Source organism: Amblyomma americanum, chromosome 7 (genome assembly GCF_052857255.1).
Source record: "Amblyomma americanum isolate KBUSLIRL-KWMA chromosome 7, ASM5285725v1, whole genome shotgun sequence".
NCBI lineage: Eukaryota > Metazoa > Arthropoda > Arachnida > Ixodida > Ixodidae > Amblyomma > Amblyomma americanum.
Genome location: NC_135503.1, coordinates 135,853,344 through 135,997,522, shown reverse-complemented (window position 1 = coordinate 135,997,522; position 144,179 = coordinate 135,853,344). Strand labels below are relative to the sequence as shown.

General features: G+C 49.0%; 2 protein-coding genes, 1 non-coding gene and 1 pseudogene across 3 annotated transcripts in view; 2 read left to right on the top strand and 2 right to left on the bottom strand.

Moving 5' to 3' along the window:
- The first annotated feature begins 65,464 nt into the window (after window positions 1-65,464).
- Window positions 65,465-136,194, top strand: LOC144098093 (uncharacterized). The gene is made up of 10 exons (XM_077630645.1): window positions 65,465-65,614; window positions 72,637-72,687; window positions 73,823-73,852; window positions 77,939-77,958; window positions 79,378-79,466; window positions 89,883-89,998; window positions 95,141-95,225; window positions 113,576-113,804; window positions 134,986-135,136; window positions 136,180-136,194. Exons 1-10 carry the CDS (start codon window positions 65,465-65,467, stop codon window positions 136,192-136,194), a joined length of 936 nt encoding a protein of 311 aa, XP_077486771.1.
- On the bottom strand, window positions 82,195-82,268 carry TRNAS-UGA (transfer RNA serine (anticodon UGA)). Its single transcript has one exon. It is a non-coding gene; the product is annotated as a tRNA-Ser (tRNA).
- Window positions 105,946-106,679, bottom strand: LOC144096856 (uncharacterized; annotated as a pseudogene).
- Window positions 136,195-138,547: 2,353 nt separating the features above from the next.
- The window catches only part of LOC144097476 (uncharacterized), a 15,214-nt gene continuing 9,582 nt past the window's right edge, over window positions 138,548-144,179 (top strand). Inside the window, exons 1-2 of the mRNA XM_077630194.1 lie at window positions 138,548-138,619; window positions 141,856-141,976. The gene's annotated coding sequence lies outside the window, so the exon portion shown is untranslated. The remainder of the gene's footprint in view (window positions 138,620-141,855; window positions 141,977-144,179) is intronic.

The window sequence follows — 144,179 nt, the reverse complement described above, 5'->3', positions numbered from 1 at the left end:
TCTTTCGTCGTCGTCCTCGCCTGCGTCACATGCGCCAGCTCAGGATTCTTCTTTCGTCGTCGTCCTCGCCTGCGTCACATGCGCCGCCTCTGGATTCTTATTTCGTCGTCCTCCTCGCCTGCGTCACGTGCGTCGCCTCCAGATTCTTCTTTCGTCGTCGTCCTCGCTTGCGTCTCATGCTCCGCCTCCGGATTCTTCTTTCGTCGTCGTCCTCGCCTGCGTCACATGCGCCGCCTCCGGATTCTTATTTCGTCGTCGTCCTCACCTGCTTCACATGCGCCGCCTCCGGATTCTTCTTTCGTCGTCGTCCTCGCCTGCATCACATGCGCCGCCTCCGGATTCTTCTTTCCTCGTCGTCCTCGCCTGCGTCACATTAGCCACCTCCGGATTCTTCTTTCGTCGTCGTCCTCGTCTGCGTCACATGCGCCCCCTCCGGATTCATCTCTCGTCGTCGTCCTCGCCTGCGTCACATGCGCCGCCACCGGATTCTTATTTCGTCGCCGTCCTTGTCTGCGTCACATGCGCCGCCTCCGGATTCCTCTTTCGTCGTCGTCCTCGCCTGCGTCACAACGCCGCCTCTGGATTCTTATTTCGTCGTTGTCCACGTATGCCTCGCATGCGCTGCCTCCGGATTCTTATTTCATCGTCGACCTCGTCTGCGTCACATGCGCCGCCTTCGGATTCTTATTTCGTCGTCTTCCTCGCCTGCGTCACATGCGCCGCCTCCGGATTCTTCTTTCCTCGTGGTCCTTGCCTGCGCCACATGCGCAGCCTCTGGAATCTTTCGTCGTCGTCCTCGCCTGCGTCGAATGCGCCGCCTCCGGATACCTATTTCGTCGTCGTCCTCGCCTGCATCACATGCGCCGCCTCCGGATACTTATTTCGTCGTCGTCCTCGCCTGCGTCACATGCCGCCGCCTGTGGATTCTTATTTCGTCGTCGTCCTCGCCTGCGTCACATGCGCCGCTTCCGGATTGTTATTTCGTCGTCGTCCTTGTATGCCTCACATGCGCCGCCTCCGGATTCTTGTTTCGCCGTCGTCCTCGTCTGCCTCGCATGCGCAGCCTCCAGATTCTTTCGTCTTCGTCCTCGACAGCGTGACATGCGCAGCATCAAGATTCTTCTTTCGTCGTCGTGCTCGCCTGCATGACATGCGCCGCCTCCGGATTCTTCTATCCTCGTCGTCCTCGCATGCGTCACATGCGCCGCCTCTGGATTCTTATTTTATCGCCGTCCTCGCCTGCGTCACATGCGCCGCCTCCGGATTTTTCTTTCGTTGCCGTCGTAGCCTGCGTCACATGCGCCGCCTCCGGATTCTTATTTCGTCGTCGTCCTCGCCTGCGTCACTTGCGCCGCCTCCGGATTCGTCTTTCCTCGTCGTCCTCGCCTGCGTCACATGCGCCGCCTCCAGATTCTTCTTTCGTCGTCGTCCTCGCTTGCGTCACATGCTCCGCCTCCGGATTCTTCTTTCGATCTCTTCCTCGCCTGTGTCACATGCGCCGCCTCCGGATTATTCTTTCGTCGTCGTCCTCGCATGCGTCACATGCGCCGCTTCTGGATTCTTCTCTCGTCGTTGTCGTCGCCTGCGTCACATGCGCCGCCTCCAGATTGTTATTTTGTCGTCGTCCTCGTCTGCGTCACAACGCCGCCTCTGGATTCTTATTTCGTCGTCGTCCTCGTATGCCTCACATGCGCCACCTCCGGATTCCTATTTCGTCGTTGTCCTCGTCTGCGTCACATGCGCCGCCTCCGGATTCTTGTTTTGTCGTCGTCCTCGTCTGCCTCACATGCGCTGCCTCCAGATTCTTATTTCGTCGTCGCCCTCGCATGCGTCACATGCGCCGAGTCCGGATTCTTGTTTCGTCGTCGTCCTCGTCTGCGTCACTTGCGCCGCCTCCGGATTCTTCTTTCGTCGTCGTACTCAACTGCGTCACATGCGCCGCCCCCGGGATCTTCGCTCGTCGTCGTCATCGCCTGCGTCACATGCGCCGCCTCCGGATTCGTCTTTCGTCGTCGTTCTCGCCTGCGTCATATGCGCCGCCTCCGGATTCTTATTTCGCCGTCGTCCTCGTCCGCTTCACATGCGCCGCCTCCGGATTCTTCTTTCTTCGTCGTCCTCTTAGCCTGCGTCACATGCGCCGCCTCCTGATTCCTATTTCATCGTCGTTCTCGTCTGCGTCACATGCGCCGCCTCCGGATTCTTCTCTCGTTATCGTCCTCGCCTGCGTCACATGCGCCGCCTCCGGATTCTTATTTCGTCGTCGTCCTCGCCTGCGTCACGTGCGCCGTCTCCGGACTGTTATTTCGCCGTCGTCCTCGTCTGCTTCACATGCGCCGCCTCCGGATTCCTCTTTCATCGTCGTCCTCGCCTGTGTCACATGAGCCGCCTCCAGATTCTTCTCTCGTCGTAGTCCTCGCCTGCGTCACAAGCGCCGCCTCCGGATTCTTCTTTCGTCGTCGTCCTCACCTGCTTCACATGCGCCGCCCCCGGGTTCTCTCGTCGTCGTCCTCGCCTGCGTCACATGCGCCGCCTCCGGATTCTTCTCTCGTATTCCTCACCTGCGTCACATGCGCCGCCCCCGTTTCTGCTCTCGTCGTCGTCCTCGCCTGCGTCACATGCGCCGCCTCTGGATTTCTCTTTCGTCGTCGTCATCGCCTGCGTCGCATGCGCCGTCTCCGGATTGTTATTTCGCCGTCGTCCTCGTCTGCTTCACAAGCGCCGCCTCCGGATTCCTCTTTCATCGTCGTCCTCGCCTGTGTCACATGAGCCGCCTCCGGATTCTTCTTTCGTCGTCGTCCTCACCTGCTTCACATGCGCCGCCCCCGGGTTCTCTCGTCGTCGTCCTCGCCTGCGTCACATGCGCCGCCTCCGGATTCTTATATCGTCGTCTCGCCTGCGGCAAAAATGCGCCGCCTCCGGATTCATCTTTCGTCGTCGTCCTCGCCTGTGTCACATGCGCCGCCTCCGGTATCTTATTACGTCGTCGTCCTCGTCTGCCTCACATGCGACGCCTACGGATTCTTCTATCGTCGTCATCTTCGCCTGCGTCACATGCACCGCTTCCGGATTCTTCTTTCCTCGTCGTCATCGCCTGCGTCACATGCGCCGCCTCCAGATTCTTCTTTCGTCGTCGTCCTCGCCTGCGTCACATGCGCCCCCTGCGGATTCTTCTTTCGTCGTCGTCCTCACCTGCGTCACATGCGCCGCCTCCGGATTCTTATATCGTCGTCGTCCTCGCCTGCGTCACATGCGCCGGCTCCGGATTCTTCTTTCGTCGTCTTCCTCGCCTGTGTCACATGCGCGGCCTCTAGGTTCTTACATCGTTGTCGTCCTCGCCGGCGTCACATGCGCCGCCTCCGGATTCTTCTTTCGTCGTCGTCCTTGCCTGCGTCACATGCACCGCTACGGATTCTTCTTTCCCCGTCGTCATCGCCTGCGTCGCATGCGCCGCCTCCAGATACTTCTTTCGTCGTAGTCCTCGCCGGCGTCACATGCGCCGCCTCCGGATTCTTATTTCGTCGTCGTCCTTGCCTGCGTCACATGCACCGCTACGGATTCTTCTTTCCCCGTCGTCATCGCCTGCGTCGCATGCGCCGCCTCCAGATACTTCTTTCGTCGTCGTCCTCGCCTGCGTCACATGCGTCGCCTCCAGATTCTTCTTTCGTCGTCGTCCTCGCTTGCGTCAAATGCTCCGCCTCCGGATTCTTCTTTCGTCCACGCCCTCGCCTGCGTCACATGCGCCGGCTCCGGATTCTTCTTTCGTCGTCGTCCTCGCATGCGTCACATGCGCCGCCTCCGGATTCTTATTTCGTCGTCGTCCTCGCCTGCGTCAGAAGCGCTGCCTCCGGATTTTTCTTTCGTCGTCGTCCTCGGCTGCATCACATGCGCCGCCTCCGGATTCTTATTTCGTCGTCATTCTCGCCTGCGTGACATGCGCCGCCTCCGGATTCTTTTTTCCTCGTCGTCCTCGCCTGCGCCACATGCGCCGCTTCCGGATTCTTCTGTCGTCGTCCTCGCCTGCGTCACATGCGCCGCCTCAGGATTCTTCTTTCGTCGTCGTCTCGCCTGCGTCACATGCGCCGCTTCCGGATTCTTCCGTCGTCGTCCTCGCCTGCGTCACATGCGCCGCTTCCGGATTCTTATTTCGTCGTTGTCCACGTCTGTGTCACATGCGCCGCCTCCATATTCTTATTTTGTCGTCGTCCTGGTCTGTCTCACATGCGCCGCCTCCGGATTCTTATTTCGTCGTCGTCCTCGCATGCGTCACATGCGCTGTGTCCGGATTCTTGTTTCGTCGTCGTCGTCGCCTGCGTGACATGCGCCGCCTCCGGATTCTTCTTTCCTCGTCGTTCTCGCCTGCGCCACATGCGCCGTCTCCGGATTCTTCCGTCGTCGTCTTCGCCTGCGTCACATGCGCCGCCTCCAGATTCTTATTTCGTCGTCCTCCTCGCCTGCATCACATGCGTCGCCTCCAGATTCTTCTTTCGTCGTCGTCCTCGCTTGCGTCACATGCTCTGCCTCCGGATTCTTTCGTCGTCGTCCTCGCCTGCGTCACATGCGCCGGCTCCGGATACTTTCGTCATCGTCCTCGCATGCGTCACATGCGCCGTCTCCGGATTCTTATTTCGTCGTCGTCCTCGCCTGCGTCACAAGCGCCGCCTCCGGATTCTTCTTTCGTCGTCGTCCTCGCCTGCATCACATGCGCCGCCTCCGGATTCTTATTTCGTCGTCGTCCTCACCTGCGTCGAATGCGCCGCCTCCGGATACTTATTTCGTCGTCGTACTCACTTGCGTCACATGCGCCGCCTCCGGATTCTTATTTCGTCGTCTTCCTCGCCTGCGTCACATGCGCCGCCTCCGGATACTTATTTCGTCGTCGTACTCACTTGCGTCACATGCGCCGCCTCCGGATTCTTATTTCGTCGTCTTCCTCGCCTGCGTCACATGCGCCGCCTCCGGATTATTATTTCGTCGTGGTCCTCGCCTGCGTCACAAGCGCCGCCTCCGGATTCTTATTTCGTCGTCGTCCTCGCCTGCGTCGATTGCGCCGCCTCCGGATACTTATTTCGTCGTCGTACTCACCTGCGTCACATGCGCCGCCTCCGGATTCTTGTTTCGTCGTCGTCCTCGTCTGCGTCACTTGCGCCGCCTCCGGATTCTTCTTTCGTCGTCGTCCTCGCCAGCGTCACATTTGCCGCCTCCGGATTCTTATTTCGTCGTCGTCCTCACCTGCTTCACATTCGCCGCCTCCGGATTCTTCTTTCGTCGTCGTCCTCGCCTGCATCACATGCGCCGCCTCCGGATTCTTATTTCGTCGTCTTCCTCGCCTGCGTCACATGCGCCGCCTCCGGATTCTTCTTTCCTCGTCGTCCTCGCCTGCGTCACATTAGCCGCCACCGGATTCTTATTTCGTCTTCGTCCTCGTCTGCTTCACATGCGCTGCCTCCGGATTCTTTCCTCGTCGTCCTCTCCAGCGCCACATGCGCCGCCTCCGGATTCTTTTCTCGTCGTCCACGCCTGCGTCACATCCGCCGCCTCCGTAATCTTCTCTTGTCGTCGTCATCAAATGCGTCACATACGCCGCCTAAGGATTCTTATTTCGTCGTTGTCATCGAATGCGTCACATGCGCCGCCTCCGGATTCTTCTCTCGTCGTCGTCCTCGCCTGCGTCACATGCGCCGCCTGCGGATTCTTATTTAGTCGTCGTTCTCGCCTGCGTCACATGCGCGGCATCCAGAATCTTCTCTCCTCGTCGTCCTCACCTGCGTCACATGCGCCGCCTCCGGATTCTTATATCGTCGTTGTCTCGCCTGCGCCAAATGCGCCGCCTTCGGATTCATCATTCGTCGTCGTCCTCGCCTGTGTCACATTCGCCGCCTCCGGATTCTTATATCGTCGTCGTCCTCGCCTGCGTCACATGCGCCTCCTCCGGATTCTTCTTTCGTCTTCGTCCTCGCCTGCGTCACATGCGCCGCCTCAGGATTCCTATATCGTCGTCTTCCTCGCCTGCGTCGTATGCGCCGCCTCCGAATTCTTTTTTCGTCGTCGTCCTGACCTGCGTCATATGCGCCGCCTCCGGATTCTTATATCGTCGTCTTCCTCGCCTGCGTCGCATGCGCCGCCTCCGAATTCTTCTCTCGTCGTCGTCCTCGCCTGCGTCACAAGCGCGGCCACTGGATTCCCCTTTCGTCGTCGTCCTCGCCTGCGTCACATGCGCCGCCTCCGGATTCTTCTTTCGTCGTAGTCCTCGCCTGCGTCACATGCGCCGCCTACGGATTCTTCTTTCGTCGTCGTACTCAACTGCGTCACATGCGCCGCCCCCGGGTTCTTCGCTCGTCGTCGTCATCGCCTGCGTCACATGCGCCGCCTCCGGATTCCTCTTTCGTCGTCGTTCTCGCCTGCGTCATATGCGCCGCCTCCGGATTCTTATTTCGCCGTCGTCCTCGTCCGCTTCACATGCGCCGCCTCCGGATTCTTCTTTCTTCGTCGTCCTCTTAGCCTGCGTCACATGCGCCGCCTCCTGATTCTTATTTCATCGTCGTTCTCCTCTGCGTCACATGCGCCGCCTCCGGATTCTTCTCTCGTTATCGTCCTCGCCTGCGTCACATGCGCCGCCTCCGGATTCTTATTTCGTCGTCGTCCTCGCCTGCGTCACGTGCGCCGTCTCCGGACTGTTATTTCGCCGTTGTCCTCGTCTGCTTCACATGCGCCGCCTCGGGATTCCTCTTTCATCGTCGTCCTCGCCTGTGTCACAAGAGCCGCCTCCAGATTCTTCTTTCGTCGTAGTCCTCGCCTGCGTCACAAGCGCCGCCTCCGGATTCTTCTTTCGTCGTCGTCCTCACCTGCTTCACATGCGCCGCCCCCGGGTTCTCTCGTCGTCGTCCTCGCCTGCGTCACATGCGCCGCCTCCGGATTCTTCTCTCGTATTCCTCACCTGCGTCACATGCGCCGCCCCCGGTTTCTGCTCTCGTCGTCGTCCTCGCCTGCGTCACATGCGCCGCCTCTGGATTCTTATTTCGTCGTCGTCCTCGCCTGCGTCACATGCGCCGCCACCGGATTCTTATTTCGTCGTCGTCCTCGTCTGCGTCACATGCGCCGCCTACGGATTCCTCTTTCGTCGTCGTCCTCGCATGCGTCACAACGCCGCCTCTGGATTCTTATTTCGTCGTTGTCCTCGTATGCCTCGCATGCGCCGCCTCCGGATTCTTATTTCGTCGTCGACCTCGTCTGCGTCACATGCGCCGCCTCCGGATTCGTATTTCGTCGTCGTCCTCGCCTGCGTCACATGCGCCGCTTCCGGATTTTTATTTCGTCGTATTCCTCGTCTGCGTCACATGCGCTGCCTCCGGATTCCTCTTTCGTCGTCATCCTCGCTTGCGTCACGTGCTCCGCCTCCGGATTCTTCTTTCGTCGTTGTCCTCGCCTGCGTCACATGCGCCGCCTCCGGATTCTTATTTCGTCGTCGACCTCGTCTGCGTCACATGCGCCGCCTCCGGATTCTTATTTCGTCGTGTTCCTCGCCTGCGTCACATGCGTGCCTCCGGAATCTTCTTTCGTCGTCGTCCTCGCCTGCGTCGAATGCGCCGCCTCTGGATACTTATTTCGTCGTCGTCCTCGCCTGCATCACATGCGCCGCCTCCGGATACTTTTTTCGTCGTCGTCCTCGCCTGCATCACATGCGCCGCCTCTGGATTCTTATTTCGTCGTCGTCCTCGCCTGCGTCACATGCGCCGCTTCCGGATTCTTATTTCATCGTATTCCTCGTCTGCGTCACATGCGCTGCCTCCGGATTCCTCTTTCGTCGTCATCCTCGCTTGCGTCACGTGCTCCGCCTTCGGATTCTTCTTTCGTCGTTGTCCTCGCCTGCGTCACATGCGCCGGCTCCGGATTTTTCTTTCGTTGTCGTCCTCGCAAGCGTCACATGCGCCGCTTCCGGATTCTTATTTCGTCGTCGTCCTCGCCTGCGTCACATGCGCCGGCTCCGGATTCTTATTTCGTCGTATTCCTCGTCTGCGTCACATGCGCTGCCTCCGGATTCCTCTTTCGTCGTCATCCTCGCTTGCGTCACGTGCTCCGCCTCCGGATTCTTCTTTCGTCGTTGTCCTCGCCTGCGTCACATGCGCCGCCTCCGGATTCTTATTTCGTCGTCGACCTCGTCTGCGTCACATGCGCCGCCTCCGGATTCTTATTTCGTCGTCTTCCTCGCCTGCGTCACATGCGTGCCTCCGGAATCTTCTTTCGTCGTCGTCCTCGCCTGCGTCGAATGCGCCGCCTCTGGATACTTATTTCGTCGTCGTCCTCGCCTGCATCACATGCGCCGCCTCCGGATACTTATTTCGTCGTCGTCTTAGCCTGCATCACATGCGCCGCCTCTGGATTCTTATTTCGTCGTCGTCCTCGCCTGCGTCACATGCGCCGCTTCCGGATTCTTATTTCGTCGTATTCCTCGTCTGCGTCACATGCGCTGCCTCCGGATTCCTCTTTCGTCGTCATCCTCGCTTGCGTCACGTGCTCCGCCTTCGGATTCTTCTTTCGTCGTTGTCCTCGCCTGCGTCACATGCGCCGGCTCCGGATTTTTCTTTCGTTGTCGTCCTCGCAAGCGTCACATGCGCCGCTTCCGGATTCTTATTTCGTCGTCGTCCTCGCCTGCGTCACATGCGCCGCCTCCGGATTCTTGTTTCGTCGACGTCCTCGCCTGCGTAACATGCGCAACCTCCGGATTCTTCTTTCGTCGTCGTCCTCGCCTGCATCACATGCGCCGCCTCCGGATTCTTATTTCGTCGTCGTCCTCGCCTGCGTCGAATGCGCCGCCTCCGGATACTTATTTCGTCGTCGTATTCACCTGCGTCACATGCGCCGTCTCCGGATTCTTCTTTCGTCGTCGTCCTCGCCTGCGTCACATGCGTTGCCTCCAGATTCTTATTTCGTCGCCGTCCTCACCTGCGTCACATGCGCCGCCTCCGACTTCTTATTTCGTTGTGGTCCTCGCCTGCGTCACATGCTTCGCCTCCGGATTCTTATTTCGTCGTCGTCCTCGCCTAAATCACATGCGCCGCCTCCGGATTCTTCTTTCCTCGTCGTCCTCGCCTGCATCACATGCGCCGCCTCAAGATTCTTCTCTCGCCGTTGTCCTCACCTCCGTCACATGCGCCGCCTCCGGATTTTTATTTCGTCGTCGTCCTCGTCTGCGTCACATGCGCCCCCTCCGGATTCATCTCTCGTCGTCGTCCTCGCCTGCATCACATGCGCCGCCTCCGGATACTTATTTGTCGTCGTCTTCGCCTGCGTCACATGCGCCGCCTCTGGATTCTTATTTCGTCGTCGTCCTCGCCTGCGTCACATGCGCCGCTTCCGGATTCTTATTTCGTCGTATTCCTCGTCTGCGTCACATGCGCTGCCTCCGGATTCCTCTTTCGTCGTCATCCTCGCCTGCGTCACAACGCCGCTTCTGGATTCTTATTTCGTCGTCGTCCTCGTATGCCTCACATGCGCCGCCTCCGGATTCTTGTTTCGCCATCGTCCTCGTCTGCCCCACATGCGCCGCTTCCAGATTCTTTCGTCTTCGTCCTCGACTGCGTGACATGCGCCGCATCAAGATTCTTTCGTCGTCGTCCTCGCCTGCGTGACATGCGCCGCCTCCGGATTCGTCTTTCCTCGTCGTCCTCGCCTGCGTCACATGCGCCGCCTCCAGATTCTTCTTTCGTCGTCGTCCTCGCTTGCGTCACATGCTCCGCCTCCGGATTCTTCTTTAGATTTCGTCCTCGCCTGTGTCACATGCGCCGCCTCCGGATTCTTCTTTCGTCGTCGTCCTCGCATGCGTCACATGCGCCGCTTCTGGATTCTTCTCTCGTCGTTGTCGTCGCCTGCGTCACATGCGCCGCCTCCGGATTCTTATTTTTTCGTCGTCCTCGCATGCGTCACATGCGCAGAGTCCGGATTCTTGTTTCGTCGTCGTCGTCGCCTGCGTGACATGCACCGCCTCCGGTTTCTTCTTTCCTCGTCGTCCTCGCCTGCGTCACATGCGCCACCTCCAGATTCGTCTTTCGTCGTCGTCCTCGCCAGCGTCACATGCGCCGCCTCCGGATTAATTTTTCGTCGTCGTCCTCGTCTGCGCCACATGCGCCGCCTCCGGATTATTCCGTGGTCGTCCTCGCCTGCGTCACATGCGCCTGCTCCGGATTCTTAATTCGTCGTCGTCCTCGCATGCGTCACATGCGCCGCCTCCGGATTCTTATTTCGTCTTCTTCCTCGCCTGCGTCACAAGCGCCTCCTCCGGATTCTTCTTTCGTCGTCGTCCTCGCCTGCATCACATGCGCCGCCTCCGGATTATTTCATCGTCGTCCTCGCCTGCGTCGAATGCGCCGCCTACGGATACTTATTTCGTCGTCGTACTCACCTCCGTCACATGCGCCGCCTCCGGATTCTTCTTTAGTCGTCGTCCTCGCCAGCGTCACATGCGCCGCCTCCGGATTATTTTTTCGTCGTCGTCCTCGCCTGCGCCACATACGCCGCCTCCGGATTCTTATTTCGTCTTCTTCCTCGCCTGAGTCACATACGCCGCCTCCGAATTATTTTTTCGTCGTCGTCCACGCCTGCGTCAGATGCGCCGCCTCTGGATTCTTATTTCATCGTCGTCCTCGCCTGCGTCAAATGCGCCGCCTCTGGATTCATCTTTCCTCGTCGTCCTCACCTGCGTCACATGCGCCACCTCCGGATTCTTCTTTCCTCGTCGCCCTCGCCTTCGTCACATGCGCCGCCTCCGGATTCTTCTTTCGTCGTCATCCTCGCCTACCTCACATGCGCCGCCTCCGGATTCTTATTTCGTTGTCTTCCTCGCCTGCGTCACATGCGTCGCCTCCAGATTCTCCTTTCCTCGTCGTCCTCGCCTGCGTCACATGCGCCGCCTCCGGATTATTTTTTCGTCGTCGTCCTCGCCTGCGTCACAAAGCCGCCTCTGGATTCTTATTTCGTCGTCGTCCTCGTCTGCGTCACATTCGCCGCCTCCGGATTCTTATTTCGTCGTCCTCCTCGCCTGCGTCACATGCGTCGCCTCCGGATTCTTCTTTCGTCGTCGTCCTCGCTTGCGTCACATGCTCCGCCTCCGGATTCTTCTTTCGTCGTTGTCCTCGCCTGCGTCACATGCGCCGGCTCCAGATTCTTCTTTCGTCGTCGTCCTCGCATGCTTCACATGCGCCGCTTCAGGATTATTATTTCGTCGTCGTCCTCGCCTGCGTCACGTGCGCCGCCTCCGGATTCTTATTTCGTCGTCTTCCTCGCCTGCGTCACATGCGCCGCCTCCGGATTCTTCTTTCGTCGTCGCCCTCGCCTGCGTCACATGCGCCGCCTCCGGATTCTTCTTTCGATCTCGTCCTCGCATGCGTCACATGCGCCGCTTCTGGATTCTTCTCTAGTCGTTGTCGTCGCCTGCGTCACATGCGCCGTCTCCGGATTCTTATTTTGTAGTCGTCCTCGTCTGCGTCACAACGCCGCCTCTGGATTCTTATTTCGTCGTCGTCCTCGTATGCCTCACATGCGCCACCGCCGGATTCTTATTTCGTCGTTGTCCTCGTCTGCGTCACATGCGCCGCCTCCGGATTCTTAATTTGTCGTCGTCCTCGTCTGCCTCACATGCGCTGCCTCCGGATTCTTATTTCGTCGTCGTCCTCGCATGCGTCACATGCGCCGAGTCCGGATTCTTGTTTTGTCGTCGTCGTCGCCTGCGTGACATGCGCCGCCTCCGGATTCTTCTTTCCTCGTCGTCCTCGTCTGCGCCACATGCGCCGCCTCCGTATTATTCCGTCGTCGTCCTCGCCTGCGTCACATGCGCCGGCTCAGGATTCTTCTTTCGTCGTCGTCCTCGCCTGCGTCACATGCGCCGCCTCCGGATTCTTATTTCGTCGTCCTCCTCGCCTGCGTCAGATGCGTCGCCTCCGGATTCTTCTTTCGTCGTCGTCCTCGCCTGCGTCACATGCGCCGGCTCCGGATTCTTCTTTCGTCGTCGTCCTCGCATGCGTCACATGCGCCGCCTCCGGATTCTTATTTCGTCGTCGTCCTCGCCTGCGTCACAAGCGCCGCCTCCGGATTGTGCTTTCGTCGTCGTCCTCGCCTGCATAACATGCGCCGCCTCCGGATTCTTCATTCGCCATCGTCCTCGCCTGCGCCACATGCGCTGCTCCGGATTCTTTTTTCGTCATCATCCACGCCTGCTTCACATGCGCCGCCTCCGGATTCTTATTTCGGCGTCTTCCTCGCCTGGGTCACATGCGCCGCCTCCGAATTATTTTTTCGTCGTCGTCCTCGCCTGCGTCACATACGCCGCCTCCGGATTCTTATTTCATCGTCGTCCTCGCCTGCGTCAAATGCGCTGCCTCTGGATTCATCTTTCCTCGTCGTCCTCACCTGCGTCACATGCGCCACCTCCGGATACTTCTTTCGTCGTCATCCTCGCCTACCTCACATGCGCCGCCTCCGGATTCTTCTTTCGTCGTCGCCCTCGCCTGCGTCACATCCGCCGCCTCCGGATTATTTTTTCATCGTCGTCCTCGCCTGCGCCACATGCGCCGCCTCCGGATTCTTATTTCGTCGTCGTCCTCGCCTGCGTCAAATGCGCCGCCTCTGGATTCATCTTTCCTCGTCGTTCTCGCCTGCGTCACATGCGCCACCTCCTGATTCTTCTTTCCTCGTTGCCCTCGCCTGCGTCACAAGCGCCGCCTCCGGATTCTTATTTCGTCGTCGACCTCGTCTGCGTCACATGCGCCGCCTCCGGATTCTTCTCTCGTCATTGTCGTCGCCTGCGTCATATGCGCCGCCTCCGGAATATTATTTCGTCGTCGTCCTCGTCTGCGTCACATGCGCCGCCTCCAGATTCCTCTTTCATCGTCGTCCTCGCCTGCGTCACAACGCCGCCATTGGATTCCTATTTCGTCGTCGTCCTTGTCTGCGTCACATTCGCCGCTTCCGGATTCTTATTTTGTCGTCCTCCTCGCCTGCGTCACATGCGTCGCCTCCGGATTCTCCTTTCGTCGTCGTCCTCGCTTGCGTCACATGCTCCGCCTCCAGATTCTTCTTTCGTCGTCGTCCTCGCATGCGTCACATGCGCCGCTTCAGGATTAATATTTCGTCGTCGTCCTCTCCAGCGTCATGTGCGCCGCTTCCGGATTCTTCTTTCGTCGTCGCCCTCGCATGCGTCACATGCGCCGCTTCCGGATTCTTATTTCGTTGTCTTCCTCGCCTGCGTCACATGCGTCGCCTCCAGATTCTTCTTTCCTCGTCGTCCTCGCCTGCGTCACAAGCGCCGCCTCCGGATTATTTTTTCGTCGTCGTCCTCGCCTGCGCCACATGCGCCGCCTCCGGATTCTTATTTCGTCGTGGTCCTCGCCTGCGTCAAATGCGCCGCCTCTGGATTCATCTTTCCTCGTCGTCCTCGCCTGCGTCACATGCGCCACCTCCGGATTCTTCTTTCCTCGTCGCCCTCGCCTACGTCACATGAGCCGCCTCCGGATTCTTATTTCGTCGTCGTCCTCGTCTGCGTCACATGCGCCGCCTCCGGATTCTTCTCTCGTCGTTGTCGTCGCCTGCGTCACATGCGCCGCCTCCGGATTCTTATTTCGTCGTCGTCCTCGTCTGCGTCACATGCGCCGCCTCCAGATTCCTCTTTCGTCGTCGTCCTCGCCTGCGTCACAACGCCGCCTCTGGATTCTTATTTCGTCGTCGTCCTCGTCTGCGTCACATTCGCCGCCTCCGGATTCTTATTTCGTCGTCCTCCTCGCCTGCGTCACATGCGTCGCCTCCGGATTCTTCTTTCGTCGTCGTCCTCGCTTGCGTCACATGCTCCGCCTCCGGATTCTTCTTTCGTCGTTGTCCTCGCCTGCGTCACATGCGCCGGCTCCAGATTCTTCTTTCGTCGTCGTCCTCGCATGCTTCACATGCGCCGCTTCAGGATTATTATTTCGTCGTCGTCCTCGCCTGCGTCACGTGCGCCGCCTCCGGATTCTTATTTCGTCGTCTTCCTCGCCTGCGTCACATGCTCCGCCTCCGGATTCTTCTTTCGTCGTCGCCCTCGCCTGCGTCACATGAGCCGCCTCCGGATTCTTATTTCGTCGTCGTCCTCGTCTGCGTCACATGCGCCGCCTCCGGATTCTTCTCTCGTCGTTGTCGTCGCCTGCGTCACATGCGCCGCCACCGGATTCTTATTTCGTCGTCATCCTCGTCTGCGTCACATGCGCCGCCTCCAGATTCCTCTTTCGTCGTCGTCCTCGCCTGCGTCACAAAGCCGCCTCTGGATTCTTATTTCGTCGTCGTCCTCGTCTGCGTCACATTCGCCGCCTCCGGATTCTTATTTCGTCGTCCTCCTCGCCTGCGTCACATGCGTCGCCTCCGGATTCTTCTTTCGTCGTCGTCCTCGCTTGCGTCACATGCTCCGCCTCCGGATTCTTCTTTCGTCGTTGTCCTCGCCTACGTCACATGCGCCGGCTCCAGATTCTTCTTTCGTCGTCGTCCTCGCATGCTTCACATGCGCCGCTTCAGGATTATTATTTCGTCGTCGTCCTCGCCTGCGTCACGTGCGCCGCCTCCGGATTCTTATTTCGTCGTCTTCCTCGCCTGCGTCACATGCGCCGCCTCCGGATTCTTCTTTCGTCGTCGCCCTCGCCTGCGTCACATGCGCCGCCTCCGGATTCTTCTTTCGATCTCGTCCTCGCCTGTGTCACATGCGCCGCCTCCGGATTCTTCTTTCGTCGTCGTCCTCGCATGCGTCACATGCGCCGCTTCTGGATTCTTCTCTAGTCGTGGTCGTCGCCTGCGTCACATGCGCCGTCTCCGGATTCTTATTTTGTAGTCGTCCTCGTCTGCGTCACAACGCCGCCTCTGGATTCCTATTTCGTCGTCGTCCTCGTATGCCTCACATGCGCCACCGCCGGATTCTTATTTCGTCGTTGTCCTCGTCTGCGTCACATGCGCCGCCTCCGGATTCTTAATTTGTCGTCGTCCTCGTCTGCCTCACATGCGCTGCCTCCGGATTCTTATTTCGTCGTCGTCCTCGCATGCGTCACATGCGCCGAGTCCGGATTCTTGTTTTGTCGTCGTCGTCGCCTGCGTGACATGCGCCGCCTCCGGATTCTTCTTTCCTCGTCGTCCTCGTCTGCGCCACATGCGCCGCCTCCGTATTATTCCGTCGTCGTCCTCGCCTGCGTCACATGCGCCGGCTCAGGATTCTTCTTTCGTCGTCGTCCTCGCCTGCGTCACATGCGCCGCCTCCGGATTCTTATTTCGTCGTCCTCCTCGCCTGCGTCAGATGCGTCGCCTCCGGATTCTTCTTTCGTCGTCGTCCTCGCCTGCGTCACATGCGCCGGCTCCGGATTCTTCTTTCGTCGTCGTCCTCGCATGCGTCACATGCGCCGCCTCCGGATTCTTATTTCGTCGTCGTTCTCGCCTGCGTCACAAGCGCCGCCTCCGGATTGTTCTTTCGTCGTCGTCCTCGCCTGCATAACATGCGCCGCCTCCGGATTCTTCATTCGCCATCGTCCTCGCCTGCGCCACATGCGCTGCTCCGGATTCTTTTTTCGTCATCATCCACGCCTGCTTCACATGCGCCGCCTCCGGATTCTTATTTCGGCGTCTTCCTCGCCTGGGTCACATGCGCCGCCTCCGAATTATTTTTTCGTCGTCGTCCTCGCCTGCGTCACATACGCCGCCTCCGGATTCTTATTTCATCGTCGTCCTCGCCTGCGTCAAATGCGCTGCCTCTGGATTCATCTTTCCTCGTCGTCCTCACCTGCGTCACATGCGCCACCTCCGGATACTTCTTTCGTCGTCATCCTCGCCTACCTCACATGCGCCGCCTCCGGATTCTTCTTTCGTCGTCGCCCTCGCCTGCGTCACATCCGCCGCCTCCGGATTATTTTTTCATCGTCGTCCTCGCCTGCGCCACATGCGCCGCCTCCGGATTCTTATTTCGTCGTCGTCCTCGCCTGCGTCAAATGCGCCGCCTCTGGATTCATCTTTCCTCGTCGTTCTCGCCTGCGTCACATGCGCCACCTCCTGATTCTTCTTTCCTCGTTGCCCTCGCCTGCGTCACAAGCGCCGCCTCCGGATTCTTATTTCGTCGTCGACCTCGTCTGCGTCACATGCGCCGCCTCCGGATTCTTCTCTCGTCATTGTCGTCGCCTGCGTCATATGCGCCGCCTCCGGAATATTATTTCGTCGTCGTCCTCGTCTGCGTCACATGCGCCGCCTCCAGATTCCTCTTTCATCGTCGTCCTCGCCTGCGTCACAACGCCGCCATTGGATTCCTATTTCGTCGTCGTCCTTGTCTGCGTCACATTCGCCGCCTCCGGATTCTTATTTTGTCGTCCTCCTCGCCTGCGTCACATGCGTCGCCTCCGGATTCTCCTTTCGTCGTCGTCCTCGCTTGCGTCACATGCTCCGCCTCCAGATTCTTCTTTCGTCGTCGTCCTCGCATGCGTCACATGCGCCGCTTCAGGATTATTATTTCGTCGTCGTCCTCTCCAGCGTCATGTGCGCCGCTTCCGGATTCTTCTTTCGTCGTCGTCCTTGTCTGCGTCACATTCGCCGCCTCCGGATTCTTATTTTGTCGTCCTCCTCGCCTGCGTCACATGCGTCGCCTCCGGATTCTCCTTTCGTCGTTGTCCTCGCCTGCGTCACATGCGCCGGCTCCGGATTCTTCTTTCGTTGTCGTCCTCGCAAGCGTCACATGCGCCGCTTCCGGATTCTTATTTCGTCGTGGTCCTCGCCTGCGTCAAATGCGCCGCCTCTGGATTCATCTTTCCTCGTCGTCCTCGCCTGCGTCACATGCGCCACCTCCGGATTCTTCTTTCCTCGTCGCCCTCGCCTGCGTCACATGAGCCGCCTCCGGATTCTTATTTCGTCGTCGTCCTCGTCTGCGTCACATGCGCCGCCTCCGGATTCTTCTCTCGTCGTTGTCGTCGCCTGCGTCACATGCGCCGCCTCCGGATTCTTATTTCGTCGTCGTCCTCGTCTGCGTCACATGCGCCGCCTCCAGATTCCTCTTTCGTCGTCGTCCTCGCCTGCGTCACAACGCCGCCTCTGGATTCTTATTTCGTCGTCGTCCTCGTCTGCGTCACATTCGCCGCCTCCGGATTCTTATTTCGTCGTCCTCCTCGCCTGCGTCACATGCGTCGCCTCCGGATTCTTCTTTCGTCGTCGTCCTCGCTTGCGTCACATGCTCCGCCTCCGGATTCTTCTTTCGTCGTTGTCCTCGCCTGCGTCACATGCGCCGGCTCCAGATTCTTCTTTCGTCGTCGTCCTCGCATGCTTCACATGCGCCGCTTCAGGATTATTATTTCGTCGTCGTCCTCGCCTGCGTCACGTGCGCCGCCTCCGGATTCTTATTTCGTCGTCTTCCTCGCCTGCGTCACATGCTCCGCCTCCGGATTCTTCTTTCGTCGTCGCCCTCGCCTGCGTCAGATGCGCCGCCTCCGGATTCTTCTTTCGATCTCGTCCTCGCCTGTGTCACATGCGCCGCCTCCGGATTCTTCTTTCGTCGTCGTCCTCGCATGCGTCACATGCGCCGCTTCTGGTTTCTTCTCTAGTCGTTGTCGTCGCCTGCGTCACATGCGCCGCCTCCGGATTCTTATTTTGTAGTCGTCCTCGCCTGCGTCACAACGCCGCCTCTGGATTCTTATTTCGTCGTTGTCCTCGTATGCCTCGCATGCGCCGCCTCCGGATTCTTATTTCGTCGTCGACCTCGTCTGCGTCACATGCGCCGCCTCCGGATTCTTATTTCGTCGTCTTCCTCGCCTGCGTCACATGCGCGCCTCCGGAATCTTCTTTCGTCGTCGTCCTCGCCTGCGTCGAATGCGCCGCCTCCGGATACTTATTTCGTCGTCGTCCTCGCCTGCATCACATGCGCCGCCTCTGGATTCTTATTTCGTCGTCGTCCTCGCCTGCGTCACATGCGCCGCTTCCGGATTCTTATTTCGTCGTATTCCTCGTCTGCGTCACATGCGCTGCCTCCGGATTCCTCTTTCGTCGTCATGCTCGCTTGCGTCACGTGCTCCGCCTCCGGATTCTTCTTTCGTCGTTGTCCTCGCCTGCGTCACATGCGCCGCCTCCGGATTCTTATTTCGTCGTCGACCTCGTCTGCGTCACATGCGCCGCCTCCGGATTCTTATTTCGTCGTCTTCCTCGCCTGCGTCACATGCGCGCCTCCGGAATCTTCTTTCGTCGTCGTCCTCGCCTGCGTCGAATGCGCCGCCTCTGGATACTTATTTCGTCGTCGTCCTCGCCTGCATCACATGCGCCGCCTCCGGATACTTATTTCGTCGTCGTCCTCGCCTGCATCACATGCTCCGCCTTCGGATTCTTCTTTCGTCGTTGTCCTCGCCTGCGTCACATGCGCCGGCTCCGGATTCTTCTTTCGTTGTCGTCCTCGCAAGCGTCACATGCGCCGCTTCCGGATTCTTATTTCGTCGTCGTCCTCGCCTGCGTCACATGCGCCGCCTCCGGATTCTTATTTCGTCGTCGTCCTCGCCTACGTAACATGCGCAACCTCCGGATTCTTCTTTCGTCGTCGTCCTCGCCTGCATCACATGCGCCGCCTCCGGATTCTTATTTCGTCGTCGTCCTCGCCTGCGTCGAATGCGCCGCCTCCGGATACTTATTTCGTCGTCGTATTCACCTGCGTCACATGCGCCGTCTCCGGATTCTTCTTTCGTCGTCGTCCTCGCCTGCGTCACATGCGTTGCCTCCAGATTCTTATTTCGTCGCCGTCCTTACCTGCGTCACATGCGCCGCCTCCGACTTCTTATTTCGTTGTGGTCCTCGCCTGCGTCACATGCTTCGCCTCCGGATTCTTATTTCGTCGTCGTCCTCGCCTAAATCACATGCGCCGCCTCCGGATTCTTCTTTCCTCGTCGTCCTCGCCTGCATCACATGCGCCGCCTCCAGATTCTTCTCTCGCCGTTGTCCTCACCTCCGTCACATGCGCCGCCTCCGGATTTTTATTTCGTCGTCGTCCTCGTCTGCGTCACATGCGCCCCCTCCGGATTCATCTCTCGTCGTCGTCCTCGCCTGCATCACATGCGCCGCCTCCGGATACTTATTTTGTCGTCGTCCTCGCCTGCGTCACATACGCCGCCTCTGGATTCTTATTTTGTCGTCGTCCTCGCCTGCGTCACATGCGCCGCTTCCGGATTCTTATTTCGTCGTATTCCTCGTCTGCGTCACATGCGCTGCCTCCGGATTCCTCTTTCGTCGTGATCCTCGCCTGCGTCACAACGCCGCTTCTGGATTCTTATTTCGTCGTCGTCCTCGTATGCCTCACATGCGCCGCCTCCGGATTCTTGTTTCGCCATCGTCCTCGTCTGCCCCACATGCGCCGCTTCCAGATTCTTTCGTCTTCGTCCTCGACTGCGTGACATGCGCCGCATCAAGATTCTTTCGTCGTCGTCCTCGCCTGCGTGACATGCGCCGCCTCCGGATTCGTCTTTAATCGTCGTCCTCGCCTGCGTCACATGCGCCGCCTCCAGATTCTTCTTTCGTCGTCGTCCTCGCTTGCGTCACATGCTCCGCCTCCGGATTCTTCTTTAGATCTCGTCCTCGCCTGTGTCACATGCGCCGCCTCCGGATTCTTCTTGGCTGCCGTGGCGCTAGTCATCATCGACCCACCGACGCACACGCTGTTAAGTGACAGCAAACGAAAATGAAAATTGGATTCTGAAGCGAAAAGCTTCACTACGCCAGCTTTTCGAGCCGTCAGCGGGGCCGCAAGTTTGACCTTGATTATAGCTAGAGGTCACAGTGGCCGCAAGTTTAACCTGGAATGTACGTAGAGGTCAAACGATGGCCATATGGTGGTAGTCACGGTGGATAGATGACGTCACCCACAGCGGAGACACCAGCGGCTGTTACGCCAACTATTTTGACTTTGACCTTTGACCTTGACCTCTGACCTTTGACCTTGCCCTCTGGTCAATAGGGAAAGCATCTGCCGGCATCGCGTGCGCTCGTCATTAAAGTGGATTCTGCATAAAACGGCGGAGCACTTTGATGCGTTCAGTGGAATGTTAGGTGTGATCGATGCGACGCCACTGTTGCCGCTATTGCCAGTTGGTTTTTCTCAGTTGTCGGCTAAAATTTCCCATTTTTCCTACAAATATTTTCTTTTCAAAATATAGTAACTTTACAGCGCGTACAGCCAAGGTAATAAATATAAGAATGGTTTGATTTATGTGGGTTTAACGTACGAAAGCGACTCAGGCTATGAGAGACGCCGTAGTGAAGGGCTCCGGGAATTTCGACCACCTGGGGTTCTTTAACGTGCACTGACATCGCACGTGGAAACCTCAGCAGTCATACAGGCATTGCGTAATCAGGGGGTAGAAGAGCCTTATGTCAAAATACTGGAAGATATATATAGCAACTGCACAGCTACTATAGTCCTCCATAAAGTCAGCAATAAAATTCCAATAAGGAAGGGCGTCAGGCAAGGAGACACGATCTCGCCAATGCTGTTCACCGCATGTTTGCAGGAGGTATTTCGAGGCCTGAATTGGGAAGAGTTGGGAATAAGAATAAATGGAGAATACCTAAATAATCTGAGATTTGCTGATGACATTGCCTTGCTGAGTCACTCAGGAGGTGAACTGCAAATCATGATCAACGAGTTAGACAGGCAGAGCAGATCGATGGGTCTAAAAATTAACATGCAGAAAACCAAGGTAATGTTCAACAGCCTAGCAAGGGAACAACAGTTCACAATTGGCAGCGAGAGCCTAGAAATGGTGCCGGAATACGTCTACTTAGGGCAGGTAGTGACAGCTGATCCGGATCATGAGAGGGAGATAACTAGAAGGATAAGAATGGGGTGGAGCGCATATGGCAAATTCTCGCAGATCATGAGTGGCAGTTTACCAATTTCCCTCAAGAGGAAAGTGTACAACAGCATAATCTTACCGGTACTCACCTACGGGGCAGAAACGTGGAGGCTAACGAAAAGAGTTCAGCTTAAGTTAAGGACAACGCAGCGAGCCATGGAAAGAAAAATGATAGGTGTAACGTTAAGAGATCGGAAGCGGGCAGAGTGGGTAAGGGAACAAACACGGGTTAATGACGTCCTAGTCGAAATCAAGAGAAAGAAATGGGCTTGGGCAGGGCATGTAATGCGAAGGCAAGATAACCGCTGGTCTTTAAGGGTAACGGAGTGGGTTCCAAGAGAAAGTAAGCGTAGCAGGGGGCGGCAGAAGGTTAGATGGGCGGATGAGATTAAGAAGTTTGCAGGCAAAGGGTGGATGCAGCTGGCAAAGGATAGGGTTAATTGGAGAGACATGGGAGAGGCCTTTGCCCTGCAGTGGGTGTAGTAGGGCTGATGATGATGATGATGATGATGATGATGATGACATCGCACAGTACACGGGCCTCTAGAATTTCGCCTCCATCGAAATTCGGGCGCCGCGGCCGGGATCGAACCCGCGTCTTTCGGGCAAGCACCAGAGTGCCATAACCACTCAGCCAAAGCGGCAACTTAAAAAATAAGAATGAGTGAAATAGAATAAATACGAAGCCCATTTATAATGAACATCAAGGCTGGATTCTTATTGATCACATCATCGTCAATTACAACTTCTCTTTCATTATTTTTTGCGTTGGGACGGGGACCAGCTCGGCTACTTCCATTCCCTGCTGCCTGTATAGACAGTATAAATTTTCGGGAATTCGTTTACAACATACGTACATAGGGGATTGTGTGACTAAAGAGCTTGAAGTGGTTGGAAGCAGTTAGTGGAGGGGTCGCTGCCACTATAGCTGGAAGAAATCCAAGGACGAAGCACACGAAGCCAGAATGATTCTGAATGAGCCAGGGCTTTGTATGGAAGGCTAGAGAGAAAATTAAAGGGAAACATCAAGCGAAATTTCTTCTCGCGACACTAGTCAGGCCGCCATGATAACAGCATTTTCCCTTGATCTCTGCACATTATTCCGAGAAAGCACATTTAGAACACCGGTCTTTAGCGAAACCAAATTCCCCCGTTTTCAATGGGTTATTAAACAAAATTCCCTTTTTACCTCAGTGGCCCGATTTTTCCACGATATGGGAAATTTGCCAAGATTCGGCAACACTGTGCGAGGCTTGTCGTGGAGACCGACACCCGAACCGTGCCCGTAAGGAAATGAAAATGAAATGAAAATTGGTTTTATGGAATGGAAATTACGTCTCTCTCAAATATCTTGGTGGACACCCTAACTGCGCCGTATGCGAAGGTGAATGAAACTGATTTTAAGAAATAAAACGAAAAGATCCCTGTCTCACACTGCGCCCTTTCCTTTCTCCAAAAAACCAATTTCTTTTTCAATTTCGCTGTCTGAAATGACCTGCAGAGTTTGCGCGTCGTGTGCAATCGGTCTTGGTTCTATATATCTTCATACGACGAGCAATAATACAGCTTCATATATCACCGAAGCTATAATAAAAAATATACTCTCCTGTGTGAGCGCCATTAATGTCGTTTCGAAGAAAGCAGGAAGTTTAACAAAAAAATGCCTACTACCGTGTATGTGTCAGCTTGGCTATGTATGAAAACCGCCAGTCGCTCCACTACGCACGTTGCCAGGGAGATGCAGCTTTTCGCTTTCGACCAGGGTTATCTAGAGCTAAACCACCTACAATTTTTGAACAAAGGAAACGGCGCAGTAAGTGTTTCAAATATGTGGGTTCGAACCCAAGAACTCCGACTACTGATCCGGAGTTCCTGGGTTCGAACCCGACCGCGGCGGCTGCGTTTTTATGGAGGAAAAACGCTAAGGCGCTCGTGTGCTGTGCGATGTCAGTGCACGTTAAGGATCCCCAGGTGGTCGAAATTATTCCGGAGCCCTTCACTACGGCACCTCTTCCTTCCTTTCTTCTTTCCCTCCCTCCTTTATCCCTTCCCTTACGGCGTGGTTCAGGTGTCCAACGGTATATGAGACAGATACTGCGCCGTTTCCTTTCCCAAAAACCAATTATTATTATTATTATCACCGGCATCGCCGGCAACGAAGAAGCTGACGACCTAGAGACCGCCGCACATCAACTACCTCCCAGCGATCTGCCCCTTGCGTTGGAGGACGTGCGTGCGGTCATCCACGACTATTTCCGAAAAAAGCACCCCAAACCATGCATTCCAGAAGGTGAGCACTTTGACATCACCGGCTGTCGCGTACTTACGCGTTCACAACATGCAATGATCTTCCTCGCGCACATTGGCTGCGTGGGGCCCGGGGAACGACGGGAGCGTCACGGAATCGCGACGAGTGATGTGTGTGACGGATGCGGTGCAGTGGAAACAATAGAGCACCTTCTCGTTCGCTGTGCCACATTCTCCGATATTTGCGATATGCGTGCGGCCCATAGGGCGATGGCATTCTACCAGACTCCCTCAAGAGGCTATTGTAGCCGCAGGGAAGTGCGCGCACCCGTGAGCGAAACTTGGTGACCCTCTGTGTATTTTTTTGTTAACAGGTCTTGACATCCTGTCTGTTCTCCGCCAGGTAGTTGCACGCAGTGAGCGAAGGCTCCGCGAGTGCTACCTTGGACGATTAACAACTGGACGCCCCACTCCATTTGTAGTCGACAGAGTGCTGTGCGTGTGTGTTCTTATTGCTCCATCATTTGCTCCATAATTTCATAACGCCATTCTGCCTGCTATCCTTTATTTCCGCTGCTCTAGTTCGAATGCTTCAGTATCATTGGCAGATGCCGGGACTAGCAAAAATCTTTCCTTTCCTTTTTTATTATTATTTTAATAAAAAGCACTTACTAAAACTCCGGAACCGCGCCGTAAGGAAAGGCACGAAGGATGGAGTGAATGAAAGAGTGAAGAGATGCCATAGATGTCGTCTTCCGAATTTTTTCGTCCACTGGGGGCCTTTAACATCCACTAACATCGCACAGCACACGGGCGCATTTTGCGTTTCGCTTCCATTGAAACGCGGCCGCCGCGGCCGGGATTGCACCTGGGCACTCTGAATCAGTAGACGAGCTCCTTAACCACTCAGCCACCGCGGCGGGTTTCTCCAAGCGGGCCATTACGAATTTCTGTAAAGGCGCGGTAAGCAAGGTGGCAGTGCGCATCTTGCAGAGTTTAATTCCACAATATTTACTAGAATTGGCATAGGTACGACCTCATTCAGGCAATCTTAGAAACGTGGAGGCATATCGTATAGCCCGAGGAGATCAGCCCTTCACATTCGGAACCCCGGGGTGAAGCACTGACCGCGTACCATGACCGAACTGTTGAAAGGATAGAAAATGGATTTATCCGCCTCCATATGCGGACCTTAGCGAAACAGAGGCCACTATGCTAAGAAGGATCCAGTCTCGATCCATTTTAAGCCCGCACAGGTTATCTTTTATTAGAAGCGGGAACTATTAACCTGCATGCCAAAACTGCGAGGAGTTGGCAACCCAAGATCACATATTAGGGGGATGTGGGGTCAAGCCTCCACCTCGTATGCTCCTGCAAAGCTCCCTCTGAAGAGAGCTGGAAGCAACTGCTGCTAAAAGAGCAGAAGAGAACACAGGAAGCGCTTGTTAACGGGGCCTTGGAGGTCACCCCTTTATGGGGGTCACACAGAGGTAGAGTCGCTTACGATCTGCAAATCCTTGGCAATAAAATTGTTTTTTTTTCTCTCTCTCTCTCTCTCTGGATGGCCACTTTTGCACTTGTGGCGCATGATGCATTGAGTGATTTCCCCTCATTGAAGCAATTTGCTCTCGCCGAAGCCTGGAAAAATGAAGACGAAACCAAGCTAAACCTTGTCTAACCAAGCTTACTAGAACTTTCGCTCTGTATATCCTGGCTCAGGCGAGCTGAGCCACAGCTATTTTTTGCGTTTAAGAAGTATTGGTTATCAGAGTGGACACCTAAACCCCGCAGTGAGCGAAGAGAGGAAGGCGGGAGTTTTTGGGCATCTTCAGGGATGTTCTCTCCTTGGTTGTATCTCCAGGAGTCTTCTCTGTCGAGCTGGTAAGGAAAATTCTGGGGGCACTAAATTTTAATTACGAGGAGGAATGCGAAAGTAAGTGTTTCAATGAAAGGGAAGGCTTTTGAGGAAAGGAAAGGGCGCAGTAGCCCTAACATCTCGATTTCTCGGGGGACACGTAAACCGCACCTTAAAGTATGAAACTGAAGGTGCATATGTCGTCGGTCCGAAACTCTGTCGGAAGCCAACCTTGAACTTCACATCTCAACTTTTCGGTGGACACCTCAACCGCGCACTAAGCGAAAATGTAGTCTCAGAAAGCATGAAATTGAAAGCCAGTGTGAAAAAATCACGCAATAATCTCCATTCCTTCAAACCAAAAAGAAACGGCCCTTAGCCTCGAACGCCTCACAATCCGAACTGCAACTGCAGGATCAAATCAATGCACTACAGCAAAGAGCAAACTTTGGCTTCTATCAAATAGCTGAATCCCTCTCTCAGATTGAAATCATATTAGAGATGATAACAACCAAACATACCGACTTGGAACCGGCTCAACCACTCCCTCCCCTCTCTCCGCCTTCTCCGTCGTAATTCCCTCGTCTAACTTGAACCTCCTCCCACACAACACTTTGCATGTGGCAGTAGAATTGTAGAGGAACACAACGAAAAAAAGGACAATCTATCCCTTCACAAAGGACAAACCAACACTGCACCTGATGTCGTCGCCATACAGGAGCCACTCAAAGTATGAAAATTAACAGGTTACCAAGCCATCCACTCCAACCCAACCTCGCCCTGTGCGACCCTGGGCGTAACATAGCCTACATCGCCCATGATCTTTCAGACTTCTACCCTGACTGCCTCCTCCTCGAGCTTCTAAAGCGCCGCACAGGTTTACTAACATATCTCGACTGAACCATCTACTCCCACCCTAGGGACGACGTGACTAATGTCCTCCTAGCAATAGACAGAGCCCTCGAGATTCCAGGCAGCGCACCCATTGTCACAGCAGGAGACTTTAAGGAGGCGTTCGAGAACGGAGGCTTCAGGACCTGAACTCTCAAGGGCAAACGACTCTTTGAATACATTCGCCGAAACAGGCTCACCCTCGTCACCAAAACCGCTCAAGCAACGCGTATAGGTATCAACGTAAGCAGCAATGTGTCTTGAGTTTGAGTTTCAGTTACGTTCTAATTGTATTGTATTTGGCCTTGTCTATGTATATCTGTACTTTGGATTGTCATGTGATCGTTCCATATAAAAACCCATCCCGCCATTAATAAAAGCGTCATTCGTCATGTTTTGCTCAGTCTCGACTCACTGCTTGCGGCCGTCCAGGCCGACACCACATTGGCGACGAGAACTGGATGTATTAGGTCCACTTGCCTAGCGAGAATCGACTTTCATGAATTAGTTTAAATGTGACGACTTCCCGTCGTCTTCGGTTCATTTCTTCACGGCCTATTTCCAGCAGCTAATTCAACTCCTTCATCGTTCGACCGGCGTCCGCTTTCCTCCTCCTGCGTCGTCACTGAGAACCGGGCCGCTGCCAAGGAGCTTCGCTCGACCGGAGTACTAAAGCTTTGGAAAGCAATGATAGCGTTCATCACCAGCGCTTTTAGACGCGTGAAGAGTGTTCTTGGGAAAATGAGCGAGGTTGCGTTTTGAGACACCTCGAGTTCAGCCGGTTGAGGAGGTCGCTAAGCCTGGCGAAATTACGCAGTTACCGCCATTGCCGTGCAACCTGTTGCTGCGCAGACGAGGAGGGAGGAATACCGTTGGCTGCGTTTTCTGTAACCGGCAATCGCTAAGACCGAGAGGCCGCCAACTTTCATGTTCGCTACTCAACGGAAGGAATGAAGAACCGCAAGTACGTTGTACTGGGTCAGCATTTTCGTTAGCAGTGGTTCAGAAGGCCACTTGTTTTGTAGCCGTCCGTTGGAGGAGCCGGGGCGCTGCTGCCGTTTTCATGACCGGCCATTGAGGGACAGGGAGGCCGCTGCTGTTTTGGACCGCCATATTGAGTATTGCTTCAAAAGGCCAATGCGTCATTTCTAGAGACGACGTTTGAAAGTTTAATTTCAGACGATTGCACTAGAGAAATGCAAGTTGTGAACAAGATTATCAACAAATGAAAATGGCGAACGCGACGCAAAGGTTTTCCGGCATTCAGGCGCCCGAGCCTTTCCATCAGAGACCGGGACGCCTGGTGGTGCCTTGGGCACAATCGATACAGACATTTAAACTTTATTCGAAGATATAAATTTATTCTTCAGCATCACCTGAAAGCAAGAAATTGTTGTTGCTATACAATTTAGTGGACGAAGGGCGCAGAATTTATTTTGCACGTACTACGACGCAACCGGAGAATGCGTCGGTTCCAGCATCAGCGTCACAGAGACGGGAGACACTGCGCCATATGTGTATCAGGCTGCACTGACATTACTTGCCCAAGAGTCTTCTGTGTTGACAAATTTGGTTGTAGAACGACGTAAATTCTACAACCACGCACAGCAGCCAGATGAGTCGGTCGCAGGGTACAAAACCGAACTCCAAGATCTGGCAAACGCGTCCGGTTTTGCGTCCCCAGATGAAGTAATGAGAGACAGGTTCGTGACCAGCTTCTCATCACGACGTGTTCGCGAACGCCTTTTATTCGAAGGATCAGATATCTCCTTCGCTACAGCTTCGAATATTGCTTTGCATTATCAGCAAACAGCTCGCGACGCTCAAGAAGCCGCAGTACCAATACAAGAAGTTTGGTTCATAGCGCCAGGCACCGCCATCGTTGCCACAAGTTCGTCCGCAAAGTCAAAACGTTTCGTCTTTTCGTCAAGTTCGTCCCCGACGTCAAGAAACCATGACTGCGTTTCAAGACGCCCGGCGCCACAACGCATCGTACCACCGTCTACGAGTAGACGCAACTACAGCAGCGTTGCTGCCAGCGTTCCGAACGAACGCAACTTTCTGATAATGCTCCGTCAATGAACGCGAACAGACGCGCAACGCGCAACATGCCACACTGCTACACTGCTACAGATGTGGGTCCAATCGAAACATTGCGTTGGTACCTACATGTCCTGCACAAAGGAGAACTTGTTTTTATTGTAGACTTGTTGGACATTTTCAGTCAGCTTGCAATCGTCGTCGACCTTCTGTGAGAGAAGTGCAAAAGTATACGTCAGAGGAAGATTTTATTGAAGCTACGGCATACGCATCGGAGGAAGAGATTATTCCATCTACTGTTGTTCATGACGTTAAAACGCAGAAAACATCTGTACCACCCTTGCAGTCCGTTCTTTTTCCAGAGAAGCCTTGGCAAAAGTTGGCAATCGACATAGTCGGCCCAATTGAGCGAGCACCTCGACATTGTCGATATGCCAACACTTCAGTTGACTATTTTTCGAAATGTCCTGAGATGAAGATGACAGATAAGGTAACAACTGCAGATATTACAGATTTCTTACTAGAAGGAAGTTTTGTCTATGAATGCTATCCAGAAGAGATACTATCCGATCAAGGCCCTCAGTTCATGTCAAAAGAATTTAAGCAATTTCTGAGTAACAGGGCTATCAAGTTAACTTATTTTTCAATATATCACCCAGAGGCCAACGGACAAATCGAAAGATTTGGCAGAACTTTCAAGTCTTTTGTTCAACTGTCATCGTTGGAACGTCGGCTTTTGAAAACGACAATTGCACAGTATTTGGGCATAGATAGATCTACACCTCATGCCACAACAGGGGTGGAACCGGCAGTTTTTCTGCATGGTAGATGACATCGTACAAAGCTAGATATTGTTGGATTTCCTTCCTTTCCGTCAATGTTTGCTGATAATCCATATCTAGCTATTCAATAATCGAGAAAACGAATGGAGAAGAAACATATTATGATGAAAGAATACACAGAAAACAAACGTGGAGCACGACCGCCCAGAATACAGCCAAGAGCTTTGTCAAAGTTCGTAAACCCCTATTGAATTCAAAGGAGACAGACGTTTCTCCGCACCACGGGAAGCCATTCAACAACATAGTCTAGGATCATACCGCCTAGATGATGGAAAGCTATGGAATGCTTCCATGCTGGCAATGTTACCGAGAAAGTTGAATCGGGAAGAGGATGAACATTTTCATTTATTTCAGTTACCTTTTCCCTACGGTTCTAGAAGTTATGCACACTATCAAGGCTCGGCGGGCCCAGTGTTACCTCGGCAGACCGCACTCAAGGTCAAATACAAACATCCGAACTCACGCCTAACATCAATGGCTTTTCACATGCATGAATTAAGTAACAGTTAGGTCAGCCAACCGTCGGCGGCTCTATTCGAACAGGAGCACACTTTTCGTAGTGATGGTGTTATCAGCTCATGAATCTATGTACAATCGCCCAATTTTTTAACCTGAACGCGCGAGCGTCGACCGGCCAGTCGATAAGCGCCGTACAACGGAGCATAGCGGCGAAGTGTGCGAGAATACGCGCGTGCGCACAATGCCCAGTCCAGTGCAGCTGCCCTCTGCCAGGCTGTTCCGGGAACCGGACCCCACCCCCTTTCGAGCACCGTTATCGTCTTCGTCTTTTCTTTTCTGAACGCTGCCATCACGCTATAAATAAAGGGTCAAGTGGCACCGCTTGGGCTCGATGGAATGCGACATACACCGGCTGATTGCACTACGTGAGAATCAGCACTTCTTTTTATTTTTATTTTCCCTACGGCTCACGCGGCAATTTCCTGCGGCAAAAAGATATCTGCCGCTGGAAGTCCTGCTGATTAGAAACTTCGATGTTGCAAAGAATAGCGTGCCTTGCCTATGTCTGACCAGAAATAAATTTATTGCTTTTCTCGAGAGCGAAACCAGAAGAAAAACAACGCCTCAATAAGGATACCTTTGCTCGCACTGGTTACCAAGGGGTATTAGAGATTTTGGTAATTCCAGCTGCTTGAGAAATTGTGGGGTCCCGGGTGTCGCAACTCGCTTGTTGCCCTTCAGTATTTGGAGAAGGCTCCACCAGACTGAACAACCGTTGCGATGCGTCGCGGAAGAGAGTCGTACAGCGCTGGTACGAGGTCGTGGTCGATTTTCAACAGCTCCCATTCGGCTTCAACTTTGCGCCACAGTTCATCGCAGCTCACGTTGTGAAGACCCATTTTTGATAAGTTCTTTTTCATTAGGCCCCACACGTTTTCAATTACATTCATGTCCGCTCCTTGTGGCGGCCAGTCAATCGTCATGATTCCGAGTTCTTCCAGGCGGCCTTTGGCAGCGCGAGACGTGTGCACGGGGGACAAGTCCTGCTGTAGGATGAAGCAGCCGCCATTGAAAGGACCGTCGAGCACATGAGGCAGTAGCACCTGTTCGACGATATTAATGTAGGAGGCGGTACAAAATCGGCCCTGTATTCTGTATAGTGGTCCAAGGCCCTCTTTGGTTACAATCCCCCAAACGTTGATGCTTTTGCGTCCACTGGCTCTCACTTGGTGGACGTATCGGGGGTCATACCTACAAGAGAGGAGAACAATAAGTCAATTTAAAATTGCGGCAATTTACACCACAAACGTATCTTAAATTAACAATAACAAGAAAAGGCTCACAGGAATAAATTTGTGAAAATAGAAACAGGCACAAACTAACTAAATATTCGTAATAGGAAGAAACGAACCTCGTTAGGTCTGGTCTGTATACTTGGCGTTTTTGGTCCCACTGCGTGCAGAATGTGGACTCTTCGGTAAAGACGACATTGTGCCAGTCATCTGCTGTCCAGTGCAGATGGGCCTGTGCAAAATCCAGTCTTTTTGCTTTCGCTGTGTCGGAAAGAAGCGGCTTTTGGGCAGCACTTCGATTCTTCAGGCCTTCTTCCAAAAGCCGTTTTCTCACCAATTCTTCGCTGACATCGAGGCCAACCGCATCTCTAACCTGGCCAGCCGTCATGAAGGGATTCGTCTCGGCGGCGAGAACCAAGGCGGCATCCTCTTCTGCTGTCGTCTTCCGAACGCAGTTCCTTGCTGCATCACCTATGCGCCCTTCGTCTCTAAACGCGCAAATTATCCTGTTCACTGTCGCTACATTTAAATCCAAAGCCATCGCGATCTGTCTTTGGGATGTGCCGCTCAAAGACATGCGTACTGCAGCTACTCTCTTTTCCTCTGGCACCCGAGGAGGCATTGTTGATGCTGCGTGAAGCAAACACTCCAGAAAGCGGATGCAAGGCCTTATATACTGTGAAGCGCGATAGCAATGACATCTGATCGGATTATTTCACTTATCAATTCACACTTCCCTCTCCTACAGAAAAGAAGGCGGTACCACGTTGCCTTTTCTAATCCTTTGTCAGTGGCGTGCAGAAAACAGAAGGAAAGGCGATAAGGGACAAAAAAGCAGGTGGGGTGGGGTCCGGTTGCCGGAACAGCCTGGCAGAGGGAAGCTGCATTGGACTGTGCATTGCGCGCACGCGCGTATTCTCGCACACTTCGCCGCTGTGCTCCGTTATACGGCGCTTATCGACTGGCCGGTCGATGCTCGCGCGTTCAGGTTAAAAAATTGGGCGATTGTACATCTTGATTGTGCCGCCTTTGTTCCCCTCTGTGCTCTGCTAGCCCTGCTGCTATATATTTCCGCCTTTTTGTGAAACAAACAATATGGTTGCTAGTCAGCGCTTCTGTCTTTCTCTTCTTTTTTCTCGTAGCGCTTGACAGCGCTGCTTCTTCGTTTCGTTCGCAATGTTTACAGCGCAAATCGGTGCATGACGCCGCCCAAGAGCAATCAACCACAAGCTGCGGCACTCATAAAAAAATTATTGAAGAATTAGCAGATGATCATGATAGTCGGTAATGCGAGATCTGAGCGCAGCTCTCGGCACCCTATACTAGCGCTGTGGCGTGTTAGGCTGCTGTTACGTTAGTAGCCACACTCCGGGGTCTTTCTGTGGCAGCCACTTTCCAGTTGTTCATTACTTCGCTCTCGTCACGGCCGGTGTCTTGTCTCTCTGCTACCACTTGGAAGGTGAGAGCCACCTTGCAGGTGACGTTTCGCATGATGGAACGTATGCCTGAGAACTGCGCTCTAAAAATACAGCGTTTAGGGTTGTTGGGTTAATCGCAAAATTCGGCGAGAGCTACCGTCACGACCGGTTTTTCAAATCTCTGTCGCATCCACTGCTTCCTTAATCATTTCCTCCACCGTACGCACCGGGTGTTTACCGAATGTGAAACCTGCCGCCATGCGCTTGTCCTCATAACTGCTTAAAAACCTCTCGAAACGCGCACTCTCTGCAGCTACGATTGAGCGAGCACGCTGGTGTCTAAAGCTGCGCTGCGGTGAATGCCTCGGCTGTCGTCAGCAAAGTACCAGTAACACCACTAGCTATAAGAAGACTAAAGTAGTTCTTGGCTGCGGGCGTAAAAAATGATGCATATCTGCGTAGCCATCAGGGGATTGAAAATTGATTCTTAGGAAATTGAAGGGAATTAAAGGTGTGTTTTATTTTAGCTTGCATACAGAACCAAGGTATTCCCAGCAAAATGAAGCTGCTCTGCAACGGGTGCGCCCGAGGGACACTGATCGCTTCAAAGCATGATATATACGCGGAGCTGCTGTGTACTAGAGGTTCGGCTCCAGGCAGTGTTGTAAAAGACACGTGGAAAAACTGTACGAAGATTATACCGTATTCTTTTCATTGCGTGCCTTTTTGGTGTGGTGCTTTCGTGCTTCTTTAAAATGGTGTATGACTGAGCCTGCACAGAACAAGGATACTTTGACACGTTTTTCGGCTGAAAGGGCGGCGGCCTAATGACCAGTTTGAGGCAATCTATCTGGGCTGTGACGTGACCGCTACACCGCCAGTTGCCATTTCCTTGTGGGAAAACATTTTATGCAGAAAACTGATTACAAGATCATATCTTAGTGGATGCAGAACGCACGAGTTGTTTTATAACCATTACTAAATGTTCTACATGTCTTTTCAGCCCAAGAAGAACAACAGTGAGTGCATGCTAGCTTCCCTACTCATCACATTGAGTTTACTTTTGTGACGAGTTACGTGCGCTGGATAGGTTGTTTGGTCTGCAAGCTTCTTGAAAGCGCATGTATTTTTAGCGCGGTCCAGCCAAAATCTGTTCGGCCACCGCGCCGAGGGTAACCGCATTTTCGAAATTCTAAAGACTGATATGGAGATTACTTACGGCGTGCTACACGCCTACCAATAATTAAGGAGCCTAACAGTAACAGTTAAAAATATTAGTTAGCCAGCCTGCTAGTTAGCACGTCTTAGCATTATTCCGGTGTACAACACTGCTGACAATGCTTTAGCGAAAAAATCTCTCGTCTAACTCAGAAAGCCTATTTTTTTTAAATTCTATAAATTCCTGCGAAATGCCCCGTACGTGGATCGGTCTTGAAGGAGGATCGACGCATGGCCTCTCTTCCACTGCAGTGCACTATATTCTGAAGAATGTTCGTGGTACCCTTCTCTAAAAGTAAAAAGAGAATGCTGCGTATAACCGTAACCCTCGAATGCAGTCCTGCGTTGTAACGCATAAAAAAAAATGGGATTTTACAAGCTGACTTATTCGCAGGTTGCACATGTCCTGCCCCAAAATCGGCAGGCACGTTTCTTTAAACAGTTGCCTGTGTTAAACAAGAGGCTTGTGTTGAATTCGGCACTTTCATAAACACTACACGAACTCTCAGATAGGTACGAAAAATGCACATAAAGCATATCTGAAAACCAGGTTCAGAAAGTGGGTGTTAAATGGAATTTATTGTGCATGCTAAGTACAAGTCCTCAAAATTTAGCCGATAAATAAAAATAAAGTGAAGTACGCCTTATTCGCGCCTAGCAGCGACCTCCAGTCGCGGGAATTCACGCGAGACCTCACCCTACAATTCATGCAGCGCTCGTGACGTTAGCCCTAAGGTGCCCTCATTGGCTTGCCAAAAACCGCTGCGAAGAAGGCTAGGTGCACGTTCCGCATTAGACAGTGTCGTGTCTCCCTTCCCACATTTTCCTGGAGTGTCTAGCCGTAGCAGCAGATTAAACGGGAAAAACATTCAAACAACCTACCAGAGTAGGCGGGTTGATGCTTTCCTGGGCAAAGTGACGCCTCTGTGTACAAGCTTTAGTTTTTCTTTCTTGGACCGGTGTATGTGTTCAGATAGAAAACGCAGAAGCCATTTTCAATATCCGATATCTCTAGTATTGCACATGCTAAATCGAAAATTTTTTCGCGAGGCTGGTAGGCGATGTAATACCGATCAGTATTCCATCTTTTGTTCCTTGGTGGGCCCCGCTACAGTACCCGTTGTAGGGAACGTTGTTGTTATTTCGTGCCGCGCTTCTATGATCGAGAGGTCGTCCTCCTTTCTTGACCATAATATCTCTGCTCCTGTCGCCGCGCACTTTCTGCAGAGACAATTTCTGGTGGTTCATGTGCGGCTTCGTCTTCATTTCCGGACTTGTCGGCATGATGGTGTTCCTGGTTGGCTTGTGTTCCTGGTTGGATGGTGTTCCTGGTTGGCAAAACGAAGCCTATTTACAACCTAAAGCAAAAGGGGCCAATAAGAAACGCACACGTCAACAAGAAAACAAACACTCAACAAGCGTACAACACTACACAATAAAAATTGGCAGTGACTTAGCTCCGCTATGCCAGGATATACGTAGCGGGAGGTACGTTTCCCTGGCTGAGCTTGTTTTTGGCACTCTATGTTTAGCAATGAGATTCATGCCCGCTTTTAATATCCGGGTCGCATATGCATTTTCGGAAACTCGACTGCTGTGATCAATCACACGACGGAGCTTCACATCCTCTTCGGTTGATTACCGTTGACTGACGCCTTCGATAGGCTCCATCTCGGCGGCTATGCGGCGTCTATTACGCTCGACAGTCTGCGTCTCTGTCTGGCAAGGCGTTCCTCTATTTGTTCGGGCGTCTCCGCTGCTCTCCACCTGACGCTCATTCTCTCTTTGTTGAGTAGCCAACTGACTGGGGACAACCTCAGGATCAGAATAGTTAATTTTCTATTGTCTATACCGCCGCTTAGCAGCGGCTCGACTCTCCTTCTGTGCATTCATATCAAGCGTTGAAATACAGCGCCGATTACATCTCCGCTTTTTATACGCAATGCTGCGCATGCGACGATGCGCGGTTCGGGTGACGAACGCGGAGTGAAGTGATACCAAACGGCGGCGGCAGAGAGCAGCGCGGTGCGACGTCATGCCAGATGGCGCCGCGAGCGCGCAAAGCACAGTAACCGTCTCACATATCTTGGTGGACACCTGAACCGCGCCGTAAAGGAAAGGATAAAAGAGAGAGAGAAACGACGAAGCGCGCGCCGCACCCACTACTCCTCCCCGGTTGCCATGGTAACGGCGCATGCGCACAACTTTCCTCCCGCATGTAAGATGTTCACATATCTCGGTGAACACCTGAACCGCGCCGTAAAAGAAAGGGTAAAGGAGGGAGAGAAACGACTAAGCGCGCGGTGCACCTACGCCTCCTCTCCGGTTGCCATGGTAACGGTGCATGCGCACAACTTTCCTCCCGCATATACCATGTTAAGGGCGCATGCGCACGACTGACGTCTGGCGGGTACCATGAAATGCTCGACTGGTAGCCTAGTGTAGCTCCCGCTACAAAAGCAAAGAGTTCACCGGGAACTCAGCCCCCCAGATGAAGCGGTGATGCCCTTGCAGACAGGGCGAACGCGGGTCGATGCAGTGCAATGCGTCGCTGGCGATGCGTCGAATGAAGCGGCGGAAAGGAGCCAGGTGGCATTAGGAGCGCAGAGGAACGCAGCGAGACGCCGGTGGTCTCCCGTCACGAGCCCGAAGTACTTGGCAGCAGCAGGAAAAACGTGGGCAGGTCCTGTCGACGGCGTCACGAAACGCCACAGGCTCAAAGCAGGCTACCCAAGGGTTCCTTTAGGACAGGCAGCACGGACCCTCAGTCCATCGGATGCCACATTAACACTTGCCAAGAGCGCAGGAGGCTTACGTCGGTGATCCAAGGGAGGTCATGGCAGCACAAACACCACCAGGCTACATTTGCACAGGTAACTTTTGCAAACAACGGATAGTAGCATTGTACATTGAGTATCACCCTCCGGTAATTTATAAACTGTAGTGTTTGTATCACGATAAGCAAACGGCGAACTCATGGCCACGTGCCGGTGTTTGGGCGCCGCCCCCTTGCCTGTCTGTCATCATCATCATCATTATCATCATCAGCCTTACTACACCCACTGCAGGGCAAAGGCCTCTCCCATGTCTCTCCAATTAACCCTATCCTTTGCCAGCTGCATCCACCCTTTGCCTGAAAACTTCTTAATCTCATCCGCCCACCTAACTTTCTGCCGCCCCCTGCTACGCTTACATTCTCTTGAAATCCACTCCGTTACCCTTAAGGACCAGCCGTTATCTTGCCTTCGCATTGCATGCCCTGCCCAAGCCCATTTCTTTCTCTTGATTTCGATTAGGATGTCATTAATCCGTGTTTGTTCCCTCACCCACTCTGCCCGCTTCCGATCTCTTAACGTTACACCTATCATTTTTCTTTCCATGGCTCGCTGCGTTGTGCTTAACTTAAGCTGAACTCTTTTCGTTAGCCTCCACATTTCTGCCCCGTAGGTGAGTACCGGTAAGATTATGCTGTTGTACACTTTCCTCTTTAGGGAAATTGGTAAACTGCCACTCATGATCTGCGAGAATTTGCCATATGCGCTCCACCCCATTCTTATCCTTCTAGTTATCTCCCTCTCATGATCCGGATCAGCTGTCGCTACCTGCCCTAAGTAGACGTATTCCGTCACTATTTCTAGGCTTTCGCTGCCAATTGTAAACTGTTGTTCCCTTGCTAGGCTCTTGAACATTACCTTGATTTTCTGCATGTTAATTTTTAGACCCATCGATCTGCTCTGCCTGTCTAACTCATTGATCATGATTTGCAGTTCACCTCCTGAGTGACTCAGCAAGGCAATGTCATCAGCAAATCGCAGATTATTTAGGTATTCTCCATTTATTCTTATTCCCAACTGTTCCCAATTCAGGCCTCGAAATACCTCCTGTAAACATGCGGTGAACAGCATTGGCGAGATCGTGTCTCCTTGCCTGACGCCCTTCCTTATTGGAATTTTATTGCTGACTTTATGGAGGACTATAGTAGCTGTGCAGTTGCTATATATGTCTTCCAGTATTTGGACATAAGGCTCTTCTACCCCCTTGATTACGCAATGCCTCTATGACTGCTGAGGTTTCCACTGAGTCGAATGCTTTCTCGTAATCAATGAAAGCTATATATAGAGGTTGGTTATATTCTGCGCATTTCTCTATCACCTGATTGATAGTGTGAATATGATCTATTGTGGAACATCCTTTACGAAAGCCTGTCTGATCATTTGGTTGATTAAAGTCTAACGTTGCCCTGACTCTATTAGCGATTACCTTAGTAAATACCTGTCTGTATCCCGATATAAGTGCATGGCGTGCTGGTTTAAACGGCAGTCGTCGACCAGTGGGACGAGCGGTCTGACGGCCGGCTGACATTAAACCTGAGTTCTTGTTACAGCACGGCTACACTGTCGTTCCCCACCCAAAACACGACAACTTTAGGCGGCGAGGATGGGATTCTGAAGCAGGCCGATAGCCGTTCCCACGGAGACCATTAAGGCGGACATTCAGCCAAGCGTACAAGAACTACGTAGTGACTCGGAAACATCCAGGTTGGTTACGATTGGGCAATTGGAATCTTTCCATGAATCTCAGTCGGATTGGGAATTGCACGAACAAAGGATTAATGCATTCCTGCGAGTGAATAAGATTCCAGACGAGACCAAAGTAGATGCCTTCCTGAGTATCGTGGGTCGGAGGACGTACAAATTATTGAAGAGTTTGACCGCCGCGAACACGCCGGCTAGTCAGACTTTGTTAGAACTGCAGAAAGCATTACAAGAGAACCTTTCGCCCAAGCCATCGGTTATAGCGGAAAGAGCAAAGTTCCACAGAAAAACGCAACAGCAAACATAGAGCATCGCACAGATCGTGGCAGGCCTTAACCAATCTGCAGAAACATGCAACTTTGGAGCGAACTTAGAAGAATCTCTAAGAGAGAGATTTGTATGTGGTTTTGCCAGCGCGGACATCCAGAAGAGATTTTTTAGTGAGGATGCATCTCTGACCTTCAAAAAGGCGGTTGAGATAGCCTTATCAGTAGAGACGGCTTCCAAGAACGTTACAGAGTGCCGACCTAGAAGTGCAACCCAAGAGGACTTTCAGAAGTTTTATGCAGAAGAGTCCCTTGCACCGGACGTTCTCTTGGATCGGGAACGTAACCATATATGTCGTATTCGTGTCTTATACCAGCTCTTAACTTGTCCAGAACTCTCTGAGAACTGCGAGCAGTCCTCGCTCGGGAGGTCCAAATATCAACTCAAATGGAGAAAAACCCAGACTCACCTGCGGCACCTCTTTGTATGCGAACAGAAGCGGATCGATATAATGATCAAATGTTTTGGGCTGCTCCTGACTGAGCTTCCGCAGCATTTGCTTGAGTGTCCCGTTAAATTTCTCCACCATCTTATTGCACATAGGATGGTAACAAGTCGTGCTGAGATGTTTCACCGCCAAGAGATCATTGAGCTCTCTCATTTTGGAAGTGAAACAGGAGTCCTGGCCACAAAGGATCTCTCTCGAAAAACCTATTCGTGAAAACATCTCCACCAAACCTTCTGCCACGGTCGCTGAATCTATCTTTGGCAGAGCCATGGCGTCGGGATACCACGTGGCAAAATCGAAGGCATGAGTCCCAACGGTGCCCTCCCTACTTTGCCTTTCGGGCACGTCCTTTCTCAAGTGTCGGACGTCCTGATATATCTCTTACTCTCCTTCGCGCTCCCGGCCAGTAGAAATCTTCCAGAACTGGATCTCTAGTCTCCTTAATGCCCTGATGCCCCGCTAACGGGCTATCGTGAGCAAGGCTTAACACCTATGATCTGCAAGACTTTTGAAGTACTACCTGTCGTGCTTTCTGCCGGAAGCGAGATGATTGAGGCGGTACAGTAAACCCTTTCAATACGAGTGCGAAGTGCCGTGCTTGCCATGGAACACCTTTCCTGCTTTCACCCAACACGCCTTCGATGACTCGTCGTCTCTTCGCTGTCTGTGCTTCTATCATTTCTTTGGTGAACCTCATGGGACCAACGCTTATAGCACTATTTTCCTTCCTTCGTCCAGATACTTCCTTTCCAGCAAACACCACTTTTTGGCCCTCGCCCTCTTAATTTTCACTTGCAACATTGTCATTGACTATGCCAGGACATAATTTAGCAACGCCCTTCGATGTCTTCCAATTAATATCTGGATTTGACGGCTCACGGGCCTCTGGTATATTTCCAATTATAACATCGTACAAAGGTGTCTCCATGCACTTTACCAGAGCCGTGCCAGTGAAATAAGGGGAAGAGATATAGACTTCTGCCTCGGAAACTTCCAGACTACTACCATCAACAAGGAACATCGTAGATCTCGAGCCGGTCAGAGCTAAGTCAGGAACTAGGGCTCTCCGCAACACCACTGTATTGCTCCCGGTGTCCCGTAAAACACGTACGGGTGGACCTCGGAGCTCTCCCTCTAGAACGGGCATGTGTTGTGCGTCTGCAGGCTTTTCCCGTACAAGTCCGACCACCACTTTATCCTCAGCTAGTTCAAGCGTATATGATGTGGACGCAGTTTCAGACGCAAAACTCTGTTTGGATAAACCAGGACGATTGCTTCTGGTTTTCGTGCTCCCTTGAGCAGGAGCTTACTTCATGCTCTGTTATCCGACAGCAAACGCAATAAAGCTACTTTGGCTTAGAGCGACAGTCGGCAGCCTTATGTCCCGGTCGGCTACAAACGAGGCACCTTCCTGACTGTCTGCTTGATGGTACATCATTCTCTTTCGGAATGCCCACCTCGAACGATTCTTGGAACAAAGAGAAGTTTCTTTACCGCTGGGCCTGGGGAGAGTTGTCTACAGCTTGAACCATTTTGTCCAGCGTCTTGAACTCTCTTTCTCGAAGAAAAACTGCTAGACGACTGTGACAGTTTCTCATGAACTATTCGGCCACCACCAAGTCACATAAATCATCGTACGTTGTTACCGTTCCCGACATCTCGACCCATCGATCAGAAAGACTGAGCAAGCATGCTGCCTATTGCTTGCCTGTTTCTTTATCTAGCGGCTTATTTTCCCGAATCCTTTCGCGATAACCTCCCGCTGTAAACCAAAAATATTGGAGCAAGGCTAATTTTGCCTCATGATAATCCATTGAATGCGTGGGAGCCTTCCGACCGAACACACGGAGAGCCTCCCCAGTCAAAGACATACTCAGTACTGTAGGCAATTTTTCCTTGGTCCAGCTGTGCCCTTCTGCGATACGCTCAAAACGTTTGAGGTATGCATCTGTCATCCCTGCGATCGTCGAAGGACGGGGTCAATTTTTGTGGGCTAACCACTGCTGAGGGCCCCGGTGCGGGTTCTCGAATACCCCCACCTGCTTCTGCGAGCCATAATTGGAGGTGCAATGTACGCTCTTCAGCTTCTGTTAGCGACTTTGTATGCTCGCTTTCAGCTTCTGCTAACAATTTTGCATGTTCGCGTTGGGCTTGTGCTTTGTGCTCCTCAGCCTCTGCTTGCGCCTTCGCGTGCTCGCGTTCGACAGCACGCGCTGCACGTTTTTCCTCTAGCTCGGCAGCCACCCACGTGCGCAGCTCGGCGTCTTTCAACCACATGCGTTCACTCAACTCGACCAAATACTTCAGTGTTCCCAGCGTTTCTTTTTATGGATCCCCAGGAAAGAAAAAAACGGCTCCGTCCTGTCGCGCGGATGCCATTTGTCGCGAATTGGTAGCGCGTCCCCGACTTTCCGAAGGGGCACGCTATCACATGCAGGTTCGAACAAGATAACAAAAGAACAAAGAGATCAAACAAAACAAAACAAAGCCGAATTTATAATTTAAAGGAAAAGGGGCCAATCAGATACGCACACGCCAACAAGAAAAAATGGCAGTGGCTTAGCTGGGATATGCCAGGATATACGTACCGAAAGCAAGTGTGAAACTTCCCGGTTGGCCTTGTTCACATATTCTACAACATATGAAACAGAGGCATAAACGTCCAGTATGACCTGTAGGTCCATGTTTTATTTCACAACTGAGGCTATCCAAGGATTGACGGGGTTGCGCCACTCTTACGCCTATACTCTAGGCTAACGGCACGTTGTTCTTTGGTTTCTTGAGCCCGCCGCCGAATTCTCTTGGTTGCATTTCGTCGTTCATCATGGGCCGTCTTCAGTGAAACAGGACTCAGGTCTCTCCTCCAGCTGCTCTCGCTGCTACTAGCGGTCGAGACACCGGACGTTAAACGTGTCTGCCTCGCGGCGGCATATTCACGGAGGCGTTTAGCCAGTCGTTCGGCGCGCTGTTCGTCTGTTTCCGGGACGATTCGTTTCCTTTTCATCTCGTTCCGCTGTCGATTCCAGGCCTCCTTCAGTTCATCAGAATTGTCGCCGTCCATACTGTCTCCCTGGTACGTTTCGCTGGCTGAGCTTGTTCTTGGCACTCTATGTTTAGCAATGAGATTCATGCCCGCTTTTAATGTCCGGGTCGCATATGCATTTTCGGAAACTCGACTGCTGTGATCAATCACACGACGGAGCTTCACATCCTCTTCGGTTGATTACCGTTGACTGACGCCTTCGATAGGCTCCATCTCGGCGGCTATGCGGCGTCTATTACGCTCGACAGTCTGCGTCTCTGTCTGGCAAGGCGTTCCTCTATTTGTTCGGGCGTCTCCGCTGTTCACCACCTGACGCTCATTCTCTCTTTGTTGAGTAGCCAACTGACTGGGGACAACCTCAGGATCAGAATAGGTAATTTTCTATTGTCTATACCGCCGCTTAGCAGCGGCTCAACTCTCCTTCTGTGCATTCATATCAAGCGTTGAAATACAGCGCCGATTACATCTCCGCTTTTTATACGCAATGCTGCGCATGCGACGATGCGCGGTTCGGGTGACGAACGCGGAGTGAAGTGATACCAAACGGCGGCGGCAGAGAGCAGCGCGGTGCGACGTCATGCCAGATGGCGCCGCGAGCGCGCAAAGCACAGTAACAGTCTCACATAACTTGGTGGACACCTGAACCGCGCCGTAAAGGAAAGGATAAAGGAGAGAGAGAAACGTCGAAGCGCGCGCCGCACCCACTACTCCTCTCCGGTTGCCATGGTAACGGCGCATGCGCACAACTTTCCTCCCGCATGTAAGATGTTCACATATATCGGTGAACACTTGAACCGCGCCGTAAAGGAATGGTTAAAGGAGGGAGAGAAACGACAAAGCGCGCGGCGCACCCACGCCTCCTCTCCGGTTGCCATGGTAACGGTGCATGCGCACAACTTTCCTCCCGCATATACCATGTTAAGGGCGCATGCGCACGACTGACGTCTGGCGGGTACTATGAAATGCTCGACTGGTAGCCTAGTGTAGCTCCCGCTACAAAAGCAAAGAGCTCAGCGGGAACTCAGCCCCCCAGATGAAGCGGTGATGCCTTGCAGACAGGGCGAACGCGGGTCGATGCAGTGCAATGCGTCGCTGGCGATGCGTCGAATGAAGCGGCGGAAAGGAGCCAGGTGGCATTAGGAGCGCAGAGGAACGCAGCGAGACGCCGGTGGTCTCCCGTCACGAGCCCGAAGTACTTGGCAGCAGCAGGAAAAACGTGGGCAGGTCCTGTCTACGGCGTCACGAAACGCCACAGGCTCAAAGCAGGCTACCCAAGGGTTCCTTTAAGGCAGGCAGCACGGACCCTCAGTCCATCGGATGCCACATTAACACTTGCCAAGAGCGCAGGAGGCTTACGTCGGTGATCCAAGGGAGGTCATGGCAGCACAAACACCACCAGGCTACATTTGCACAGGTAACTTTTGCAAACAACGGATAGTAGCATTGTACATTGAGTATCACCCTCCGGTAATTTATAAACTGTAGTGTTTGTATCACGATAAGCAAACGGCGAACTCATGGCCACGTGCCGGTGTTTAGGCGCCGCCCCCTTGCCTGTCTGTCATCATCATCATCATTATCATCATCAGCCTTACTACACCCACTGCAGGGCAAAGGCCTCTCCCATGTCTCTCCAATTAACCCTATCCTTTGCCAGCTGCATCCACCCTTTGCCTGAAAACTTCTTAATCTCATCCGCCCACCTACCTTTCTGCCGCCCCCTGCTACGCTTACTTTCTCTTGAAATCCACTCCGTTACCCTTAAGGACCAGCCGTTATCTTGCCTTCGCATTGCATGCCCTGCCCAAGCCCATTTCTTTCTCTTGATTTCGATTAGGATGTCATTAACCCGTGTTTGTTCCTCACCCACTCTGCCCGCTTCCGATCTCTTAACGTTACACCTATCATTTTTCTTTCCATGGCTCGCTGCGTTGTGCTTAACTTAAGCTGAACTCTTTTCGTTAGCCTCCACATTTCTGCCCCGTAGGTGAGTACCGGTAAGATTATGCTGTTGTACACTTTCCTCTTTAGGGAAATTGGTAAACTGCCACTCATGATCTGCGAGAATTTGCCATATGCGCTCCACCCCATTCTTATCCTTCTAGTTATCTCCCTCTCATGATCCGGATCAGCTGTCGCTACCTGCCCTAAGTAGACGTATTCCGTCACTATTTCTAGGCTCTCGCTGCCAATTGTAAACTGTTGTTCCCTTGCTAGGCTGTTGAACATTACCTTGATTTTCTGCATGTTAATTTTTAGACCCATCGATCTGCTCTGCCTGTCTAACTCATTGATCATGATTTGCAGTTCACCTCCTGAGTGACTCAGCAAGGCAATGTCATCAGCAAATCGCAGTTTGTTTAGGTATTCTCCATTTATTCTTATTCCCAACTGTTCCCAATTCAGACCTCAAAATACCTCCTATAAACATGCGGTGAACAGCATTGGCGAGATCGTGTCTCCTTGCCTGACGCCCTTCCTTATTGGAATTTTATTATTGACTTTATGGAGGACTATAGTAGCTGTGCAGTTGCTATATATGTCTTCCAGTATTTGGACATAAGGCTCTTCTACCCCCTGATTACGCAATGCCTCTATGACTGCTGAGGTTTCCACTGAGTCGAATGCTTTCTCGTAATCAATGAAAGCTATATATAGAGGTTGGTTATATTCTGCGCATTTCTCTATCACCTGATTGATAGAGTGAATATGATCTATTGTGGAATATCCTTTACGAAAGCCTGTCTGATCATTTGGTTGATTAAAGTCTAACGTTGCCCTGACTCTATTAGCGATTACCTTAGTAAATGCCTGTCTGTATCCCGATATAAGTGCATGGCGTGCTGGTTTGCACGGCAGTCGTCGACCAGCGGGACGAGCGGTCTGACGGCCGGCTGACATTAAACCTGAGTTCTTGTTACAGCACGGCTACACTGTCGTTCCCCACCCAAAACACGACAACTTTAGGCGGCGAGGATGGGATTCTGAAGCAGGCCGATAGCCGTTCCCACAAAGACCATTAAGGCGGACATTCAGCCAAGCGTACAAGAACTACGTAGTGACTCGGAAACATTCAGGTTGGTTACGATTGGGCAATTGGAATCTTTCCATGAATCTCAGTCGGATTGGGAATTGCACGAACAAAGGATTAATGCATTCCTGCGAGTGAATAAGATTCCAGACGAGACCAAAGTAGATGCCTTCCTGAGTATCGTGGGTCGGAGGACGTACAAATTATTGAAGAGTTTGACCGCCGCGAACACGCCGGCTAGTCAGACTTTGTTAGAACTGCAGAAAGCATTACAAGAGAACCTTTCGCCCAAGCCATCGGTTATAGCGGAAAGAGCAAAGTTCCACCGGAAAACGCAACAGCAAACATAGAGCATCGCACTGAACGTGGCAGGCCTTAAGCAATCTGCAGAAACATGCAACTTTGGAGCGAACTTAGAAGAATCTCTAAGAGAGAGATTTGTATGTGGTTTTGCCAGCGCGGACATCCAGAAGAGATTTTTTAGTGAGGATGCATCTCTGACCTTCAAAAAGGCGGTTGAGATAGCCTTATCAGTAGAGACGGCTTCCAAGAACGTTACAGAGTGCCGACCTAGCAGTGCAACCCAAGAGGACTTTCAGAAGTTTTCTGCAGAAGAGTCCCTTGTACCGGACGTTCTCTTGGATCGGGAACGTAACCATATATGTCGTATTCGTGTCTTCTCCCAGCTCTTAACTTGTCCAGAACTCTCTGAGAACTGCGAGCAGTCCTCGCTCGGGAGGTCCAAATATCAACTCAAATGGAGAAAAACCCAGACTCACCTGCGGCACCTCTTTGTATGCGAACAGAAGCGGATCGATATAATGATCAAATGTTTTGGGCTGCTCCTGACTGAGCTTCCGCAGCATTTGCTTGAGTGTCCCGTTAAATTTCTCCACCATCTTATTGCACATAGGATGGTAACATGTCGTGCTGAGATGTTTCACCGCCAAGAGATCATTGAGCTCTCATTTTGGAAGTGAAACAGGAGTCCTGGCCACAAAGGATCTCTCTCGAAAAACCTATTCGTGAAAACATCTCCACCAAACCTTCTGCCACGGTCGCTGAATCTATCTTTGGCAGAGCCATGGCGTCGGGATACCACGTGGCAAAATCGAACGCATGAGTCCCAACGGTGCCCTCCCTACTTTGCCTTTCGGGCACGTCCTTTCTCAAGTGTCGGACGTCCTGATATATCTCTTAATCTCCTTCGCGCTCCCGGCCAGTAGAAATCTTCCAGAACTGGATCTCTAGTCTCCTTAATGCCCTGATGCCCCGCCAACGGGCTATCGTGAGCAAGGCTTAACACCTATGATCTGCAAGACTTTTGAAGTACTACCTGTCGTGCTTTCTGCCGGAAGCGAGATGATTGAGGCGGTACAGTAAACCCTTTCAATACGAGTGCGAAGTGCCGTGCTTGCCATGGAACACCTTTCCTACTTTCACCCAACACGCCTTCGATGACTCGTCGTCTCTTCGCTGTCTGTGCTTCTATCATTTCTTTGGTGAACCTCATGGGACCAACGCTTATAGCACTATTTTCCTTCCTTCGTCCAGATACTTCCTTTCCAGCAAACACCACTTTTTGGCCTTCGCCCTCTTAATTTTCACTTGCAAAATCGTCATTGACTATGCCAGGACATAATTTAGCAACGCCCTTCGATGTCTTCCAATTAATATCTGGATTTGACGGCTCACGGGCCTCTGGTATATTTCCAATTATAACATCGTACAAAGGTGTCTCCATGCGCTTTACCAGAGCCGTGCCAGTGAAATAAGGGGAAGAGATATAGACTTCTGCCTCGGGAACTTCCAGACTACTACCATCAACAAGGAACATCGTAGATCTCGAGCCGGTCAGAGCTAAGTCAGGAACTAGGGCTCTCCGCAACACCACTGTATTGCTCCCGGTGTCCCGTAAAACACGTACGGGTGGACCTCGGAGCTCTCCCTCTAGAACGGGCATGTGTTGTGCGTCTGCAGGCTTTTCCCGTACAAGTGCGACCACCACTTTATCCTCAGCTAGTTCAAGCGTATATGATGTGGACGCAGTTTCAGACGCAAAACTCTGTTTGGATAAACCAGGACGATTGCTTCTGGTTTTCGTGCTCCCTTGAGCAGGAATTTACTTCATGCTCTGTTATCCGACAGCAAACGCAATAAAGCTACTTTGGCTTAGAGCGACAGTCGGCAGCCTTATGTCCCGGTCGGCTACAAACGAGGCACCTTCCTGACTGTCTGCTTGATGGTACATCATTCTCTTTCGGAATGCCCACCTCGAACGATTCTTGGAACAAAGAGAAGTTTCTTTACCGCTGGGCCTGGGGAGAGTTGTCTACAGCTTGAACCATTTTGTCCAGCGTCTTGAACTCTCTTTCTCGAAGAAAAACTGCTAGACGACTGTGACAGTTTCTCATGAACTATTCGGCCACCACCAAGTCACATAAATCATCGTACGTTGTTACCGTTCCCGACATCTCGACCCATCGATCAGAAAGACTGAGCAAGCATGCTGCCTATTGCTTGTCTGTTTCTTTATCTAGCGGCTTATTTTCCCGAATCCTTTCGCGATAACCTCCCGCTGTAAACCAAAAATATTGGAGCAAGGCTAATTTTGCCTCATGATAATCCATTGAATGCGTGGGAGACTTCCGACCGAACACCCGGAGAGCCTCCCCAGTCAAAGACATACTCAGTACTGTAGCCAATTTTTCCTTGGGCCAGCTGTGCCCTTCTGCGATACGCTCAAAACGTTTGAGGTATGCATCTGTCATCCCTGCGATCTTCGAAGGACGGGGTCAATTTGTGTGGGCTAACCACTGCTGAGGGCCCCGGTGCGGGTTCTCGAATACCCCCACCTGCTTCTGCGAGCCATAATTGGAGGTGCAATGTACGCTCTACAGCTTCTGTTAGCGACTTTGTATGCTCGCTTTCAGCTTCTGCTAACAATTTTGCATGTTCGCGTTGGGCTTGTGCTTTGCGCTCCTCAGCCTCTGCTTGCGCCTTCGCGTGCTCGCGTTCGACAGCACGCGCTGCACGTTTTTCCTCTAGCTCCGCAGCCACCCACGTGCGCAGCTCGGCGTCTTTCAACCACATGCGTTCACCCAACTCGACCAAATACTTCAGTGTTCCCAGCGTTTCTTTTTACGGATCCCCAGGAAAGAAAAAAAACGGCTCCGTCCTGTCGCGCGGATGCCATTTGTCGCGAATTGGTAGCGCGTCCCCGACTTTCCGAAGGGGCACGCTATCACATGCAGGTTCGAACAAGATAACAAAAGAACAAAGAGATCAAACAAAACAAAAGAAAGCCGAATTTATAATTTAAAGGAAAAGGGGCCAATCAGATACGCACACGCCAACAAGAAAAAATGGCAGTGGCTTAGCTGGGATATGCCAGGATATACGTAGCGAAAGCAAGTGTCAAACTTCCCGGTTGGCCTTGTTCACATATTCTACAACATATGAAACACAGGCATAAACGTCCAGTATGACCTGTAGGTCCATGTTTTATTTCACAACTGAGGCTATCCAAGGATTGAAGGGGTTGCGCCACTCTTACGCCTATACTCTAGGCTAACGGCACGTTGTTCTTTGGTTTCTTGAGCCCGCCGCCGAATTCTCTTGGTTGCATTTCGTCGTTCATCATGGGCCGTCTTCAGTGAAACAGGACTCGGGTCTCTCCTCCAGCTGCTCTCGCTGCTACTAGCGGTCGAGACACCGGACGTTAAACGTGTCTGCCTCGCAGCGGCATATTCACGGAGGCGTTTAGCCAGTCGTTCGGCGCGCTGTTCGTCTGTTTCCGGGACGATTCGTTTCCTTTTCATCTCGTTCCGCTGTCGATTCCAGGCCTCCTTCAGTTCATCAGAATTGTCGCCGTCCATACTGTCTCCTCAACTGTGGTTGCGGCGCAACGAGGTGAGGTGAGCGGAGGTGAGCGGAGGTGAGCGCAACGACGAGGAACGCGGTGTCACGTCCTACCAAACGGCGGCGGCGGCAAGCGGCGCGGGTGTGACGTCATGCCAGATGGCGCGGCGAGCGCGCGAAGCACAGTAACCTTCCGCGGCAAGGCGCGCTTTGTGACGTCACGTGCCTCGATGGAGTACCAACGCGGCGAAATCGCGAGTTTCCGGCCAATAAAGGTTTCGCTTTAAAACACACTCAACAAGCGTACAACACTACACAATAAAAGGCAAGAGTTCACCAGGTACTGAACGTCCCAGGTGAAGCGGGGATTTGCAGACCGGGCGAACGCAGGTAGATGTAGTGCGACGCGTCGCTGGCGATGCGTCGAATAAAGCGGGGGAAAGGAGCCAGGTGGTATTAGGAGCGGAGAGGAACGCAGGGAGACGCCGGTGGTCTCCCGTCACGAACCCGAAGAACTTGGCAGCAGCAGGAAAAATGTAGCCACCTCCCGTCGACGGCATCACGAAACGCCAGAGGCTCAAAGAAGGCTATCCAAGGGCGCCTTTAGGCAGCACGGACTTTCTACCTTTCGGCTGCCACCTCCACACTTGCAATGAACGCAGGAGGCTTACTTCGGTGATCCAAGGGAGGCCTCTATGCAGCACGGACCCAACGTCCGACGGCTGCCACCTCCACGCTTGCATGAGCCGGTCTTCGTCTCGCTGCCTTCCTTTACACCTCGGTTTTCTGACACGTCAGCTCTCCGCTCCTCTTGCTCGCCACGCTCTTTGTCGTCGTCGCCTCGCACACGCCCTTCGCACGCGCACACGCTCTGGGCTGGAACGCGCAGCGCTCCGCATTCGACGCATCACTGTGGACGCGCCGCGTTAGAAAATAATCCGACGATTGCGAGTGCACATCACACAGTGCATAATATTATACTGATATTATGATGTGACCTGTTTTGATAATTGTGATATCTAGTTCATTTTATTTTCCGTATTATTCAATATTATATTATGAGGTTGCATTTCTTCATTTTAATACGATGAAAATAATTCTCAACTTTTCAGAAATGAGTACGATTTTTCAGGCTACTATGCATATTTCCTTTTCTTCGTGCAGGCAAATGTACCTATAGTACTGCTTCATGTCAGACGTATGTCATTTCAGTTAGAGTCGTGTGACTTCTTTGGAAGGTAACCTGCTGTTCCTACTTGTATGTTTATTCTACTTTAGTAGAATTGGTCGATATTCATCTGCATATTCGGGTTGAGTAAAACTCGCCGACGTTCTATGGTCATGTGGACCTTCCTTTTTCTTCATGTAGGATGTTTCTTCCGCCCAATTAAAACTAGCCTATGTTGAAGGTGATTTCATAAAAAGAGCAAGGAGGAGCACTTTATAAGATATCATTTTATTTGGATGAAGGATTCACTGCTCATGGGGACACCCATCAGCAGATTTCCTCGGGACGCTCAGGGAATACACAATTCATCCAAATCTTAATCATATCACGTGAGCTCCAGAGTTTGACGTGACTAGTAGCCTTCAGCGACGCTGCCCTAGCAGCATTTGTTGAGCATTTTTGACGAATTCAGCTTGCTATGCATTTAAGGCCCCTCATTATGTCTAAAAAAAATAAGGGAGAAGACATATTTCGGATGAGTATATTCATTGTTTTTATGATGTGATCGTTATTATATTCGGATATTTAGATGTTTCAGATATTCAGTGGATTGATGAAGTGCATTGTTTTGAAGTGTGAAATGTTCCTTTTTGATGAAGATTGTAGTATTCATTCATTGTTCTTTCGGGATGAGGTGTGAAATTTTGTTTTCGAATTCAAAGCTTACATACGAGTAAGCTAATTTCTGTGTTTAGATATTTGTTCATGTGCATATGCATAACTTCGTATTCACTGTAGTATAATGGAAAGTTGGGCGAGTTGGTATGCGTTCATTTTGGGTGGAAAAAACAGCGCGAAAGGGACGGAAGACAAAGAAGAAGGAAACCACACGGACGAGCGCTGACTCACAACTATTTTTTATTCAGAAAAAAACAGACATTTATATTTAAAAAGTCACATGACCTGACATCACTCGCGCACATGCCCGAGTGACGTCAGGTCATGTGACTTTTTAAATATAAATGTCTGTTTTTTTTCTGAATAAGAAATAGTTGTGAGTCAGCGCTCGTCCGTGTGGTTTCCTTCTTCTTTGTCTTCCGTCCCTTTCGCGCTGTTTTTTCCACCCAAAATGAACTTCGTATTCAAAAGTTTTCAATCAATTTCAATTTTTTACCAATGTTTGCCTTTCCCCGAATGGAGGGAAGATGTTTTGTCTTTAGTGTCAGTATCATCCTATTTGGATTGGACTTAGCCTTGTTTATGTATATCTGTACTTTAGATTGTCACGTGACCGTTCCGCATAAAAACCCATCCCACCATTATTAAGGGGTCATCCGTCATATTTTGCTTGTCTCGAGTCACTTCTAGCGGCCGTCCAGGGCGACACCACAGGCAGGAACACCAGCCTTGACCTTACTTTAACGAAGAAGGTTAGGCAGGCAGACTGGCCACATACGGGCTTAAACCTAGAGAGCGATCACTACATCCTAGCGCTCACCCTTCCAAGCGGCAATCTACGCGTGCAATTCCGGATTGAACCATTTACCGACTGGGACAAATTTTAACACATCTCCAGATACAAAGCGTGGACGTCCAAAATTAAGCAGGACATAGCCCTAAGCGAAAAGCTTAAACCTGCAGAGGATAAAAGTTATCCAGTCGATAGCAGACTTCTCCACCTACGGGAGGCATACAAAAGTCTGGAAAAACGCTGGCTCAAGCAGAAGCACAATCGCGCTACCAAGCATAAAATGGCGCACAACGCAACAACTCATAACCGAGCATGCTGCCAATTTGACCTCGCAGCAGTAGAATCAGCTTTGTAACCGCTTTGACGGCAACCTCCAGTTGAAGAACACCTGCTCACTCCAACGCCATATGCTGGACCCCAGCTCCTCGCGCGCAGAGAGCAGCAAGCGAATGACTAAACTCTTACACACTGTGGAACGGCATGGCATGGATGTCGAATCGGCCCTCATTGCCATCTACTTCCCAAATTTAAAGCAAGAGTTCCTACCATGATATACTGGAACTCCAAATCCTGTCTTGGATGCCACCATAACAGAGTCAGTGGTAAGGGCTGCGGTACAGCGTCAACGCACCACCTCTGCCCCTGGTCTGTACGGCATTACCAATAAGGTACCCCGCAATTCGGATGCATGCACAATAGCATCCTTTGCAAAAATTGGTGAACGAGCATTGGGAGAGCGGCATCATACCCCAGGAATGGAACTCGGCCAAACTCACGTTCATACTTCAGCCAAATAAACCTGCTGACCTGAAAAACATGCGGCCCATCTCTCTGATATCGTGCGCAGGGAAGCTTATGCAGCATGTGGTCCTGAATCACCTCAACCGTTACATAAAAAAAGAATCCGTTTTCCGCCCCCATGTTCGGCTTTCGAGCAGGGATCGCTACTCAGGACGTCATGCTCCAGATAAAAAAGGACGTACTCAACCCGGATTTTCCTCATCTCACCAGAGTGAGCCTGGCTGTTGACCTTGCCAAAGTCGTTGATAATGCCTATCACACTTCCACCCCTAAGTCCCTGAGCCCACTAAATGTGTGTTCCCGTACGCATCGGTACATAGCAGCTTTCTTGCGTGAAAGGACCGCCTGCCTGCAGCAAGGCATGGCCCGTACTCAAACTTTCACGCAGGGAAGTAGAGGAACCCCCAAGGGGCAGTCCTGCCCTCCTTTCTATTTAATATTGCCCTCATTCCTCTAGCACACAAAATGGCAACAATCCCGTTGCTGCAGCACTTCCTGTACGGCGACGACATCACGACATCACATCACACACGTAACCACGGTTATATAGAATCCTGTCTTCAGCAAGTGACCGACTTTGTGTCCTCACACGCCCAAAGTATAGGCCTTAGCTGTTGGGCATCCAAATCAGAACTTTTAGTAATACAACTTAAAGAAAATCACCCTCATGAAATTCACATCATTCTGAATGGAGCCTCCATCCAAACAGTTGAAAACATTAAGGTCTTAGGCCTCTATATTTCCAGCAATGGCAGTAACACCACCTCTATAAAAGGTTTTCGGAAATCTGTGCACAACATCGCCACACTAATCAAGAGCATTTGAACCTCCACAGGGGCATGAGAGAATTTGACACTCGCCGCCTCATTTAGTTCTGGCTATGCAGAATTACCCATTACTCTCCTACCTCGACCTGTCCCCCTTAGAGACCGAGCAGGTGCACAGTATAATCAGAACGGTCTACAAAACACGGCTCCTCCTACCAAACCGCAGCTACTGCCAAACTTCTTCAGTGGGGGTACATAATACCTAACAAGAGCTAATAGAAGCACACATAATAGAACAATACTACCGACTCTCTGGGAAAACAACTGGGCAGCAACTCTTAAATCGACTACAAATTTACCTCTCTGGTCAAATCACTGCTCCGCATTCCTCTCCCGAAACCACTAGAGCAAATATTTACATCCCGTCGTTATCGAAAAACACTCACCCGGAGGACAACCACGAGCGACGCTATGCCAGGGCTAAGGCCCTTCTCAAACGTTACCTCACATTAACCTCTGCCATCTATGTGGATGCCGCTGAATAACCTGAACAGTCCGAACTCGCTATTGCAGTGGGGATGGATGCTCCTTAATTAGTTACCTGTGCCACCATTTTTAACTCGACGAAGTCTATCGAAAGGGAAAAGGCGGCAATAGCCATTGCGCTTACTCCCTCCTCCTCAGAATACATTTTACCTGATTCAAAGACAGCCATCTGCAAATTGGCTAAGCGAAAATTTTATGCTGCAGCTGCTAAGATCCTCCAATCTGCTCCCCCTCCCCATTCCCCATCGCAATACCACCCCACCCCCACTCTGCGAATTGGGCGTGTTGGATGTGCTGGGAATGCTTCATGGATTCCCAGGGGAGAGATTCCACCTTCCCGTGCACTGGAGACGCCCTCTACGTGCGGCCTCTCCCAACTAATCTGTCCAAAGAGGATCATGAAGGCATGCGCTTGGCGCAGGCGGAAACCTTGGACCGCATTTTGGGAGCAAACCAGGAGTCTTCTACGTCGACGCCTCCGGCCCGGACCCCAGGGGATGGTACACGGCCCCGGTCGTCCACGAGGGCAAAACAGTTGACGCCCTTACTTTCAAGGCCCTGTCAGCAATTCACGCAGAAGAGTTTGTCATCGCCCCGAGAGCCTCTGACTCCTCCTCCAAATACATAATCACCGACTCGCGAGGGGCTTGTCGAAACGTCGAGCAAGGGTGGGCTACTCCCCTGGATTATCGCATCTAGCAAAATTGTAGCCTCGACTCGGATCCCGCGCACCGATCTCTCGTTTGGGGTCCAGGTCACCAGGGCCTCCACGGAAACGAAGCAGCCGCCGCCGCCCGCGCGCTCTGTCTCCGGGCATTTCCCAGGGGACCCGACGCCGACCAGGACTCTGACTTCAATCCGGTTTTCACTTTTTTAAGGGAATATGTGATTATTACAAATCCACGCACCAAAATCTTCCCATCCCGTGCAAAGGAGAAGGCCAACGAGCGGGTACTCCTGCTCCTGCTCACTAACACGATGCAGTGCCGGCAACTCTGAAGGATTTCAATCCTCTATTCGACGGGCGGTGCTCGCACTGTGGGGAGGTGTCTGACACCTACCACACGGTGTGGGTCTGCCCGCAGAACCCATCCCTACCCCCTATCCCAAACCCCACACGAGAGGACTGGGAGGCGATCCTGTCTGGCGGCTGCAACCTCGTGATTGGGCCCAAAAGGACTTAACGCGGCGCGCCCGGGCTGCAGAAACCGCCATAGGGGTGCCTGAGTAGGCATCCCTCCTAGTTGTTGTAAAGGCGTGACCCTTCAGGTCAAGACCCCGAACACCTCTCTTTATGCTTATATAAATGCTCCCCCCTCCCCTCTCCCCGGCAACAGAGCCGCCCACGAGCTAGCCCGAGCTCTCGTCAACCGGGCAGAAGACGGCCTGTCCGCGTTCCGAAGTGCGAGGCACCTCGTCCTCACCAATCACGACATAAATATGCGTTATAGAAACTCCCACTAAATCTACCCCCTGCTCACCCTCCTCTGACCAAAACCCAGCAGGTGGTATGGCGTCAATTACAAACCGCTACCATGCAATTGCCTTTCCTCCTTTCCCTCATACATAGGGGGTAGAATTCTCCAAACTGTCGCTTATGCTCAAGCACCAGAGCGTATTTAAAACACACATATCAAATTAGCTCAAACAAACTGAAACCTCCCTTCCAAGGGATGGAAATACACGAGCGATGGGAGGCTGCTCTGCGCAGCTCACAGGCGGAGCTACAACTTCGCTTCGTGTATTAAGCCTTGAAGGTCGCCGCGGCCTAACAGTGCTCGGGCATCTAGAGCGGCCCTGAAGTGGGTATAAATAATCCACTGAAGTGGGTATAAATAATGTTGTTACTAATAAACCAAGGTGCATATGTCACTAGTTCGAACCCCTGTCGCAAGCTAGCTTCAAACGTGAATAAAACACGCATGCTATAAACAAAGAAAAAAACTAAGACACCACCCAGATCCTGATGACGTACGACTTTTTTCAGACCATTGCATGCCACATTTCTGCGCGCTAGTTTTAAATATTTAGTAGCCGAACTCACTAACCACTGAGCACCATGTGACAACAGGTGTGGTGAGGTTTAGGTAATATAATGCGCGCAGCGAACAGCGCACGATTAGATTTTTTGAATTGTGCCTTTTTCACTTCGCCAATAAACATAGCGCCAGTGACAGTTCAGTGTTGTGCTGGTATAAAAAATACTGCAGCGTTTCTTCCGTGTTTGCCTCACAAAGGTTCTTTTTGGCACGGCTGGTTTTGAGGAAAGGAAATGGCGCAGTATCTGTCTGACGTCGGCGTGGGCACCTGAAGCGCACCGATGCTACGGCTGAATTCACGTTTTATGCTGGGAAGACAAGGTTTCTTAACTCACGTGGCTATTGTTGGGCATAAATAACAAATAGAGTGCAGCGCCGTCATTTTTCGCTCTGTCGTATTAAGACACCGTATGGGTCGAAGCAAACGTGTCAGACCTGAAGAGATGAAAATGACTCAGCTGTTTTCGCAGCCATTACAAGTGCAGGACACCTCCAGTTGTAACGGTAATTCAGGTGCGTGTTGACGCCGCAAAGAAAGTCGACCCAGTGCCATCTACGCCCTCCCTCAAGCAGGCCTACCTTGGAATACTGCCCAAACGCCAGCTTTGGTTCCTGTCAGAGTACAGGGCATGTGCCCCTCTGCCCACCCACCCTCCCCCCAACGATGATTACCAGCTTGTCTACGTCACCGGAGCGTCCACAGTACTTAAGGACAGCACCAACGCCCACCGCGCTAAATGGGCTCGGCAGCACTGCAACGATGTCCACGTACGCTAACCTGCGTTGTCTCTTTGTCGTGCAGGTAAACTACGAATACTCATTATTTGCGCGGCGTACCCGTTATGCGGAAGTGCTAGTGCTGCCGAGCCGTCTGTGTTGTGTCGCGACTGCTTTTGAATGCCTCAGTGTACACCGTCAACTGCTGATTTTGGCGGGTGATGTTGAAGTAAACCCCGGTCCTAACTCCCGCGGTGCTGCTCCGCAAGATTCTTCCGACATTTGGCAGCAGCAGTTGCGGCGGTAAAACAGCGTCTTATACTGGACTACGCCTACGCAGGTTCATGTGGAACTATTTATAATGTATTTTTTTGTTTTTTTGCCGCACCACTGCTGCCACTTGCTGTTTTATGATGCCTACAAATGTTGAGCTTTCGAAGGATGTCGACGCGTTGGGAAAGGAAGTAGGCGAGCTGCGCAGCTGCTTTGAGCTTTTTAATTATTTGTATGAAAAGATGAAGGACGAGCAAGCCCACCTCGTAAAAGAGGATAAAGACCTAATCCGAAAAAAGCAAAAAAACTAGCTCAAAGGGTGTCCGACTTGGAGCAATACTCCTGAATTAACAATGTAGAAGTCAAAGGGGTCCCTACCACTCAGGGCGAGAACTGTGTCGCCATCATCGAGGAAATTGGAAAAAAATTTAGTGCCCTGTTACCACTGAAGACATTGATGTTGCCCACCGTGTTCCAGCTAAGGAAGATGAGAACATTATCGTTCGCTTTTACTCCAGCGAAAAGAAAACCGAGTTTGGTTAAGAAGGCGAAAAAGCACGCATTACAACAAGTTCCATAGGTTTCACGGCACCCATTCTTAGCAAGTCCGTTTACGTTAATGACCACCTGACTCCGGAAAACAAGCGCCTGTTTGCAAAAGCACTGGCCTTAAAAAAGGAAACAGGCTGGAAATTCCTTTGGGTTGATAACTGCCGTATCAAGACTCGCAAGACCGATGAAAGCCGCGTGTACCGAATCTCCGGAGTCGATGGCCTCGCTATGTTCACATAATCTAATCTTCACTGCACGCGGGTCCCGCTCCTCATTGCAATGTATTACGATCTTGACCAGTTAAAGTACTTTCTTGCAAACTCAGTATCATCGCAGAAATCTATCATTCCTTTCAACACTCGCAGCCTGCCGAAGCACTATGACGATATGATAAACTTTCCAGCCCTCGCCAACCATACCTTCTCCCTTATTTGTTTATCGGAAACATGGTTGTCAGCTTCAGATGACAAAATATTTTCGATACCATATTATCAAGCTGAATACTACCACCGTTCACCAGACCGTCGTTGTGGTTCGGCAATGTTCATATCAAACACCATCTCGTACAAACGTTGATCTGGCATCAATTTTAGCACAGATAAATGCGAGTCAGTTTGGATTGAATTAGACCGAAGTTTTCTTTCCAGTTCCAAGAACACTATCATTGCTTCCATTAATCGTTCGCAGTCCTCATCTAACACCGACTTTTGCAGAGAACTGGACAGCATTCTAACTTCTTTAAACAAAGAAAACAAAGAAATAATTATTGTAGGAGATATGAACATAAACATTATTCATACCGCTGATAATGCTTGCTCTGAATATATGGACATTCTTCTCGGTCATGTCATTGAACCATTATTAGGCAGACGTACTAACTCGTTGTGCATCATATTCACATGGTACGCTCATTGACCATGTGTTGTCTAACGTCCTTTTACCACAAACTTCCGGAGTCATTAGATTCAATATAACTGATCAGTACCCGGTATTCTTGCTTATAGACAGCTGGAATGAAAGTGCATCGAAAAAATTAAAAAGATACTCCTTCGACAAAAAAAGATTTATTGATTTGATAGCCAATGTTGACTGGACAGATGTGTTGCAAGAAAACTGCTCTAACGCTTCGTATAATATTTTTTTTTTCAAATCAATTATTCGATGCAGTTGACGCATGCACAACAGTAACGTCATTGGTAAATTGGTATTCTGCACCGCGAAATCCATGGATGAATAACTGAATACTACGCTCCATTAGAAAAAAAGTAACCTTCACAACAAAGTGAAAGCGCAACCGTTCAACCTCGCTTTAAAACAAAGATTCAAAATCTACTCAAAAACGCTATCTTCTCTAATTAAACATTGTAAAAAGTTACTATAAAAATGAGATACTTAAAAATGAATACAACACTCATAAGAACTGGCAATTGATTAAGGAGTTTTTAAATCTCTCGGACCAAAACTACAATATTACAGAAATTAATGATGGTATGCGAAGTTTAACTAAGCCTACGGACATAGAATATGCGTTTAACTCATTTTATTCACAGCTTGACAAAACGCCTAGCGCTGAAATCTCGCGACCTACTCGTTGTCCTGACTCTTTCTATTTGTGTCCAACATCCCCAGATGAAGTTATAAACGTAATAACCAGCTTAAAAAATACCGGGTGTGGCTTAAATACTATGCTTCCAACTAAAATTAAACTTTTTGCACGCGAGCTGTCGCCTGTTCTCACTAATGTTATCAATAATATGTTTAAGTCTGGTGACTTTCCAGATCAACTTAAAAACGGCAAAGTTGTTCCTATACATAAGCGAGGCGATAAATACAGTTTGGCTAATTATCGTCTGATAATTATTCTTTCATTTTTCAGTAAATTAATCGAAAACCTCGTTGTTGACCGCGTAATGAAATACCTTTTAAAATTCAGCCTTTTGATACCTCATCAATTTGGTTTTCGCCCTAACTATTCCACTGAGCTCGCACAGACACAATTTACTGACAGAATTAAACACTTCATTGATAGCGGACTTTGGGCTGCAGCTGTATTCATTGATTTTACGAAGGCATTTGCTACAATCAATCATCCCATACTCATTTTAAAACTAGAAGCGTTGGGAAGTAGTGGGCCCACTCTCAGTTTACTACGTAATTACCTCACTAACAGAACTCAGTTTGTACAAATATCGAATACTTTATCCCAACCAATTACAATTAAGGAGTTCCGCAAGGATCTGTTTTAGGCCCCCTTCTGTTCTTAATTTACATTATTGATCTGTAAAAATGCCTCAGTAATGCTGACTGCATTTTGTATGCAGATGACACTACCATATTTTCTTCTAGCGATAACTTAAGCGACGTAACATCAAAAATTAATGCTGACCTTATAAATGTAATGTACTAGTTCCACAGAGATCTTTTACAATTAAACCCAATTAAAACAAAGCTAATTATATTTCACTCTGAACACAAACGAATTGTCAGCGTTCCAGATGTATACCTAAATAATCACATTATTCTCCCATTAAGTTCTTGGTGTGACGCTTGATTCACATTTAAAATTTAACCTTCACACTAGATATATTAGCAAAACAGTTGCACTTGCTATACGAATACTAATTAGAACGCGTTATGATTTCCAAAAGTTCACAATTGGCAGCGAGAGCCTAGAAATTGTGGCGGAATACGTCTACTTAGGGCAGGTAGTGACAGCTGATCCGGATCATGAGAGGGAGATAACTAGAAGGATAAGAATGTGGTGGAGCGCACATGGCAAATTCTCGCAGATCATGAGTGGCAGTTTACCAATTTCCCTCAAGAGGAAAGTGTACAACAGCTGTATCTTACCGGTACTCACCTACGGGGCAGAAACGTGGAGGCTAATGAAAAGAGTTCAGTTTAAGTTAAGGACCACGCAGCTAGGCATGGAAAGAAAATGATAGGTGTAACGTTAAGAGACCGGAAGCGGGCAGAGTGGGTGAGGGAACAAACACGGGTTAATGACATCCTAGTCGAAATCAAGAGAAAGAAATGGGCTTGGGCAGGGCATGTAATGCGAAGGCTAGATAACCGCTGCTCCTTAAGGGTAACGGAGTGGATTCCAAGAGAAAGTAAGCGTAGCAGGGGGCGGCAGAAGGTTAGCTGGGCGGATGAGATTAAGAAGTTTGCAGGCAAAGGGTGGATGCAGCTGGCAAAGAACAGGGGTAATTGGAGAGACATTGGAGAGGTCTTTGCCCTGCAGTGGGTGTAGTAAGGCTGATGATGATGATGATTATTTCCAACAGCATATTCTTCGCTCACTTTATTATGTATTCAATCATAGCCACCTCAATTACTGTTTATCATCGTGTGTTAACTCGTACTATACCGATCTTTCTTCTTTGTGTCATCTTCAAAACCAATCAGTTAGAATAATGACATTCAGCTCATACACCGCATCCAATGCTCCCCTTTACTGCCGGCTCAATATCTTACCTCTCTTTGTTCACTCCAACTTAAACTAAGTTTATAATTTATCGCGACCGTCACAATGGCACTACTCTCTCTATATTTACAGCTTCCTGTTGGTGTAACGTTACTAATACTATATTCGCTGAACAACATATTCTTTTGCTTCCGAAAGTCAAAACTAATTATGGCAAACAGTCCGCTTTATTTTCAGCAATCACTGTCTGGAACTCACTACCCGCAATCATCAAATCATTCCGCACCGAAGCACAATTCCATAAAAACTTGAAATACTATGTACTGCATAATTGCCTTCAAATGCCACGCCAATGAAACCTGTTAGTATTGTGCACGACTTCTATTGCATGAGTCCTTGTTCTATGTTCTCTTTTTGTGTTTGCAAAATGTGTTTTTAAAATTTAGCATGCCTAAACTGTTAGTTCAGATCTTAGTTTCCATTGCACGTGTTTTCCGCTATGTAATTGCCATCTGCCATATGTTTATCCTAATTCAAATATTACAGGAGGTCCCCCTGACAGTTTCCACTTTGGGACCTCCTTCTGTAATAATCAATTTATGTACATCTTATCTATGCATCTTTTTTCAATAAAACCGTTTTAATTGAAGCTTTGAATGAACTTCAATCTGGATAAGCATCTTCGCTGGCCGAAATGAAAACAATTTGCAGCACGTTAACAAAAAATGACAAAGCGCTTGGTGAAATACGAAGCAGACTAACGAAAATTGAAGAAGATTGCGTATCATTTGGTGCCATAAAGGATAATATAAGCGAAGTTCGGGAGCTTGCGGAGCAGAATGCGGGTGAAATATCGAACATTATGTCTAAGCTGGCTGACTGCGAAGACAGGGCACGCCGATCCAATTTATAATTTTTTGGCTTAAAGGACACTAACCCAGAAACCTGGACTGAATCTGAAAAGACTGTCACTGAGGTATACAAAGAAAAACTAGACTTGACAATCAATCCAACCGACATTGAGAGAGTTCAAAGACTGGGAAATTTTGATGCTAACAAAAACAGACCGATTCTTGTTAATTTTGCTCACTATAAAACGAAAGAAAAAACTGTTTCCTGTGCTCGCAAACTAAAGGACAGTGGCTATAGTGTTTCCTATGACTACTCTAAAACTACTTTCTTAGCGAAGAAGCAGCTGCTTGCATTTGGTAAATCGAAAACCGAAAAATACAAGCTCCGGTATAGTAAAATCATCTTCGGTACTACCACGAACACTTATGACCATGTTACAAACAGAGTCGTTCACCGCACTGCATAACTACTCAATAACACTTCCGAAAAGTCTAAGCTCCACCCCTTGACCATTCTTAACACTAACATCCGCACCCTTCCACCTAAACTTGACACCCTCGACAGTTTCGTACGCACGACAGAGAGCAACATAATTATACTAACCAAAACATGGGTAAATTCGTCCATTGGAGACTCCGAGACACTTTTCGTGTTTCCAGATTTCAATTTATTTTGACGTGACAAGATAAATAGGCGAAGAGGAGGCGTACTAATTGGTGCTCATCACTCATGTCGTTGTTCCGAGATTAACCTTGCATTCTCTCTAGCACTGCTTTTCATTCAATGTCATGCTTCGTTTCCTCCAGTTATTATAGGCGTTTGCTATCGACCACCTGATCTAACAGATTCCTTTGTGGCTCACTTCCACGAAGCACTCCGCGTCATAACTACTTCGCATCATCACATTCCCATTCTTCTTTTATGGTTACTTTAATTTTCCTGATATTACCGGGTCCGACCTCCCCTGCCATTACAGCCAAAGATAACATCGAAAGTGACTTTGTTAACACGTGCCTAACATTTGGCTTGTCTCAGCTCGTATCTAGCCCTACCAGGCAAACTAATCAATCTTCTAATATTCTTGATCTTGTTTTCACTTCCCACCCAGATAACGTTACACCACCACTTAATTTCCCTGGGTTTAGTGACCACTCCGTAATACTAAACGCATTTTCCTACAAGCTGTCATGCCTGAAAAAGCAAAAAAGACACTAACCTTTTATGACAAAGGGAACTACACAGCCATGAACGCAGAACAGCTCGACTTTTGGGCGTGGCTGGCCCTTGACTTCTCAAGCCGGTCTATTGACACTAACTGGGCTCAGTTCAAGCACAAAATGCACCAAATGATTGATAAGCACATTCCTACTACCAACATCACCGAAAAAGTATCTTCACCGTAGTTTATTAACCAACTGAAGCGCCTCAACAACAAAAAAAGAGTTATCCGCATCGCCAAACGCCTGAGTAGCGGTTGCGCGTGGAAAAGATATCAGTCAGCAGAAAACACATTCCAATCTTTAGCAAGCCAAACCAAACGCTCTTTTTTTCGCCAGTGTTACCGGCTATGCTGCACACCAATCCTAACAAGTTTTGGAAAACTATTACGCCTACACGCCACAAACCTCTTACATTACACAGCGATGGCAACATTCTCATACCGGTACATGAAGTCTGTAGCACTCTTAACTCGTTTTTTGCTCAGTTTGTACCTGAAGGCGAATTACCTTACTTCTCTGTCTTTAATAACCCTGTTATGCCAGGCATTCTGTTCGATACTAGTGGAATTATGAAACTAATCAAATCATTTAAAGCGTCATCTTCATGTGGTATTCAAGGCTTAAGCTCGAAAGTTCTAACAAATACTAAAAACATTGGTGTCATCTTATGTCGCCTTTTTCAACAGTCTTTATCATCAGGTGTGCTGCCACAAGACCAGAAAATAGGTAAGACATTCCGAGTCCCCAAAAAATGTTAATCTTTTTCATGCAAAATCTATCGCCCTATTTCCCTCACAAGCATTTGTTCAAAACCTATTGAACGTGGTATATATTCTCACGTCATTAAATTTCTAGTCCCAGTCAACTTTTTCAGCCTAACCAACATGATTTCTTAAAAGGACTTTCCTGTGATTCCAAACAAGCCCTTTCCATCAATGACCTTAGTTCGCATCTTGACTTAAATATTCCTCTTGACGCGCTGTTCCTTGACTTTGAAAAAGCCTTCGATAAAGTACGCACAAAATATTACTACAAAAACTCTCGCGTTTAAACCTTAAGCATTTAGTGATGAACTGGCTTCAAAATTTTTTTACTCACATAGAGCAATTCGTCTACGCTAACAAATCGTCGTCCCCTCGTTCTCCGGTTAATTCAGGTGTCCAAGGCACAGTGCTCGGATCCGTGCTTTTTCTCATTTACATTAACGATCTTCCTTCCAACGTTACCTCTAACATCCGACTATTTGCAGATGATTGCGTAATTTACCGCCCGATTTCTACAAGCACTGACGCCGGCACCCTTCAACAAGATTTAACCCGAATTGAAACTTGGTGGAAGCAATGGATAATGTCCCTTAATTTTGCTAAAACATATATGATTTCTTTCCATCGCAGGCAATCCCACATTCCCTCTAAATATGTCCCTTTTGCTTCTGAAGTGTGTTCCGTTCTTACCTGTATTTGGCATTACTTTAACTCATATTCTAGCATGGTCTTCTCATATAACGAACATCGCTAATGACGCTAACCGCACCCTTGGCTTCCTACGTCGAGTCTTCATTCTGCTACCCGTTCCATCAAATTATTAGCTGACCAAACTTTCGTCCAACCTAACTTAGAATTCGCATCAGCAGTATGGTACCCTCACGAGGCAAACATCTCACTAACGCTTGAAAAAATACAAAACCGTGCTATCCGCTTTGTTTACGGTAATTATTCATAATACTAGTGCGTCTTGTCTTAAATCTGGAGCCTCTTTGTCTAATCTTGAAACAAGAAGAAAATTATCTCGTTTATGCTTGTTGCATAAGTTTTATCATTCATCATTAGGAGCATTATATCAGCAGCACATCGTCTCTCCAGCCGCATTCACCAAAGCAAGACCGTGTACCCTCCCCCTGCAAGAACTGTATCTCATTTTCAATCTTTTTTTGTCAAATCATCTCGGGACTGAAACGATCTGCCGCTAGAAGTTATACACCTTACCAACCCCATCAAATTCAAGAAAAAGATTGAAGCCATCATCTTGTAGTCTGTCATGCCCATCCCTCATGTAATGTCTCATATCCGGGATCTTTGATGTAATAAATAAATAAATAATAGAGACACGTCGTCAAGTTCTAGATACCACTGACATCTCGTGATTTGATGAGATGGAGCCTAAGCATTCAGTACATGTAAGGAATTGGGAAGCAGAAGTTATGTGCACTCTACGTTGAATCTCCAAAGTATATTTGCCATTATCACGGATGCCTTTGGTGGCCAGGAAGCTGTGACGAACTAGATAAGCGCTATAAGTTCTTATGAACCCCATAATTTACATTCAAGAATAAAGGCAACGTACTGCGTTCAGATGGGCTTCCAGATACAACGGGCGGCAGGGAAATGAACATGTTGACCCGAAGCAAGGAACTCCATCAGCAGTGGCGTATTGTCATGTTCGAGGGAGATGACCTCCGGCTATATTTTCCGGCTAATGACTTTTGAAACAAGAAGCACTAGGCTCAGCAAGACATTCGATATAGGCGACATCATGCGCTGAAACTGGCCATGACCTTCAGTGTGCATTTGGTGACGCAAGGCATGCCTCCATTATAGGTTTAATGTGGACGTCCCATTCATGCAGTGGAACCTCTAACAAATGTGGACACGCCGCTTATTAAGACTTTTTGCCACTAAGTCATCTGCCGTTTTTGCGGCGCATATCGAGAATACATTACTGTTGGAGGACCAAATGTTTCCAAGCAGAGCAGGCTTTCTTTCATTACCAACACTGGCCTCCACTCGCGGTTTTATATAGGCGCTGATGATGTGCTTCTACTTAACTGCATATCTCCCCTCTCTGGAAGGTCACCCATAAGAACGCTTTTAATTGCCTTCCTCTTCTTTTTCCTACTTCAGACACAATATGAGAAAGTGCAGAATCGATCGAATGACTAACGTGCGCTGTATTTAGTGAAGATATTTTTGATCGATTTTCGGAAAAATTCTGCGCGACATACGAGTGATAAAAGATAAACGGTACACTGTCTCACTGCCTAAAGTACATCACTGCGCTACGTGAAATGGCCCCTCTATTCTACAGCCGTGAAAATTCTACACCGTGCTTCTGAAAACCTATTTGAAGCATAAAGAACATATTGTTCTTGTTTCCTCCTGGAAAACGCATTAAACAAGACGAAACTTAGCCAGGCGAGCATGTACACGTTTTCGTAGGCAAAGTGCTGCCAAACTAGAAAACGAACAATGCGCAGCAAAGCAGGGCACGAGATGGGCTGTCGAGGAAAACAAGAACAAAACGCGCACCACGGGCCTCTCGCCGCAGCTGACCACGGCTTCCCAGCTGTTTGTGTGGCCTTGCCTTCCAAATCGGTCCACCATTTTCCACTTTGGTTTTCAGAAAGACACCTCCAGCCATGGGTGAGTACAGGCTAGCTTTGTTGTTGCTCTGCTTCCTGGGTGATTTTGCGCCCTGTATCTCATGTAGAACGGCTATTTATACAAGCGAACTTTGTACGGTAGGAGGCTGCAGACTATGTCACCAGAATGCATTTTGGCTGCCAGTAAGCCTAGATCCAATTTGGAGCAGCAGTTACCTTCCATAGTTGCTTTCTGCCGAAATATTCCTGTTTAGTGGGCTCTCCATTCTCAACAATATGCAATCTTGTTAGGCAGCAAGACGTACTAAAGACCAATAAAAAATTCGTTCTATTTCCGCGAGGTTCCTAAACGTGAACATGAAATCACAATGCAAAATCTCAGTGGCATTTTCTACCACGAAGCTTTCAAATAAAAAAGCGGTTGTTTAATAAATTCAGTATAAGTCGCGAGCACAGACGCAAGCAGAAAAAAAGCAGAGAAGCAATAAGAGGAGACGGGGAAAGAGCGTCAGCGTGAATTCGATGGTGCATTAAAATTGCAGCTCAGTATGTTAAGCGAACAAATCCGATAAACATACCGTCGTCCTTGTAACACATCAAGCTTTCATTTTTTTACGGTTCTGAAGTTTCATTTGCGCCCATTTTTCGGTAATCTCGTTGATTTTCTGCCTTTCTCTGCCTATTTACGGACGAAGCAGGTATTTCAATCAGGCAAGGTCTCATTAGAACCTTCTCCACTAACTGACGGAATAGAAAGGGCTGGTTATCTCACTGCGGTCGGCTCTCCCGTCGTTATCTCTTCCACAAGGTTGAAGACGCTACGTCAACTTCGCGGATCTGACATACTCTATGAGGCGTCACAAATTATTGCCTATGTGTTTGAAACTGATGCTCGTTGTACCAAGGGAAGGTACATAATATCAAGACATCTCGCAAGTGCGCGATCTATTCCTGTTTTTCTCGTCTCTTGACCTGATCAGTCTATTGAAAGGTAAAAGCAAGTGTGATGACCCCCATAATGCGCAGGTCCACACGGGACGGAGAGGAAAAGAGACACCGTATGGCTCAGTTTAAACAAACAGATATATTCAATAATTACACATGATTATGATTATACATCAGAGGCTGGGGCGTCCGAGCTTACGTGCCGACGACTTCATGGGGACGATGGAGGGGCTCCGGAGTTGAGCTCGAACGGTTGCTGGCAGAAGCTGCACGCCGTCGGGCTTCGGCGCTGAAGGCCCCCTTGGCGAACGATGTCGTCCTGAGCGTCCTTCTTCGGTACTACTTGACGATTTTTATATCCTCTTATCCCCACACTCCCTAGGGTGAGGACGCCCACGCCAGAAGTGGGGGAGGGGCCTAGGGCTTTCACTTGGGCGCACAAACACACCACCGCACTTACGGTCTCGCCCCCCTCACGTGTTGAGTCCGAGGGAAAGAAGGTTGTCGTCAAGGTAGCGCATAGCGTCGGCTGTGGTAAGGCGCGCTCTGGCCTGCTGACGGTTCCCGCGGGTCACCGGCCTCCGTTCTCCATCAAATGACACTCGCCTCTCAAGGCCGGAACGCGAGGTCACTAAAAGGCCGGGAAAGTGGTCCCTTGTCCTGGGATGTGCTCGGGAGGGTTGATTGATGATGCCCGCCGTCTTGCCACGGGGCCAGGCCTGCCGAAACGAGGCCCCCTTGGAACGGCCACGGCAATTGGGGAAGATAACGCCCGTCTCCCCGCGGCGGCGGTGGCGGCGGCGGCGGCGTTCGTCTCGTGCCGACACTATAGAAAGGGGGTCCGGTTGTGCTTAAACCCCTTCGTTCTGGTCGTCTCCGTGCGGTCCACGGCGGCAGGCCCGAAAGCAATACCACTCAAGTTGCTTGCAGCCATATACAGTAGAAACATGAAAGGGGGTCCGATTGTCGCCGTTCTCCTCTCTTCCAGCTGAATTGTTTTCCTTTGAGTGCTTTCGCCGCCACTGGGGGCTCCGTCTACGCCGCGCCGTCGAACGCGGACCCTCGTAGCTCACACAAGGAACGTCACACTCGCTCACCCTCCAGAAGAATGTTCTCCGAACATTTGAGTCCATGCAGCTCCCCTTGTCTTTCTGAATCGCCTCGCACAGTGCGTCCGACAAAACACTTTTCGCTGCACTCAACACCACTGCACAACACCATAAGCCTCAGCCGACATAACTGGCGTCTCCAGGGGCAGCACTGATCTTCTTTTACAGATAAACATGAAACTCAGCACCCAAGCCTCTCCTTTCTAGTCCAAACTGGACGAAATAAAATTACCACAGTTACAAAGGAGCTCCCACTTATAGCACGATCATGGCAGAGACAAAAATATAGATAACGAATGGAAGTAGGGCAGGTTCTGCATGCGCTCCGCATGCTCTCCTGTGAAGGTGTTACTTAACGACAGAAAGGTTTAACTACCAACTCTGATAACTTAACACATAAGCACATAACAATGTTATAAGCTGCGGCATTACACAATTCTATCCAGTTTACAACTCCGCTCTGTTTACGCCATTAGTCCGACTTAGCTTTCCGATTTCGCAGCGGATATCGGCCTTCATGAGTCATACTAAGTCTGTGACCCTTTGTCTTCTTTGGGACTCGCGAGGGCTCGCGGCAGGAGCCTCTCCTGGCGTTATCTGCGCGGCAACCTCGCGCGCTTCTTCTTCTTCTAGCAATGCATGAAGTAAATCCGGTGGCATTCCGGCCGTCGCCTCTTGTGCCTGCCGAACAAATGCAGGAGAGGGCGTTTCTCGCGAACTATCTGCGCGCTCCGCTTCACTTCTGTCCCCATCAAAATCCGCGCTTTCCCTTTCCTCATTTCGTGAATACTGAACCGGTGCCGACTTGAGGCAATTTGCGTGTATCCTTATCAAGCGCCGGTTCACGTCTCGGACTGAAGTTTACCGGAGAAAGCTTCTCGACAACCTCGCACGGTCTTCTCCACTTCGTCTGGAACTTACGAGCTAGCCCAATCTGCCTTTGGCAGTTTTCAATGTACACGCTGTCCCCCACATCAAACGGCGCGTCTCTAGCACTGCGATCGTGCACCTCCTTCCTGCGCTTCGCCGCTTTCTTTAAGGCCTCCTTTGCGATGTCCCTCGCCACTTGCAAGCGCGATTCTAGCTCAACCTTATAGTCGTCCAGTGAAGCGTATGGGACACGACGGCGGCCCTCTGGCCCTTCCCTAGGCTGGTCCGGGTCTCGGCAGTAGAGAGAATGGCGATTCGCCCGTGCTCTCGTGTGCTGCGGAATTGTAGGCAAACATTGCATACGGGAGCCACAAGTCCCAGTCCCGATGGTCGCGCGAAACAAAATGCGACAGGAACCCGGCCACGGTTTGGTTCAGTCGCTCCACCGCGCCGTTGCAAGCCGGATGGTACGGTGTTGTCTACTTCTTAGCGATCTTAAGCAGCTCGCAAACTCTCCTCATTAGCTGCGGCACAAAGTTCGTTCCCCGATCTGTCAAGAGTTGCCTCGGGGGTCCATGTCGGAGCACGATCTGTTCGACAAATGCTCTTGCAACCGTGTCTGCCTTCTGATCTGGGAGTGCTACCGCTTCCGCGTATTTTGAAAGGTGATCGACAAATACTAAAATGTACTTGTTTCCGGAAGTGGTCGTGGGCAATGGGCCCATTATGTCCATACCTGTCCGCTCAAAGGGAGCCGAAACCTCAGGGAACGGCTGAATTGGAGCTGGTCTTCGTCCCTTGGGTGTTTTTCTTTCGAGACAGGAATGACACTTCGCACAGTAGTCTCTAACATCCTGTCGCATGCCACTCCAAAAGTACAGACGCTCCACACGCCTGCGTGTCTTCGCTACGCCAAAATAACCGGCGCATGGCGCATCGCGAAACGCGCGAAGAACCCTTTCTGTCCACGACCGAGGTATGACGACTCTCTCCCAAGCGGTTTTCTCTGGTCTCCCTTTCCTGGTTGGCCTCGTGCGCCGACACAGGGTGCCGTCTTTGCCAATGAAATAACCTAGCTGTTCGGAGTGAGACGGTGCGCCCTCTAAGCTTTCGATTATTCGCTTCAGGTCAGGATCTTTGCACTGCTCTGTGCGTAATTCGGCGGGGTCGACTACGGGGACAAACTCACCTATAGCTGCCACGGCAGCTGCGCGGCTGAGTGCATCAGCATTCAGATGTGTCTTTCCTGACTTGTGCTCAACTTCAAACCAGTATTCCTGCAGGTGTAGTTCCATCTAGCGAGTCGCGAGCTAGGGTCCCTGACACTCATCACCCATTTCTGAGGATGGCAGTCTGTGACTAGCTTGAATTTGCGGCCGTAAAGGTAGCATCTGAAGTGCTTTACTGCCCAGACAACGGCGAGGCACTCCCTTTCCGTAGCTCCGTACTTTTGCTCTGTGGGGCTCAGCTGTCGGCTAGCAAAAGCAACGGGATGTTCTTTGCCCTCGATAACCTGAGATAGCACGGCACCAACTGCGAACTTTGACGCATCTGTGGCCATAACGAAGGGCAAATTAAAATCCGGGTGGCGCAACAGCGGTGCACTCATTAGCTTCCTTTTCAGGGCCGCAAAAGCATCCTCCGCGTTTTCGTCCCAGCGAAAGGCGACATTTTTGGCTGTTAAGGCGGTGAGCGGCTTAGCGAGCTTGGCGAACTCCTCTATGTGCCTTCGGTAGTAACCGATCAGGCCGAGTAACTGCCGGACCTGGCGGACGCTAGTCGGGGATGGAAAATCCGAGACACACCTTAGTTTCTCAGGGTCCGGTCGCACGCCGTCAGCTGAAACAACGTGCCCGAGGTATTTCACCTCGTTTTTGAGACCCGCTCCTCTTAGTCGCACCAAAACCTGCTCAATATCGCGCAAATGGTTCTCAAAACTGTCACTGTATATGATTATGTCATCCATATACACGAAGCACAGCCTCCCCAGAAGACCTGCCAGGATAACATCAGCGGTTCTCTGCCAGACAGCAGGGCTGTTGGCCAGACCCATCGGCATTCTTTTCCATTCATAGTGCCCTGAGGGCGTGTTGAATGCCGTTTTCTCGGCATCTGCCGGATCCATTGCTATCTGCCAGAATCCCGCCGCCATGTCCACTACCGTGAAGTACCTGGCAGAGCCCAGCTGAGAAAGCGTCTCCTGTATATTGGGGATGGCGTATGGATCGATGGGAGTTACGGCATTTAGTTTGCGGTAGTCCACTACCAATCGATACGAGCCATCTGGCTTTTCCACCAATAGTGCTGGTGCTCCCCAGGGTGACTTTGAGTGTTCGACAATGCCGCGGTCAATCAGGTCCTGCACCTGCCGCTCCATCTCCTCACGTTGGGAGTAAGGAATCCTGTACGCACGCTGGTAAACGGGCGATGAAGTGCCGGTTTCTATGCTGTGCTTTATAACGCCACAGCAGCCCAAATCCAGGTTGGACGTGGCGAATACCTCCGAGTAGTCGTTCAGCAAACCAGCCAGAGCCTCCCTCTCCCTGGATTTTACGTAAGATCGAACGACACCTTTGGAGCAGCCGAAGGACTAGCATGCTCTACAGTTGCGAGTACCGTATCGGTGGGCTCACGTTTCTCTATCGCAGAGGTGAAGAAAGCCAATGTTTTGCTCTTGGGAAGGCTCAGTGGCTGCTGGCTACAGTTAACCACCCGTAGGGGCACTCTGTGGGCGTCATTAACTGTCACGAGGCACGCGGCTGCCTTCAGGCCATTGCTGAGAGAGTCGACCGGCTCAAGCATTCCCACGGCGGCGCTCTCTACATCTGAAGGCACAAACGCGTACAAAATGTGCTCCGACCAAGGAAGGACGACCGCCTCATCGACCAGCCTGACGGCAACCCGCGAATATACCTTCTCCAATGATCCCACTGTTTGACGGGTGTCAATATCGATAATGCGAATCTCAGCCCCTCTCCTGTTCAAAAACGGAACTTTTGAGACGCCCGCATTAACCTCTTCCTCAGAGAATGAGACTACCACCTTCCCTTTTCTCAAAAAATCCTGCCCTAATATACCTGACACTCCGTTTGGCAGAGACACCGTGTCCGGGCATACGTAGCAGGGGTGCTCCAATGCAATTCCGCCGAGAGAGAAGTGTAACCGGTTGAGTCCACTTATGCCAAGAGGATCCCCCGTTATGCCTACAAATTTGGTTGCCATACCACCAGACGCTTCCAACACCTCGCGGTCCCCCTTGCTTCGAAGCGTGTTAAAACTGCTCTCCTTAAGCAATGTCACCTTTGACCCCGTATCTATCAATTCCATGCAACAACCATTTAACTTGCAACGCACAACAGGGCATGCCTCGTCGGCCACACAAACTACCACCACCTCATCATCCACTGTTCCCTCCCCATGCTCCTCAGGATGGGGAGGACTATCTAGTTTTTTGTCTCGGTTTCTGGAGCCCCGCTGTAGGCTTGCTTAGGGCGTATCTCGCCTGCTTCTCTTTGTGGCTCCCCACGGCGCACGTTTTGGCAGAACCTGGCGATGTGTCCGCGACCCTAGCAAGCGAAGCATACGATTTCTTCATCTTGTCCTGGGATGTGCTCGGGAGGGTTGATTGATGATGCCCGCCGTCTTGCCACGGGGCCAGACCCGCCGAAACGAGGCCCCCTTGGAACGGCCACGGCAATTGGGGAAGATAACGCCCGTCTCCCCGCGGCGGCGGCGGCGGCGGCGGCGGCGGCGTTCGTCTCGTGCCGACACTGTGGAAAGGGGGTCCGGTTGTGCTTAAACCCCTTCGTTCTGGTCGTCTCCATGCGGTCCACGGCGGCAGGCCCGAAAGCAATCAAACTCAAGTTGCTTGCAGCCATATACAGTAGAAACATGAAAGGGGTTCCGGTTGTCGCCGTTCTCCTCTCTTCCAGCTGAATTGTTTTCCTTTGAGTGCTTTCGCCGCCACTGGGGGCTCCATCTACGCCGCGCCGTCGAACGCGGACCCTCGTAGCACACACAAGGAACGTCACACAAGACTAACATCATGAGTTACCTGTCAAAGCTTCTTTTTGTGAGAAAGAATACGCGGTGGCTGCAAATCACGATCCTCTAAGCAGTTCGTCGTTTTCCTACGCAGATCTCGAATTTCCCTTCCAAGACGTGTATGAGATGCAGTCTGACATGTCAGGTACGTGGGCACACTTGCGAGCCTTGCCTCCAAGACATTCTTAGGTTCCCACCATTCCTCAGAAAACATGCGCTGTAGTCAAACGCTTACATTTTTCAAGAAAAATGTTTAGCGTATTTGTGATAGATGTTCTTAGAACAAAGTAGTCTTGATTTTGGATACGCGCATAAGGAAAGTGCACTCTTGAGAGAGGTATGTCACTCTTCTTTTAGCACAGGAACAGGAACCGAAAGACTGCGTGCGTGCGTGTGCGTGCGCGTCTCTGTGTGTGTGTGTGTGTGCGCGTGTGCGTGTGCGTGCGCGTGCGCGTGTGTGTGTGTGTGTGTGTGTGTGTGTGTGCGCGTGCGTGCGTGCGTGCGTGCGTGCGTGTGTGTGTGTGTGTGTGTGTGTGTGTGTGTGTGTGTGTGTGTGTGTGTGTGTGTGTGAGTGTGTGTGTGTGTGTGTGTGTGTGTGTGTGTGTGTGTGTGTGTGTGTGTGTGTGTGTGTGTGTGTGTGTGTGTGTGTGTGTGTGTGTGTGTGTGTGTGTGTGTGTGTGTGTGTGTGTGTGTGTGTGTGTGTGTGTGTGTGTGTGTGTGTGTGTGTGTGTGTGTGTGTGTGTGTGTGTGTGTGGCAGTTGCCTTACTTTTAAGCAATGAGCGCTGCACACTCCCTGCCAATCTGGCATTTCTAGCAGTCACCGGAGTAAGTAATTTTTAGCATACGCAGGAACGCCGCCATTCGGCTACAAAGGACAGCCATACAGCTTTCTCAGAATGTCGGCACAATAGAGAAAAATTTGATCTGTTGTGAGGCTCAAGCACTGGGCTACCGCCATCTGTACGTTGTTAGCAGTTGAAGCTTGTACTAGCAATGCTTTCAGTGTATAGTGCTCCTAAATCTCTTGCATTGTCTTGCTTGTCGTTGATGCGCCACACTAATTTCGTTTAGTGTGAGGAACCACCACTATAACCAATATTGCAAGTCTGATAAAATTTAAAAGAAAGCAATCTTTGCAATTACAATTTCTCAACCGAGCTCTGATACATTAGGCCCTCTTCAGGAACCCTAATTTACCTCCACTCCCTTGATTTATAAAACCACTCCTCTTTTTAGAGCTACAAATACATTAAGACTAACAATGCCTTTTTTGACGCAGTTTCTCACCTTACACCAGCAGAAAAAGATGGTAAGTAGCATTCGTATGCTGGAAAAGAGGGCAGAATGCAAATGAGATGCAGAAATCAAATGCTACGTTTCCATCTTCCTAGATCTCTCAACACAGCTGGTTATAGAGATGTTTCTGTGTATTATTTTTTAGACTGTTATTTCATCCCCTTTCTCTTATTTTTTTTCTGCGGGAGTCTGCCAAGTGTGCATACATTCAGTTTCTTTATGGCTCTTGATTTGCACTCTTAAGTGAAACCGGGAAACCAGGTATTTGATTTTAGTGCGAAGCCCTCAGAATCTACGTAGCTGATGTTGGAATACAAGAATTTTGATTTAAATAGATCTGGGGTACTCGCTATACCAGCGATGGCTTGCAAATTGCAGGATGGGTAAAACCAGATAAATAAATGGATGATGTACAATTAAAAACGCAGTTCTCACACCTGGTCTGAAGAACTGCTGTCTCTCTATCTCTCTCTGTTTCGTTCTGTAATTCCGTTTATATGTAAAACTTCTCGAAGTCCTTTGCATACCGGCTCTGAACGTTTTCACAGAGGCACAAGGCAGCCTAGCTGCTCGTAGTTTTTCGTTTGATTATTCTCCTTGTTCCGGCACAAGTATCAATGGTGGATCACTTCACGATCTGCGAGATCATTTTTAGTGCACAGTACCTTAAAGGAGTATAGACATTTAAATTTTGGGTGCGCGTTTACTTGTTTTCAATTATGCGTAAGGCGTTAATATACATGGATTACCACTTAATATTCGCTTACGACTGCGAAATATTTTATAATCGCATTTCTTATTCGTGCTGTTCCGGTCTCGGTTTCAACAGCCGAATGAAGACTGCGACATTAACGTGTACTTACAGGCCAAGTAAGACACGAAAAGCTGCAATATAATTGCTGCTTCCTACTTCGTTGTCATTCCGGCTCTTGAAGAATGCTGGCTTCAGCACTGCAGTAAATTAAAACGATGAAGCAGCCATTTTATGAACGTTTTTCTGTGCCTCACTTGACACAAAAGCACTCTTTGACGTCACAGCCATCATTCGTCTATTGAAACCGAAACCAAAACAGCATCACAGAAAAAATTCGATTGTAAATTATTTAGCAGTCGTAGGCGAATAGCATATATCAATTCATGCGTAGTAGAGCCTCCCGCATCATAATAGAGAAGAAAACATGCCACCAAAATTAGGTGTCTATAATCCTTTAAAGAGCAAAACCTCTCCTGATTGGTAGTTGCCATGCTCACAAGGTTTCAATAAGAGGGCTGTGTCGATCTGGTTGGTTCACGCTGAACAAAACGAAGGAACGGCGCTCACAAAAGGTGCTACAGAAAAAGAGACAGGCACAAGCGCTGACTAGCAACCATACGGCTTACTGCGAAAATAGGCGGCAATATATAGCAGCAGGGCAAGGCAAAGCAAGGAGGCGAACAGATGCGGCACAATCACGATGAGCGCGGAGAAATAAGCAATTTCATTAATCTAAACGGTGCCACGAAGCTCTAGAAATATAGTTGCATTAATGTTAGCTTATTTTATAAATGCTCAAGTTTTATTTACAGAGAATTTTGGCTAGTGTAGACACGAGGTTTTTCACCCAAAAGAAAGTAGATTTCATCACATCCAGCCTCGCTTCCGTCCTTACTGACTTAATTTTAGCTTCGCTCGAAAGACCACTTCAACCAAGCTTGACGACGGCTGAGTTGTTGAACATTAGCGTTATGTTGGTGATTTTTTTTATTTTTTATCGTCAATTGGATCCCAAAAACTTGCTCAAAATTTTCACTTGCTGAATACTGAACTTAATAATTGACAGTTGACCACAGAGTTTCATACTCAAAACAAACTAAGTTTTCTAGATCTGAAAATTGTGCTATCGGACGATCATGTATATCGGACGTATTCCCCGCGCTTCCGAAAGAGACTTCTGCGTTTACAGTCGGCCCAGTTTAAGATAGTTAAGAGCGGAATACCAGAAAGCTGCATGAGGGCTGCTCAGTATAGGTCCTGCATACATAAAACCCAAGCCAGCTTCGATGCGCATTTCACCAGGCTTACCACTGCATGCTATGTGATGAAGATTCCATCAAAAGTAGCAGAGTCATTACCAGCTGAAACCAAAATTCAGAAGGTTGCGCGCAAACTAAATAATAACAACCTCGCGTCCATACCTTACGTTCACAAAGTCTCAAACAACCTGAAAAAAAAAAAAATGAGCGAAGCCAGCATGGAGCTCCTTACTTCCGCCAGGTTTAAGATAGGAAGTCTGTACGAGAGAAGGAGCCAAGAAATTAGAAAGGCTGTGAGAAGAAACACCGCACGAAATTCGTCAGCTGCTGTTGTGGTGTTGTTTAAAAGATTCTACTCTCATGATGTCGATTTTACATAGGGGAAGCCGGAGAGTGCGTCAATCAGCGATCACGCGAACACGGGAAAGATAGTCAATCATTTCTGCCGAAATAACATAGTCAGTCATTCCGCCTAACGCAAAAACTGTGAAGCTTCTTTGAAACAGACCGCACTCAAGGTCAAATACAAACATCCGAACTCACGCCTAACATCAATGGCTTTTCACATGAATGAATTAAGTAACACTTAGGTCAGCCAACCGTCGGCGGCTCTATTCGAACAGGAGCACACTTTTCGTAGTGTTGGTGTTATCAGCTCATGAATCTATGTACGTCTTGATTGTGCCGCATTTGTTCCCCTCTGTGCTCTGCTAGCCCTGCTGCTATATATTTCCGCCTTTTTGTGAAACAAACAATATGGTTGCTAGTCAGCGCTTCTGTCTTTCTCTTCTTTTTTCTCGTAGCGCTTGTCAGCGCTGCTTCTTCGTTTCGTTCGCAATGTTTACAGCGCAAATCGGTGCATGACGCCGCCCAAGAGCAATCAACCACAAGCTGCGGCACTCATAAAAAAATTATTGAAGAAGAATTAGCAGATGATCATGATAGTCGGGAATGCGAGATCTGAGCGCAGCTCTCGGCATCCTATACCAGCGCTGTGGCGTGTTAGGCTGCTGTTACGTTAGTAGCCACACTCCGGGGTCTTTCTGTGGCAGCCACTTTCCAGTTGTTCATTTCTTCGCTCTCGACACGGCCGGTGTCTTGTCTCTCTGCTACCACTTGGAAGGTGAGAGCCACCTTCCAGGTGACGTTTCGCATGATGGAACGTATGCCTGAGAACTGCGCTCTAAAAATACAGCGTTTAGGGTTGTTGGGTTAATCGCAAAATTCGGCGAGAGCTACCGTCACGACGGGTTTTTCAAATCTCTGTCGCATCCACCGCTTCCTTAATCATTTCCTCCACCGTACGCACCGGGTGTCCACCGAATGTGAAACCTGCCGCCATGCGCTTGTCCTCATAACTGCTTAAAAACCTTTCGAAACGCGCACTCTCTGCAGCTACGATTGAGCGAGCACGTTGGTGTCTGAAGCTGCGCTGCGGTGAATGGCCCGGCTGTCGTGAGCAAAGTACCAGTAACACCACTAGCTATAAGAAGACTAAAGTAGTTCTTGGCTGCGGGCGTAAAAAATGATGCATATCTGCGTAGCCAGCAGGGGATTGAAAATTGATTCTTAGGAAATTGAAGGGAATTAAAGGTGTGTTTTATTTTTAACTTGCATACAGAACCAAGGTATTCCCAGCAAAATGAAGTTGCTCTGCAACGGGTGCGCCCGAGTGACACTGCTCGCTTCAAAACATGATATATACGGGGAGCTGCTGTGTACTAGAGGTTCGGCTCCAGGCAGTGTTGTAAAAGACACGTGGAAAAACTGTACGAAGATTATACCGTATTCTTTTCATTGCGTGCCTTTTAGGTCTGGTGCTTTCGTGCTTCTTTAAAATGGTGTATGACTGAGCCTGCACAGAACAAGGATACTTTGACACGTTTTTCGGCTGAAAGGGCGGCGGCCTAATGACCAGTCTGAGGCGATCTATCTGGGCTGTGACGTGACCGCTACACCGCCAGTTGCCATTTCCTTGTGGGAAAACATTTTATGCAGAAAACTGAATACAAGATCATATCTTAGTGGATGCAGAACGCACGAGTTGTTTTATAACCAAGACTAAATGTTCTACATGTCTTTTCAGCCCAAGAAGAACAACAGTGAGTGCATGCTAGCTTCCCTACTCATCACATTGAGTTTACTTTTGTGACGAGTTACGTGCGCTGGATAGGTTGTTTGATTTGCAAGCTTCTTGATAGCGCATGTATTTTTAGCGCGGTCCAGCCAAAATCTGTTCGGCCACCGCGCCGAGGGTAACCGCATTTTCGAAATTCTAAAGACTGATATGGAGATTACTTACGGCGTGCTACACGCATACCAATAATTAAGGAGCCTAACAGTAACAGTTAAAAATATTAGTTAGCCAGCCTGCTAGTTAGCACGTCTTAGCATTATTCCGGTGTACAACACTGCTGACAATGCTTTAGCGAAAAAAGCTCTCGTCTAACTCAGAAAGCCTATTTTTTTTAAATTCTATATATTCCGGCGAAATGCCCCGTACGTGAATCGGTCTTGAAGGAGGATCGACGCAGGCCTCTCTTCCACTGCAGTGCACGATATTCTGAAGAATGTTCGTGTTACCCTTCTCTAAAAGTAAAAAGAGAATGCTGCGTATAACCGTAACCCTCGAATGCAGTCCTGCGTTGTAACGCATAAAAAAATGGGATTTTACAAGCTGACTTATTCGCAGGTTGCACAGGTCCTGCCCCAAAATCGGCAGGCACGTTTCTTTAAACAGTTGCCTGTGTTAAACAGGAGGCTTGTGTTGAATTCGGCACTTTCATAAACACTACACGAACTCTCAGATAGGTACGAAAAATGCACATAAAGCATATCTGAAAACCAGGTTCAGAAAGTGGGTGTTAAATGCAATTTATTGTGCATGCTAAGTAAAAGTCCTCAAAATTTAGCCGATAAATAAAAATAAAGTGAAGTACGCCTTATTCGCGCCTAGCAGCGACCTCCAGTCGCGGGAATTCACGCGAGACCTTGCCCTACAAATCATGCAGCGCTCGTGACGTTAGCCCTAAGGTGCCCTCATTGGCTTGCCAAAAACCGCTGCGAAGAAGGCTAGGTGCACGGTCCGCATTAGACAGTGTCGTGTCTCCCTTCCCACATTTTCCTAGAGTGTCTAGCCGTAGCAGCAGATTAAACGGGAAAAACATTCAAACAACCTACCAGAGTAGGCGGGTTGATGCTTTCCTGGGCAAAGTGACGCCTCTGTGTACAAGCTTTAGTTTTTCTTTCTTGGACCGGTGTATGAGTTCAGATAGAAAACGCAGAAGCCATTTTCAATATCCGATATCTCTAGTATTGCACATGCTAAATCGAAAATTTTTTCGCGAGGCTGGTAGGCGATGTAATACCGATCAATGTTCCATCTTTTGTTCCTTGGTGGGCCCCGCTACAGTACCCGTTGTAGGGAACGTTGTTGTTATTTCGTGCCGCGCTTCTATGATCGAGAGGTCGTCCTCCTTTCTTGACCATAATATCTCTGCTCCTGTCGCCGCGCACTTTCTGCAGAGACAATTTCTGGTGGTTCATATGCGGCTTCGTCTTCATTTCCGGACTTGTCGGCATGATGGTGCTCCTGGTTGGCTTCTACGTGAACTGTGAGTCCACACATTCTCGTGTTGCACACAAAAAATGCTCAAATTCATTTTCTGCTGAATTCACGGAATAATCATTTTCATCAATATATTCATAGTGACTCCTTCAATCATCAATTTGAAACGACATTTCCGGAAGAAAACTGGGTTATATCTGCAGTTTGACTTCAAAAATAGCAGAATCCAATGTTTAAATGCTTATAGTGCGCAAATTATTTGCTTCAATACTGAGTACATAGATTACAGAGATAGATAGATTACATAGATAGATAGATTACACAGACAGACAGACAGACAGACAGACAGACAGACAGACAGACAGACAGACAGACAGACAGACAGACAGACAGATAGACAGATAGACAGATAGATAGATAGATAGATAGATAGATAGATAGATAGATAGATAGATAGATAGATAGATAGATAGATAGATAGATAGATAGATAGATAGATAGATAGATAGATAGATAGATAGATAGATAGATAGATAGATAGATAGATAGATAGATAGACAGACAGACAGACAGACAGACAGACAGACAGACAGACAGACAGACAGACAGATAGATAGATAGATAGATAGATAGATAGATAGACAGACAGACAGACAGACAGACAGACAGACAGACAGACAGACAGACAGACAGACAGACAGACAGACAGACAGACAGACAGACAGATAGATAGATAGATAGATAGATAGATAGATAGATAGATAGATAGATAGATAGATAGATAGATAGATAGATAGATAGATAGATAGATAGATAGATAGATAGATAGGTAGGTAGGTAGGTAGGTAGGTAGGTAGGTAGGTAGGTAGGTAGGTAGGTAGGTAGGTAGATAGATAGATAGATAGATAGATAGATAGATAGATAGATAGATAGATAGATAGATAGATAGATAGATAGATAGATAGATAGATAGATAGATAGATAGATAGATAGATAGATAGATAGATAGATAGATAGATAGATAGATAGATAGATAGATAGATAGATAGATAGATAGATAGATAGATAGATAGATAGATAGATAGATAGATAGATAGATAGATAGATAGATAGATAGATAGATAGATAGATAGATAGATAGATAGATAGATAGATAGATAGATAGATAGATAGATAGATAGATAGATAGATAGATAGATAGATAGATAGATAGATAGATAGATAGATAGATAGATAGATAGATAGATAGATAGATAGATAGATAGATAGATAGATAGATAGATAGATAGATAGATAGATAGATAGATAGATAGATAGATAGATAGATAGATAGATAGATAGATAGATAGATAGATAGATAGATAGATAGATAGATAGATAGATAGATAGATAGATAGATAGATAGATAGATAGATAGATAGATAGATAGATAGATAGATAGATAGATAGATAGATAGATAGATAGATAGATAGATAGATAGATAGATAGATAGATAGATAGATAGATAGATAGATAGATAGATAGATAGATAGATAGATAGATAGATAGATAGATAGATAGATAGATAGATAGATAGATAGATAGATAGATAGATAGATAGATAGATAGATAGATAGATAGATAGATAGATAGATAGATAGATAGATAGATAGATAGATAGATAGATAGATAGATAGATAGATAGATAGATAGATAGATAGATAGATAGATAGATAGATAGATAGATAGATAGATAGATAGATAGATAGATAGATAGATAGATAGATAGATAGATAGATAGATAGATAGATAGAAATTGTGACGAAAAGACGATGAACTGTGCATTTTCGCGGGCAGGAGCACTCGCGCTGGACCACCTGCTATTAAATCACCTCATTGCCATCGATCATCGCGTCTCTTTCTCCGGCTGGCCGTCACGTAACATTTGGTGGAGCTTGCGGTGTATCATCGGTATCCTGGTCCTAGAGCTTCCGCGTCCTGCATCAGCCGTGGTCGTCGGCCGTGAGTTCTTGGCCTGCGTCGCTCGGCCAAGCCCCAGCCTCTCAGACCCGAACGCACCTCGCCGTTGCCCCCCACGACCGTCCCCCGCCCAGACCACTCAACACGACGAACTCAACCCGACTGAAAGATCTGACCTACCGACCCCACCAGCCTCAGACGCCGCTTACATCTGAAGACACCGTTCCCCTGCTCAGGCCATTCGGCGCGTCCTGGGGCCCGACCGTCAGCTCCTGGCAACCTGCGACCCGGAAGCTTCGTGGACCAGGATTCATTAAGCTATTACATTCATCATGGCGGCCAGCACCTCACCACTTTCTCGTTCCTGTCCAACCTTCCCCTGAAGCCCGTTACCACCTCGCGCGTCTCTGTCACCGATCGAGACGATCCCTTGGTGGCCCCGGGTAGTGTGCCGAAGATGACGAAGAACTGTGCATAGGCGCGGGCAGGAGCGCTCGCGCTAGGCCACCGGCCATTAAATCACATCATTGCCATCGGTCATTGCGTCCCTTTCTTTCTCCACTGAAACCAAGGTGTACAGGGGAATGTTTTTTTTTTTAATTTGTAAGGTGATATATATATATATATATATATATATATATATATATATATATATATATATATATATATATATATATATATATATATATATATATATATTAAGGTAGCCAACAGTCACCGAAACCAAAGTGCATATGTTTCTATTTTTTTTAATTCTAGTGCCAATCAAATGGTTTAAAGAAATTTACTTATAAAGCAGCAGGACAAACAATCATGCCGCCGGTGGGATCCGAACTCACGACCTCCGAATATCACGTCCGGTGCTCTTACCAACTGAGCTACGGCGACGGCTGTCCAATCTGCTGCTTTCGTGGGTATTTATGTTTTGCATGTAAGCGAACCTTGAGAGTGTTCACCAGCGCCTTATGCACCTTGGTTTCGGTGACTGTTGGCTACCTTAATATGTTTGTGAAACGAGCCCCTCATTTCATTTGCATTGTCTGCTAATATATATATATATATATATATATATATATATATATATATATATATATATATATATATATATATATATATTTATTTATTTATTTAAATACCCTAAAGGCACAAGTGGGCATTACATAGGGGGGGGAGGGCATGAAAACAACACAATACAGATTATTGGCACACAGTAGTTAACAAATACAAAGAATAACTACATATACAAATTGCAAGTACACATCACTGCAGTCGCTGAAAGATACATAGGTTGAGCGTATAAGACTTAATGCCTCAACAATACTGAAAATATCACGGTGAATTTTGTAGGCCAAGGTGCGATGAAAGTTTTGTTTGGAAATGTGATAGCTCAGTTTCAGAAACTATGTCAGCCGGTAACGAGTTCCACTCTGCCATAGATAATAGTAAGGGTGATGTTTGATATTTCAGTGTTCGTGCGAAGATGGGTTGCACTTTGTGGGAATGATCAGACCGGGATGAAACATGATGGGCAGGGGCGATGCGATCAGCTGTGAACGGGGAGCCATCGTAGTACAAGGAATGAAAAAACGATAAACGAGAGAACTTGCGTCGAGTGATAAGGTCGGGAATACTGATAGTTTGCTTCAATAATGACACACTTTCATACGGTGAGTATGAAGAAAGGATGAACCTCACAGCTTTATTTTGCACAGACTCAAGGCGGTTAATTAATGAAACGCTACTTGGACTCCATATTAAACATGCATATTCTAAAGCTGACCTTATGAGTGTAGTATACGCGCGAAGCTTTGTCTCGAGGTTGGCAAGATATAGACGACGTTTGATGAGTCCCAGTTTCTTAAATGCTTTGTTTGTGATGTGATTTATGTGGGTGATATATATATATATATATATATATATATATATATATATATATATATATATATATATATACACATCGAAGTATACGCTTCATTGAAGGAAACATTTTTATTTTACTCGATGTTTCGATCGGAGGACCGATCTTTTTCAAGAGTGACCATACAGTGCATGGGCGCGTGTTCTTATAGCATGGGACTTAACACACAGAAGGCTTAAAAAGAAAAGAAATAAAGAAAAGTAAAGAAAAGAAAAAGGGGAGGGGGCGGCCGGGAGAACGGAACACAATAGACACCTATGGCATATTGGGAAGCAAAGGTGGCGCATCGCGTACCCGTGAACTCACTGCACACACACACACACACACACACACACACACACACACACACACACACACACACACACACACACACACACACACACACACACACACACACACACACACACACACACACACACGCACGCACACACGAGGCGAAAGAGGGAGGCCGGGCTGGGTGCGCACGCGGCTACTGCGACAAGAAAAAAAGAAAAAAGAGAGAGAGAAGCAAAGCCAGAGAAAATGGGAAAAGCAAAGAGGAAACATGGTGGGGCTTAACAAAAGAAGGGATGCGTCCGCAAATTGTGGGTTTCGGTATGCCTCTGGCCACGTATGTGCGGCCCCGTGCGACCCCGAAAGATGGCCCGGACGAGGTGGAAGAGGTTGAGACCGCCCAAAGTGGCTCTACATGGTGACACGCGAGCCGCTAAAACCAGATGAGCTTCCCATAGAAGGACCAGATAGAAAGGCTTTTTGACAGGAATGCAAAAAACAAGAAAAATTTCAAAAAAAAATTGAAAAACTATATATAATTACAAAGAAAAGAAGAAAGAGAAGGGGACATATGGCCCTCGCGGGATCAAAGAAAGAGTTGAACGGCAGATGGAAACAAGCCGAAACTGACATGCAACAGGGGTATGACCTCAGACGACTCAGTCAGTGCTGGTACTTTGTCTATTAGGGTTGAAATTTTCTTTGGTTTCTGCCATCGAAAGAGACGATAGGACGAAAACCATGGAACCCTATCGTCTCTTTATATATATATATATATATATATATATATATATATATATAGAGAGAGATTTAAGAGAAGTGGGCACTTCTACAAAGACACTTTTATTTATCAACGTTTCGACCGCGGTGCGGTGCGGAGCCAACGCAACCTACGTTCGCAACACATATATATATATATATATATATATATATATATATATATATATATATATATATATATATATATATAAGCACTTGGAGCGCGTTTAGTTGGATTTGTCTAATTAGAAAAAGCTTTTCGAATGTGGTAAGGGAGACTCAGGGTTGGCTGCATTCCGGTGTTCTATTGTTCTTCGTTAATTACACTCCATATGTTGTTTACAACCACCATATAAGGGACCTTTTTGTATGCCATTGCTCTGCAGTAATGTCTCATGACAAAAATGACGCAGCCTAAGGTCCGACTCCGGTTGATATTGTTGACGATTTTCACAATCCTCCGTTACCCGAAACCTATTCGTGGAACATCAGTGGGCTTTCCTCTTTGCTACTGATGTTAAACTAAAATCTTAGTTTAGGCGTCCGTTTTGCGCGGTACAAATATCACATGCTCGAGTATTGCCCACGTTAAACCAGCGTAATTCATTCAAGGAGAACTCTAGTTTGGGCTAGTTGGCTCATCATTCACAAAGAAAGCGGCGCCAAATACGAGGACAAAAGAGAAACAAACACGACAGGACCAGCGCCAACTTACAACTGAATTTTATTTCGCGTAAAACCTGTCTTTTTCTAACACAACACGCCGTAACAACCGTGCAATCACGCATTCGCAAAGCAACGATGCCAACACAGGCTGTACAACAGATCACTGAAAGAGATCTAATACATGAAGCACGATAAGTACCCACGTAACACAATTTATCACCGCCATCCTGAAGAAAAACCCAAACGACGTGAAGAAAAATATAACAAACCGTGCTAACAGGTGCAGACCTGCCTAAGGAGGTTGAGGGGAATTTAGAAAAAGGATCTAAGTTCAGCACAGCACCTTATGTTCTGCGTCAAGAACTTCTCGTCATGGTTAGAAGACTGACTAGCCATGCCCCGGGCCAAGCAAAGGACAGGATCGGAAGCGACGGTGTTGCCTTCTTGAAGACGAGTGTTGATCGCAGTTTTCCTAAAAAGCCGCATCTTCAGAAGATTTCAAGTATTGTGAAAGACAACGACCTCATTGTGCTGCAGGCTGACAAATAGAGTGGCTTTGCAGATATGCCGTCCGGATTATTTCGTGAGAAGGCTTTTGACTGCACTTCATAAAAACTTCAAACAGTTGCCGTTCAAAGTGCGGAAGAAAAAAACGCAAGCTCTGCAGATCCTTGAAGATATGCACCTAGAGGGCATACAGAAGTTGGCCCAGGAAGAAAAAGGAAGGTCTCTCGAAGATTTCTTCACCGCGAAGACCCACAAGCCTGGTTACCCGCTGCGCGCCATCGTTTCGTAAAGAGGGACGTGGCAACGTCCTATCAGTCGCTACCCTATATTCCACCTGGAATGCCTGGTGTGCGAGGACCCTTTCCATGTGCGCAGTTCGTGCGAGGTGCTAAAACACCTGGAGACTTCGCCCCGCAATGACTACACAGGGTTCTCCATCGACATTGAAGAGCTGTTTTATTCCGTTCCCCACCAAAGACTTTTAAGGGCTGTCAGGAAAACCATCCTGTCATCCGGCGAAGTCCGTTTTCAAAATGCAGCAGGAGTGAGCATTGACAGTTTCATTTTGTTATTGGAATTTCACCTCAACTCGACCGCTGTTGCGTATGAAGGAAAGTTCTTTGTTCAGAAGAAGGGCATTTGCATTGGCTCTGCTGTAGCACCCGTTCTTTGTGACATTTTTCTCTCCTCTGTATATAGGAGCCGACATCAGATGCCACCTTGTTGATCCGCGCGTAGTTTCGGTACACAGGTCTGTTGATGATTTCTTGGTTATTCTCGAGGATATTTCTGAGCATGAGATAGACGCTGTGGCCTCATGGACTATGTCCGTGTTCTCAGACCATATCCATGGTCACGGTTTCACCAAAGAGGTCCCGACAAATGGTGAGCTCCAGTTCCTGGATATTAGGATACGGTTTCTTAAAGATGGCTTGTGTTCGATGTATAATCCGCGTTCAATTAAAGGTTTTCTCGTTTTTGACAGTGCTCATTCAAAACTCGTGAATCGGACGTTTGTTTCTAACTCCTTGCAAGCAGCTTTGAACAAATCACGCCCCCATATGACCTCGTCAAGATTCAGCGCTCTAGACCAGCGGTTAAAAGAAGCAGGATACCCCTCTTGTATGGTTTCTTCAGTGTATGAAGCAATTCTGCAGAGGCTGAAGCAAGGTTCTCAAAGCAGAGATCCGGTTTCGCGCAACCGTGTGGAGGTAATACCGAACATCCACAAGGTTCGCACAACCTTAAGAAAGTAGCAGGCAGACATAACGTTCAGGTCGCATACTCAGCCCCATGTACACTGTTCAGGCTTTGCACCATGAATACCGAGGAAAAAAATGGGTTCTCCTGTCAAACATCAAAGCAAACTCAAACATTGCAGAACTCGGGTTGTTTACCAGATTCCCTTATGCTGCGGGCTCGGTGTTTCAGTGAGCGTGCCAGCGAGCAATGCCGAAATCTGCGAAATAATGAACGAAGCTTCCTAGTGGATCAATGCAAAGCTTGCAGGAATTGCCGTCCTGAGTTTGACAAAACGATCTTCTTGAGGAGTGCAAAGGACAGAAGGGCAGAGCAAAGAAGGGAGCAGATGCGTCAGCAAGCCATCCATTACGCTTAGCGATAATGAGTTCACTTTGTTAGCAGGTTTTTTGTAGGTTTATCGTTTTGTCGGGCACTTCCTTCGACTCTTTCTGACGATGCGCCGTTGTTTGCGCGGATTCCTGTTCGCATTTTATGCCTTTGACGCAGACTTTGGTCCGAGCCTCTTTTTCACTTTTCTACTTTTTTCACTATTTCCATGTTTCTTGTTGGTCATCGGATATTATTAATATGGTTGCTGGCTGATCGGTTCTGGTAGTTAAAGGTTTTTGCGCTCATCACGCCTTTAAACTTTTTTACCTTTGACGCGGCTTTGGTCTTGTGTTCATCTTGCACTTTTTTCTACGTTTCTTGTTGGTCATCTGCCATCACTCCTCATGCGGTTGTATAGTTTTTGGTTGTTAAGAGTTTGCGTGGTCATGATGGTTTGATTTTCATACTTGTGTGTCTGGTATTTTTCACGTCGTTTGGGTTTTTCTTCAGGATGGCCATGATAAAATGTGTTACGTGGGCACTTATCGTGCTTCATGTATTACATCTCTTTCAGTGATCTGTTGTACGGCGTGTGTTGGCATCCTGACCTGCGAATGCGTGATTGCATGGTTGTTACGGCGTGTTGGATTAAAAAGGCAGGTTTTACGCGAAATAAAATTCAGCTGTAAATTGGCGCCGGACCTGTCGTGTTTATTTCTCTTTTGTCCCCGTATTTCAGCCGTTTGTTTTGTGAACCAGCGTAAAATTTACAACTTAAACATCCTCTCCAGTGTTCTGGCATTTTCTTAGGTTAGCCGCCGTGGCTACATTAATTAGTGGGCTATTCAGTGCGCGTCTGGTACTATTCTGCCTCACTGAGAAATTTTCATCGGAGACCAGAGTACAAGACAAGCAAAAACAAGAAAGCTTGGATGAAAGCAGATACACTTCACACCTCCGTCTTTCTCAAAGGCAAATTGACCGCAATCGCTGTCCCTGTAAGCCATACCTCTCAGACTGCGTACAGGAATCTGCAAAAAGCGTATCGATTAAGTTTGTTGGCCTGAGACATTCGTGTCGGGTTCATACACTGTCCTTTGCTGAGAGCTGCTAGGTCATACTGCTTGCGTCTCGGCCCTCAATGACAACTCACACAACATGCAGAGCATGTTATATCTCTTGGGAAATGCAAAAGCTTTCATCCTTAATCCTGTGGAGATTTGAAGCATGAGAGGGGCTGCTAGGCCTGCGTTAAGCAGACCTTATACAAAGCCGCTGGCCAGAAAAATTGCGAAAGCGGCCGTGTATGCTAAGAATGCGTCATTTTGGGTTGGATCACTCTGTCGAACTGATTTGGGTCTGTTCTACCAGATGCACCTAGTGAAGTTTTGGGCACACATATCGAAAGAGCGGTGTCATCGATCATGACCCCTGAACTGAATCTCATACTTTTGGTCTTAGTCTGCGATTTTGGGGTCTCTGCGCTTGGAGCCTCTGCATTCGGGGCTCGCTAGAAGCGAGCTCACGCAAGCATTGTCGAGTCAGTAGTATGCCTTAAGGCTTCTCACTGACAGCGCTCACGTATGTTCCTGGTAAGCCAAGGATCAATAACCGGGCTGTCGGTAATGCCGTGCCGGTAACATCTTCATTTCTTTGCATGAATAACTCGCCTGCTTAACGTAGCACATGGTTCACGCACCAGGCAGTTGCTTCGATCTCTTACTTCCAATCCACGCACGACTGATTTGTGCTGAAATAAGGAGGCAGTAATCTCCTTTGATTCTGGCCCCATCCCCTTGTCACTGTTGACTTTCCTTTCGGCGGTAAACTCAGCGCGAAGGCACGAAGGACAAAGAAAGGGGACAAAACAAGCGTTGTCTCGCTGTAAGTTTTAGTAAGAAGGAACGCAAAAATATATACATACCAAAAAAACGACATAGGTTCGATAGGCACCTAGTACAAAGATAGCATAGAGGGCACTATCATCTCCAAAGTTCAAAAACCAAATACACTGCGTCACAGATCAAAAAATGTTATACATCAAGGGACATCTAAAAATCTTATTTCTCTTTCAAATAACGCGACCGAGGGAGTGCTGACACTGACATCTTTTTTATTTTTCGATAAAATATGCCTCCATAATCTCTCGAGTGCGCTGGTCGTGATGCCGGTACAACACGGTGGTTTCCTTGAAATCAGCTTTGCACACCTCTTTATTTTCCTTGGTGCACTCTGCACAGTGTTGAGCGATGCTTGAACGAACGTAGTCTGAAGAAAGGTTATCATGTTCTATGAGCCGGACTGTTGACTTTCGCTACGTCCGAGTCCGCAGAGTAAATGAAGTGGTCAGGAGCGGGATCAGGCGTGCTCCGCGCGCTTCCGCTATCGGCGTGCGCTGCACAACTGTCACCATGCCAAAAGGACAACGTCTATTTGTTGGAGATTAGCTTTGGAGATTGCAGCTGAATCTTCCAGAAGAAGACCCGGAATCTACTTCCGCAGCGCCAGCCTAAGTCCTTTTTGTGATTCGCCCCTTGCTCACCTTCACCCTCCAGATGCTCCATTCAGAACCAGCCCACCTACCTCCTCACACCACAAAGCCTCCAGCCATTTCGAGCCTATATAGCAGCGGAACGAAGTTGAATTGAAAGATGCACTAGGAAAGCGAGCTGCCTTCCCGAAGAATCGCTCATCATCGACTTAATCTTGCGGCACCCTTAGCTGGAGGGCCAGACCTCTCAGGGCGATGAATTCTAACCCACAAATCTCATGCGCAAGTTACAACTGGGGGGCTCGTTTTATTGCAGTTGAAGCCGATAGCCAGGAGGAAGGCGGGTCTGACGACGACAACGTGGACAGTGGTGAAAATGGTGTCCCCGTTGGCTCCCCACCAACCCCTAGTTCGCCACGGACCAAGGCATCGGTGAGTATAATGATGCACATGCAGGGTCTCTGCGCACACTCACAGCCCTGACCGAAAGGCTTTTGGGTCGCATGGCTTGCATTTGAGTAAAAATGTGACCGTGAGGGTGTTTCTCAACTCTATACATTTAGTGATTTACGTCTGTTATAAGCTATCCGCTGCATGGCTGAAAAACAACGCATGTGGGCTTAGCCATGCTATCCGCTCTTATGCGCCACAGCGCTTGCCTTGCTGCGTCTGACGCAACTGGATAGGAGCGCGTTTTCGACTCGAAAGCACTAGCCCACGGGGTCAATCCCAATCGCGAACTTTGTGCCGTCCCTGACCTAAGGGCGCAAAAATAAAGCAAATATTGCCACGACTGAGTTACAAATCAGCGGCGGCGCGAACAGATTACCTTCGCTGGCCAGTGCACGAGAACTATTCTATATATAGCAGCAGCTGATCATGGCGCGTGTTAAACTCCAGTACACTCTCGCACTGTGGATTGCACGTCGTGGTCTTCATCAGCTCCTATCTGCAGCGCGAACAGATCAAATCAGCTTAACCTTGATCAGAGATAAATCTGAGTCTCATATCGTCACCAGACGTGCCGATGACCCAGCAAAGCAAAACCATCCGCCAAACAGTCTGAACACTCGTTTCCGCTCGTCTGCTCGATTTAACTCTTTTACAAACCTTGACTGCTTTCGTATAGAAATAAAACTCCTCTGTGAAACTGCGTAAAACTGCCTGAAGCTTTGATGGAATCGAAATGCAAAAAGCGATAATGTGCTGTGCAATATCAGTGGACGTTAAAGATCTCCAGGTGGTTGTGGCGGTGGTGAAACCAAAAATGGCCTTTTAAAGATCCCTAGGTGATCTAAATTATATCGGAGCGCTCCACTACGGCACCTCTTTGTCCTTTCTTCTTTCACTCCCTTTATCCATTCCCTTGCGGCGTGGTTCAGGTGTCCAACGATATATGAGACAGATACTGCGCCATTTCCTTTCCCCAAAAACCAATTATTATTATTATTATTATCATTACTTTTACATAGGTGAATTCTTTAGTCCCGAACCCAGCTGTATGAGGCCGCTACTAGCTCCCATTGGACTAGAAGCCTTTGAGACTCCAGCCTCGAGCCGTTGAGCAGGGCTGCCTTCCATGCCTCTCGGGAAAGAGAAGGGTTTGAGAGACAGGAAGGATTCTTCTGACAGGCGCAAACAATGTGGAAGTTATCAGACAATTCCGCACACTGAGGGCCACGGCCATCGATTTTGGGGTAAAAGTGTTTTCCTATTGCAGGACATAACAAAGTGTTGGTCTCCAGGCGCCTTAAAATTCGCTCATCGGCTTTACTCAGGCCCTTGGCAGGTATCGGGAAAAGCCTACGCCGTTTGCAAAAAGAATTACAGAATTTCCCTGAACCGCAGAAGCGGTCGCCTGATCTCTCAGCCGGCGAAAGCTGGATGATTTTTCCCGGTGGGTATACGCTCGGGCGGCCGCATCCGCAGCCTCGTTACCCCTAAAGCCCTGATGGTCCGTAGTCCAAACATTATTCCTGAGACCTCCACTATGGCACCTATTTCTTCCTTTCTTCTTTCACTCCATCTTTTATCGCTTCTCTTACGTCGCGGTCCGGATGTGCACCGAGATAAGTGAGACAGTTACTGCGACATTTCCTTTCACAAAACCAATTTTCAATTTTTTCAAAGCATTAGATGGTTATGTCGCATCAGCAACAGTTGTCCGCACGATTTTCCGTCCCTTAAAGGTGAATGTGAGAAAATTTCAGCGTGTTAGACAGTGTGTGATGAAATCTTCGTGTGGGAAAAATTTGGTTGATCAGTTAAAATTATTTAAATTAATAAACGCAAAATTACACTTGCACATCACAATAGCCACGGACGTCGACATAGCACCTGAAGCTGAAAAGTAAATGAAATAAAACAAAATAAAATGAAGCAAAACACAAACAAAAATAACTAAAATAAAAATAAAAAGAAAATAGACCACGCAGTGGCGTCGCGGAAAAAATCCACGTACAAGAAAGTTCCATCCACTGGCGTCACTGCATTTCTATAGAGGGAATCTCCGCAATGCTTTCGCATTTCTGAAATGCGGGTCACCGCGGTGATCTATAAGTTTTTTTCTTTCTTCCCTGACGTGGAGTGGAAAAAAATCAGCAGAATGGGCGACGCCAAGTGGACGGCAATCTCTAGACAGTCTCTGTTGAAATCGTTTCCTTTCCACTTTCCACCTCTGAGCACAAAAATTTGGCTTCGCATGAGTACCGGTGGTCAGTCCTTGCGAACTGAACTCACGATTGGTATTGTCATGCCTCTACATCGTCCCGTCCTTTTCTTTTGACTAGGCTAGGTGTGAGTGTGACTAGGTGTGGCTAGGTGTGACTTGGTGTGACGCCCCCTTCTAACTTTTCCTTCATGAAGCCCATACCTCATAACTTAGCTTGTGAATGTACTTTACTAGCCGAAACTGTTGAGTTTTATGAGTTTTGAAAGCATTCATAAAAGCATGTGAGAATGCATGTGATAATGAATTGTGGAATTCCTGACGTGATGAAATAAAATACTCTTTTAGACAACCACGTACATTACCCCAGCCACATAGCTGAGGAGCAGATTTGTAAAGTGTGGAGAACAGTGCGTAAAAAGAATTTAAAATTCTCATTTTTTAACAGAACTTTATTAGGCGCAGAGGTGCCTACTGCTCAATTGTGGCTTGTGCTAGAGAGCGGCCTGTAACGCCTTGGAACTCTTTAAACTGATACCTCTAACTGGGGGAGAACAAACATCTAAACACAACAAAATTCTATGGGACCACAATGTTTCGTTTTCCACCCCTCTCTTAAAGCGCCGTGTAAAGCCTGCCCAGAAAACAAATGCTGCACATCGTACAATTTAGAATGTGGCATTAACACTCTTGCATGAGGAGCGCACTTTGTTTGTATTGCTTAAGTATCCGGAGATAAATACATACAACTCCGCAAATTCGAAACAGCTTCAATGAACAGTTTTCAGTCGATGATGACAGTGTTCCTCGTCGAATTGGCCTGGCAGAGAGAGGGGAGAGTGACACAAAAAACTCACTTTTATCGCCGCTGTCTGTCGCGTGCTCTTGCGCGCAAACAGTAGCAACCCTCTGGCTAGCATCCCCTTCCGCCGGATTGGCAGCTCGGGGTTAGGCAACAGGAATACATATCACAGATATATGGCATTTACTGGTTCGTCTGTTCTTATGTTGTGTTTTTAAGAAGCGCATGCCTTCCTTCCAGCCGTGACAACTAGTAGAAACGCGCGTTGTATGGTGCAAAGCGGGATCTAAATAAGTCTTATGATGGCTAAGGGTTCGTAACGCAAACGGTCTTGCGTTAGCATCCTTTTCATCGCGAAGAGCTAGACGGATGTCGGAAGAATGCTTACAAGCAAAAGGCAAGAAATGAAGAAGGGAAACGAAACTGAGACAAGCGAAGAGACGCAGGCAGACGTGAAAAATGAGATAACGGCAAGAAGAGAGCAAGAAAACTGAAGAAACTAGCAAGAAAACAAAATAGAGGAACAAGCCGCCGTGGCTGCTCAGTGGTCATGGCATTCCGCTGCTGACCCGAAACACGCGGGTTCGATCCTGGCCGCGCCGGTCCAATTTCGGTGGAGACAAAATTCTAGAGGCCCGTGTACTGTGCGATGTCAGGGCACGTTAAAGAACCCCAGGTGTGTCTACTAAACCACAATAAACCCGAACAGATGAACATTACGAATCTCAACAAGTGTTTTAAATAAGCAGTAGGCCTAGGTAATGTGGCCATTTTTAACCGGTGTATACTCCGCCCTGCACTTTTACCCCTCGATGTCCTGCAACGGCCTCATGGGACCGGACGCCAAAGGCGCTTAACAGAGGAAACAGCTATGGATATCTAAAGGTGTAACCGCAAGGCTACTGCGGCGGTGGCGCAGCGGTTAAAAAAGCGTTCGCCTCGTACCCGGATTGTGCCGGAATTGCGCGAGGTGTGGAATTCATAGGTTGGAGGTGCATTTCAACCAGCGGATGCCTTGCGGTGGCCTTGCGAACGCAGATAACAGCGCAAAACTGAGTGTAGATTTGCGAATAGCTAACGCATCGTTGCAAGATCTATATTAGAAGCGTGCTCTCATTGGCGTCACAATGACGAAACGGGACGAAGAGATGTGCCAAATTAAGTGTGGCCTCCATTCTCCCCCTCGCTCCACGCGCAAGTGGGCCAGCTACTAGGAAATCGTATTTTATCTGCGAAAGCTATCCAGGGCCGCAATCACGTTTGTTATGCCGTCAGTGTAGTTGTTTACGATGCAAAAGAGTGCGAAGTGGTCAAGAAGATCATAGCATAGGAAGGAAAAGCATGTGCGACACTGCAGGCAACGGAGGGCAGTAGAGTAGGGCTGCTCAGCGCCAGGAAATCACTGAGCAGCGCCGAGCAGGATTAACCTCGACGCTGCTGCGTTATGCAGCTGGACGGAGCCTTGTCTATACCACCGGGCGGAGAGTGCAAGAGATAAATACAAAACCGCAGCGTGGAGGATAATACTTCTCAGCGACAACGCAGTCATGTAAAATTACTTATTGAATTCCAATTATGCCCTCTTTAGAGTTTTTTTGAAGCGATTAAAAGGCAAACAAAACCTAGAATTTTGCTGAGCTCGTTTTTTGAAAACCTAAAACGCTGCTTGCTTGCATTAAACAGCAAAGAGTCAACTCCTTCCGCCTGAATTCAATCTGATTTAAATTAGGTTAGCAGGAAGCCAACTGTCCGCGAGTCCATAAAAACTGCCCTGATTTTATTCGGGAGTTGCATTAGTACAGCTTGATTCTCATAGAACGCTCACTAAAGAACTCATCATTTGTATTAAATCTCGAATATTTATGCCATATTTATGAAACTCTGAGTTGAGGTAAAGAATTCGAAATTAGACGGGTAGTCATCTGAATCGCAGTATAAAACATAACGAACTGCCAAGTGCCACTACTGTGCCATTAAAAGAAAGGCAGTTAAAAGGCAATTAAAAAAGAATCTCAAGTTTCTTATAGAAGAGACGTCATTCTGTAGAGCGTTGTTTTTCATTTCAACCCAGAGCATCATTATTTATGGTCCTGTATTTATGCAGACTACTCCGCGGTTTGGTCCTGGCCCAGGTTCTGCGACTTCTTCAGCTCGCATAACAAATGCACCGACGACGCTTCCGACTACTTGTGAGTGGCACTGACATTCGGTGGACCGGCGGTACAGTTCCGATCGCGTAAAAAAAAAAACAAGGTCTCTTTATTTGAGCCGATTGACGGTTTGAGCGAGCAATGCCGCTCTTAATTAAAAACGCGAAAAAGGGGCATGGTGATCTATTGTAGGCAAGAAAACTGATGCATACGACTTGTAGCGGGTTTACTGGGTTCTGGTTAATTATTTCGCCTTCACAGCAATATGGTGAGTTGTTTCGAAACGCGTTTGGAACCCTCACAGCATGACCACAATCTCTGAGCGATCGGAAACACGGGTACGTGGTGGCTTTGTATTGGTAGCTTTTTGAATATCATTGCAGCGGTGAACGCTTGAGATTTGCTCAGAAAAGAGATCCGGAAGGCAGATGCAGAAAATTCAAGAGGGAGTTCAACCTGTGTTTAGTAAGATGATGGGGGATATTCAAGAGCAATATGTATAGAGAGGCTCGCTTCTGGCTAACGGTAAGAAATTAGGTTGTTTCACTGTTACGTATGGTAGCGCTGGCATTTTATTCCGCTGAAGATTGGAACAGTGGTGCAGCAAGGATGCTAAGCTCCGAAGAATATGAATCCATGTGGTGCAACCTTAGCGACAAACCATCTCCAGTGTGATTTTGTATAGAATAATTAGTCTACAAACTCCCCTCCCCCTTCCCCCCCCCAAAAAAAAATAAATCCTTAACTGTTCCAAATCCTTCGCATGCATCGCTTTATCGACGCCGCCTAAAACCCGACGCTCTGCTCTCCATATATCCTAGCAAGCGAATGGAAGAAAGGTTCAGAGCCGCTTCTTTTTCAAAGAGGGGACAATAAATGAAACTCACAGGTGACGTATCAAAACAGCAAGGTTGGTTGCCGAAAGTGTGAACTGTGGAGTACATGCTGAGTGCACGTAATTACACCGCTGAAAATTCAGAAGCCTTTCTTACATGCTGATGTTCTTGTCATGAGACAATTCGCTGGGCTTTTCATTCGTAGCAGCCTTTTCTGGGATAGCCTCAGATGGAAAATAGTCACGAATGTGGTGCGCAGCAGAGTTAAATTTGAAACATACCCCTTTCCCTCCGTTTGAAACTTGAAGCCCATTCACCAAAAAATTGCCCGCAAGCAGTATGCGCCTTTAATTAATCAGGAAGAAAATATAGCTTGTACTAGTGTTTGTACAGAGGCATGAGCGAATATAGTGTAAACTGAATGGAGAGCTAACTTCCTTGTTTTGATCCGCGGCGGCCAGAGAGCCACAAAGGTGCCATCGTTTAGGTAATAACGTTGTCGGTCTAACACCCCGATCCATGCCAGGAGAATTATGTGCCAGATCCCGCTTGAGGGAGCGACGCCCGCAGGTGTGGCAGAGTAGTAGCTTTTCTGCAGTCGCGCGTAAAGTGAGCAGCATTTTTTTTAGTGTTGCGGGCGCACTTGACATGTCTCATTTCAGATCTCGAGCACTCATCAGCTGTCGGCTCTTCTTACACGATCTATTTACAAGTCCTATTTCAATCTCTCTTTTTTTCTCCGTGATTAATTCAACCGCTATTCATTCCGGCGCAGCAGTTGTCCCCTGTGCTGCTGCAGCGATGGATAGATGCGTTGTATGAATTTTGCTTTAACGAAGAAAATGTTGGAGTGTAAGATATCCAGAAAATTTATCTTGAATGCGAAAGCTTGGACTACATTATGCGCACCTATCACTTTGTAGTATGTCCACGTGAGGGCGAAATGTCTACCGCGTTCGGCTCGATTTACACGTCTTCGCTTGATGAGGCGGCACGGTCTTAGCCGTGCAATCTGTCGTACCTGGTGTTTCTTTTATCTGAATGATAACAGTCGCTTCTGTTACCACTTTCCACGTTGTAAAGGTAGATTTCCCGCATGTTTTATGCCCCAACTGCGAAATTCTAAGGGCAGCCGCGCAGCCAATTCAACCACACTGCGACGGGGGTGCATCTCCACGGCACGCGTGACTTCCATGCACATCCGCCGCGTGTGCGGGCGGCCAGTGGAGTAGGCGCGAAAATCATTGAAAATTTCTCCACCTGCGCAAATTATATGAAATAAAGAGCACAGTTTAATTATAATCACACTATCTGGATGCTATTTCAGAGATTTTGTAGAAAGCCTCTGTTTCCCTTTGGTGCGCTTTTGGGTGCTCAAAAACAGTCTGCCATGCATGTGGCCAAATTTAGAACGTTTCTGAGAGGTTGTTTCTGTGGCGAACTTGGGACAGCTCCTGGCTTCCAGGTTCCCTGTGGTCAAGCGCAGCGGCGTGTGGATGTGTTGCCAAGGTGTTCGTAAATAAGAGAAAAACGCCGGCATTTTCACAAAACAGTTACCGGGCTTCACGCTGCTGGGGTGTAAGGCATCGCGTCCAGACGCAGTTGCAAGTCATGCCGTAGCCAAATGGTCTCACGCAACACAGCAGATATACAAAATCTCTGAAGAAACCAAGAAACTCTCGCCACAACACGCGTTGTTTTGCATAAAAGACATCGTGGTCAGTTTTGTTTCATACGCCACGAGGTGGCCGAATAAAATATGGGAGACTCTTAATCCAACCTTTAGCGTATGACGCGAAATCCTTAATGGGTCCCTCCAGCATCAGGGGCCCAAATTTCATATCACTTCGCAGACATAAAAATGCTTTTATAATTTTTATTTTCGGTGTTTCTTATCTTGTTTCCAGCAACAGTTTTTCGTTTCCTTTTTGCAATATTTTATTTACCACAGCACACATAAGACCTCGCTTTATCCAAGTCGATAGAACGTTCCCAAGTGGTCGAGGGATAGAAGGATGGTGGGCGACTGTCTATGATGGGTTCACGGAATTCGTCCTGGTTAAGTAAGAATAGAAGCCTGTCACTGTTATACTCCCATGCAATAAAGAAGAAAATAACCGCCTGTTTAGCATTCGTAAGCAAAGAATATTGTGGGAGAGCGCAGTGTTTTTTTCAGATGGAGACAACTGTCACGTACCTGAAAGGGCGATTAAAGTGAAGATGCCCGTTGGGCGCGCCGTCAACTTTTTCACGACGAATGCCAATTTACTTAATGTACGCCGGCGGCCTATGTTCTATTGTGACGTTTTTGCAGCAGTGTTGTGACCGTGACGGCGTATTGCTCTAGTGCAGTGTTTCTGCCACAGCATTCTCCACGCCAAACATGCAGTGCGCATCTCTCTGTCGCTGCCGTCACACAGGTCAGAGAGCAAATACTAGTTTGATAGTAGTATTATTTGAAGCAAAAGACGAAGTGTCATGCACATAGCGAGCATGTGTTCCAGTTTAACGCGAGGTGTGTTCGGCTGCGGCGATAGCCTGGTGTCCGCTCCCGGCCGCCGCAGCGTACGGAAGTGTGATGGGAAGTTCTGAGCGCGCTTCGTTATCGGTCATGCCTGGCCGAGGTTTCAGTGAGTGACGCCCACCAGTGGGCTATCGCTTAGTTTTACCTACGCTGCCTACGGGAGACGCGATGAAGACTATGGTTTTCCTTCACTTCGATATTGCCGGGTGGCCTTATCGCATACAGGATTTTCGCGAGCCATTGGAAAGTGCCGGTGTTCTACCCTTTATGGCTGGCATTGGGCCCTTTCAAATGTCGCATGTGTGGATGTTGAAGCTGAAAACTGCGGAAGCGAAGGAACGACTGCTGACAGAAGGAGCACTGGAAGTGAAAAAACGCTATTTTGCAGTAATTGAACCCAACAAACGCGAGTTGGCCTTCAGGGTGCACTGGGTGCCCTTCTATGTGTCGAATGAGTCTGTGCAGAAGGCTTTTGAAGAGTTCGGAGAAGTGACAGATGTCACTCGTGAGCAGTGGAACAGTCCGGGTTTCGAAGACGCCGAGTCGACAACCCGGCTGGTGCGTATGGTTCTGAAAGAGGGGTTCTCTATCGATGATTTACCCGACATGTTCAAGTTTTACGGAGGGCAAGTGTTAGTGGTGGTGCCTGGACGTCCACCAATATGCCTACGGTGCAAGAGAAGGGCACATATTCGACGCGACTGCCGCACGCCGAGGTGCAGCTTGTGTCGGTCCTTGGGACACGAACGGGAAGGGTGCGTCCGCACGTACGCGCGTGTAGCCACGGGTACTGCTCCGCCGCAAGATGACGGAAGCGAGCTGCTTATGGACGAAGAGGAACTGGAGAACGTCGGAGCACCGCCCCCTTCAGGACTCAGCGACGGCCCTGCTTTCCAGCAGCCAGTGCTCCTGCTGGCAACGAAAAGTCACAAGGTGAACCCGCTGCAGAAACGACTGGCAAGAAGGCGGATGCTGCTGCGCCGCCAGAAGAACCAACGAAGGAGGGCACTACAGGCGACCACGACTCCGAGGCGCCGATGGGTGCGACAGTCGCTTCCATTAAGCGACCTCGTGACTACGAAAAGGCACCGGCTACGGAGCGAGAGCTTCGTCGGCTACAAAGGCATTGGAGAGGGGAGGGAGCCAAGAAAGGCACGTTAGCCTTGTCACGGTCCTCGTCGCTCACTCGCGACGAGAGACCGAAGAAGTGAGCGTTATAAGTACTGCTGTTTCTTTGCTGTGTGTACGCTATGGCTTACTTGAAGAAACCGCTAAAAGTTGGCACTCTGAACGTACGAGGACTTGCCTCGAAGCGTAAGCAAGTGCAGTTGAACCGACTGTTCGGCGAGTTAGATCTAGATATCGCGGCTATTCAAGAAAAAAAAGTTGAGGATCACCAGCAAACAGATAACATGGTGCTTGGTTTTCGGTCACGATTCAATGCTTGTGCAAGCCATGCGGCTGGTTTGTCGGCGGGATGCTGTCTTTTCCTGAGGAAAAACATAGGCATAGTAGAGGAACAAATAATAACTTGTGCAAGGGGGTGGTTTATCGTGTGTGACTTCACATACGAAACACTCGCGGTGAGGGTTGTTGTCCTGTATGCTTCTACGATAAAAAAGGAACGCCGCGGATTTTTTGAACAGTTAGGTTCGTTCTTGAGTGCAGTCGAGTGCTCATATTATTGGGTGATTTCAATTGTGTTTTGTACCCTAAAGATCATTCAAATGAAAAAAAATGTAAAAGACCCGAGTGCTGATTTATTGAAGAGTATCCTGAACGAGTGCAGCTTACAGGACGTAATGTACCTGACGAAAAGTCATAAACATGTGCATTTTACGCATTTTCAAGGAAGTAGCCACGCTCGACTCGACAGAATATACGTGTCGCCGGAGTTGTCGCCTTCCTGTCAGCAGTATGAAGTGAAGAAAGTGTCCTTTAGTGACCACTGCCTAGATACGGTAACTTTGGGAGGAAGGAAGCAGCCTAAAACAAAAATGAACTGGGATATGTGGAAGCTAAACTCAAGGCTTATATAAGACGACATATTTCTAAGAAAAGTCAAGGAAAGCATGGATATGTTTCATAATAATGAAGCAGGATGTATAGAATCTTGGGAACGCTTTAAGCAGGAGGTGAAAATTCATGCCATTGAGCGTTCAAGCATAATAAAGTATGAGGAAAAGAAGAAGAAAAGCAACTGCGAGAGCTTCTGGAAAATTTAGGGCGCGAAGAGAAACAAACGCCGGCCATGTTCATTCATGATATAAAGGGCGTAAAAGTTAGGCTAGAAGCTTTAGATGCTCAGAAGTACAGAGGGGCAGCGATAAGATCACGCACTGAAAAATGGCTTACTGGCAAAACGACAACAAAACGAGCGCTCTCAGATGAAAAGCGATACGTGCGCTCGAACGAGATCTCAGTTATCGAATACAAAGGGCAAATCCTGAGTGATCAAACTGGAATTTCGAGTGCATTCGTGGAACATTACCATGAGCTGTTTGCAAGCAAAGCACCAAGTGAAGAAGGGTTTCGGGATAACTTTTTGCCACTTATATGCCAATGTCAGAAAATGAGATCACTGAAGAACTACAGAAGGAATTAAGTATTGAGGAAATAGGGACAGCACTTGATGAACTGAATGCAGGAAAGTCGCCAGGACCTGACGGTTTGAGTGCGGCCTTTTATAAGAGCTTTAAATATGACCTTGCCACTATGCTTTATAAGCTTTTAGAGGAGTGCTTTGAGGTCGGTAGGCTGCCACTTTCGTTTAACAGTGCCCATACGGTCTTAATTCCTAAGACAGATGACCCAGCCAAACTGGTAACGGTTACAGGTTATAGACCGATTACGTTAACAAACGTTGATTATAAAATTCTGATGAAAGTGTTAGCTAAGCGATTGCAATACGTCATAAAGGATATTGTAGGACCTCACCAAACGTGTGGGATAAAAACCAGAAGAATATTTAAAAATATTCATGTACCGCGCAGCGTGCTCGAGTGCTGCGATGCTCTGATTAAGAAAGTGGCTATGGTTCAAATTGACTTTAAAAAAGCGTTCGAACGCGTGTCTCATAAAATACTCTACTGTTTGTTGGAACTCAAAGGGATAAAAATGGTTTATGCATGTTGCTCGACACGCCTTATGATAAACAAACTGTTATCTGGAAGAATTGATGTAAAGGCATCTGTTCGACAAGGATGTCCACTGTCCCCTCTCCTTTTTGCAATTTATTTGGAGCATTTTTGCAGGATAACTGCGAGTGGGAACATCCGAGGTTTTAGGTTGGCAGCGTGTGAGGTGAGAATACTGGCATACGCTGATGACGTAGCGCTCTTTTGTGAAGACCGCAAAAGTGTTGTAGAAGCGTTACAAATAACTGAAAGGTTTTCCAGGCAAACTGGCAGCGCTGTTATTTAGACAAATGTCTCGGAGTCTGGCATGGGCAATGGGACTTAGAGCCAGAAATGTTCTGCGGGATCCGATGAGCTACAACCCCCGGAGTTTATGTGGAAGTCCCGCTGGACAACTATGGGGAGAATACCAGTTACTGGAATGAAAAAGCAGAAGAAATACGGGACAGGACGAAAGGGTGGATGAGCCGTAACCTTTCCATTTTCGCACGTGCTACTGTATGTAACACATTTCTTGTTGCAAGGATCATGTATTTACTCCAAGTATTATATTGTGCACGAAGCAATATCCAAAGGTTCCATCAAGTTTTTGCTGTTTTTATTTGGGCGTCCATTTGGGAGCGAAGTCGCAGAGATAATCTCTTCTGGAGGGTAAAGGTCCGAGGACTGTCTCTTATGCAGCTATATGTACGGCAGGTGGTTTTAAGGTTTTGTTTCTTGCGTGACCAAAATGACACCTTCTTGCGAACATTCATACAAACCATGCTATCTAGTGCACTTCCAGAATTCATTGTCTCTTCGTGCAATGCTAGGAGGTACACAGTGTCTCGCTTCCTGTGAGAGGTGGTCTGTTCATTCAGGTTTTTGCAAGTGCGGTTTTCTCTAGAGTATTTAGCGAGTGTAACGCCGATGCCACTATACAAGGATCTTGCTGAGCAGCTGTTCCAGCTCCACTGTACAGAACCCTATACAATGAAGGCCCTGGAAAAGATGTTCTCAGGCGAGTTAAGAAGACTGTAGCGCCTGGCGTTAAAAAATTATTTTTTGAACAGCATACAGGAACCCTACCAGTAAAAACATGGCTAGAGGAAAAGGGCCTTTTTGTTCCTTGGGGCTCAAACTGCCTCTTGTGAAGAAAGCCAGAGACGATAGAACACGTGTTCCTGGTTTGTTGGGATGCGGTGTTCTACTGGGATGTTTTGCAAGGAACCATAAAAAAAGACTTGCCATTGACACCGCGCGGAATTCGGTACCTGACCACTGAAGGTGATGTTGCACAGTATGACCAGATTATGTTATTGGGCCTTCACAGCATTTGGAGGAGTAGAATGGCTTTTAGACATTGTGATTTGGATGCACGATCGGTATGTGATTATTTTGTCGAACATATGTATAAATTACGAGAAGTCCTGAAGCAGCAGGACACTGCGGATGATGTATTGAGTCTGATGAACCAACTTGTTGTAATGAAAGTCCATTAGACACGGTTGTCTGCCAAGGGGCATGACAACTACGATATTTTATTGATGTGTATATTTATGCAATAAAGAAAAAAAAGTGGCGATAGCCTGGAGCTCTCGCGCAGTTAGCAGCAAAGCTGGCCTGTTCGCGCCGCCGCTGGTTTGAATCCCAGTCGAGGGTGTTGATTTGTGTTGTTTTTATTCATTGCTTTTACGCGGCACAAACCCAAAACAATATTTAAGATCTTGCTCGGGGTTTACCCATCAGAAGTGCGCTTTCGCAATAATCAACTGCCGTGGTCGAAGGGTTGCGCTTTGGGCTAATGAACCAAAGGGAAGCTGTTGGAATCCCTACTCGACCATTTCGTCTTTTCATCGCTGTTGCACCTTTTGCTTCAAAGGGTATACGTATTGCTGCTCGATGACTACACGACCCAGAAAACTAATGTTGATTTGTGCACTCCCGTATTCTCTGTCGTAATGGCTGATTGTTCTGGGGTGTTTGAATTATACGCGCGAGGTAATGTAGTTGCGAGGTCATAACCCTCTCGAGCAAAACAGTGTCTCGAAACGTATAGCATCGACGCCGCCTTTTTCGCTGAGTGGAACACTGTCACTTTAAAATGAACTACAGCTTTTTACTGAACTCATCGTAACAAGCAAAAAACAGTGTCTTGTATGTCCCCTCCTTTAATGGGTGTCTTACTAGGTTTTGCTGAAGGGTACTGCTGAGATCTGCAAGATCATGAAGCAACGATGCGACGAAGGCTGCCAGCGGCGGAAGCAACGGCGATGGCGGCGGCGTCAAGCGGCCCTGTCTGCCCTCGGGTCGCTGAACAGCGCGATGATGTTAAAAGGTCAAGCTGGTGATGTGAAATGAAAGACGGCTGCGGTCTCGACAGAGGTCTCGTGCTTGAGATTTTAGGCTGGGGATTACGAGGTCGTTCATTTACTTGCTGGGAGACGGTGTGCAATTCCTTTCACACGAAGGCACCGAACAGAAGACTTGCCGAATTAGTCAAATCGACACGATAGTGTTGGATGACTTGGGTTTTTCACCCTTTCCATCGACTGATAAATCCTGCCATAATTAGCCATACCGAGCACCCGTCGAACGTCGGACACGTTAGCTAGCGACGCCAGTTCTTTGATAGCACGAACATTTTCACGATCCGGCTTGAGGCCATTTCGACTGAGCACACAGCCAAGAAATTTTTGCGCGGTTACCCCAAAAGAACACTTTTCTTTAGCGTAACGCCAGCAGTTGCGAGACGACTTAAAGTGAGACGCAGGCGCTCGTCATGTTGATCCTTGTCACTGCCAAAAATAAGCACATTATCCACCATGTTTATCACGCCCGGGATTCCTTCAAGTATCTGCGACATTTTCTTCTGAAAGAACTCTGGTGCTGACGTTATTCCAAACGGTAGTCTTAGAAAACAGTATCGCCCAAGTGGCGTTATCAAAGACTGCCGTTTGGACTCGGAGCGGGACCGACGGCTTGACAACACGTACTCCTCTCTCCGCAGGCCGCCGCGGTGGCTCAGTGGTTATGGCGCTCGGCTGCTGACCTGAAATACGCGGGTTCGATCCCGGCTGTGGCGGTCGAATTTCGATGGAGGCTAAATTCTCAGAGCACCGTGTACTGTGCGATGTCAGTGGAAGTTGAAGAACCCCAGGTGGTCGAAATTTCGAAGCCCTTCACTACGGCGTCTCTCATAGCCTTTGTGGCTTTGGGTCGTTAAACCGCTGGATGCAAAACGCTAAGACGCCCGTGTGCTGTGCGATGTCAGTGCACAATAAAAATCCCCAGGTGGTCGAAATTATTCCGGAGCCCTCCACTACAGCACCTATTTCTCCGTTTCTTCTTTCACTCTCTCATTTAGCCCTTCCGTTACGGCGCGGTTCAGGTGTCCAACGATATATGAGGCAGATACTGCGCCATTTCCTCTTCCCAAAAACACATTAGTATTAATATTATTAAATTGCGTTATCAACGTAGTTAACAACTGGCTTTCGGGCGGCAACTTGATTTGAAAGAAGCCAGAGTTGGCGTCTTACTTCGAAAACACCGATGCCCCACTTAAAAGACCAAGGCTATCATCAACTGTCGGCATGACATAGCGCTCGCGAAGTACACTTTTGTTTAATTGCATAAAGTCACCGCAAGTAAGAACCGCTCCAGGTCGTTTGAGTACTGGCAACATTCCTGCGCACCATTCTGTTAGTCCATCTACTTTGCGAATCCCACCATCTCGCTCCATACACTCGAGCTCCTGCTTAACTCGGTCACGGAAGGGTAAGGCTATGCGACGCGCAACATGAGTTGCAAAAGGTATCGAGTTCGGCTTTAGTTTAATTTTGTATTCTCCTTTTAACGCTCCTAGACCACTCGAAAGCTGCGGGTAGGAAGCTTCGACGGCTGTTGCGCTACTGACCGAGTCTGCGAACTTTATAACTTCCAGAGCCTCAAGCGCTGGGAGACCCAGAAGTACGGAGCGTACACGATTTGCTGAACAGTGTTTTGTTTCCAATGGATAGTGGCATGAAACTTTCCCAAAACATTCAGTGGCTCATTCGACGGGCCAGTTAGGATTAGTTCGCACTTTCTAGCCTTGTAGGCAAACCGGGAAACGTTAAGGGCACAACGGTAACTTCGGCACCGGAGTCTACTTTAGCGAGCACCGGAGTGCCGTTAATGACGACCTGTACATACCGAGAATTAGAGTACTCCCCGATCACCGCGCCAACGAAATACGCCCGTTTGTCCATATGGAGAGATGAAAGTTTACCTTCTTTCCATCACGTGCAGCTCTTTCCCGACATGCAGCTGGAAAATGTCCGGAACAACCGCAGTAGTTGCATTTCGCTGCTTTTTCTGGGCACGAGGCTCTGGGATACGCTTCTTGACCTCAGTTGGGGCATGACGCGGGTGTGCCTGGTCGGTAGGACTGTGCTCTGGGGCGCCGACTTTGTATTCCAGGTGAACAGTAATTTGACGAGCTGCCCGAGTGCTGTCCTGAAGAATTCTTTCCGGATTGCCCTTGCCTGCTGACCGCGTCAAGGTTGCTTGTCGCCGCTTCCAAGGGTTCGTCGCCGGTTTCTCGCAGTTGTTGCTGCTGTCATTGGATGGTCTCCTTTAAGCGCGGTTTTGCCAAAGCGCTGGCGAGAGGCAAATTGGCATCCATTTGAAGCGACTCAGAGAGCTTAGCATCCTTGAGGCCGACCACGAACCTATCGCGAATCATGCGCTCTTTTTGCCTGTATTCGCACCGGTCCGCCAGCGTGTGCAAAGCGGTAACGAGTTGGTCGACTGACTCTCCAGGCACTTAAATGCGACGGTGAAAGCTTGCGCTCTGATAAAGAAGGTTACTTGCTGTGACGAAATGATCGTCTAACTTCTTTCTGACGACTTCGTATTGCTTCTGTTCTTCTTCGTGTAATGCAAAAGTCGAGATTTCTCTTGCTTGCCTGTCCATCATATAAAGTGGAGCCCGGACCTACGCTCTTCACTCCATCAATTTAGGCCCGAGGCGAAGCGGTAGTCATCAAGGAGTTGGATCCAAGAAGGCCATTCGGACGTCCGGTCGAAGTCAAACCTTGGCGTAGCTGGAACCGCGAACATGCCGTGAAAGGGTTTGACTGTGTTGTCTTCTAACATGGCGCCGGTTGACGAAGTTAAGGCAACGCCGCTCGAAGAGAATCCCACTTCTGACACGATGTGGTGTTGCGGCCCTTGCCGGACGCCGAGCAGAGCGGGGCAGCGGGAAGGAAGGAACTGAGCCTGACTCCGGTTCCGGGCACGATAACAACAAAACATTTATTTCACACAAGCAGCATATCTATAAAGAAAGAACTCATGTGACAAGTGGCGTCATGGACAGACAACGTTTCAGGCATCAGGGCGAAAGCGCCCAATAACGCAGACACGCGGCATAGGCGTTATCAGCACAGATGCGTTGTTCACTTTCAGAACTGCATTCTACGAAGCGTGCACGGCGAAAGGGTGTCCGAGCTTCGTGCTTGGGGCGAAAACAGAGAGTTGCTTCTCGCGCTCGTCGCTCTTCGTCGTTCGGAGCCGGTTATCCACATTGCATGAAATACCAAAGCCTTCTTAGCTCGTCCAGGGGTTGTGGAGGCGAAAGGGGGGTCAGGGATAGTTTCTTCTGTTGCCTTTTGTGACGACCTGCCACCAGTACAATCAGTCAGAGCGCAAACTCGCGGGCAAATCTGAAAGACTATTTCTGGAACGCGGCGGAGGTGCGTCAGCTTTCATCCTCTTGTAGCCATTCGAAGTAACTCTTTATTTTATTGCTCTTCGTTTTCGAGCATGATATCGTGGTGGACGGAAAGGCTACAGTGTTTTAAACTAAAGAATTGCAGTTGATCGGATGTTACGGTCTTTTTCTTATAACTTCGACAGATCTTATTGTGTCACTGCGTTCGAAATTATAGGTGTCGATTTCCCATGCTATCAATTGATGAGGGCACTGACAGGAGTGCGACAAATACTCGTGTAGTCGAGGCGTTGATTCCTTACTTGGAACCGTTCGAGGCATCCATGTTCTTAGTATCTGAAGTTTTGCTCTGAAGTAGTCGTGCTACTGTACGGCGCAATATTCATCTTTGAGAATAACAATTGCCCTCTAACTTGGCTGCGACAAATGTCCCCCCAAAGTGGTCACTTGCTTAGATACCTCTTCAATAGTACAATATCTCGGTGCGTTACAAGAAGGAAAAGCTGCATGGAAATGCTTATAGCTCCAACAGCTAGTTGCAAGTGTGAGAACTTACTAAGATCGCCTCCTCTATTTCTTTTTCGAGCATGTCGTCTATGGCGATTTCAACAGGTATGTTTCGTACTTTGATACCACCTAACTACGCTAAAGTCAAAACGCATTTTAGTAAACTGTTCTGTTTTTGTTCTGGGAAGCCTGGTGAATCTTTGGCGAATTCCCAGCGCTTGCCTGTGGGGCAGTGCTTTGTCACGGGCAACAGCTCACTGACGCCTTCCTTTGTTGAAAGTTCGAGTTTGGATATTTCTGAAAGCCAGCCCTTCAGCAGGGTACCAATCTCATCTCTTCCGGCCCAGCAGTCGTCAACGCTGATCATTAGAGATTTTCTGGGCGGCGCAGGAGTAGTTGAGATCGATGAATTCATACCTGGCAAGAATTCCTGCTGACCAAGGTGAAAGCGCATGAGGCACAATGACGCAATGATGCGGCGAAAACTGGCGGCAGCAGCAGCGGCGGAAGCATAATAATAATTGGTTTTGGGGGGAAAGGAAATGGCGCAGTATCTGTCTCATATATCGTTGGACACCTGAACCGCGCCGTAAGGGAAGGGATAAAGGAGGGAGTGAAAGAAGAAAGGAAGAAGAGGTGCCGTAGTGAAGGGCTCCGGAATAATTTCGACCACCTGGGGATCTTTAACGTGCACTGACATCGCACAGCACACGGGCGCCTTAGCGTTTTTCCTCCATAAAAACGCAGCCGCCGCGGTCGGGTTCGAACCCGGGAGCTCCGGATCAGTAGTCGAGCGCCCTAACCACTGAGCCACCGCGGCGGGGCTTAAATGTCTAGCATGAATTCATATCTCGCACATGACTTTTATACCCCAGGGTTTCGTTAGCTGAACATGAAAGCCGTATTTACCTCCAATTTTTTTCTCTTTCGGGAACTGGTTAATTGGGGTTTAATGTCCCAAATCAACTCAGGCAACCAGGCACGCTGTATACTATAGGTAAGGGCTCCGGAAATTTCGACCACTTGGGGTTCTTTAATGTGCGCTCACATACCACACAGTACACGGGTCTTTAGAATTTCACCTCCATCGAAATTCGACCACAGCGGCCGGGAACCCGCGCGAACCCGCGCCTTTCAGGTCAGCAGCCTAGAGCTATCAAAACCAGCTGCGCCAGTGGCGCCTTCCGAGAACTGAAGGGGGAAAATTGAAGTTGAGGCTGAAATGTTGTTTAAGTCGCCGAAGATATATGTTTTGGTCTTCAACATTAGGTTAAAGTGACCGGACAGCTCATCGCTGTGTCTCAGTGGTTGTGGTGCTCGGCTGCTGACCCGAAAGGCGCGGGTTCGATCCCGGCCGCGGCGGTCGCATTTCGATGGAGGCGAAATGCTAGAGGCCCGTGTACTGTGCGATGTCCGTGCACGTTAAAGAACTCCAGATGGTCGAAATTTCCGGAGCCCTTAACTCCCGGGTCCCTAAAAGCCTGAGTCGCTTTGGGACGTTAAACCCCCATAAACCAAACCAAAGCCGTGTCTGCCTTCGGGTCGCTGGACCGAGCGATGCTGCTGAAAGGTAAAGCTGGGGATGTTAAATGAAAATCGGCTGCGACCTCGACAGAGGTCCCGTGCTTGGGAGATCTGGCGGGAGAGTACGAGCTCTTTCAATCACCTGCTGTGACACGGTGTGCAATTCCTTTCCCACGGAGGCACCAAACAGAACACTTGCCGCGGTGGTGAAATCGACTCGACAGTAGACACTTTTAGTTGGACGTACGCAGTAAGCTTGCGTACGCAACGACACTGCGGATAACAAATGCGCATGCGCAGAACGCAATGTATCTATCCGCGCGTTGCGGACGCCCGCCCGCTATAAAGCATAGCGTAGCGTACGCAACGTGGGACGCTACGTGCTGTGTTGACAAGATGGCGGCGCTCAGCTCGCCCGCTTCGGAATAAATACATGTCGCCGCTGGGTTCTCTTACGCAATAGCTCACTCAAATGGTAGCGGTTCGCTTTTATTTCGTTTACTCTTGCCCACACGTACCGGTATAAGCTATAACTAGCCCCTGTTTTTCAGATAATTTCGCGATTTTCAAGCTCCTAGGCCTACCTAAATGCGGTGTGTTTTCCTCGTAGCAACGACCCCTGTCGAAGCAGTTTTCAAGCTTTTAGTCAGCTCTTACATTTTCTTCGGTTTACATAGTTTTCCTTCTTGGAACAAAAAAAGGCTCGCAATGCACTCACCCAAGTAATCAGTAATCACGGATGGAAATTTCTTCAACCGAGCATCGATGTGGTTTGAACTCTTGTCACTAGATGGCGCTACTGCCTACGCGCGCGCGCTGAGGGACGCTAGGGCGCGGCCAACTAAATGTGTCGTGTTTACACTATTCACAGCGTACGCAACGCAGTAAGATGCGTACGCAAGGTTACTGCGTACGCCCAAACTAAAAGTGTCTAGTGTTCGATCACTCAGTCATTAACCCTTTCCGTCGGCTCACATGCGAGAGAGCGTCAGTAGCGCCTCCTGTCGTAGGTGGTGCCACAACTGACCACAACTGCACACCTTATTGAACATCCATCTCCAAACTAATTTCCTCAGCCAAGGATCTAAGGAACACGAAGTCTATTTCGTTGCCTGTTGGTCTGTTACTAAGACACTCCTGTCTCGACTGTAAATATGTAAAAATAAACCTACTGTGTAGTTTCCTCTATAAGGAGTTGAACACTATCCTTCGTAGTTGGCACCTGCGGGGCTGAACGAGTCAGACAACCCGTGGGCCCCTAGTCTCCAGCACTGGTGGCAGTAGTGGCATACACGTCCTCTTCCTAAACACTTGTGGCAGCGGTGGGATAGAAGCGCGGTCTCCAACATTACGTAATGTAAACTTTTTCTGTGACCCGGTTTTCAACCGTTTCATTCAGAAGGCCCGTTGTGAGAGGGGAATTCCTCTCTCTTCCTAAGACAAAGCTCGCTTCTGCGAATGTGAATTGATGGGGAGCGAAGAAGTTGCCTGACCTTTCCTGGTTGCAATGAATGCCTGACATGAGGTTGCATGTTACCCAGTTTTAGGGCCTCAGTATAGTCCCATTAAAAGAAATTCCGCCGGCGGCCATCGCAGTTGAAGCTGAGAGGGCCTCAAAAAGATAACAGCGCATCAGTAGTCGTTAAGCCACAAGTGGCGTGTGCGACGATGGTATGCACCAAAGATGTCAGGGGCATCCACCTGACACCCATTACCTCTAACGCTTCATTTTCTCGTACGGCCTAACTGGTGGACATCCATGTGGCGCCAGTTTTCCCGACTTTGTTTTCAAAATGGTGATGAAGCCATGGTGACGAAGCCAGGCATCGCAGAGCGTTCTGGGCGGTGTCATACGATTTTTGTGCACGTAACATACATGTGCTAGTTAGATTTTGGGCTAGCTTGTGACAGGGATTCCAACCGACTACATTTAAACTCGCGATTTACATCCAATGCTATACCTTAAACGACATTCGCATCATAATTGAAACCAACCCGTTCGTCCTACAGCGTTCCGGGAGTAGTCATACGATTTATCGTTTTGTTGCATATAGCATATAGCGTATGCATATAGCATATTCCAACCAAAGACATATGTACTTTAATGGCATGCCTTTCCTCGACTTTCGCTTCACAACTGCAATGCAGTGTTTTCGCCATACAGCGTAGCAGTTGGTGTCATATGATTTCCCATTGCACAGAACTTACAGCTGGTTGTGAAGGTGCAGGCTAGCTCACGACAGGTATTCCAACCAGCTACTTATACACTCATGACGAGACATTCAACTTTTCGCCTTTACATCACGCAGGCGGCCCGCGCTTCTTTTTCGAGCTGCTCTTAATGAAAATGAGCTAGTAAGTAGAAAGTAACCGTGTGGAGCTACATTACTCAATCTAAGAATAGGCATTCCGCTGCAACGCAACTAAGTTCTCACCCGTTCCTGTCGCCTGCCCTATGTGAGCTTGACTGCATATATTATACGAAGCCAAGGTTTGATGCAAAAATTAATTTTTTCACGCTTTGACATTACGTTGCAACGTCGTGACGGATACCAAAGTTAGCCTATAGCTTATTTGTCGAATTTTACAGTTTCAGGTCTTCCTTCAAAAGCCGGAACAGGAACTCCAACAGCGGGCACTAGGTATTAGAATGCATATCTACAACTGCGATCTGTGTGCGAAGTTGGAGCTACACATTTCAGGATGGTAGTAATAGGCGGAAGCCTCTGCATATGTCATGCACGCCAGCATTTTGCAGAGCCCTTTGGCCTCCAAAGGCTGCGTCTGTGTGAGAGTAAAGCATGGTTGATTGTTCGAAACGCATCCTCTATTTGAATCCCTCACGTACACACTGCTCGATGCATATGTTCGGGCATGTGGCCACTCAGTTGTCATGGGCGCCAAAGCAGGTGTTGATTACGTCTTCACCGACTGTATACGTAGTGGAACAGGCAGGAGCTTATTGGTTTACGGATTTTTATGGCAGCTCCACCATACTTTTTGTCGTAAAGGTTGGTGCTAGGGTCTGCTGCCACGAATTCTTCGAGCTTTGCCCAGAACAAAGCGATGACCATACTGTCGTGGGTTACTGGCAGGACTGAGTAGCTTTACGTGGCCAAGCGGATATAAATGGGACGTCATACGAGGTTCTTTCTACAAAGCTCCAAATATTCCTGAGGTCCCCAAGCGTGGTGGTTACCATTTGCCAGACGGCAGATCAAGGCGGATCGATGAATCAGAGAGCATAAACGTGCAAGCCACTGCGGCATTGCCTGACGCCAAATTGTGGATTTTATTTGGGAGAGCTCAACAACAGCATGGGGGGGGGGGCGGCGTTGCCACATCACATGTCAAAAGTGTTCCGAGAAATTGCAAATGCTTTGAAAGTTGAAGAAAGGCTCGTATTTATTGCTTAGACGCGGAATCAGCCGAAACGTCAGAAAAGCTCCACGCTCTATAAGACATATGGAACAACGTTGGAACCAAGATATGTTGGCTGTAAATTACCATTTCCTCGACAATGGCTCTTGGAATTTTAGCCACGAGAATCTTGTTTAATATACTTGGTAGGGAAACGTTTTACTCGAAAGATGTAATCTCGAGGGTTGCTAGGTTAGATTCCCTGTGTGCCGGAAAAACGCCAATTTTCTAACGGATACAAAATTTCAACCTGCTTGGTGGTTCTCTTAAATGTGAAGAAATTCTAGAGAAAAACGTCTTGGATCAAGGGTCGTGCACCGAGTTAAAGAGGCTTGGACAAAGACATCGAGAAATGCGTACAGATGAGAATGTTCCTTTTAATCATTCGCAGGTGTCTGGCGACTCGGCATCTGAAGTACATATACTCGTATGTTGAGGATGGTAAACTATTGAAGTTGTGAAAACCAAGACTAGTACACTACACTCGATAAATAAATGGAAATTTATCACCGTGAACATACCTGCGTGGCTTTTACGGACCCGAAATGAGGAATCCAGTAAGAGGAGAAAAATCCATCATTGTGCGGCTGTGTTTTTCAGACAATCTCCCATGTTTTTTTCCTTGTCTAGCACTTCCATGCGGTTTTTTCATTCCATTTTCTAAGTCTTTGTCTATGTTTGAGGCACAAAAAGGAATTAGATATTAATACCAGAATTTGAATCCTGATTCATTCTTCCAACAGCCATGACGACCACTAATCCTCCGCCGCCTCTCCTGTGCTCGGTCGACCACACGGCCACTGTGGAAAACGTGTACCCAGTCGACAGCCTCTGCGACATCCTCATCTACATGCACGTGAGGGTTGACAAATCTAACAGAGTCGCCTCCCTAAACAACGACAGCTACATGGCTTTCACCACCGTGTGCGCTGGATACACGAGTACTTCTTGCGGGCTATCGTTCGATTCGCGGTAAGTGTTGTAAGAAATTTTAAAAATTCAGCAGATTTCTGAAGCTCGTCGTGCAATTAAGTGGGCGGAATCCAACTCGTCCTTTTCCTAGCGTATTCTGCATTCTCATGAAGGCGAGTAGAGACGCAGCAGGTGTGTGTAGCTGTAAGCGCTACCTGTACCAGACAGACCTCAATGGTCAAAAGTGTTGCAAACTACGCTTCGATACCTGGCTGCCGCTTGGTGGCCACTTAACAAAGGTTAGCAGATGGAAGTGCCATCTGCGAGTGATAAATACAAACCGCCACTGTTCATCATAATTTATTTCAGGAGCGTTTTAATGTGTCGCATAATTCAGTTTTAGAGGAAAACCTCTACTCCTATCATACAAAACTGAAGATCATTTGGCTGGAAATTTGACTTGCAAATCAGGAGGGGCGGTAGGTTGGTTCTGACGTCATGCCATGCGACTCCACACGCCTCGCCACAGCTGCACGCATTGTGGGGACGGCGCACGCTCGCTTCGCAACTATCGAATCACGTGACTTGCTCACCTCGTTACAGCTGCGTATGCAGAGCCAATGGCACTCTCGCCACTGCCGGAAATCGCGTGACGCTCCGTTCTCTATATAAAAGCGGGTGGTGTGTCCTTTCCTTCGTGTGCTTACCTTAAGAGAGCCTTCGCTCGTCTTACTAGGTTCAGCCGGTTTGAACCACAGCTATTTTTTTAGTCATAGCTACATTGCGGCAGCATTTCTGGCCTTCAGCGTGGCGGCACTGTGGCGATGGCGGCGCCACGTGGTTGGTCACGTGGTGCGGAGCAGCTGCCGGTGTCGCGGCGTTGTAGCTGATCACGTGGTTCGTCACGTGGTTGGTCACGTGACCAAGTTGCACTCGGCCAGCTGTAGCTATTGCGTCACTCCAGGTTTATTCAGAGCCAAACCACCGCCAATTTTTTTCTGTCCTGGTCCTCCATTAATACATTTGTTTCAACGTATGTCGCTCTAACTTTCTTGTCCTGCGACATCGCGTCACTGCGCTGTGACCTAAATCCAGAAGCTCACCCCCGCACTGTTCTTTTTGCGGTACAGAGTCGACGCTAAAGTCTGCTGTTAGTCCTCCACGGACTATATGACGCGTCTCGCAAATGGTATGACCAAAGAACAATGGTATGGTGCCTTAACCCTCACGGATGACCGCGGCGAGGGAAACTCTGACGTCCACTTGCTCAGTGATCACGCTATCCTGGTGCTCCTTAACGCCCTATCTGTGGCTACTTGGAGCCGGGTACCTTCATGAGGGTGGCGCGGGTGCGACGAGAGGGCGGGAACTGTGCAGAAGTTTTGAAGCCAGGGGTTATTAGCTGGCTGTGTTTAATTTTCCAAGATAAAGAAAAATTGCTGCCATCTTTCTGGCCGTAGGTACCATCAAATGCTCTATTGGCGCACTCTTCCCTCCATTCATTACAAGGTCAAACAAGATAAAAAATTTCTAGCATCCCTTTCATATTGCTTTCGATTACTGTCGTTCAGTGCTCAAATCCCAAGGTGCCTTGATTGGCAGTTTCGTACCGTGGGCCTCTACTTCATCAGTGATTTATTCTTCCGCCCTACATAGAAAACGAATTTCCACCCATAAGGGTACTCTAAGTAGTCTTTACCTAACGCACTGGCATCCTAAATTTCGGTGCAAGGTTGGCAGCTGCGCTCATCTTCAGAAGCAGGGAATTTGTACTAGGCTTCTGCATCGCCCCCATTCTCAGTGTCTGATTTTTAGTGTAACTTGGCAGATTCCTCTGTGTCCGCCTGACATATTTTAAAATTACCCAGAATTTTAGGCATCTGGATGATTCCCTAATATTTCTTAACAGCAGATCTTACCCTTTTGAATTATTGGTAACCAGCACACTAGCCTTAGCACGTGCTGGCTAATAGCCGCTAGAAATAAAACATGGGGTGCCTTCGAACGATAGCATTATATTTCTGGACATTAAACGTTTGCATCGTGACGAGAAGCTTTTGTAGAAATATCATCCACGCGCAAGTAAACCACTGCTGGAGTTCAGGTCATCCGGTCCCATTTCTAACTTGTTAAGAGAGGTATTGCAGGATTATGCTTGAGAAAGGCTCTAAACAAGTCTTGAACAGAGCTTATCGCTCTCAGCTTCAACGAAGAGATTCTGTGTCTCAGAGCCGCGGAGTATCCTACACTAGTCCTGGTCAGTGTCGCAGAAGTCATTCTCAACCAGACGTGTTTAAAATACACCATCAGCTCATAACCTTCCCCAAAAACAGTAAATTGCGGTTATCTTCTCCTACCTCCTAAAAAAGATCAGACAATGGGCGAATGTAAAAGTTCTTTTTTCGGCCCCTGACCAGCTGCAAAAATTGTGTGGATTGACTAAGCCCATTGGCGCAAATAATAAAGACTGCAAAAAGAGGCACCGAACAAAGTTCGTTGAATGTGTCAAATCGATTGCGTAGAGAATTCCATTGTTGTGTGGGAAAAGCTACGTTGTCAAAAATGGTAGGTGTCTGAACGACCGCTGCCGGGATCATTGTAACAACGTGTCTGAAAAGAGAGGTGGGTTTCTTGACGCGGACTGCAGGAAATGCAATCCTGATGACAACAGTGCACATGAAGATAGTGAATCACATCAGGTTTGCACGCGTCAGGCCCTCTACCAAGACTGCACTGTTATTTCCAAAGAGATGTAAACTGACTCGCAAAATTATTTAAGCCGCAATGTTAGGCAGTTTAGGTGGCTCTTGATTATCGAAGCCATCAGTCACCCTTACCCGTAAGGAACTTTTGTACCTACGTCAGCGCCTGAATGTTCTGCTTGTCGCGCATGCGTGACGTTAGCCATGTTTTACGTATATACTCCGGGGCAAGGTTCGAAATATATTGGAAGTGGTTGAGCATCCGCCTCCTGTGCGGGAGGTTCGGGGTTCGATCCCCAGTGCCGCCGGGCACATACCGGTGATACAATGGGTACTAGGTTTCCTCTGGCCTGGTGGCCGGCTTATCTGGGGTGAAATGCTTGAGAAATCGGCCTTTGACCCCACCTTGAGAAAAAGAAAAATACCTTGTGTCATTTCGCCATTTGGCCATAGATGCCCTTGCGCCATAAAAACCCATAATCACCAAATAAATTGTCTTATGTCGGCGTTCGTGTGTCGTCGTTTCTCAACTTGGGTACTCCTCCTCTGTGCGCTTTTCAATCCTGCTACACTCATGCATTAGGATGAGAGAGTTTTATTCACTTCTTTTCGTGTTGCGCAGGTTTCCATCCTCTACTGTTATTGACTTCTTGGGATCACGCTAGCGAAGGTTAAGGTGCAGGTCTCTTAAAGGAAAGCTGAATAATGTGTACTAAAGATTGGCTATAGCAGTTCTCATTACACACTAGAAATACAATGAACCTCAAATACAGTTAAGATAATGAAATGCTCCTTTCGCGCGCTGCCAGCACCTATTCGCCCCGGGATTGCATTTATGATACCCGTCACAAATACTGGAATCTGCTGAAAATTGTCATCTGCTTGGTAGATATGATGATGGTGAGCCTTTATGGTGCAACCGCAGCTTTTGGTCAAAGTGCACAATGGCAGGAGGCAAATTTTCGACAGCACAAAGTGTGGTCATCTACCCACTTTCAAAGAATTTCCCCCAAGAGGAGCCGAGGTCCAGGCCATGGGGAAGCGTGTAGAAGCAGCGGGTACCGAGTGGTGGTAGGGGCCCGAACCCGCCACAGCCCGCATGTGAGTCGGACGGGCAAACGACTAGGCCGCAACTGCGGGAACTTGCCAGTTTTTATTCTTCAGAGCATGCCAGATGTTTCTGCAAAATACAGCAGTGGTGAGAGTGCCCCACTTTTGACGAAAACATTCCCTGTCTTCCTCGTGGCAACAGACACGGTCGTATGTCGCAGAATTGTTTAACATTTGCCTTTCATCCTCATGCGTCCAGATTTATAGCGCCAGGAAGTAAAGTTTCTCCGTTTAAATACCCCAGAATGCAACACTCTGATGGTTCAGCGAGCACAGTTTCTGGCCTGTCTGGACAACATATTCATTGTCATTGTCCAGGTTTACAGAGGAGCTTCTGGTCACATCATAAGATGGAGATTACCGCCCCGTTTTCCCCAGGCGTGTGCTTTATGCAGCCATTACTGCTAAAATCGAGGCTTCAAACTTTGGCTGGAGGTTGTGCTCAGCTCAAGCTTTTTGCTATGAGGTATTCCCAGATATTTGTTGATTTATTTCTTTTATTTTCTTTTCTATATTATTTATTTATTTAATTTAAGAAAATGGCTTTTCGAATGAAAACACATTATATATTGCAGCTTTTAAGCGCACGGTATTGATGATGGTTGCCACTTCGGAAGAAAGGCCATTCCAGTCGCTGGGTGTACTGAGAAAAAAAGACTGCTGGTATGTTTCTGTGCATACTTTTTAATGGCACACAGAACTAGGGCTAATACTATATGCGGCTTTAAATGTGCATGCAGGGCTCGTTCGTTTTTGTTAAGGGCCATTGCCGCACAGCAAACGAAGACGGACAGAGATTAAGAAAAAGGTGGCCATGAAAGTCAGATTCGTTTGTCTCGCCCTCCTTTCTGTGTACGGTCACGCTAGGGCCGTAGCTTCTCGTGCAATGCTTGTCAAAATTCTGCAATCACTGTGGAGACATTGCTTCCAAGCCGCCTAGAAGTGATGTTCTGGCTGCGCCCCTGAAAAGCAAGACCGGTCGTGTTAGGACACGACTTTTTCCTACCTTTTAAATGTTGAGTGACGATGAAAGAGCAATGCACATGGCTTTCCACAACGTCTTACGTGGTGGGCTCTACTTTGAAACTAGCCGCACATTTAGGAATGTTGCGAATGGCGTAATAGCATTTAAAGATCACAAAGTTTAGGTCGTAAATTTTTTGCGCTCCAAGTGGAATACATCGCTACGCTCTTTTCTGAGGTCATCACTGAGTCTTCGCGTCGTTTGTGTGTTTACTGTAGTTATCAAACGCTAGTATAGCGCTGTCCGGAGGAAGGACCCGTACCAGTCGGTTGAAGACTTAAGAAACACGATTTTTTAATTCCTTTTTTTAATTCTAGAAACACGAGCGTTTTAGCAAGCGACTCATGTCGCTTCGTCTTTGTCGCCCGCTCCAATCGTCGAGAAGTAGTGCTACGAGAGGTCTCCCCCCCAAGCGAGGCGCAGAGCGAGGTGTGAGAGGTATACCGGGGTGCCAGTGCACGCTGCGCGGTGCCGAGATAATGCGGGAGAGATGAGTGGTGGCGGAAGTAGAGGCGTTGTCGTTGTGGAAATAGGCAGGCTTCGGCTGTTCCAAGGCTATGGCATTGGGCGGACCTTCCATATATATGCTATATGGATTGGCACGGTAATCCAGAACACGAAATTGCCCGCGGTTTTGCGGCTGATGAGGGTGGCGGTGGGAGTCGTGCCGCACAAAATCATGGCTAGCCGTTCTGACGTCCGAGGAGATGTAAGTTTGAGAAGTGGGCCCCGGGCACAGCGGTTGAGGTTGATGGTTGCTGAATACTTCACAAAGAAGCTGTATGTTGTCGGTGGGGTGTAGAGAGCAGGGTGAAGGGTCGAAAAAGTCAGTCGGGAGGCGTAAGCATGTGCCATAAACAAACTCAGCCGTGGAACCACAGAGGTCTTGTTTGAAGGCATAGCGTATGCCCAATAAAGCGATAGGCAAACGCGGAACCTACTGCGTTGGAGATGCATGGGTGGTGAGGGCCTCCTTGAGGTGGCGGTGAAATTGATCAGGTCATTCGTCTAGGGGTGGTAGGCGGCGGGCCGCAGGCGAATCGTGCCAAGAAGGCAAAGGAGTTCCGCGAAGAACGACGAATCGAACTGGCGACTATGGTCTGTTATAATGGTAGCTGGACAGCAAAAGCGGGCCACCCAGGAGTACAGGAAATAAGATGTGATGATCGAGGCCGAGATATCGGGAAGCGGTGTAGCTTGAGGCCAATGAGTGTACCAGTCCACGCAGGCAAGTAAGCAGCGTAGACCTAGACACGGCGGGAGGGGTCCCACCAGGTAGATGTGGATTCGTGGACCATGTCAAAGCGGTCGTCAGATGGAGAAAAAATTGATGATGGCTTAGCTCTGTTAGGCCAAGATATACGTAGCGTAAGCGCGGCGACATTTAGTTAAGAAGAGTTAATATAAGAAAGGCGCGCATTCACTACATGCGCCTTTATGGGGTTGACCACGTGGTTGGTCACATGGTGCGGAGCAGCTGCCGGCACCGCGTCTGGTCTCGTGGTTCTTCACGCGGTTTGTCACGTGACCAGTCACGTGGTTGGCCATGTGGTGCGGTTTCCAGAGGATGCGCAGACCGGCGAGGCGCGCGCGGCGGTGGCGGCTCCGGCGCGCCAGCTGTGCGCTGTGTGATGTCACAGCTCCTCGCGCATACGCAGCACGGTTCACCAGGAGCCACGCAAAACTGCTAAACCTCGTCCAGTGTAGCTTATGCTAAAAAACACGTGCCAGAGGGATTGGGTGCCGGAAGACCTTGGCTCGTTGACGAGGAGCACAGACGCGCACCCAGTTCCGAATATTGGCATCCATTCGCGGCCAGACGTAGCGAGCTGTCACGAGCTTTTGTGTGGCGCTAGTGCCAGAGTCCGCTAAGGTGTGCAGGGCGTCGAAAATCTGCTTGCAAAAAAGAGCGGACCCATATGGGGGGGGGGGGGTCCACAATCAATCAGGTGATAGAGAAATGCGCAGAATATAACCAATCTTTATATATAGCTTTCATTGATTACGAGAAAGCATTCGACTCAGTGGAAACTTCAGCAGTCATACAGGCATTGCGTAATCAGGGGGTAGAAGAGCCTTATGTCAAAATACTGGAAGATATGTATAGCAACTGCACAGCTACTATAGTCCTCCATAAAGTCAGCAATAAAATTACAATAAGGAAGGGCGTCAGGCAAGGAGACACGACCTTGCCAATGCTGTTCACCGCATGTTTACATGAGGTATTACGAGGCCTGAATTGGGAACAGTTGGGAATAAGAATAAACGGAGAATACCGAAATAATCTACGATTCGCTGATGACATTGCCTTGCTGAGTCACTCAGGACGTGTACTGCAAATCATGATCAATGAGTTAGGCAGGGCAGAACGATGGGTCTAAAAATTAACATGCAGAAAACCAAGGTAATGATCAACAGCCTAGCAAGGGAACAACACTTCACAATTGGCAGCGAGAGCCTGGAAGTTGTGGCGGAATACGTCCGCTTAGGGCAGGTAGTGACAGCTGATCCGGATCATGAGAGGGAGATAAATAGAAGGATAAGAATGGGGTGGCGCACATATGGCAAGTTCTCGCCGATCATGAGAGGCAGTTTGTCAATTTCCCTCAAAAGAAAAGTGTACAGCAGCTTTATCTTACCGGTACTCACCTACGGGGCAGAAACGTGGAAGCTAACGAAAAGAGTTCAGCTTAAGTTAAGGACGACGCAGCGAGCCATGGAAAGAAAAATGATAGGTGTAACGTTAAGAGACCGGAAGCGGGCAGAGTGGGAAAGGGAACAAACACGGGTTAATGACATCCTAGTCGAAATCAAGCGAAAGAAATGGGCTTGGGCAGGGCATGTAATGCGAAGGCAAGATAACCGCTGGTATTTAAGGGTAACGGAGTGGATTCCAAGAGAAACTAAGCGTAGCAGAGGGCGGCAGAAGGTTAGGTGGGCGGATGTGATTAAGAAGTTTGCAGGCAAAGGGTAGATGCAGCTGGCAAAGGACAGGGTTAATTGGAGAGACATGGGAGAGGCCTTTGCCCTGCAGTGGGTGTAGTAAGGCTGATGATGATGATGATGATGAAATGGGCGGGGAACACCCATGGAGTTGTCGCAGATTAGTGGGACGCCTTCCATTTGAACGTCCGCCAGATACGATGAAGAGGTAGAGGCACGCAAACGTGTTAGCACGTTTGCGGTAGGAATGGGCGGCAGCAAGGGCGTATAGGGCAATCGGGGCACGTGAACTGACGGCACCCACACGGCTGATAGCGTCAACAGGATTATTAGCGGGTCCGGTGGTGTGTCGGATGACGGTAGTGTATTCGGACACATATGAACAAGCTCAGGAACCTCCCGTGGTGCATAAGGGCTCAGAGGCGTTGTCGAGCGGACGTGTCAGGGGCTTGTGTACGGTGAAGATTGTGAAAACAAGACCTTCCAGAAGGAGACAGAGGTGGCGAACAGCAAGGTACATGGCGTGAAACTCCCGTCCAGACAACCTGTAACGGGTCTGAGCAGGAGTCATCCGCTTTGAGAAAAATGCAAGAAGCTGCCAGGCGCCATCAGTGTGCTGTTGGAGAATAGCGCCAACAGTAGTACTCGAGGCGTCCGCCATGAGTGCGAGAGGAATGTCAGGCGATGGGTGGGCAAGCAGGGCTGCGTCGGCTAGGGCTTGTTTGACGGCAAGAAATGCTGTGTGGGCATCTGCGTCCCAATGCAGGGGATGTATCTTGTGCTTCGCCGTAAGTAGACGAGGGCTTCAACCCTGACACAGTTGCGAACGAATCGGCGACAGTAGTTCACCTCATTGATAGGAACTAATCTTCATTCATAAGAAGGGAGACGCCAAGGACACGAAAAATTACAGACTGATCAACTTACTCGCCGCCAGATGTTTAGGGTAAGCCCCCAAGGTACAGGAGGGAACGCGCGCGTTCGCACGGGGAGTCAGACGTGCTGGTCGTCGGCTCCGGCGATTTTTCAGCCGGAGCAGCGGAAGTTTCCGCCTGACCCTAGCAAGATCATCCCCAACGTGCACCGAAAGCTGTCGGGAACATCTGGACACCAGTTTTTTCCAAGGTGGGCCCGGTTAAACCCCCTTTTCGGGCAACACATGGCCCGATCGGGCCGGTGGCGCGGCTAGGCCTAACGGCCGAACCGGTACCCGGCACATCGGGGCCTCTGGCCACTGACGCCAGTATGGCTGCTACGCAAATCTCCTGCCGAGGCTACGACCCCGAGAACATGCACTGGACAACGGTTAACCCAGCGGAAACCGAAGGCCCAGTTTCGGCAACGGTTACCCCAGCGGCACCCGGAGGCCCAGATTCGGCAAGATTTCGCAGCGCCGCGTTGAACGCCGCAGTGCTGCGCCGAGCGCAAGACCAAGCCTTAAAGCCGGCGTCCGTAGACGCGGCCGGCGTTCACGCCGGAAACCAGCAGTCACCCGCCCCGCGCGCGGCGGGCCGCAGTCGGCGACTGCTCACGAAGTGGAAACCGCCTGTTATTCCCAAGCCTGCTCCAGACGACTACGTCGTCGTCATCAAGCCCCGGACCCGCGTCTCGTTGTACGAGACTTTCCAGGCGACCGGCTACGGCCGGGCGTTCACGGCTCTCCTAGGCGCGCAACCCGCAACAGATCTTACCATAATACCGGTAAGAGAACAAAACCTCATTATTGTTCACACTGCGAAACCTGAGCTAGCCGACCTTATCATCGGCGAATTTGAACTTAATGGACCCGACGGGAAGGTCCCCCTTGTGGGGCACCTGCGCCAAGACGACAAGGACGTCTGCTACGGCGTCATTACCGTCCGTAACTCTGAAACTACGGACTCGCTCCGTACTAGGCTCCAATGGCGCTTCGGCACCATCGTGGAAGTGCGAAAATTTGGGACATCCAACAAAGCGAGACTGACTTTCGCCGGAACAGAGAAGCCACGTTTCGTGCACTACGACTCGGAGCTTGTACAAGTTAGGCCTTACCAGCGAACCATTCCAGCCTGCCGACATTGCGGTGTGGTCGGCCACCGCGTGGACGCCTGCCCCGGCCAGAGGCTGGACCGGTGCGGCCTGTGCGGACAGCAGGCTCTACTCGTTGAGGGGGTGCGGGCCCCTCACCAGTGCAACCCAAAGTGTTCAGTGTGCGGCGCGGCCCATGCCACGGGGGGCCCAGCGTGTACTGCTAAATATCGCGCTATCCAGCCCACGCAGGCCGAGCGCGGGCGTAAATCGAAGCGAAACCGACGCAAGCGTGGCAAGCGTCCCCCGGACAAGCTGAAGGCCAAGGCTGCCGACCAAGCCATGGACCAGCCTGTGAATTCCTCAACTGGGAGCCAAGGGAAACCTCCAGCTGCGCCACCGCCGCCTCAAGCCGGTGCAGCGAAGCCCCTCGGACCTCCCCAAAACGGCGGCTCCAAGACGTGGGCAAACGTTGTCAAGCAACACTCCCAGGTGAGCGGCGCCGGCAGGGCAGCTTCTCCCTTCGCTCCCCCTTCCCAATCCCAAACGCGGCCAATCTCTGCCGAACAAAAAGAAATATCTGCTCTCCGCGAGCAGGTTGCAAATTTTCAAAAGCGCCTCGCAATAGCGGAGGCCCGCCAAAATTCCCCCAACCACACCTCTGCCTCACCCGCAGCAGAGGCAATGGAAAGCGACGCAACCCCTTCAGGACAGGCTGCGCATGCCCTCACGGCACTCGAGGCGAGAGTGAGCGCGCTCGAAACTCAAGTTAACAACAGAATATCCGCATTGGAAACGCAAATCAATGCCACACTTACGGCGGCACTCAACAAAATTAGCCACCTTGCGGCATCTATCCCGAACCTCATAACCGCTCAGTTCGCTCAACTCACCCGCGCTCCCAAGCGCGCTGGCCCGCTCAAAACCTCCGCAGGCCGGCAGCTCAAAGCGTCTAGGCGTCGAATCGCCGGAGAAGAAGAAGAGGTCCCCTGTGCCATCCTCAGTACAGAGAACGCTCCTCTCTTTGGAGCCACTGGCTCTCAAGCCTCCTCTCTCCAAACTCACAACTCTACCCTTGATCATGGCGGGCGCCCCTAGAAATAGGAAGCATCCGCGACGCAATTCGATCCCTATTCAAATTGTACAGTGGAACTGTCGCGGATTCAAGGCACGCAGAAAGCGAGCCGATCTACGCCTTTTCCTTACAACGTTCCCAGAATTACCTGCTGTTGTGGCCCTTCAGGAGCCAGGAAATGGCGCCACCCTTGCCAGTTACACGGTGTACCAGCAGGATGCGCATAGCTGCCTCTGCGTACATAAAAATTACACGGCCTCCCAGGTTGACCTGGATCTTAGCGCTACTTTCTCCTATGTAATGGTGACGATCCTTCCGCTACGCAAACAGGACCCCCCATTGCACATACTCAACATTTACTGTCCCCCAAAGCTACCAAATGTTACATTCGCAGATATCTTCAGCCGGGCTTTGAAGGTCGCGAATCGGGATCCCCTCATAATCGTTGGGGACTTTAATGCTCCCAGCACCTTATGGGGGTACACACGTGAAGAGAAACGCGGACGCAAGTTGGCGGAGCTTGTTTCCACACTGGGCCTTACTCTTCACACGGATCCCGCGCAACCCACTCGTATAGGTAACTCCGTTACACGCGATACGTGTCCGGACCTCACCTTTACGAAAAATATTCGCTATGCAGATTGGAGGAACACCGAGGAATCCCTCGGTAGTGACCACTGCATAATTACCACTACAATCCATACCAAGCCACTCACAAGACCACAGGCCAATGCAAAACTACCCGACTGGACCAAATTTAGGAACAGTTACACCAATCCTCAATCGATAATGGACCAAGGATACTCAACGTGGTCCCAACACCTACTATCCCACTTGAAATCAGTCGAGCAAAATGTTCAACTCTCAGAGGCGAGCCCGGCGGTGGATAACCACCTCCTCCACCTCTGGGAGGCACGACACAGCCTAGTCCGCCGCTGGCGTCGTCAAAAACACAATCGGAAACTCAAAATTCGAATTGCGGATATCACCCAACAGGCGGCACAATACGCGGCCCAACTCGCCGACTCCAATTGGGTGCACCGATGCAACACTGCAGCTCGGCAAATGTCGAGTCGGAGTACGTGGCGCCTCTTCCGCGCTCTTATTGATCCGGCACAAACCCGTACTGAGACACAAAAACAGCTTCAAAGGGCTATACATAACTTCACTGGAGACACGGCCAAACTGGCCGATGCGCTCCGCGACCAATATTTGAGTATACACCAGGATCCCCGTGGTCAGGCGTACTCGTATGCCGGTTCCGAGAACGCGGATTTGGATCAACCGTTCCAGCTCCATGACCTAAAAGCAGCCCTGGCTAAAATGAAGCGAGGTACAGCACCAGGCCGGGACAAGGTGACGGTGAAGCTTATTGCCAACCTCCCAGATCCCGCCTACGAAACTCTCCTCGATTACTTCAACACTATCTGGATTGGAAGCACACCACTCCCCATAGATTGGAAAACGGCACTAGTAACTTTCATTCCCAAGCCAGGTAAAGCCATTAACACCGACAACCTCCGGCCCATCTCCCTCACTTCGTGTGTGGGGAAGCTGATGGAGACTATGGTCCGCGACAGATTGTCGGCTTTCCTGGAACAACAAAACATTTTCGCAGACACCATGTACGGTTTCCGCCCACACCGGTCCGCACAAGATGTCCTGTTGCAACTTCACAAGGAGATTCTCGACCCCGTCGAGCACCCCAGCAATGATAAAGTAGTCGTCGCACTTGACCTGCGGGGGGCTTTCGACAATGTGACCCACGAGATCATCCTATCCCACTTGTCGCAAACACATTGTGGGCGCAATACTTTCAATTATATCAAACAATTCCTTACAGATCGCCAATCCTATATCCGGCTACAAGACACAGAATATGGCCCATATCAACTTGGTACACGAGGGACCCCACAGGGAGCTGTCCTCTCGCCATTACTATTTAATCTGGCCATGATGAAGCTCCCTACCCAGCTGGCGGAGGTCGCCGGTGTGCAGCACGCTCTGTATGCGGACGACATCACCCTCTGGGCAACACAACAATCGGTTGGAGACATCGAGACCAACCTGCAACAAGCGGCAGCTATAGTGGACGAATACGCTCGTCGCTGTGGTCTTGAATGCTCCCCGAGCAAATCTGAATTTGTGCACATACGCCCCAACTCAAAGTGCACAACCAAAATTGCCCTTTCCCTACTTAGCGGACCGATACCTGAACACGCGGAGATCCGGGTACTGGGGCTTTTCATTCATCATAGGCGCAAGATAGACACTACCCTAAACAAGTTACGTAAGGTGGGGGACCAGGTGGGTCGGATGCTCCGCCGGGTGTCCAATAAAAGGGGGGGACTACGATGCAAAGATGCCCTGCGGCTAGCCAATGCATTCGTGACCAGCCGGATTTTATATTCGGCTCCCTACCTCCACCTACGCAAATGCGATGAGAATGCCTTAGAGGTAGTTCTCCGCAAGATTTATAAGAGAGCGCTCGACCTCCCCATAACGACGTCCAACAAGCGTCTCCTTGGTCTGGGGATGACCAACACCTTTGGGGAGTTACGAGAAGCTCATCTTAACAATCAATACTTGCGCCTAAGCAAAACACCTGCGGGGAGCCGCCTTCTAACCCGCTTACACATTTCCTACGCAACACATACAGAAGAACGGGTCCGCATCCCTGAAGCCTGGCGCTTTGCACTCCAGGTGCGACCCCTTCCGAAGAACATGACTGCAGACACCCATGATGGTCGCCGTCTCGCGCGGGCGGAGGCTATTTCTCAACAATATGGCCACAAGCCAGGTGTCTTCTATGTGGATGCGGCCGGCCCACACCATGGGGGTTGGTACACGGCGGCCGTCATCCACCAAAACACTACAGTTCAGGGCCTTACTTTCCGTGCCCCAAACATTACATTTGCGGAAGAGATCGCCATTGCACTGGCCGCCGCAGATCCAGAGTCCCGAGTCATTATTACGGACTCCAGGGGCGCCTGCCGCAATATTGAGCAAGGGTACATTCCAGACCGTGCTTTCAAAATTCTCCACGCATGCGATTACACAGGGTTTCCGACCCATCGTACCATCGTGTGGGCTCCGGCTCATGCGGGTCTTGAGGGGAACGAGGCAGCCGACGCTGCCACCCGCGCGCTTACTCACCGGGCGTCGCCTCATCCGCAGCCTCGAGAGGCCTGGGAAGCTGCCCTGCGCGACTGCTCCGAACTCCATGCCCAAAAGGCATTGGTAGCTAGAGCCCGAGCCGCTGCGGAAGCTACAGGGATCCCGGACTAGGGCTCCCTCCTAGTGTTTGTAAGGGACGGGCCCTTCCGGCTCGCCCCATCGACCTCTCACTGTAAATAGAAATAAAAGTTTTCCTCCTCCTCCTCCTCCCAAGGTACAGTAAATTTGTAACCCGGGTGGTCCTGGGCTTGAGCCCTGAACCAGGACGAATTTTTCTTTAAATGCGAAGTTTCTGAGAAAGCTGTATAGATTTCCTTTGTAGCCGTATGGCTGCGTTTGGGGGGATGTCAGGGAGTAAGTACTTCCTTATTACAAATTTACCCCACCTTGGGGGCTTCCCCTAAACATATGATGAACACTGTTCCCACTTCGAGTTAACTGATCAATTTATCCTCGCCCTACCTTGAGCTTGCCGCCCCAGTTCACTCACTTGATATAGCGACTTCTCCGATGAAGTGGTGGTCCCAGGCTCGAACCCCGGACCAGGACGAACTTTTATTTAACTGTGAAGTTTCGGAAAAAGCTGTATAGATTTTTTTGTAGCCGTATTATTGTGCTTGGGTGGATGCCAGTGAATAATTGCTTCCTTATTACAGCTTACTGTGCGTTGGCTACAAGGTATCTACTAAGCTGGTCATTAAAAGTGAGGCAAACCTTAGACTTCGAAAAACTACATAATCAGGGAAGCTTTCGTAAAAAATATTCCACAATATACCAGATTCAAACTACCAATCAGACAATAGATAAAAGCGCAGAATATAATCAACCCCTATATATCACCTTCATTGATTACGAGAAAGCATTTGACTCATTGGAAACCTCAGCAGTCATACATGCATTGCGGAATCAGGGTGTAGATGAGCCTAATGTGGAAATACTGCTAGATATCTATAGCAACTGCATAGCTATTACAGTTCTGCATAAAGTCAGCAGTAAAATTCCATTAAGGAAAGGCGTCAGGCAGAGCGGCACAATCTCGCCAATGCTGTTCACCGCCGGTTTACAGGAGTATTCTGAGGCCTGAATTGGGAACATTCGGGGATAAGAGTTAATAGAGAATACCTAAATAATCGGCGATTCACTTAAGAGATTGCCTTGGTGAACTGCAGAGAATGATCCATGAGTTACACTGGCAGAGTAGAACGATGGTTCTAAAAGTTAATATGCAGAAAAGGAAAGTAAAGTTGAAGAAACTATGGGAACAGCAGTTGACATTTTGTAGCGAGGTGGTGGAAGTTGAAATGGAATACGCCTACTTAGGGCGGGTAGCGACCGCTGATTAGGATCTGGAGCACGAAATAACTAGAAGAATAAGAATGGGATGCCGCGCATGTGCCAGGTTTTCTCATATCATGAACGGCAGTTTACTAATATCCCTCAAGAGAAAAGTACACAACAGCTATATCTTACCGGTACTCACCCAGGGGGCAGAAACATGGGGGTTAATGAAAAGGGTTCAGCTTATGTTGAGGACAACACAGAGTTCTATGGAAATAAAAATGATAGGTGTAACGTTAAGAACCGAAAGCGGGCACACTTGGTGAGGGAACACACGCGAGTTAATGACATCCTAGCCGAAATAAAAAGAAAGAAATGGGCTTCGGCATGACACGTAATGCGAACCGAAGCTAACTGCGGGTCTTCAAGCGTAGCGGAGTGGATTCCAAGAGAAGGCAAGCGTATACCAGGAGGCGGCGGAAAGTTAGGTGGGCGGATGAGCTTAAGAAGTTTGCGGGCATACGGTGGGCGCAGCTAGCAAAGGACAGGGTTAATTGGAGAGAAATGGGAGATGCCATTCCCAGCAGTGGGCGTAGTCAGGCTGATGATGTTGATGAGTAGTTCACCATGCCGAGCAACTGGCGTAGCGAAGTAAGAGAAGTCGGCTGCGGAAAATTTGTGATCGCTTGTACCTTGGACGGAAGAGGGCGAATGCCACTTGAGTCCACGGGGTGACAAAGGACGCGAAGAGAAGGTACAGCGAATTCACTCTTAGCACCATTCATTACAAAGCCATGACAGAGATACGGGTGAACAACTGGCGCGGGAAGGTGCAGGTGCTCTTCTATGGAGCGGCTGCCCACAAGAACGTCGTCGATGCAGGCGAATACGAATGCCAGACCACGAAGAATGGTGCCGAAGAAAATTTATAAGGTCTACACAGCGTTTCGCAGTCCGAATGGCATCCGCATGAATTCGATGGGGCCGAAGGGCGTTGTGATAGCTGTCTTTGGAATATCTGCCTCTGCCATTGGAATTTGGTGGTAGACGGAATAAAATCAATCATTGTGAAGAAGGCGGCGCGATAATGAGCTGCGGTAAAGTCCTGTGTATGGAAAAATGGGTAGTGGTCGGGTATGGTGTGAGCGTTTAGGGAGCATTAGTAGCCACATGCCCACCAGTGCCCGGTGTTTTGGGACTATGTGAAGAGGAGAGAGCCCAACTGCTAGAAGAGGGTAAAATATTGTCCAACTGGAGCACGTGAAAAAATTCGTCAAAAGCGATGTTGAGCTTGTCCGAGGCGACATGGACGAAAAAAAAACAGGTCCAATACTGACTAGATGGTGGCACACCCCATGGCAAACAGGCAGTGTCCAGTCTGGTGGGGCCGTCAGGGTCGGATACTCGCGGAGTAACGAGCAGAACGGAGGATCGGCAACCGCGCAACAAGAAGGAGCCGCATCATGAGTTACCTGCGTTGCAAGACCCTGGACCTACAGGCGGTTGTTTGAATCCAGAAGACGGCGAGACTTGACGTCGTCAAGAAGACCATGGTAAAGGAGAACGTCGACGTCGCTCATTGACGTACGGACGCCAGCATCAACAAAAATACATAGAAAAACTTGACGGTGACCCAAATCTAGTGTCACAGAGCGCTGTGTGTAGAAACAAGGAAAAGGACCAGCGCAAGAACTTGCAACCACACAAGAAGAAAGGACAAGACACTTGCGCTGACTAACAACTGAGTTTTATTGAAGGAAGGCACGCCTTAATTAAGCGAGCAAGACAGGTGAAAAGGAGGAAAGCGAACAATCGCGAAAGATAACGGTTAGCCCACGCAAGCATCAAGAGATGAAAAACTCAAACGTTAGCTGCTTCTAAAAAGTCTACCTCTGCATGCAAAAAGTGATAATGAGGGAGTGCTAATGTAAGTGTCGCCATATCTCTTAATATAGTACGCTTCCAGGCTAACACGCGCCGACTTGTCGGCACTCTTACCTAGAATCCTAGTCTCCGCCAAACAACCCACGCATCCTCTGCACTTACGTGCGCAACCAAATGTGCGTACTTATCTTTTAACTCACTTAAATTTCGGGCATGTTCGTTGATGTTCGTTCGTTGATGCAACGGCCGGTTTCGCCTAGATAAACCTTTCCACACGCCATGGGAATGGCATAAACCACACCTGTTGAGCGCTTGACAAACGGAGAGTCATGTAGTATCTGGTATCCTCTTTTTTTTGGAGCCGCAAATGCGTGGGCCTATACTTCCCAGCTTGTTGGGTGCCGAAAATACAACGGACACACCATGCCGGTTGGCCACTTTCTTGATGTTGTGCGAAGTCTTGTGCAGGTATGGAAAACCCACAGGCCTATCGGCCTTCCGACGCTCATCATCCATTCTTCTTTTTCCAGTCTTCAATTTCTGAAACAGGGTTTCAAGAACAGAAATCAAGACCGAAGGGGGGAAAGCCGCCGCCAAAAGTCGGCTGATCTAATTCTGAGAGCTCGTTTGCATCTTATGCAGGCACGATTGCATCTGATGCGGTTCAAAAAGCACCAACCAGTCCCAAAAAGAAGTTTTACTGCTGTGTGTAGAAAGGATACGGGCCCCCTTCACGGCGAGCAGATAGGTCAGCGGTAGTGGTGTGCAGTCGTGGCGCGTAACAGATCGGACACAGACTTGGGCACCGGTATCTATCAGTCAGGTAGGTGGTACCGGTGGCCTTGGCGGTGACGTAGAAAAGGCGACAGGGTTCAAGGCCTTGGCCGCTCGGCGCCGTTATCGGTCGGCAGGCTCGTTTACCACACAAGAGCACGGAAGCGGGCGTTCGCGCCGAATTGGCGGTGGCCGAGATGGTGAGTCAGAACGGCGTTCCAAAACTAGCTGGCGTGCGCCTTCGGTGATGGAGTCGGCACCCTCGGTGGACTAGCGACGACGTGGTACCGATTACCGGCTCGAGGCGTTGGCACAGCTGATTGATAGATGCTGACGAGGTGGTCTGCTCCGGATGGGAACGGTTGGGTGGCAAAGGAGCATAGCGGGGATCCTGGAGATAATGGTCGCCAACCTCCACGATCTTGTCGCCTAAGTCTGCGAGTTGAGAGAGGTCCATAGTCGAAGAAGCAGCCAGGAACACTTGGATGTTCACCGGCAGACGTTGGAGGAATAACTCGCGCAGGACACTGTCGTCTACCGCTGGACCTCGTGCTCCGAGAAGCTGCACGATGCGACGGGACAGTTCACTGGATCAACCGTCTCGAAGCTGCTAAGCGGGCAGAAGCTGTCGAATACGCGTTCGTGTCGACGCTGTTATGCGCGCGAGGAGCGCTGCCTTGAGCTTAACTTATGGATCCACGGGAGAGGGGGGGGGGGTGGAATCGGACCAGGAAATCGGCGACCTCTTCAGCCGCAGTCGGAGGTAGCATAGAGACAGCGTGTAAATATCGTGTGGCTGGATGCGGGCTAGTTCAAAGTGGGCCCCGACCTGACGATACCAGAGCGCTGGGTTGCTCTCCCACAAGGGAGGCAGGCGGACGGCAAGAGCTGAGAGGGGTGCCAGGGCCTGAGGCTATGAAGTCGGCACCGAGCTATCTTCCGCGTTCTGCGTAGAGAGCGGGTTATGGTGGTCCTCCATGGTTCTACCTCGTCTCAGCAACGCCGACAAAGATCACGTACGGCGGTCACAAGCTGTGGAGCGCCGTCGGGAGTAAGGACCCGAACCAGTCCGTTGCAGACTCTAGAACAGGTCTTTTGACGCGAAAGCTTCACTACGCTAGGTAAAGTTGATTTTGCCGTGCGTTGCCGTTCGACCTTCAAGTGATCCAGAGATAAAGTGTGGCTACAGGCTTTGTCATATGTGGTCCACCATGGTGTCACACCACTTGACCTTAGACCTTTCGATTCGCCGGTACAAGACGGTAGAATAGGCCGCAGCGCTCATTGGGTGACCTACCTTCTGCGATAAACCATTAATTTAACTACCACCTGCCAGGGTGACCGAGTGGGTGCGCTGCCTATAAATGTGCGGAACGCACTCTACGTTACAGATGCCAAGCCGCGTCTACATGCTCAATACACTACAGCTTTCGCTCTCTAACCAGGTTCAGGAAGAGTTAAACCGCAGCTTATTTTAATTCCTCGTCATCGTGGGAGTGTCATCAGAGTCCTAGCGTTCTAGCACGCGGCTCGTGTCACTTCGTCTTTTTCGGCCGCTCCAGTCGTTGAGAGAGGGCACTGCGACACGTTCATGCAGGCACTTACAGGTCCGGAAGCATCAGCTCAACAGTACACGCAATCCTCAGTATTGTTATGAACTCGAGTACTCATGCCTGCTTCACGTTTTGTCTTCAGGCTCTCTCCTTCCAATTTTTAGAGCGATAAAGGTATTTGCTTGCTCTACGCAACGCTCTTCACAAATTTAAATGTCATATCTTCGGTGTACGACGTCACAACACACCTAAGCGAACATGTATAGCAAAGAAGGACGAAGCGCAAAGGACAACGGCCTATAAAATTCCTGACCCGTAGTCATACTCATGACTCATAGCCATCCTGCAAAATATCATGACTAAACACCTTGCAAGTAATGTAATATCATTACTTAGCACTTTACAGGTAATGCAATGCAAGGTGCGTGGAGCTTGTACAAAGTATGCCTAGACGTATTCTTTACTGATAGTCATTTTGCAAAAGAGCATGCCTCACTACTTTACATGTAAGGTAAGGTAAGTTGTATTCAGTGTACTAAGTATGCGTAGTCAGTATTCGTAGTCATAGTAATGACTCGGTTGTTCTTGAAATGAAGCTTGACTCAGCCCAGTCATGAGTCATTCCTCATGATCTTAATGACAACTTAGCATGAATCAGCGTTTTAAAAGTAATGGAAGGTATTTGTGTATAGAGTTAGCACAAAGTGTAATCACGACTCATTGTCTTACTGCAAGATAGCATGACTCAGGAATTTAATGCTATCTCATTCTCACACGTAAGTATTCTTAATTGTCTGCGGAATCTTTTGAATAGGGCAGTGCTTGTGAATTTCTGGGATCGCATTCATTCATTAGCCATGCATACTGACGAATTATTTTCAACAAGCGTCGAATCAAGCTAACGTTTGTGCGTATACACCAAAACGGATCCGTGACGTGAGCAAGATGGGGTTGTGGTGCTGTAGCCGGATGGAACTACTGGAGGAGGGGGGGGGGGGGGGGAGGGATGACATCGTGGGTGCACTGCGAAATAAAAAAAATTGCTTTGAAAACTTGCTTTCATATATTCCTATGGACGCTAAGCCTACTTTTCACCACTATGCAGAACCACCTGCCGCGAAATCTCTGCTTTGGTTGTAAACACGTTATTGATCTATGGCAAATACTTCACGTCATTCCTCATCTCCGTCATCATCCGCCATTAAAGGCGCGGGTATACTCCGAAGTTCTCGGCGCAAGTGGAAGCGCCAATGGTAGTTGGTGACGTCAAATCGGCAACGCCGCGGCAGCCGCAAATTCGGCCCGCCTACAGTCCGACCACTCCGATGCGGCACAGTGGCTGTGTCTGCAGAAGCGCATGCGCGAAACGTCCGTCACGACATATGTCGTGGATGCGCAAAGCAGCGCGGCCCCCCTCGAGACCAGCCGTGCACTGACGAACGGAGGAACCAATCTGGTCGGGCCGGCGGTGGCCAACGCGGCCCACACCAAATGCAGCCGGCTGCATTCGGCGTCGGGAGCTGTCGAACAGCGCGGGACGCAGGTGGTTAGGCGCCGCTGGAGTGCAGACGGTCGCGTTTTGCCGACGTGACATCGCCGTGCCATGAGCGCACGTCAGAGTATAACAGCGCCTTAACGACTGTTTTAACTTCATGGCCAAGCATACGGCAATCCTACTCACTGTGTCTACTTTACACTTTATCACCTCCCTCAGATACGCAGACAAGAAATCATTTGAGAACCAGACAACACAGCAGAATCTCCGAGGCCTTTCGCCGTCGATGAAGCACTTGGCCATAATGAACATCTACGGAAGTGCCAGCCGCCTAGCGTTCCTAGCTTCAACGTTGCCAGATGCCCTTAAGGTGAGCCAATAATAATAATAATAATAATAATAATAATAATAATAATAATAATAATAATAATAATAATAATAATAATAATAATAATAATGAGCCAAAAAATGAAAATTGGTTTTTGGGGAAAGGAAATGGCGCCGTAGCTGTCTGACATATCAGCGGAGACCTGAACCGCACCGTAAGGGAAGGGCTAATGGAGGGATTGAGAGAAGAAAGTAAGAAAGAGGTGCCACAGTGGAGGGCTTCAGAATAATTTCGACGACCTGGGGAACTTTAGCGTGCATTGAAAACGCACAGGACACGGGCGCCTTGCGTTTCGCCGGCATCGAAACGCGGCCGCCGTGGTCGGGTTCCAACCCGGGAAGTCCAGATCAGTAGCCGAGCGCCCTAACCACTGAGCCACCGCGGCGGGTAAGGTGGGCCAACCTTTCGACTTTTCCGGGAGCCATTTTCAAATGCTGCCGTGAGCTAAGCCCGCCAACAACGACACCTGTGGCGCCACCTATCAACGCCGTGGGGTTTCGCTACCTCCGCGAGGCAGGGGAGATGTTTGGCGACGGAGTCAATCCTTTGGATATTGACTGTTTTTTTCTTCCTTTTTCAGTTTTCCTTCCGTGGACAGTTAAAAGGTGGAAACAATTCCGGAATATTTTGGGGTTTTCTTTTTTCTTACAAAGGCTAGATTAGGGTAAATTTGGCTGACTTAGATAAAGCAGGGTCAATTAGTCGATTGACACTGATACTTAAATACTACTTAGTAAATAGACTGAGTCTACCGTGCTTATTGTGAACGGAGAAACTCATGCAATGCCGCCAACCTAAGCCCACTGTGGGAATGTTATATAGTCGTGGCTGGATCGCACACAGGCTTTAATCTAACCAGTTGGCTCAGGGTGCGACCGCGTCTGTGAGGAAGCAGAAAAGCAAACTAATTATAACATAAAAATAAGATTTACAGACTGCAGTAAATAGTGAGTTCCGACTCCATATGAAGCGAACTTACCTACATGTGAAAAGTGTGGAAACCAAAATATGGTTATATTTCCCAGGCGGAAACGTTCTAACGAAGCATGCAAGCCAAACAAGAAAGGACACAGCGTAGACGCATATACACATGCAAAGTAGAAATTATTCGTGTAAATACATGTGTACAGTTGCCTACAGCAAACAATTACACGCAGAGTCGTGGTCTCAAAGTTTGGAAATGGACTCATTGGAGCGCTTGATTCATCCTAGTGACGAAATTTTGCGATTGCTAACATACAGCAGAACGAGCGCTGTGCTTATAGCGCAACAAGTCCTCTGCAAAAACGGCAAATAAACAAAAATATGCTGCAAGGAACAAGCATCACAAGTTCTCTTACGCCTACCATTTGAAAGTATTAATAGCGTGAATAAACTTTAACTCAGCTCTCACCTTTTTAATAAATGATTTGCGGTAGCAATGTGAAAGGAAACGAATTCAGCGTCAATAAAAAAGCTTTGGCAGAGAGCATTATAAGCATTATTACGCTAAACATGCTAAACACGCTGTTACTCGAGATTTGCTGGCTTGTTTTTTCCTATTTGCTGGAGTGAACCATGTTTGCCAGTCTTAGGGGTGCAGTTAGGCAAGTTTTTCTCGCAACTGTTTTTGATACAGATTTGTTTTAGACGTTTTGTTAACTGCAAGACCTTTTTAGACATTCATAACGCTTTCAAAGTTTTTAATAACGCTCCAGACCTCCTTTTAGGGCAATAGTTAGCAAAGAGAGTCGGGGTTTCGATAACGCACAATGTTGCTCGTCTTTAATTTAAGGTTTCTACTTTGCCCACCCCGCATTTCGATATCAATTCAGCCGACCACCATCTCTTCTTGACTGTAGTAATTGAGCTTAACGCACACAAATAGATGACACATTTTCATACAAGCGCTATACAAAAGTATCACGGGAGCAAAGAATACAATAAAATATAGGTTGCACAAGTGAAATATATTCTTTCAATATGGTGGGTCTTCACTAAAGAGAACTGAGAATAAAGAGTACAAGCCCATGCCGACGAAGTACAACGAGAATAAACGAAAAAAAAAGTTGAAAGTAAAAAATTCGCCAAAGCAGAAACAATTGAAAAAAATATGGTCAATATGAATACAAGGTTCATTGCTAAGCTGGCTATTTTACAATTACGTACTTTTACACTGAAGATGGTGGGTAGGCTGGACTCGGAATTCTATTACTTCTGGTGGATTTTCAAGGTTCAGAGGGCTGCGCTGTAGCCATCTTCGTTCCTCAGGCCCCCTACTTCCGCGGTGAACTGGCATGTATTTACATGTGGTATACATGGCAATTCCAGCGTATTATGATCGCACAAAACTTCTGGCACTGTGGAAATATTATACAGGTGAGCGCTAGAGTCAAAGTGGCCAAGCGGTTTTGACGACGTTTTTCAAAAATGACGGGTAGTCCATCTACGCGGTCGACGTTCGGTAGTTGAGCGCTTTACTGCTTTGAGTAAAAGTTCTTATAATACTTTCATCACATTTGAATAAAAGCTGGTTTTCTGAGTGTTCATTAATGTACTTTTCTAAACTCATGGGCGTGTCCTTAAACGTACTAAATTTTGCAGGCGGAAGTCCAACTGTTTTTATCGATGGCGGTTCTCTATGCTCTGCGCTACGTGTCTATAGGCTTTCCCAAACGTACACTAAAACATTATGACGCATACGTTGTTAAATCAATCACAGGTAAATCAAGGTTCGCCTGGTTCCGTGACAGTAGATACCGCGGACTTCCAACGCTAGCAGGAAGACTGCGGCTCCAATTTGTACGTCGAAGAGTGGAGCGCCCAGAAACCAATGTAAAAATGTGTTGTGTTGGGTTTATTGGCGCACAAGATAGTAAGGATATCATACGCCAAGCTCAAGGTATAATGGTTTCCTGCAGAGTTTTATTTAAATGTGAATGAACAACGGTACTGTAGAGTGCCTAATGTTAGTTCGATAACAAAGGGAAGAAATTTTATCAATGGTTAACAGTACAAGCTTTAAAGAAGGCGGGGTAACCTCAGCGTCCATCCTTGGCTGGGTAAAGATCTCGAAGCTCCCAACCATTCAAATAAAGAACACCTCAGCCTTCTCGGGAATGGAAACAACGCTAAGGTGTACCAAAAAATAAAGTACAGCAGTTGGTCTGAACAAAGAGGTTATCAAAAAAACCTGCTTCTCTTAATAGCCTAAAATACGAGATATATCAAAATTTCCGTGGTCTACAAGTATTTACACGCTGTTTTGCGGAGTAGCACGAGAAGGGTTTAATTGGCTGCTGGCGGACAGCGGATTTGAATCGCTCTATATATCTGATAAATAATGCCTTTTTATTCTGCTTGGGCCCTGCATGCCATAAGAGGAGGAGACCGAACCAGAAAAATAATTTTGGGCGTTGGCACATTCGTCTACAACTGCCCCGACTCGTGGAAGAGCATCGAGGACACAATCGCGGGAATTCTCCAGTAAGTGGGATGGCAAAAGCAACTGAGAGCCCAGCCGGGTTTCTGGTACTCCTAGATTGTCGCTGCTAAGCGTGGTAGGGTTATTCGTTGTTCGTGCTACCAGTGCTGTGTTTTCCTTGCAATTTCGAACGCTTGCTGCACCTGGTACTTTCATGGGGCGAAGATGTATAGGCTTCATGTGCTTTGATTGAAAACCGGCAAACACATTTTTTTGGGCATGAAAATGGACCGAAAACGGCATGGCTTTAAAAACACGAGGTCACGAATATGGACAGCAGTGTTAGAGCGTTAGGTTTGGAGTCGTCAGTATTCAAAAACTCTGTCGGCGCGGTCAAATTACAATGGTACAATACAATTTAAAAAAAAATGGCGGTTAGTAACACTGCCCACGGTCCGCGAAGTCCTGTACTCCTGGGATGACCAGTTACTGCCGTTAACAGAATAAGATTTTTAACGTTTGACTCTATCAACCAATGTAGAAGAACTTCTTGTTGGCCGAATTTTTGCATAGTTTTCTTGGGATGGCGTTGCGCAAACGACAAGGCGTACACAGGAAAAGTAGAAGACGACAGATCTGTCGTCTTCTACTTTTCTTGTGTACGGCTTGTCGTTTGCGCAAAGCCATCCCAAGAAATCTATCAGCCAAGCTTGAGTTTTCAAAATTATTCAGCTAATTAGTTCGTGTTGTGGTTAGATTCCTGTTCAGGTAATAAAAAAGCCTCTAGCATTGGTCTGCCTTTTATCATAGAAAAATTCTGTTCGGCGGTACTGAATGTGGGTGGAGCTTCACTGAAAACATGAGCTGTGTCCCACTGTAGGACAATCGGCAGCACGTGGTGACATCTACATTTACTTTTCTGGCGTGTTCTAGATTATAGAACCTTCAGTTTCATTGAAAGAAGCGTCTTTTTTGTTGGAACGCAGTAGACACAGCCCCACGTTAATTTGTGTGCTGTTTCTTTTTAACGGACGCATTCTCTCTTAACATATATATCTCCCGGCATATCATTATTATTTATTATTTCTCAGAGTCATTATCATAACTTTAGGATTCTGCGCGTTCATTTGTTGCGTTAGAGTTCTGCTCTGCGTGCGCACTTTGTCCGCCCATTATGCGGTGCAATTCATTTTCCGAGCCTGGCCAAGCTTCGGTTCGGCAGTGCCTCATTTCCTCATTTTACTGCTCTTTTAACATGGGAACAAAAAAACACGAAAAACTGTAAGCGCGTTCTTTCCCCGAAAAAGCAATCACATGCAGGAAGGAAAAAGCATAACCTAATATAATAGCCCAAAGACTAAATAACTACCTGCATTGGCGTGAATCGAATGTATCTGTCATTTTAAACATGTGACTGGTATATGTAGGCTGCCATTATGCAGGGTGTTTCACCTAACGCTTTACACTGTTTTTATAAATAGGTTTCTTGAGTTAGGAGACCCCTTTGTTCGGCGTAGCTTTGTCAGCGGCGCAGTACGTGAGAATACAGCCAAGATGCGGTATCTAGCAGGCTGGTCAACTAATAAAGTATAGTTCTTCACTATTACTGGTTGGATCCTAATTATTAATTAGCGTGTAGACTACCGTAATTAATACCCATCTCTGCTTTCAGAATTTTGAAAATGCAGTTATCCTCGGCGCTGTGGCCAGTCAAAGTTTGGTTATTTCACGAGTTACTTGCACTGGAGAGGCTGCATTGCCTGCTAGCTTCCCGAAAAGGTATGTGTTTTAGCACGCCATAGCCAGGATTTATTGCGCCACAGTGCAGAGGGTAACCGTGTCTTCCAAATTTTAAAAACTGATCTGGATTTTACTTAAGCTGGGCTACACACCTTTCACTAATTAGCAGTAATTATTTAAAACTTAACTATTTAGTATCAGTTAATCAGTCTGCTAGTTACCATTTCTTAACTGTATCCTCATACACTACATCGCTGACAGTAGTTTGACCAAAAAAAAGCTCTCTAACTCATAATAAACTGTGTTAATATTTAGGTGAAACACCCTGTATATCTTGCGAAATATTCATCTACTCGATTGATGGAGCGAATGTCCTCTAGTGAGATAAGTTTTTTTTCGAAAACAAGCCTTCTCTCTCAGTTGATTGCAGGGTATGTATTTTTCTATAAGAGAATGAATTCTAAGGCGAAAGCTTTTTAGGCTCATGAGGGGCGTGGAGAGGTTGTGTCACGCTTTCACCAATCCATAGCCAATCCACAATCCAGTGCACAGCCATCTAACAAGCCAATGACGAAAAATAGGAAACTGGAATCGAACGGGGGCCTGCGGCATGCGATGGCAGAGAGTCCACTGTGCCACGGCAGTTGAACTTTGGCAGCTTAGTAAAGGCACGTATAGTTAATGCAGAGTTGTACATGAGCAATTATGAGCATACAAATTACAGATGTTGCAATTAACCGGGTACAAAAGAAGGTTTGCGGTAAATTTACTTCTTGCTTGGTGGGTCGTAGCACGTCGTGCAGCAGCCACTGTAAACAACCCTCGCAATGTACGGCGCTAGCCCAGCAGATGGGGCCATAATGCAAGCAAAAATGCTTTCGCATTACTGCACATAAGCTGTCTTAAACGCCTCCTTGATTTTTTATGTATCGTACTTATACAGGGGGTGGCCTAACGTGTCTAAAGCCACAAGAGCAACTTTTCAAATAGACCGATGGCAGGGGTATCATCTAATTCGGAAGACAGGGCTTAGCAGTGGCCCAGCATGTCTATGCAAAAGATAAGGTCTAAAATGACTCCTCGCAATGAACGAAGAGTGGTTTACACCTTAACAGCAGTCAAGTCAGAGCGCCAACGGTGCCGCACATCCTTCCTCCCCGCCCTACTTCAGCATTGTCCTTTGAAACCCTCCAACAAGTTATGTGGCCTCACAACAGAAAATACTCAATGCCACTCATACTCTGATGTTAAATAGCCTACAGATTAAGAATCCAAATGGAGGGCAGGTAACTGTGAGATTTTCATGAGTTTGCAAGTGGCGCTGGTTACCACCTAAAAATTCCTCTATCCCTTTATTAATCCGCTAAACAAGTTGCATGATATTACTGTAAATACACAATACCTGTGCTTCCCCTATTCACCACCACCTTTACTGGTGACGATCCCCTTTTAGTCCCGATGTTTCGACGGCCAGTCAGAGCACCTTCCGCGTACCCTCTAATATTGGTCGGTTCTAAACTGAGAACCGATGTCTCCCCGCATGTCGTGAACATCGCAGGCTTTCGCAAGCTGACATCATCGTGCTACTGACCGCAGCTGTGGATGTGCCGAACGAGCAGGAATGCATCGCCGTCCCCACCAGCGCCTGGCGAAGTTCGCAACCGATTCCTCCCGCACTCGTGAGCTGGCGTTAGCATTGAGCCTCATTATAGGCTTACGTGCCACCTCATACGCGAGCCTCATTACACGCGGATAGACGAGAACTTAGTGAAGGATTCCTCATAAATCAGGATATAGCTGGCAAAGTAGAAGAGTTCTATAGTACTAACGAGAGGGTGCCAAATATCGTAATTAGGCTCAATAGGAGGTACAAGCTGAAGGTGGTGCAGGCCTACGCACCTACATCCAGCCATGATGACAAGGTCCTTGAAAGCTTCTACGAAGAAATGGAATCGGCAATGAACAAAGTAAAATCACTCTGCGCTGTATTGATGGGCGACTTCAATGCGAGCGTAAGCAAGAAGCAGGTATGCGACTATGGGAAAGGTTTTAGGAATAGCAAGGGAGAGTTATTAGTAGAGTACGTAGATAGAAATATTGTACAGATCATGAGTTCCTTCTTCCGCAAATGAGAGAACAAGGAGTGGACCTGGAAGAGCCACAAAAGTGAGACTGAAGCAGAAATAGACTTCATGCTGTGCGCTCACCCAGGCATGGTGCAGGATGTGGAGGTCGTCGGAAATGTGCGCGGTAGTGACCACAGATGGGTATAGTCTAGAATTAGCCAAGATTTAAAGAGCGAACGGAAGAAAATACTTAACCGAAAGCGCATTAATGAGCTGTAAGAGTGAAAGTAGAGAAATTCAGGACTTCGCTACAGAACTGATACTTAGCTTTAACCGAGGAACACGGTCTTACTGTTCAAGCAAGGAACGATAACCTCACTGCTATCATTATGGAATGCGCCGTAGAAGTAGGCGGTAGGATGTTTCGACAGGATATCCCAGGAGACGAAATATCTGATCAAGAAACGCCAAACCATGAGAGCGTCTAACCCTACAGGCACAATAAAACTAGCGGAGCTATCAAATTTCATAATTAAGCGCAAGGTAGCCGACATAACGAAGTTTAATAGAGAGAATCTAGCATGTTCTAAAGAACGGATCTAGCCTGAAAGCTGCGAAGACGAAACTGGACACAGGTAAAAATCAGATGGATGATTTAGAGGTAAGGACGGAATTAATGTAGCCCAAGACTTCTACACAAATCTATACAGTAGCCAATGTCTTCAGAACGCTAATGAGAGAGACAATCGCGAAAAGAAATGCGTTACTCCGTCAGTAACGAAAGAGGAAGTAAAGAACGCCTTAGGAGCAATGGGAAAAGCAGTTGGTCAGGATCAGGTAACAGGAGATCTGCTAAAGGACGGAGAGGAGATCGTGGTAGAAAAACTAGCCGCCCTGTATACACAGTGCCTTATGACTTCGACCGTACTAGAAGCTTGGAAGAACGCCAACATTATCTTAATTCAGCTTACGGTCCGTTGTCTACAATGTATTTACAAAGGTAATTGCTAATAGAGTAAGGGCAACCTTAGACTTCAATCAACCATATGATCAGGCAGGCTTTTTTAACGGGTATTCCACAGTAGATCATATTCACACTATCAATCAGGTGATAGAGAAATGCGCAGATTATAACCAACCCCTACATGTAGCTTTCATTGATTACGAGAAAGCATTTGACTAAGTGGAAACCTAGGCAGTCACACAGACATTGCGGAATCAGGGTGCAGAGGAGCCTCATGTGAAAATACTGGAAGATATCTATAGCAACTGAACAGCTACCATAGCCCTTCTTGAAGCCAGCAATAAAATTCGTATAAGGAAGGGAGTATAAGGAAGCCCCGAATAATTCAAATTTGAAGAAATATCGGTATCGCCTGTCCCCTGCACTTTACTACCATGTTGAGTATATATTTGGCTGCATGGTTTCGCAAAACTTAGAAAAAAGCTGCAGGGGACACTTCAGACAAGAGAAAGGAACACACACGACACTTAACAAGTTTCTTGTGTGTTCGTTTCTCTGTTCTTAACCTTATCGCGCATTTACCCTTTTCATTCAGGACACTTAAGCTCTACATTTTGGGTATAACTTGGTAGCGTTAGTGGGTGAATGCCCATATATGCGGAGCTGCTAATTCCCGACTTTACGTTTATACATTGTAGCATTGGTGCAGCGGCTAAGCAATTAGCTACTACTCTGCGATGACAGGTGTCATCATCGGTGGTGCTTGTGAGACCAAGGCTGCTCTTCACGAGCAATCTCTCGCCAGTAATCATTGATTTAACTGCCACCTGTCATGGTGGCTAGTTCCATCAC

Coding starts and splice junctions, on each gene's coding strand:
- LOC144098093 (XM_077630645.1), top strand. CDS start 65,465: ATGGGCTGTCGAGGAAAACAAGAACAAAACGCGCACCACGGGCCTCTC. Junction 73,853..77,938: donor TACACCAGCAGAAAAAGATG/GTAAGTAGCATT, acceptor ATGTCTTTTCAG/CCCAAGAAGAACAACAGTGA. Junction 79,467..89,882: donor GGTTGGCTTCTACGTGAACT/GTGAGTCCACAC, acceptor GTTTTATTGCAG/TTGAAGCCGATAGCCAGGAG.